This window comes from Strongylocentrotus purpuratus, unplaced genomic scaffold (genome assembly GCF_000002235.5).
Source record: "Strongylocentrotus purpuratus isolate Spur 01 unplaced genomic scaffold, Spur_5.0 spur5_scaffold_11, whole genome shotgun sequence".
NCBI classification, from domain to species: domain Eukaryota; kingdom Metazoa; phylum Echinodermata; class Echinoidea; order Camarodonta; family Strongylocentrotidae; genus Strongylocentrotus; species Strongylocentrotus purpuratus.
The window spans coordinates 4,845,696-4,989,874 of record NW_022145596.1 but is presented as its reverse complement, the minus strand read 5'-3'; the positions used below and the strand labels follow the sequence as shown (position 1 = coordinate 4,989,874).

Below are 144,179 nucleotides of genomic sequence, written 5' to 3'. Positions count from 1 at the left end.
CAACTCACTCAGCAGGATTTTTGTTTTCTCAAAACAATTTCAAGACACACGTATGCAGCATTTAATTATTTTTTTTTTTAGACAAACTCTGATTTTAGGTGAAATGTGACTTAATGTAATAAGCAAAACACTCGCTTAGCAGAAGTTTGATTCCTTTTTCAGATGCCATGGCCCCAGCTGATAATCTTATAAAATCCCTAAGAATCTTCAACTGGATTGACGACAAAGTATGGAAAGGATTTGAAGAGCTTACATTGTATTGGCAGATTTAAACATACACCAAGAATCAGTCTAAATAGCAACCATATTTCCCAGAGAAAATTCTACTCTGATTCTCCTTAAAGCAGTGGAAAGGGTTGGGGCAGGTAGGGAATAAATCACCCTTACAATGCTGCCTTACAAGATGATGGACTTTGCTGAAACATTTTCAAGAGTAGAAAAAAAGAAAAGAAATTGAGATACAGGAACAAGAGGCTTGACAAAAATGAGTTAACAAAAGTTTACTCAGAAATCAGAGAAAAGAAAAGAACGAGCACAGACAATCAAGATATATGTAATACAAAAATAATACACAGATAGGGGGGATACTCTATAATTTGCGATGTACCAGTTTAAATTTAAACATATATTTAACAAATTTAGTATTACCGTAAGATTATCTCAAATAGGTTACATTTTTGTCAATCAATGCTTTATATTGTCAATGACTTTATTTAATATGATTAATTTTGTTTCTTTAATGTATCGGTATCACAGAGGGACAAGCAAATAAACTAAAAATAGAAATAAAATGACAGTAAGCAATTAGCTGCTTCTAAAAACATAACTATACAAAATCTTGAGTAAGTTTAGGTTCATTTTAATGTTTAGGTTCTTCTTCTATAACAATATAACAAAAGCCTGCTTAATCTTCTATTTGTTGTTATTTAGTTATGATTCATAATTTGTATAATTGTGTACATTGTTTGTAATACCAGTGAGCAACACATTTCCATTTTTTAGTGGATAATAAATAAATTCCATTCAATTCATGAAAATCTTTAGGAAAACTATAAATTTTGGAGAAAGCATCTGACCTTACTCTTTTCGCAAATCATGAATACTCCCCCTTCTGCCTCATGATGAGAGCTAGTGTTATTGACTGCAAGGCCATGCATGCGGGCGGATGTCATGATTCGAGGGATGGGGATGGGAAGAGGGTGCACAGAATTAATGGGAAGACGAGACACACCTACTACACATGGATGTTTGACAGAACACTCTTGATTTTCGTACGAAGTTTGTGGCACAAATTCAAAACTTTTTTTACCTTCACAGGTCAACTTGACGGAGCCCATTACAGAGTCCTCAGCTGAGGGGAGCCTTCCATTGATTCCTGGATAATTACTATCATTAATATCATTATCATCATCTTTATCCGTATCCATGGCAACGTGATCATCCGTCATGCTCTTGACTGCATGAGCGGACGGCATCTCAGCTTTATCTTCTTTCACAGAGCTACTGAGCTCATCATTCTTTGTAACCTGTACTTCATCTTCCATTTTAGCATCCTCTACCTCTTCTTTCTTCTTCTTCTCCATTATCATCTCTTTACCTTTCCTCCTCCTCTCTTCTGGTGGACTTTTCCTAATCTCTCCTTCAACACTATTAATCATGGCTGCAACCGTTCCTACTTTCACTCTTTCCTTCTCTTCTTCTTCCACTTCTTCCACCGACGACTCGTCCTCCAGGAAGTCGTCGCTTCCCTCCTCCAACTCCTCTCTCATCTCCTCCTCTTCGTCTTCCTCCATGATCGTCTCCACCCCGAACATGTTCTTCCCCAGATCCAGGGGATCAGGAAGATCGACTAGGAGATCCAGGCTGGCGATCCCCAACCCTTCTCCCATCTCTCCATCTCCTTCGCCAAATATATCAGCGTCCATCAACCCTAAACCGTCTCCCTCGAGCTCGAAATTCATCTCACCTTTCCCTTCACCCCCTCCCACCTTCTTAGTACTATCGGCTTCCCTTAACTTTTCATCATCCCCAAACAACGCTGGGTCTACATCTAGCAACTTATCTATATCTTCGTGCCTACCCTTTTCCCTTTTTACGTCATTACCGTTCTTTTGATTTTCTATCACATCTATCCTACTCTTCTCACTTACACTCTGAGCTCCCTTGGTGGGAAATATTGCACTATCAGAGGGGAAATCAGAGTTGGTGGATAGAATATCTGTTGCGGGTGTAGATTCTATCTTCCTACTTCTACTACCTTTGGGGCCAAACGGGGGCAGGGGAGGGAGGACCATGGGTCCCAGGCCCTTGGCGGCCTTGGGTTTGGAAGAGGAGCCATTGGAATGTTGCTGGGTGGAGCTCATAGAGAGCGCCACACCAGGGAAAGGTAACTCACTGTCAAGATCAAGAGGGGTGGGACTCTTTGTGGGGGTAGTGGGCTCTTCTGCTATGGGGGAGGGGGCATCATCAAGTCGGCTGCTGGACCGCTTCTGTAGAGAGAAAGAATGAGAGGAAAGAAAGAAGAAAGATGAATTATTAATATACATTCCACACGTTTGTAGTCAACAACAAAGAGAGGATTGTATCTTATAAAAATAAACATTATCCAAGTTATAAAAATAAAATGCAGCGATTGAAAAAAGGATCTGAGACATGTATTTGCTCTGTGACATTTGTTCTGGGCTTCTTTTGTTTTGCTCAAAGATATAGTACTGTAGCTTGTGTGAAGATTAAGGTTTAAATTATGTGTAGGGTAAGGGTTAGGAGTAGAGTGAGATATACATATTGGCCCGAATTCACAAAGGAAGGTTTGTCGACAAACCAGGTTTTTGTACGTCATATGACGCGTTTTGACGCGGTTTTTACAAACCTGGTTTGTAAAAACGCGTCATGTGACGCACAAAAACCTTGGTTTGTCGACAAACCTCCTTTGTGAATTCGGGCCATAGTGTTTGATTAGGATTTCAACAAACAATAGAAATTGACTGTAGAAAAAATGTCACATAAGCAAGTGCCTTCCAATCATCAACATAGAAATCCTGGCCCTTGTTATTCATAATACATTTCCTTCTCTATCTTGACCTACATGTATTATGCTGTCAAGAACAACACATCACTAAACAGTTATACAACTAAATCATTCATACCCTTACCAAGTTTTGTAACTTCATAAGCAGTTGATTTGTCCCAATTTATGTTTCAGTTGTTTCTTAAGTATGTGACATATCAAAGCTTACATCTAAAAGTGTTCAACAAAGGTAATGATTCAACAGGTTCACCTGTCATTCTTGAGTTACGAGAAGCACAAAAAAAAAATCAACTCTACAAGGGGCATGACAAATTCAGTCAACTGTATCTGTTTCTTTTCAAAGTATTACATTCATATGTGTCATCTTGATAGATCAACAAGGGGCCAATCGTGAGATTCCTTCCCCCTTCTAATCTTTGACAGGATGCAGGTGTAGAGCTGACAGGTCCTCTCACAAGCTTGTAATGTACACTCCGTAACAATGTCAAGCAGTCCACCTTTTATTCTTGAGAGGGGGTATATTATTGTGAAGACATGGAAACCAACTAAAAAAAACTTTTGGTAAATCTTCTATAAGCTTATTTATTCAATATTGCTTTTCTGATTCTGATTAAGTTACTCTGTTCACATCGATGTATATTTCATATGCATTGTAATTTGTAGGTTCATTTACATTTTCTTTTTGTTTTGTTCATTATGTAATTGTTTATCAATGTATTTTGTTTGTTATAGCGCTCAGAGACTTCAGTGGTAAGCGCTTTATAAGCACCGTTTTTTAAATTTTTATATTATTATTAAATCGACACAGGCGTAAATAGTACTACTGCAACTTTAATCTGGGATGCTAGATAGCACCTTTTTTTTAAACAGACAGAAAGTAAAAATACCCGAGACCTTCAAAATGGCTTGAGAGTTGAGACATTAGACCCCTTCCTTGTCTATATGGTATCATATATATGAGAAATGCCATAATACTGACAGGACGATGACAGACTACTCATTGAAATGTCTCTTCCAATTATAGAATTTTGCAAGGAGAACACAAAAATAGATTTAAAGACCATATCAAATTATGAAAGGACAAGTTCAATTTAACTACCTGTTTCCCTCATGAACAGATTTTAAAATTGTTGGTTTGTTTTACCTGACTGCTAAGAAAGCATGTGTATGCTTGTAAGTAAGTAACCGGAGGACCGACAGCTTTAAGTCCTCACCGATGGACTTGGTAATGGGGATTAATGCCATACCAAAGGGCACTAATGCATTGACTTGGCTATTTGAACCTGGATCTCCCAGCCAAACTTAATTATAAACAAATTTATCATGTTTTGGAAAAATAAATATTTCAAACAGTGTTTGTATTACTCAGAATCTTGTTGTTTATATAATTTATGACTGATTTCAATTTAAATATACTAATATTACATGTAGATGTATAACCTTAATACCTAAAATATATATTTGTATATATATATATCATGACAGGAGGAATACCTCAACTTTCTAAATGGATCAAATTAGATCATGGATGATGTAGATTATCTTGGGCTCATGATACTGGCACATCAACATCTTTTTATTTCAATTAATATCTTGTACATTCTAGTCATTTGTCTCATGATATTAAAAATAGGTACTTTTATATAGCTCAGCTTCTATATAAATATACTCTATTGCGCTTAATACATAGTACCCTACTATTATCCAAGCTGTGGCTGAGCCGCCATTATTAGGCACTAAAGTATTCTTCCTACTGGGCACCTATTTACTTCAACTGGGTGTAGAGTGGCAAATGTAGATTAATGTAGATTAATGTCTTGCAAAGAAACTTAAGGGTCATATTTCTTTCCTCTCATATACTCGCTGTTAACTGCTCCAAAGATAGCTCCATATATTTTTAGCAAGGATATTAAGGGGCCCCAAGACCAGCAGGAGTAAAAAGAAGGGCAACTGTGTTGGACATAGAGGGAAGGGGAGAGAAGGAGGGGGTGGGGAGGGGATGATAGTTCTTCATTATATTGAACTGACACCAAACCCTGCACTGTTTGGAGCGTTTTTTCAGTAAATGATTTAATTTTCTTCCGGTACATTTTGTTTTTTAAATTAAGGCCCATGGGCTACTATTTGGCAGAACATATAACAATCAATAGAATTTGTGTCCATATAATGTATGTGGACCTCCTTTACATTTTAAATGAAGAAATATTACTCATTGTGAGATAACGTAACAGAGGTGAGGCACATACAGACAGATTGAGGGGAAGTGGGGGGGGGGGGGTTTACTGCTAATGTATACTTTCTTTGGGAAACATACCGTATTCATAACATACTTGTAGTACTAACTTACAGTTACTTTAATTTGATTCTTTTACCTGAAGGGATCTGCCTATAATGTAGTAATGCAGACATTTATAATGTGCAACATATCTTACCCATATCTTAAGTCATGAAACACAAACTTTCTTTCTTCTTAGGGTAAAAAAAGGTTTACTACATAAAATATCACTACCTGTGAACCCACTTTCATTTTCTACCAGGAAAGTAAAAGGACTGCAAGGAGTCACAGTTTCTACACTACCGATGGCAGCTATGTAAGTCTTGTCCCAGACAGCATTACAATGTTGTAATCAGAGCTTAACGAGATAATTGGTTTTGGGGTAGACACAGAGTCAAGGTGTGGGCTGACTTCCTTTGTATTATTCAATTAACACATTCAGGACATTAATCTTTAAGCACTACATTTATCAATTTAATTCACTCAATTAAAAACACTGGAATTTTTGTGTCATCGCTAAATTTTCTATGAGGTCATGAATCTGGAGGGAAAAAAATATGTACAAGATTTTGAATTGTCAACAATTTTTTTTGTTAACTTCCAATTAAAATGATATTGTGAACTTCTTAATGTGTTGCCAATTTAAAGACTTAATTGCACTTTCCAATTAAAATAGTCCTGGTGCAAAAGTAAAACCATACTAAGACAAAACAAAATTGGAATAATATGTGCAGATATTGTTGGTCTTTCTGGTGATGCATGTAGTATATTTTTAAGGGCTCTAAATCTTACACATGATAGGCTGCATGGCCCTTTGAAGATGACTGGAAGAAGAAGAATCAAAGTTTACTGAGCGAAATCCCAAAATGTGGCCCCCTTGTACGTGTTTAACAGAGGTGAGAATGAGAGTTAAGGAGTGATTGGGCTAATAAGTCTAACTGGCTGGGACTAGCCCCTGACAGTGATCGGACATGGGGTCAAATGGAAATAAGGCGAAGGATGTCTCATTATTAGCCTACAAGGGAACTGTAATAACTACGTTGTGGCAATTTGCATGTTATTCAATATTAAGCTGTACTTTAAAGATGTAAGCAGACGATATGTTTTCTATGCTTGAAACATGTTCGTCTTTGGGGGAACTTGATCTAGCACTACAGAAGATGGACATAATCGATAACAACGTTTAATAATATACCAAAGACAATTTCAATAGCCTTGTCCACCAACTATGGAGATGCACAAATATCCAGTGACATAATTATCTGAACATGATTTAAATGGGATATACAGTTATAGTAGTGAAAGTGCCCTTGAGTTGACAATATAATTTCTCAGAAGTCTTTTGAAATTGTGTAAATGATTATTTATACAAGATTCTTGGAAGAAAAAATGTGCAATTGTTGCACAATTTAATCCTCTTGATGGAAAATGTTGTTACCAGGGTGTTATTCATATATTCATATATATCTATATTTGTGCAGATTCAACAACTCTCTTTCTTCCAAAGAGAGAAACAAATTTTCCCTTCTGCAAATTCAATCATTGATTGAAAATGATTGATTTTCAAAAAACTGTGTGAATAAAATACATGTGCATTTTTCTTCTGAAAGCTGAATAATGGAATACCCATGGATAAGGAAAGATGGGATTAGATGCACTCTAAAATCTAGATTCATTCATGCAATATTTTATCTGTTTGGAGTCACAAGGGTGTTAACTCATATAGAGAGCCCTTTTATCTCTAAACAGACAATTTTAAGAACCTCTTCACTCTCATAAGAGGAGGTAATATACAAAATGCAAGTAGCATGCTCAAAATCAAATTTTCCAATACAATACAAGAATGGCATGAATTTGACCTGAACATACAATGAATGGATATATCTTTTCAATCTAAACAATTATATTTGCTAAAATTTGTCTTACCTATCGTCAATACTTACCCAAGCAGTGAACCTCTAGCTAGATCAAAACAAATAATCACTTAATGAAATACATAATTATTATGATAAATACATGAATATATAATAACACAGCAAGAGTAAATATGAATGAGGCTTTTTTTTGGGGGGGGGGGGGGGCAATTTACCTGCGGTGTCCGAGCACGTGCTTTTCTACTTGGTCTCCTGTTAGAGGGCGCCACAGATATTCTGTGTTTGGCCGCTGAGCTAGGTAGCAGATTTGACGTCCGGATTAGATCAAGGTCCACATCACCAAGATTTTCTGTAAAAATAGAGAAAGCGTAATTAAATTAATAGTCTTCACATCTTGGATATGGTCAAATTAAATTGACATCTTTGAATGTAATATTTGTGAAAGCGTTGGCACTGATTTGAAATCAGAATTTAGAAAAAAAAAAAAAGAACATCAAATTTAGGATATGCTGTAGTGCATACAACCACATGAGCATGAATAAAAATATGCCTCACAACCATTGCTTTAATATGGCAAAATACACATGTATTGCCCAGGTTTACTACCTTATTATTTCCTGCAGGGTCTTTGATTACTTTTTACATATAGGTAACCAGTCAGGCACCTGAGACAAATGTTTAGGTTGCTCAATTCAACTTTTGGTTGTCATTCACAGAATTGTGCAAGCTTCTGATAAAACAGCTATGTATCTATTTTGAGACATCTTTAGCAGCCATCCAGGCATCAAAGACAGGAATTAACTAGAATGTGGCTAAATAGGATGTTACATGATCAATTCCACATGGAACTTTATATTTCAAATTTCAAGCCGTGTTACTGAATATCATCTCATTTGGAAATGAAATGAAGAAATCTTGTATTTCTATTTTCTGATTTATTTTTCAGAGACTGAATAGAAATAATCTTTTATTTTACATGAATATTGTCTAGAAATCAGCGACATGTTTATAAAACAAGTGAGTCAAATTGAGATAACCTACATGTATATCTGGTTTAATAAATATTTGGGCATGAACTTTTCACACTTGGAAGAAAAAAAAACTGGATGTCAAAATGAGCTGGCACATGTCAGATTCCAGCACTAATTGAAAACGGAATGTAATTTAAGTTACTTCCTTCAAAACATAGCGGTTCAAGATAAATGCAAGGATATATTCAGATCTAATATAGATGGCTGACTTCTTAATATGATATCCTTTTCAGGGGCCATGTTTGTATCAGGTATGACAAGCTAAAATAAACCTACATGTACATGTATGTACTTAAGGTTGATAAAATGGGTAGGTCAATTTCAGTTTCTAAAAATATGTAAATATGGATGCCAAATCAAAACTAACATTTATTCTTACTCCAAATATGTAAAATGAAAGCTGGTCATTGAAAGCAAAGGTTGGTGAGAGCGACAGGTTTAGGTGCAATATCCAATACAATTGAAAATTTGGCAGAATACAAACGAGAATTTATCTAATTATCACCAATGTATGAATAACGTCTTTTGTTCACATTATGCTGGGAAGATGGCCAACTCAGATTAACATGAATACTAGGAGAGGCCAAAAGAGATATTGGAAAGATGACCCAATTCAATTTCATCATTACATTCCAAACGATTTGTAAAAGCTCCTTAAGAAAAGTATTCTCCTCAAAAATAATTTCTTTGTTTGATTGTGCCCCTTGTTTTTCATCCACTGAATGTTTAAGAAACAAAAGGTGACCCAATTCAATTTCATCATTGTATTACAAATGATTCGTAATAGCTCCTTAAGAAAGGTATTCGCCTCAAAAATTATTCTTTTGTTTGATAGTGCCCCTTATTTTTCATCCATTGAATCTAATAAAGGATTTATGGCAACAATTGCACATTATTCCACTGAAACCTGGCCAACCATCTATCTCTTTAACAGACAATAACAAAAGTCAGTATGAATATTTTCACAATGCATATTCCAAATCTATGGCATACTTCTCAAAATAAGAATCTCTTGCATCTTTAGTAAACCTGGTCATGGTAAATTTGCAGTCACGACGATGGTCTTGGTTTACACCACAAATTTATCACAATTCATGGTTAATTTTTTAAAGTATTTAAAGCACCCTTTGCATATTTAGTAATCCTGGCCATGGTAAATGTAAGTCTGTGGTTAAGACCATGGTCTTGCCTTTTATATACCACACTCATGGATTTGGGACTAAGAGTTGGATGCAGTTAATGCTCTGATTCTAATTGGTTGAAAGTCAAGTCACTCTCATTTTTTAAACTTGTGTTTAATCTCAAGTTCTCTATTAAAGCTAAAAATCGTTTTTTAGATGCTGCTTATAAGTATCGGCTTGCATGGTTATGTAGATATAGGCTTGCGGCTGCAAATCAATTTTTTTTTTGGCTGGTTAAATGGCATGGATACAGATTTGGGTCCAAATGTTTAATCTTATAGATTCATAATGCAAGGATGAGAATCATTTATATAGAAGTTACAATAATAATAATAGTGTAAACTTATAGAGTGCACACACCACCCAGGGACCCTCATGGTGCTAGCTCAGCAACAGTTCTCTTTAATAAATGTACAAGTAAACCTATCACTGTCAACAATTTAGACGATGTATATGAACTGAAATGTATTACGTAGATCAAGTCTAAGGGAGGTCAAATCTCATAAACTTTTATTTCATTGGTGGCATGCAAGAAGGTCATAATTTACTGTCAATGGCAGTGAAAGCTTTCTTTCGGTAAGCTTTTAGAAATGTAAATCAGTTGCATAACCATGCATCTATTTACCCCCTTCTACCTGGCATATGGCCCGCGGTTCAAGACCTGCCGCGGCACTAATGTCCTTTGGTAAGACATAGATCTACATTTGCCACACTCAACCCACGTGATGTAAATGGGTACCTGGCAGGAATAAATTCTTTGAAGTGCTAGAGCGCCGTAATGGCAGCACAGCCATAGCCGGGTTAATAATCTCCAAGTTCGGGAGCGCTTAGTGATTGTAATAAGCACTATATAAAAACTGAGTATTATTATTAATATCATATGGCACTATCCCTGAATAAAGAGAAACAAACTCACCTGATTTTAATCTCTTCATGTCGGCTGTAACATGATGACTGTCCTTGACCCCAATGCTTGTAAAGCTCTTCTGTAGCGAGGAATAAATGTGGGTTACAGGCATGAGAACTACCTAACTCTTCCCAAACAAGATAGAAAAGAAAAATAGGGCACTTCCAACATGGAAGTTTCGGACTAGTTGGAGTGAGGAATTACTTACAATCTGTTATCCTAGAACACTAATTCTACTGAAGTTCACTCCTACAGAAAGTAAAGAATTTTTTTTTTTATCCCTACCCCCGCATCTGCCCCTACCAAGTACCTACACCCTTAATTAGAATCCTAGCGTCTAATAGGTTATCTAAGAATAGAGCCCGCCACCGCTTTGAGGAGTTGAGAAGAGTGCGAGAGAGGAGGAGAGATGAGTTGATAATTGCTCCTAACTTCACCCAGCTAAACAAGATGATGTAGATTCAAAGAAGCAGACGGAAATTCAAATTTGGAAGTTATTCCAAGCGTGGAAGAAACGTTGGAGATCCACAAGACATGGAGAGCGAATGAAAGAAGTAATCGATCCAAAGATTGAGAAGCGATTGAAGATCATGAATGAAGGTTAAAATCCAATGACGGAATTAATCACAGATAATAGAATTAATCCAATGAGCATCCGTGGAACTTAAAGATTTTGAACAATGTGCGATCACAGGAGGAAGGTGTCACGAGTCCCGTTTCCAAAATAGACGCAGCAACGTGAACCGATAGCTATTCCCAAGAGTGCTACTGCATTCGGTTTGCCAGTCTGCTAACAGAGCCCTACAGAGGTAGATCGGGCATGTCTGTCTTTCAGTGAGCGTCGAGATAAAGAAAACTGTTTTTTTTTACATAGATGGGATGATTCACGAACACCACTGAGGCCCTAAACTAACTTCCTGCCTTGCCTTGCCTTGATGCCCTTGGCAGACTCGTTTCTCTGCTTCGACCGACGACGGCTGGCCGAGGGGGACACTGTGTAATATTGCGCACCTACCGTCAACATGACAAGTGTTGACCAGTCCATTATGGCTCTATTCTTTATCAATTGACCATTATCACATGACTGAAAGTGTACCGGCTTGATCCTCCATTGTCTTCTTGAATTCATTGTAAAATATAGGAGTAATAAAGTTCTCTGTCCTATCAATTTCTGTATTAGGTGCAAACAAAATTAGATTCCTACAAAATTCTTTAATTGTAACAATTAATGTTGACCTAATACTAGAAGGATTCTTTGACTGATTATACAAAAAAGTTTAAACTATTTGTGTAAAATATATGAAGCCTAAAAGGATATAATAGATATCAATTGCACACCTCACAAACTCGTCCCTTGATTTTTATCTTTTAAAAAAATGCTTAGCTCAGAAACTTTATTTACAATGTTTATTACACTGTAGTTTTCTTTTCCCTAGTGTGAATGGGGCCCAATTATGCACCGCTATTATTTAAAGGCAATTAACACCATATCTACCTTTAACAGGTACACTCTACATGTATAAAGAATGGGGCTATGAGCGCTATTCAAATTTCATTTTTCCATGTGTGTGAATGGGGTCTAATGTCATAGTTCCAGGGCAATGGATAAAGGATATTACGTTCACATTCTCATTTATTTTTGTTTTCCCAAATGTGAATGAACCTAATGTCAAACTGGCAGTACATATCAACACTTTAGATTACTACTTAAGATACACCATACATGTAGGCAGGAGGAGGGAAGTATGAGCCATAAAGTAAAGCTGAATGGTGACAACAAGTGGGGGAAGTAGGTGATTAAACATCTTCTAAATTTGTCTTTGGAGCACTCACTGATCCTCGATCAATGAATTAATTACTTTGATGCACTTAGGGAAGGTCGACTTGGGGGATTGCGAGAGATAAACCCAGCTTTTCAGCAAAGGGGCTAGGTCCCATCTTGAGAACAACAAAGGAATCTTGGTTTCTAGGATATTATCAATGCTCTTAAAACTGGTACATGTATGTTTCTTTACAAAATGATGAGCAATCTTAACAGCTTAATACACGAACTTTGGAACGAGCTTTTGGAAAGGTCAATTTGGGCAAAGGGTCTGCTCACAAGAACAAAGAAATATTTGTCTTAAGAATATCTAGGCTTTAGTACTTGAAAAAGAGAAATATATGGACTTTATCAAAGAATAAATTTACTCTTTTGCAGTTTGGAACGGCCAAATTCAGGATACCCTGAGAGAAAAGCCAGCTTTTCAGCCTAGATAACAGCAAAGAACCCCCCCCCCCCCCCCTTTAGAAGAAAAAAACATATTGGTTCATTTAATATTCTTTATTTTTAAGAAAAAAAGAGATAATGATTGATGAATAAATAGATTGCTTTAAAGCAATTAGAAAAGGTCACTTTAGAGGATTTTAAGAGAGAAGGCAAACATTTCAACAAAGTGATTGGTACAAAGAAAGATTGATGGGGGGGGGGGGGAGTGGGGAGGTGGAAAAATCTGTGAAAGTTTAAGGCAGCAAAGTATTTGAATGATGTCCTTTAATCTTTGCAATGTGCACAGTTATTTGTGAAAATGGTAGTCATTACAAATTCACAGATGTTTCTGTTTTAATAATAATAATAATAATAATAATAATAATAGTCCACTCCAAATTTTATTAAACCGAAACGGAAATTCTTTTCGCCCAATTGATCGTGAGCCCGGCAGCCACTGAGCAGCGCCAGATCGACGTTGCTCTATCCCTTATTGTTGAACGCCAAACAAGGTAGCAACAACTCCCATCTTTTAACGTCTTTTGGTATGACGCGGCCGGGGTTCGAACCCACGACCTCCCGGTTGTGAGGCGGACGCTCTACTGACTGAGCCAACACTCCGGTCCATTTATAAATTTCTAAGAGTAGACAAGCATATTGTGCATTTCCTAATGAAAACAATATGTGAAGATTAAAAGGTAATATACTAAGTATTAACATCCACATAGGATAATCTAAGCACAATAAATTAGCATGATTTCAAATAACTGAAAGCATCTGTGTAATAGATACAAGTATCTCATTTTAAAATAGCATTTGAAGAGGAAGAAAATGTGGCAGGAAGTATTTTACGAGTTATGTTTTATTCAAGGACATATTTCAGAAGAAAATCTATTTTTGGATTTAAAAATAAAAAACTTGTAGACCTTGAGTTAGCCTCTCCCTTTTAAGTCCATTTGTTACATTCCTATCTTCGCGGGGCACATACATTTTTCTTTGGGTATGATGAGGAATATGAGTTAATCTAATACACTGAAAAAACTTGCCAAACTTGAAGTCTTTAATATTAATCTGCAAGGAGACTTCCGCATGTAATTGAATTACTGTGAAACATCACTATTTGTTAAGATTCAAGGGTTGTGACAAATAGAAAGAGAGAAATCTTCACAAGAGTGAACATGACTCGTTCCTACTGTTTAGTGCTGTAGGATCCATTTGGGTTTCAAATCGGCCTAAATATGTTAAACTCTTTCCTTTGTACATGTATGTAGCTAATCAAGAAATTATTGAGGTGAAAATCATAAATTTGGTTGCACTTTGTTCCTAATTTAAAAACTTTTCCTTTTCATTTTGTTGCCAATTTGAGTACATCTTAACGATAGATGCTTGGATGCTGAGAGATTTAATTTGTAATGTGAAAGCTTGTAATGATGGACACAAAAATACACTGGATACAAAAATATGTTTCAAATTTTTGTTTGTATTTGTTGTGATCAAATAGTTTTCAGGCCTTAATAGCATATTTAGAAATATGGGGACAATTATTATTTTTTTGTAGACATCACCCAATCCCCCCTTCCTCATTATGATAATCTAGCAATCCAATACCTTAGAATTAGTTGACAGAGTGTGCACTTGCAAGTGCCTTTTCATATCAATGTCTATTCATGGAGCTTTACAGGAGGGAGAAACGAACCTTCTTCAATAAATAAAGTCTTATATCCCCTTCTTATCAGTCTCGTCAAAAGTTTAGTCTAACAACCTCCTCCCTCCCCCTAAATTTTTTTTTTTTTTAAATGCTGTAACAGTGTACCTAGATAACCTGACAAAGCGTAGGTGTTCTTCCAAGTGAGTGAATTTTTTTAGGGTTTTTCAGGAGTAAGAAAGAAACGTTCCTAAAAAACAATGCCCTTTCTTGTAACTGAACATCAGGAAATTTAGTCTGAAATCTTCTCATCTCCCCCTCCCCCTCCCATTTGAGTTTTTCAAGGCTCAAGCAGTGTCCCTAGATCACCTGACGATTTGCAAGTGTTCTTCCACGCCAGGGTATACATTCCTAGGGATCTACGAGAAACAGAACTTCCTCAAAAAACAATGCCCCTTCTTGTACCTGAACATCGGGGAAATTTAGTCCAAAAACCTCATCCTACCCCTCCCGTTTAAATTTTGTTTAAGGCTCAAGCAGTGTCCCTAGATCACCTGACGATTTGCAAGTGTTCTTTCATGTCAATGTTTACATTCCTAGGGATCTATGAGAGTGAGAAACAGAACTTCCTCAAAAAAACAATGCCCCTTCTTGTACCTGAACATCGGGGAAATTTAGTCCGAAACCTCATCCTACCCCTCCCGTTTAAATTTTGTTTAAGGCTCAAGCAGTGTCCCTAGATCACCTGACAATTTGCAAGTGTTCTTTCATGTCAATGCTTACATTCCCAGGGCTTCACAGAAGTGAGAAACAGACCTTCTCAAAAAACAATCCGCTTTCTATCAGAAATTTAGTCAGAAACCTCATCTCTACTTCCCGTTTAAATTTTGTTCAAGGCTCAAGCAGTGTCCCTAGATCACCTGACGATTTGCAAGTGTTCTTCCATATGTCAAAGTATATACATTCCTAAGGGTTCACAGGGGTGAGAAATAGACCTTCCTTCCAAATTATGCCTTATATCCTGTTACCCTCTCCCTCATACAGACAAAACACCTATTAAAGCCTGTCTGCACTAGTTTGGCCAGGGGGATTGGACCTCCCTGCAAGGTCACTGACAGGTGGTTACCTCATCGGCTCTCAATTAACATAAGAAAAGGGGGACCATGGGGACCAATGGCCAACAATTAGGCATTTTTTGCTATATAGAGGGTGCAAGTACGGTAGCTATAAGTAGTACAGTGGGCCTTTAAACAACAGACGACTTTGCATCAACTGAGTCTGGTTCTGTCGCTTGAGCAGTAGAGGGCTGTTGTGATTGATAAATAAACCTAGAGCTGAAGGTTTCAAGGGTTTAATTACCCTCAATGGTTTAAATGTCCTAACTGGTCCAATGATACAGAAGTATTCACTAATGGGACATTGGACTAGTGACTTTTTAACATCGACTCAAGGAGACTATGACTGAACTAATTCTACAGCATGTTTTCATTTCTGCTAGATACATTGCATTTGTTTAGAATTTTATAGAAATTAAGCAGTAAAAATATAATTGAGTAGCTTGTCTCTGTAATGATTTCTTTAGCAGAAGGAGGCACTTGGCTGCTCAAGCACACCTCCACTGCCGACGTCTTGGTAAACCATATGTACCAGCAATAGAGGGCAGCATAGTGATTCTAGAAAAAGTCCAGACTGATTGTGAATCTTCAAAAAGACTACTGCTCTCATCGGTCTAGGAAAACTAAATATACACATGTATGTAGTAACTTGTCACATCACTAGCACTAGAGGGCAGTAGAGTTTTATGAACAATTTCTAGATTGATTAAATAACCTTTTAGCTCCTATGGAGACCTGCAACATATCTATGACAAAAAGGATTATTTAGACACTTATTGCTTTCCAAACCATGATCATGAGAGGGCAGTATGTTTGTTTTCCTAAAGTTTACAATTGATCTGTTAGCTGCATTCAGTCCTCTCAGCACAGCACCATGGAATCTAAAAAACCTAGTATTAGACACGTCAAAATTTACATTATTATTACCTCTCTGTATGCTACGTAGAACTGATTTATATATATGGATTAATGTAGGCATAAATAGAACATGAATTTAAAATACTGGTAGGTAGAAAGTGGATAGATGTAGACTGAAATAGATTTAGCAATAGGAAGCAGTTTAAGAACCATCTGGTTGCTAAAATAAATATTCTAGACCCCATCATAAAATGCACATACTTTCTTCCAATCTCAGTCTCAATATTCTAAACATATCAAGGAAAGCAAAATATATATTCAATTTCCCCAAACCATGAATGTTATCCATATCATTTTCCACTACACTATATGAAACAGATATAAAGTAATCATAGCATCTACAAATTTTAGTCTACCAATTAAAACAAAAAAGAAGAAGGTTATTTAGTTGGTTTACATTTCAAGAGAAATAGTTTTCTTCTTCAAAGCCTACAAAACTAGTTCTCTAATTTGAAAGCCAGGTAGCAAGGATGAAAATCAATGCTTTCCCCCAAAAAATATACCACAACACAGTATGTGATTTAACACCATGATCATGTTCTATCACATACCACAACTGTGCAGCGGTGGAAAAGAAATCCGAAACCCTTTCCCTGATCACATGCCGTCAACTGAATTAAAGGGAAATCCAACTTTAATATTCAAACTAATCTATTAGAAAGCATTCAGAGAAGCAAACTGGTGGAAGTTTGAATGATATCGGACCTAACATAAGAAAGTTGAATATTGTAATTGCTATTACTATAGATATTGGGATTTCAAATTGGCTGAATCAGTAATGTCACTGAAATGTAGTGGTGGACAACCTTCCCATTTATTCAACAACACAAAAATAACTAAAATGTCATTTTTTTCAAAATGCACATTAAAATTAGGAGGGCTCTTTTTTTTTTACAGGACCTGTAATGATATTATATTCATAACACTTCTTGAGTAGTGCCCGAAGGGAGAAAGCGCTTAGGAGAAGAAAAAAAAATCAGTTATATTTTTTACATGACAAACATGAGAGTAGTCCGTGCATACGTCACAATTCCCTGACCAAATTGCCAATTTGAGAGTCACATCCTGTAGACATAGTGGTCTCATATTTCAAATAATTATAACTTTCTTATCATTGGTCGGAATGATATAAAACTTTGCCATTCTGGTTCTCCTACTTTTCTGCTTTAATACAAATTAACTCATTACGAAACATTGGATTGCCCTTTAATATCTACTGAAGGGGTTCATGGGATAGGTTACTGCACATGATCCATGTTTTGAAACATTAGTAACAGAATGTTAAACCAGGGGGATTAGGCAGATAACAGTAATGTAACCGCAATTTAGATAGGATTACACATTGGGGGTATGTGATCTTTGATATGAAATCCTATAGTTTTGTTTATTGCCCTAAGGTGGCACTGACTTTATCCTCCTGAACATTATACATGTAAATGAACAGTGGAATCCAATTTTTGTTATGAAACTGAAAAGTTTTATAACAATTTAACTTGTGTTTCAACAATTGAGCAATAAGATACAATTTCTCCAGAGATATATGTAGGTTATTCTCTCTGAAAGTTTTTATCCCATGGTAAGGAAAAAAACAAAAAAACTTTGAAAAAAGCAAATTTGAGAATTTAAGACTTATCTTACTTTGCAAAAGCTCAAAATATTTACAACCAACTCTATCAAGTGAAAAAAATGGATATCGATATGAACAATGCATTAGATCTTTATTTTTAGATTTAAAGTTAATGTAAAGATAAGAAGGCGAAGAAATATGCACTTGATTCCGAAAACTAGAAATAATTTGTGAAAGAAATAGAAGGAAAGTATTGCACCACAGCCTACTAAACGAATAAAGTAATTTTTTTTTACTAAGTTAAAGAAAGTATAGATATAATTAAACAATGTATTTCAATAGATATAGTTGTTGTTGTGAAAAGTTGCATAGACCTTTACATGTACATGTTTAAGTGTCATAACTGATATACGAATGACAGAACATAGCATGATGTATATCTAATATATTAAAAGACACCAAAAAACATCACACAAATTCCTAGAGAGAGAGAGAGAGAGAGAGAGAGAGAGAGAGAGAGAGAGAGAAAGACAGGGAGGGGTATGAATCTATCTTGTAGATAGGAAACTCTTTCCCTAAACCATATTATATTTCTCACACAAAATTGCAGGATGGTGTTGTATTCACAGAGATAAAAAAAGATATCACTACGGTATATGAAGTTCCAAATATTATTAAATAGCTTTGTCAGTGTTTGTATCATATCATGCCCAACTTTCTCATGACTTTCCCAAATGCATTTTTGAACAAAGATGCTTTGACATTTTCTGACATTAACACATCCCTAGAAAGTATTATAAATATACTTGAATGTATCTAAAAAATTAGTTTGGACAACAAAACAAATGAGGAATACCTGATACTTGTCTGGCCTTACTAAACAAGATTCTACAGCACTCGCACTGTAAGCCGTGGAAGTGAGCACTACAAATATGTACAAGTAATCTATGATCAGAGCTGGCTACTAAATTCTCTAATTTGTCTTTGTTTTCTTTCTGTTTCTTACGTAAGTACATGTGTGAAAGAAACCACATGCAGCTTAGAGAGAAGTAGTTTCTAATGTATGCCAGTAAAGATGATAAAGAAGTTTATTTTTGATGATGCAGCAAAAAATATTAGTTTATTTTTACCCATCGACGATTCGTAATACGAGGCTTGGACATAACCTGATCCTGTAGAAATAAAAGCAGTAAAAAAATCTTATATGAAATCAAAGTAGTACACCATTCCAAATTATCCTGTGAATTCCTGCAAAGATAAGAATTTGTTTGAAGCAAATTCATCTACAAAGAGAATGTACATGTAATTAAGGGGAAAAGATAGCTTACGGTAGTCATAAATATGTAACTTGATGAAATGGAATGCAGAAAAGATCTTTCTCAAGCTCTTCATGCACTGTCAAGATGCATTATTCATGCCATGTCAGATTCGGATTATGAAATTGAGAACAATTGTATGTTCCTTATGCATACCAGAATAAATATCATTCTCTTCTCTTAACTGCATAAAAATAGAACAATTTCTTTTATGAACATTTTGTGCAGCTGCTCAACCCTGTTTAAAAAAAAATACATATCTCTTCCTTGTTCTTATCCTTCTTGCAATATCTCTTTTATTTTTTACTTTCTCTCTCTATCTCTCTCTCTCTCTCTATTCCTCTCTTTCACACACACTGTCACTGTGTTTAATGTGAAGGTAAGCCTGAGTGAGAATAAGAGTGTGGGTGAGTGATGGTGTTTATTAAGTATGTGTGTGTCTCTCTCTTTCTCTTTCTCTGTCATGCTTTCTCTATCTTTGCATATATTCTTTTTCTCAGTTATGCTTCCTGTCTCACTATGATTAGGTGAGAGTGGAACTAAATGACAGTAAGTTTTAAAGGTGGGTGTGGGTGTGTATGTGTGAGTTAGTGCATGTACATTGTATGATCCCCCTTTCTCTCACAAACAGGTTCATATGCTGTCTTTCTCAGTTTCTCTCTCTCTCTCTCTCTCTCTCTCCCTCCCCTCTCTCTCATATACGCTCAATAACAGAAAGTATTGTAAGAAAACACACTTGAATCCAAGAGAGCAATAACCAAAAGTAAATCCAATATCAATAATATTCGTCATGTTCCCTAAAGAGGCTCTGACTATTAAATAACAAAAAGGAAATTTACTCTACTTTTACTCTACATAACATGTAATAACAAATATATAATTACATGTACCATCTGATATCCTTTAGGCTAAATGACTGACAAAACACATGTCAGCTACCAAATGAGGCCTCACATCTTAGATATACATGTACAGAATATTTTTTGATAATGAATGCCAGACAATCTGAGATAAATTCATCTTTGAAAAAAATGAGAGCTTTGGTTGTTGATGATCGGGAGAGGAAGGGGACAGGGGAAATGCATTCCGGAAAGAATTCAATGTGCACATCTTACAGGGATAGTCTGGGAATGACGCAAGCAGCCTCAAAAGGCATAATGGAGAGGGGTTGGGTCTCCCTTACTTATGGTGATGACAAGAGTTTGCAAGAGGTGAACGAACATGGTTTAGAGTCCAAGGTTTGGTGAAGTGACAGAGGCAAGGGCATTACTTTATCGCCATTTAGAATTGTCATCAGCATAGTACATGTTCATGCAAACAAATTGTGAATACAAGAAATAGAAAGAAAAGAGATGAAGGATGAGGAGTGAAGGAGAAGGTGGAGGAGAAAGAGGAGAAAGAGGGGGAAGAGAAGACCTATTTCAACTGAAGACAGCCTCTAGAAAACTGAGCTCGAAAGCTGTGCCCTTATGGACTAATTCTAGAGATTTTTTTTGTGCATACAACCACGTGTGGCATGTGTCAAACGTTTCAATAAACTTTGCCCATGTGGGAGAACTTTGGAAGTTGAGCGATAATTAATTACTTCAGACATACCCTAATTAATCCCCTCCAATTACAAGCTCTCCGTTTTCTAACCGATGCTGATTATTTATGGATTAGGTATTGCAAAGTCATCGGAGCAAATCCCTCAAAGGTAATGGCATATTGCTTTAATACTTAATTTTAATTTTATCTCAATTTGAAATGGGAAGGAAAGAAAAAGGTAGGATGCAATCATTTAAATTTAGGATGATTAAAAATGTCTTATGTAATGATACAAGTCATCTTTGCTCTAGCTGTTTAACCCACTCCCCCATTTTCCGTATTCCCCCTCTTTTTTTCCTCCTCCTACATATATGTGTGAAATACATGTACATGAAATTCAATAACAGTTAGCATACACACAATATAACATCAGCACTAAAACTCACATATGGTATGATGGGTCTACTGATAGTCTGATACTCTTTCTAATTGAACAAAGTATGATCCCCTCAGAATTTACAGACATAATCATTTCAATCTCATATAACTACATAATTAATTGAGATTTATCTACACAATTGTCTCAGCTGTTCTCCCCCGAATGTTTCTGACTCACTGCCAGGGGAGGATTACTTTTAAGAACACAATTACATAAAGAGCTTATACAGTGTACCTAAAATTTGGTAAAGTTCCAAAGACTTGCACTTTTTCTTTGTGTATATCACTTCTTACGTCAGCAATGAAATGATTGGTAAATAAAGTCAATTTTCAACACAAAAGTGGATTTCCTTTCCAATTTTCGAAATGTTGACCTAGACTTTTTCAAAATGCCATGTATGTAGGCAAGAGACCAATGTCCAAGTTCAATCACTGTTTCTATGATTGTTTCAACATATGAAAAATGAATTTGATTCTCATTTCATTGCTAATTCTCTCTGATCACATAAAATTTCAGAAAGCTGCATAATACTGGTTGATTTTAACTCAAGTTACTGGCACAGTCAGCATAGTTATGTTAATTCTAGTTAATTATCTAATCAATGTGTGTAGGGACACACTGGGACTAGTAATAATGGCTAGATCCTGCATTGCACAGTTTAAAGATAAAGGTGAGTTCTGGTCATGCGATTGCATTGTGAAAGAAACGGTGTGGAATCAAACAGAAAAGGTTGATCATCTAGCATATAAGAATTTGTGTGTATTGCAAGGTTCTGGAATCATCAAAATTATAAGAAATTTGGCCAAGTCTTGGTAAAGTTACAAACACTGTACACAGAAAGATGTATATGGGAATATACGAACACGTGGCGTAAAAATCCTACCCCCGAATTTTATGATGTTACATGACATATTTAGAATATGGGAACATGTCTTATCTGATGTTCTTCCACACTTGCATAATAAGAATGATAACGCTCACAAATTATTTTTCACCTCTTCCCAGAACTCAACCTTCTCTTTAAAGATCAATAAGAGCATACCCTGGTGAAATATGAACATGGTCAAGAAATTCTGCATCAATGTTGTTGTTTTGCCCTCTCTCTATTAAATATAAAAATACAAGTAGTGGGTATGGGTTACTTGGGAGTGTGTTAGCTTCCTACGATTAAAGGGGGCTACCAATGTGCTTGCCTCGATAGACAGGAGTGAGGTAAGACGACACCTGTCCCTGGTGTAATGCAACCCCAGTTGCGGTAGGCGAGGTGACCAAAGTCTAGGTGTGTGTTACCGCAGGGGATTTACAGGGGTGCAACAGTACTACCCTTCCTGTACTTACGCACAGTGTCCAAGATTTCAAGTTCAATTTTTTCTGCAGGAAAGGGTTGCACAGTCGGTTCACTATTTGCAACGCTGCATATTCATGTGATGCACTGCAAAGAGTCCTATGTTCAAACGTCTCATATATGTATGACCACTTTAGTAATTTGCAGGGTCCACAATATGGAGATAAAAAATGTATTCATTTTGCAACTAGTTCAATAAATTAGAAAGTAAAGAAAATCGTATAATGATAAGACTAGACACACAATGTCTAATGATCATATCTTTATCTGCAAAGCAATCATTATTTGAAGGATATATATCTTCATAAATTTAAATCAATACCCACCCCTAATAAAAGATTAAGACCTTATTAATATTCTCTAATTTAGGAAAGTCATGTGTAGGTGTATGGATTGGTAAAATAACATTTGGGATGCTCAGTTGTCATAGCAAAGTGATAAAAATACCTAACAAAGTAGATACATGCACTCATCTAATTGTTCCAACCAGAAAGAGTCACTGAGTCCACCCCTGCCCCCTCCCCTATGCAGGAGTAGTCCTGGGTGAGTACACGGGTAGATGGGGAGCTATTGTCCTGGAATAAAGTATGTCAACAATTATGATTCATGGGTTGATATGACAGGGATATTTGGCAATGAGGATCAGTTCTCCCGATAATTCCAGATGTTGTGCTTACTCAAATCCATTTCGAACTCAGGGTATTGACCCTCAACATAGAATGATCATATGGGATTCTAGAATGACTAAGATCTGAACAGTCAGTCCCACATGTGTGTTTTGTTGAAAGCATACATGTACTTCAAGCAGACATTCATGCCTTCCCAAGATGCTCTAGCTGTCAACATTATGCTTATAATCTAACAAGCAAAGCATGCTCAAGATGCACTCAAATGCTCCCACAGGCCATGCTGTTGGTTAAAGGAAGTTGGGTAGGGTCCATTATTCAGCTTTATAGAAAATCTTCATCAACAATAAACGTTCTGTGACGTCTTTTTCTAAACGTTGAGGCTTTCATCTGGTCCTTCACACGATCATGGGTACATGTACCAACCAATTTTAACCATGGAGCTAGGAAAAATCTCCCCAGATATATTTGAACACTGTATATTCTGGTGGGAAAAGAAAAAAAGACTTAAACAAGTCTGGAAAGGAGAGGTGACAATGGCTGACAACAGGCAAAAGCCTAGTAAACATTGCACCCTTGAATGGTCACTGTTCTTAATCATCTTCCTTCAAAAAGAAAGTGTTGAGATTGTTTATCTAGAATTCTATGTACAATGAAGTACAATGAAAAACAAAGCCCATCCAAGCCCCATAACAAGAAATTAATCAGCTTCAGGGTGTGGAAGGACTGTCTTTATTTTCTGAAACAGCTTTAGCTTTTTAAAATTATAAAACCCTTTAAAAAGAATTTACATACAGGGATTAATGGCTTCCGAACACGCACCACAAGACCACCACATGGTTTAATCTTTAATCTCGACATATGCATGACAATCCTGTCACTAGCCTTCAAAGAATTAAATTTTTAAAAATTTGATAAACCCATGATTTCTCATTCCCATTGCCAACTAAAGACAACTGCAGAATCGCTTGGATTATTGCAGATTTTTGGCTCAATCGTCACATTTTGTGTTATTTTAGTAGAGGCCCCTTTTTGCCAAGTCTGTGTTCCAAGGCTGATTATTTCATAATGAGTTCTTTTTTTTTTTTAGGTCAATGACTACAATTATCTTGGGGGAGAATGGCAAATTTTGAAGGCATTGTGCCAAGTGGTGATCTATTCAGAAACCTCTTTGGTTTCTAACCATATCATCTAACTGTAGCTGTAGCTGGATCTGTAGCTGGATTTAATTTCAAGTGTTAAAATATATTCATCAGATTAGTTGAATTTTGAAATGTTTAATGATTCTTTTGAAGAGTGGTATGACACAAGGTGGTTATCTTTTCCATGTTCAGTTTCAAAGAGGTTTTGATATTTTAGTATTCAACGTCATTCTAATTTTGTTTATAGAATTAAAGATTATAACCATAAATCTCATTTCCTCTGAGGAGAATCTCTTTCGTGTACATCCTTAAAAGGTTTACTCATAACGAATATAGAATGAAGACCTTGAAATACCGAAGTAGATTAGATCACAGCCAAATCAAAAGTCCTTTCCCCATAATGGAAATGTATTCATTGGATAATCACCTCATGAATTAGTCATATATTATATATAAAGATACTCGGATGTGAATTGCAAAATGAAATATATGTATAAATGTTTGTTAGAGACTTATTTTTCCCCTTTTATGGCCTAAATGAAGGCTAAATGTGCCTCATAATTTCATAGAATGTACTTTTCTTCTGATAGGTGATAATGCATACAGATCTAATGTTTAAAAAAAAGATCAGTAATGAGATGCCCTTATATATATATATATATATATATATATATATGTCACATGACCATTCCTTAGTGATCAGGTGACAGCAAGGGATCACATGACTCACCTCGTCCTCTGTAGTGATGATGCCACTGTCTGTCTTACTGCTGTCTGAGGGCGCCACATATGAGTTGTCGTGGGTGGTGTCACCCGTTGTCATGGCGTCCTCACTAGACTGGGCGTAGCCGTCGTCCGAGGAGCTGGCTCTCTCCTTGAGTTTGGCACTAATCTCATCCTGCGATAGATAGATAGATAGAAAAATTGTAGACAGATAGATGGATGGATGGATAAATTAATATATAATTGTTACCAGATGATTTTGATCAATAGATAGAAACGTAGATATATAATTAAAAAAAAGAAAAGAAGGAAGATAGCAAAATGTAAAATGATATGCATAAATATGTAACATAGAGAGATAAAAAATAAAAAAATCTAAAAATTCATTGCAAAATGATATGAGTTATAGAATGTTGCTATGATAGAATTAACAAATATTAAAGATATCTAGATATTGAAAAAGCTGGATTTTTTTCCTTCTCACTCTTAACAGTGTGAAAACTATTTCAAAGATCTTTGTAGCTCTATTTCATATACATGTGCTCTTTTTACATACAAGGCTGTGTAAAAATTGAAATAAGGATTTTGAAATTTGGCATTCAATTCACGGATTATTCCACACTTGCTCAGTTTAACGTAAGGTCAGACAACAATGAAGTCACCAACAAAATCAACTTTCAAAATCAGCTGCCTTTGTCTGTCAATTCACCTGTTGTAGGTTGCATGTACATTGCGTGTGGATTTCAATTGGTCGGAGAGGTAACCCCATCATTTCATTTTCCCCTCTCTATTACCGATGACAGTAGCAATTCCCCTTCCCTGTTTAATCATATTGTGATGTCATGAAATGACTTGCATTCTTCGGTCAAGATCATTCCGAGCCGAGACCGGCTAATCTCGAGAATTAACGTCTGCCATAACGCATGAACGACGGTGGCCCCGTGAAAATAGGTACTCTTGTCGGCTAATGCCCTTTAATAGCGAGCCATGGGTTGAGAGTCGATCAGAAAACTCATTTGAGTATATTTGCTTCGGTTCACACCTTGCTAATTTACACTCCCCAGTTTAATAGTGTAGATGTATATGTACTAGGTTAGATCTAGAAGGGTGTTAACTGATCATGTACATGTATGTATTTTACATTAAGTAAAGGTAATGCCCTTCTGGCTCTCAGCAGACAAATTGTGTACATTGGTTAATCTTTTCTCCTTGGATTGAACAATGGTCATATATGTAATAAATATGATTTTTTAAATTTGTTTAACTGTTTGAAATAAAGTATTGAATTAAAATGATGTGAAAAAATAGAAATACATTTTCTATGTCCTTTTAGCTTAAACTAAATAAGGTTCTGATTTGAACAATAGCACACACAAATATTCATAAGCTTTGAAGAATATTTTTAGAATATTTCAATGACGCTTCATAACCGATTTGTGCCTTCAAGTATAGCTAATGGCTCTTCTAAACCCCTCTCATAAGAAACATCTTGCCAAGTCCGATGAGTCTAGTTTAATTCCTTCTATAAAGGTGCATTCTTCTTTTAAACATCACAAAATGCCAGTAAAGCCCGTTACAGATTTACACATCATTCACTTCGCTTCTTCGCTTTAACAAAACAATATGAAAATACGGGGGAGGCTTCTTCATACAGCCCAATCTCCATCTTAAAATAGATAATAACCTGGGGGCATAAACTCTTATTTAACTTTTGCATCAGTATAGGGAGGGTACGGGGCCCCCACTGGTATTGTCTTTAGTAAGCTGTTAGTCCTACTAGATGGGGGGAAATTAGCAAAGTTCATCCTGACCACAAAGGCTATTTCTATACCATGAAGGAAGAAGGTCATATTTTCATGCCCTTTAGTTTGTGATTATGATGACACACTGTATCTGTTCAAGACCTCACAGGGTGCGATCTTCCATTGATGCTCACACTGCCTCATTCAGCTGATTGGCAACCATTTTCAGAATTGGCAGAAGATACATATAGACTTTAAAGATTCTATAAATTTATCAAAACTCTGCCCAAAACTACTGGCAACCATTTCGGCATAGGCTTTAAATACATGGGAAATTATCAGAAATGTGTAAGTGCAAAATTTCCTGATTTCCTAATTCAGAAAAAAGAAGAAGAAAAAAATATACAAATAATTTTCTTTGGAAATTTAGATTTAAATATCAAAATAAATAAATAATGACAACAACAACAAAGGAGAAAAAAGTTATTAGAGTATTGAGAAAACTTGAATTTGATGGCTAGCGGATGGACAGTGTATGTAAGCATGAGGGTGGGGAGGTAGGTAGGGAGGGGGCTAAGCTGCCATAAGCCCCTAACTAAGTGTGTATTTTAAGCAATAAAACCTAAGCTCTAGGTCAATGAGAATCAACCGAAGAAACAAAAACAAAGAGGTCCGTCTCGTGACGTTGACCAGACATTTTAATCCAGTGACAATTGATCCAGGCTTTATTTCATCACTGGATAGGCTTGCAGTCTGGGTTTGAGGTTGAGGATTAGGGTAAGGATGAGGGTTAGATAATCTTGGGTCCAGGGTTGGAAGTTAGTAATTTGGTTAGTGTAAGAAACATGGAGCAATTGTCCCAGAGGCAAGTGTCGTAGAACCCTCATGACACTGAACATCCCATTGAAAAATTGATGACCTTAAAATTTGATTATTTCATTGAAGTGGCTCCAGAATCAATTGAGATAGCCCAATCTCGTCTCAAATGAACCCATATCCAAATTTCCTGACGACACGCTGAATGTAAAATCATTTTAAGACCTCACACGATGTCACGTATCTAATATCTCACCAATCAAGATAAACATATTCATTCTTCATTTACAGGAGGAAATATTGGCATTTCAATACTGACGTCACTGTGGTATGGTTTACGCTTCATAGAGAATAACCATAGCCAAGCCGCGTAGGCCAAACAAATTTGCTTCTATGGTAAAAATTAGAGAAATGGAATTTCATCCAAGTGCTAAAGAGACCTAGTTGCCAATAGGATGAAATAAAATGATAGTTTTGTATTAAAGTACAAAATCTTCTTTAGATATCTTTATATTTGGTCTTTAATGAAATCTAAACAACACATTTTTGGATGAGGAGAGCTAAGTTGGTTGGATACCTATGACCTCATCATCTTTTTACCCAGTAAAAGGAAATGAAAACAATCCTCCACCTCCCAGGCAACTTCCACGTCTTAATTCCTCACACCGCACATTTGGCTTTAACGGTGACCCTTCCTTGATAATCCCCAGCGCTGAGTCAGAGCCGAGAGTTTGGCAATGGCTCCCCGCGACAGCTGACCCGCCGAGCGCTGACGAGAGATTCTCTAATTCAATGCAACGAATTACGGAACAAGACACGTAATCGGTTCAGGCTTTGACCCATTTTTTGTGGAGAATGAGAGAGCTAGGGATCCCGTACTTGCTATGTTAAAGAAATGTGAAATGTTCGTGCTGAGAAGAGAGGGGGAGCAAAATAGGGGACTTCCTTCATTTTGAATGAGCATTGTTGTGGTTGCGGAGAGCAGGCGGAAATAGTAAGTGAAAGTGAAACATAAAGCTCTTATCAGGCTTCTTTCATGTCAGAGTATCAAACATGAAATATTCAACGCCATGTGTCTTCAATCAGTGCGTTTGTTTGTTCTTATGAGCTTTAATACAATATCTATGAGAATAATCTATCTGAGATAAAAACAAAACAAAAACAGTCACTGTTTAAACATTTTTGTACATCATATCAGACTCAGATCAGTGAGTGTGCATGAGCCGGATTTTTGCGTTCAGCTACACTGTACATACTGTACATATCTGTCTTTTTACCTCAAAAATTGCCCTTTTGTCATTCATTTACATGTTTGTGCAAAAGAAAAGCTTCCCTGTGACATTTCGTTGAGGTGGATTGCTGTGAAAAATCTAAAATGGGCTTTATAGGAGACAAAAGAGGCTTAATTACAATAAATATGTTTAATGCATCCACAAAAATGAATTCTCAGTAACGGATAGGAAATGACTTGCAAAAAAAAATGAAAAATCAATTCCCATATTATAACAATCGGGATGTTGGCGTGAGAATAGTGCTAATCATCCCAACCCAAGACCTAATCCTAGATATTAAGTCAAATGTGACGCAGCTTAGATGATACCCCGCAAGATCTTACCACATTATCTTGATGATTAATGATGTTGTCATATTCAAATTCATTCAAGTCCTCCCACAATTTGGAAAGGTGCCATGAGTATTGCATCACTGTGGAAGAACCACTTTGAATTTATGGATAGTTCTAAGCCAAGTTGCATGAAGACAAATCTATGCATCATTTAGTAAATGTCCAATCTCTAAAACAGGAGTTGAATTATTATGATATCATGTTTACCCTTGTTGTACATGGACACTGCTACAACCATACAAACAAATCCAATCGCTCTCTACAAAGGAACTTGTGAGAAACAACCAAAGATTATGAGGGAGTGTAGCTGTAAATGATATCTGAACAAATTTATCCAGACCCAACCCATATCATATGCCATGCGGGTACAGTAAACATCTATACTATTAAGATATAATGCCCAGGGCTCAACACTCAACGTCACCCGGGACACATTGTTATCCAAAAACTTTGTCAGGACCCAGGGAATACGTGATGTAACCGCAAACCTCGCTCAAATCTATCCTAACCATGGTAGTCTTCAAAGATTACAATTTTTGCATTTTTACATAGGGCTTATGGCTGCAGACTGTAAAACAGTTTGATCCAAGCCACCTTCCCAAAAAGTATGGAGCATAGCAATAACAGTCAGATCTATTAATCTATCCAAAATCCATAGTAAGTCTACCTAATGATAACAGAAAAAGTAGCTCTCTAGACAGGTTCAACAACATTCGCTCCTAGAGAGAAAGACAAAATATAGGTGACCATTTCAAACATGCTTGTATAGACTGTTTTTCATTTATTTAAACATATTTTTGTAGATAGAGGAGCTGTTCTTACTGCCAGGTTTGATGTGTTGAGTGAATAGGAGCTCCTGTCTTTGGCTGATGCAGGTTTGTCTGGTGTAAACACACTATCTTCTGACATGCTGATGCGTTTGTTCAGTTCACCTTCCTCATCCCTAGAAAAATGAAAAAAATAAACAAATACATCATTGAAAGAAGAAATTGTATATTGAACTTTAAGACCAAAAAAAAAAATGAAACTTTTATTTCCCAAAGATTTGACTTAAAGGTAAAGACCAGTTATGGTCATGCGATTGCATTGTGAAAGAAACGTTGTGGAATCGATCAGAAAAGGTTGATCATCTAGCATCTAGCATCTGCAAGGTTCTGGAATCATCAAAATGATAAGAAATTTGGCCCATTCTTCGTAAAGTTACAAGCACTATACACAGAAAGATGTATATGGGACTACCCTATATCTCTCACAGACCATGAGAGAAACAAATTTACCAAATATATGAATTAGTAGGCGGTTTCCCGGCAAATTTTTTATCATCATGTATTATTCAAAACATATTCTTTCACATGATTGCTAATGAGAGCTTCCATTTCATTTTTTGAAACTGGGGCATTTCCAATACTGGTCTTTACCTTTAAAGCAAGTGGATGTATATGACCCTGCTTCTCCCTGTCCAAACATTTTACTACTGAATGTAATAGATATTAGATTTATGTATGTATTTTCCAAGAATCCTAGTAAAAAAAAAAAATTATATATTTAGCGTTAAAAAAGAGAGTAGACACTCTTTATAGTTCAAAATGTTCATAAAAACTATGTTCATGCTTTCAAGGGAAGAAAATCCCTTATTTTCAGTCAAAAGTTATGAAACGCCAACTCAAAAGCTTGGGGTGGCATTTGCCACTGACATGAAACAGGAAGGGTTGAAATAGGATGGACAGATTTGATCTATGGATGAATGACAGCTTATCAAGCCAGCATTATTCCCTCAAAATGTTCTCCATCTTACCTGATGATGTCATACGGTAATTAATGAATGTCACTGTAAATCTGGCAGGGAAAACCAACTAAGTGAATTAATGTTCTTCTTTTTTGTTCTAACGCTCCTGAGCCATGTCTATTAGCTCAGCTTGAATGCCAAATTCTGAGCATCATCAAATTTTTATTATCAACCACATCCTCGTACACGCCTTCATCATATAGATTGTTGGGGAAATTAAACCGAAAGGAGTGTCGTTGGATCGTTTTCTGTATAAATTTAACCAAGCCCAGCCTGGGAGACATAGCAAATAGGCCATTATCTTGTAAGGTACAAGGACTTCATATTATTATGATTTTGAAAGAAGGATATTGCAAGCGAATACACCAATAATGCAAGAAAAGCTTTAGTATCTCATCATTTTTGCTCTATAAGAATTGATCAAACCTATTTTTTGTTTTACATCTTAAATTAAGTTATTTTGATCTTGAGATGTTGTGTGTAATTCATACAGGATCTATCACATGTCACCTACTTTACCCAATGATGTGATGATTTTATCATTTCCCTGTCTCCAGATCTACACTGATAAATATAAGCAGGAAATGCACTGTGGATCATACTATGATCTTTGATATCATCATTCTAATGCCAAAGCTTTCTGCCTTCACATTGAGTACTATATAAAAGCACATCTATTTTTGTATTATTTCTGCTTTATGCATAATTTGTAATGAAAATGAATATTTCATTTACACCATAGGTTTATGGCTGCACAGAAAAAAAAATGGATGTTCATCACAATTTGCAGAAGTAAGAAAACATTATGACCCGAGATCATGATTTTTAAAATAAGTATGTCTCTAAAATTATAGCTATTCATTTCTATTTCCCCAAGATTTTTTGTAGGAAATTGTTAAAGTTGATACTCTAAGACAATCCCAAATACTGAGATAATTACATAAATAGAAAGCTTTTAACCCTCATAATAACACCAAATGGTGTCCACCCGACAAAACAAGTTTAGAATAATGAATTTATTCGAGTAAACTCTACCAAAATATCTAAGTCTGAAACCCGGAAGTGCACGTAGAGTCGGGCCTCTATCCGTGACGTCACGAACGGGAGTCATGGGCTCAGTGAGAGTGAATGGCAGTGATATCCCTACGTAAATGCTATCCTGTCAGAGCTTAGATTTGTTGTTGTTAAGGAGTATATTTGATGGATTTTCTGTTTTCATTTGAATGAAAAATAACGAAGCAACATTTTCCAGTCGCTGATTTCTTTTTATATCCTCATATTCACCTATTTGGTAGAGATTTAAGACGAGTTTACTGCTTAGGAATTAAAGTTAAATCGTGCACTTATGAATAGGCGGATGCATTATATTGTCATCAGAACTGATGTACAGTGTACATGAGCAGTTTTGTAAAACGAATAGGTCTAGAACTATGATAGTACTTATCATAGATGTGTGTGACTGCCTCAAAAAAGGATACAGTACCAGTTAAACATTTTATGTTGTAAAATATCAAACTTGAACGAGATCATGCAAGCGCGCTTCCTCTATAATATTTTGGCGAGTGATGCGGCTCTTGCATGAACGTTTGTGGAGCGAGCAGAATCGGGAGGTAAGACCAAGCCGCTGCTCTAGGCGCTGCTTGCTTGTGATGGAACGTACGTGCGCTAGTTATATGTTTATCGGCAATTGCAAGAGAATGAAAGCGACGTTGCCAGCTAAGAAAAACAACTAACAAAGACTTCCTCCTGACTACCGGTGTCAGAATTGGTAGATGAAGGATGTTCAGGGCCAAGGAAGGCGAAAGACATGGGGAAAAAAAACCATCGGGAGATCGCTGTAGTGTATGGTAATGAACTGTGCATGGGTAGACAGCTACTGTTCACTCCGTGCCTGGGCCGATTTCAACACCAAAACAAAAATTACATGGTGAAAATATCGACTAATAGCACATCGTTGGCATGTATATGTCATAATTTTTAAAAGGGGAATTGATATTAATACTATGAAGTACTAGGGGAAGGTAAAGAATTGTACATAGAATTATGATTTATTAGACTTTTCAGCCTTTGAAACAAAAATATGCAGAAAATCGTATCACTCTGCACATGTTTGCTATGGAACATCCGGGTACGTGAATATACTCTCTCCCGGACGTGAGGTCATAAATAGTAGACCAGCGTCGTGACTGATTTTCTATGCAAAGAGAGGCGGATATTTTAGACATTTCAATTGAGGATTTCGAGTAGACAGAATTTTTTGTGATATACTAAGTAATTGAAAAACTTAAAAATAACATATACTTGCCGTAGGTAACAAATTAAGGGACATTTATTTGCTTAGAGTATCAACTTTAAATGTTTGATTGCATAGGGTTCAATCACGATGAAAAACAGAATTTCAGATCAAATCTCAATCGCGTAAAAATTGAAGAGGAAAGTAAGATTGAGATAAAATTTAGATCTACAAAATCATGCTTCTAAAACTGGAGTGTGCTTGCCAAACAGAACATACATACATCTACGTACACTGTAAGTCTGTTTCCTTTTTAGATTTTGTCAGGTATCATTCTAAAGATAACATGACAAAATGTTCTATTGCCATAGCAATCAATGGCTACACAGATTCAAAATTTCAGATGAAAGTTTGATAGCAATTGAAGATATTTAAAGAAAGTACAAATTTAGATCATGTGTTGATTTCTCAAAATCATATGTGCCAAAAATCAACTAGACCATGATCAAGTACATCAGTCCTATATTATTTTTGTCCGAAATCATCTTTAAAATAAGGAACAAATTTTCAATTTCTAAAGTGGGTTCAATCGCTAATAGGAACACAGAAATTCAGATGGAGCTTTGATAGTAATCAGTGGCGTTGTTGCAACAAGGTGCTAACTAATAAAAGTGTCATTCTGAAATAAATGCATTCAAAAGTCAAATTTATCATCTGTTTCTGTAATGCACATCTTAATGTGAGAAAAAGGGTTTTGTGTAACTTCACTGCTGCAGAATCGCTTTGTTATTTGAGCAACTAAGGTTTAAATTGTTAAAGTTTTGTATTTTACAGATGCTACAGAAATATTCAAATATCAGTTGATGAATGTAATTCATTTTTCAGAAAAGTGAGTGTTAGCACCTTAGTCCGCCAACCACCTGAATTATCAGGTGTCTGCAATCTAATATCATTACACATCTGATGTACGTCACATGATCTGATAGTCATATGATCTCTGATATCATGCACTTTATCAGGACGTCAAACTCAGAGGGGGTAAAAATTGAAGGAAGTACTATGATTTGATTGATTGTCTCTTTACTCTAAATGTCATGACCTCATGTCCGCAACATTCATGTTTAGTTTAGGGGGAGGGAGGGGAGAAAGTTTACTTCAACTATTTGACAGAATTTTTTTAACTGGGGCTCCTTTTTTTCTTCATTTATTAAACTGTAAAAGCTGAATGGTTTAGCCAGAATTTGAACATAAAAGGAATGCAGGGGAGGTGTAATACTTGCATGCCATTAATTTTTTAAAAAAATAATTTAGTTTTAGGGGGGCTCCTCCCTTTTCCAATTTCCTCTTTCATGGAGACAGGAGTTAGGTATGAGAAATGGGAATCATCCTCCTATCACCCTCTAGATATACTGATTACATTTTCTTTTCTTAGAAATTCAGGGGCTTCTTGCCTTCAGCCCCCATCTTGTCCCCCTATAGTACTTAGTAGAGGAGGCGTGATAGCTCAGAGGAGGGGCAATGGCTCAGTTGGTAGAGCAGTGGTCTCGTAATCCGGCGACCCGGGTTCTAAACCAAGGCGATGCGCTATTGCCTTTTGGTAAGGCATTAATTCTCATTACCAGGTCCCTTGGAGAGGACCTAAATCCATCGACCTTCTGGTTGCTTACTAACAAACATTTATGCTTTCTTAGCAGTCAGGTAAAATAACCACCACCAACCAAACTAACTTACCCTCCTGTTTCTAGTTCGCTTGTTGATTTAGACTTGTTCTTGTTTGGTGTTGAGTCCCCTTCTGATCCTTTCGAACTCTTCTTCTTCTTGAAAATCTTCTTTATCGACTTCCATGCTTTGAACTTCTTCTTCTTTGGGGCACCTGTAAGTATCATATTACAAATACAGCATGTAGACTGATGTGTGATCTGATCATACATGGCTTTAATATATTTTTTACATTTTTTCTGGGTTTTGAAAGCAGTTGAATCTAATCTTATATGTACCCATAATTCTACTATCATCTTTATAAAAAATAATTATTAACATCTTGTCATGGTTTGTGAAAGAATTTGAAAGTGAAGTACATGTAAGGTGTCTTCAATAGAATGCAAGAAAAAATGATCCAGGGAGTTAAAGATAAACGATCACGACAGAAAGATCCATGTTCCTTTTAAATAATGCAACAACACAAAATAACGAAACAGACAGATGTCATTACATTAATTTAGAAAAGTGACTGAAAGGATGTTTCACACAATGGTTTCTTGTTTCTCATGATCTTCTGAAATGATTTCTCAACATGTATTTCAAAAGTACTCTGTATTTGAAATACAAGCTGATTAAAAAACACTAAAAATGGTATGGTTGCCCAAATGTGTTACTGGCCCAATACTCCCACCCCCAAATAGAGGTACCCTACCAGGTCACTATACTGCATCAAGCAAGCTAGCTCCATGGAAAATTTTAATTCAAATTGCCAGGCAGTCTTCCTTGATAAGTCTCTTCTGATGAGTAATGTGATATGACTCTTACACTAATATCTACCTCTCTCACTCATTAATACTATCGTCACTAATCCAAGTTAATCCAATAGTCATTCCCCACCCTCCCATTAAGCTTGTGCTAGAATGCAAACGTCATATCCACTGCAGTTGTGCAAACTATCTAATTCGTTTCAACCCAGTGGAATTATAATAGATAATGTTAAAGTCAAATCTGTACAGCACTTAATTACTACACTTCTAAATGATTTACAATGTAATTATTATCACCCTGGTCATTGGATTCAATTACTAATCCATACATGATTGTGTACACGCTCCACTCCCTGGGGAGTATTCCAGCTATTTTGCAAGTACACATGCCAATCCAACCACATTATCTGCCGCATCCTACCGGGTACCCATTCAACACCTGGGTGGAGAGTGGCAAATGTCCATCCTACCTGACTGGTATAATTCACTGTCGCTCATCCCTTCTTCTCTGGGGCTGCGAGGCACCACCACCATATCCTCCTCCGTTATGTCCATGGCCTGTGCTCCGCCCTCTATTTCCTGAGCTCCTCCCCCTCCAGCTTCCTGAGCTCCGCCCCCTGCTTCCTGTAGCTCCTCCTCCTCCTCCGTGCCTTGCTCTCTCCCGTTCACCACTTGAACAGCCACAGACATCTTGTTAGGTGGTAGGATAACTGTCAAAGAAATAAAGAATTAATTAAATAATTTTTCAAACATGTAAGATGATGACATAATTATGACATAGTACAAAATAACGTATGCCAAAAAAAAGTATGAGATTAGCATAAATACATGTAATTTTACATTTGTTTACCCTGCTATGCAGAATTGGGGAGATCTACCATGGGAATACAAAAGAGAACTAAAATATAAATAAATGAGGATTACATGTATATTTTCATCATCATACGCATGAGGAAGGAAACACAGTTCTGGTAGACAAAAAAGGTTTTATCAAAATATTGGCTGTTAATAAAGTTGAGTTCTGGTCATGCGATTGCATTAAAGAAACTTTGTGGAAACGATCAAAAAAGGTTGATCATCTGGCATACAAGTATTATTGGTGTGTACTGCAAGGTTCTAGAATCATCAAAATGATAAGAAATTTGGCCCAGTCTTGGTAAATTTACAAGCACTGTACACAGAAAGGTGTATATGGGACTAAACAAACATGTGGCATAAAAATCTGTCCCGATTTTTATGATGTTACATGCCATATTTAGAATATGAATGCATTTGAAGAGCCATGCTTTTCAGGGAACATTTTGTCTCTGATGTTCTTCCACACTTACATCATAACAATGATAACGCCCACAAATTGTTTTTCACCTCTTCCCAGAACTCGACCTTCTCTTTAACAAAACAGAAGTTATTGAAGAGAATGAATATGCAGGGTTCATATTCTTCACAGTGCATTTTCTACATGAGGGTTTGTATGTCAACATAGCTATCCCGGGTAGAATGTAGGCATCCAAGTTAAGATAACAATCACAACCATGCAAATTGAAATGGCAATCTCCAAATAGATCCTTGAGTTTGACGTCATTTCATGACTTTGAATTGGCAACAAAAAGTGCATGATTAACATACAGCATACAGTACTGATTAAAAGAAAGAGGACATAAAGGAAGGGGTGAGAGAAAGAGAGCAGTAAAGTGTGCTAGAGAAAGAGGTTTAGAGGGAGAAGGATAAGAGAAAAAGAGAAAAAGATATAAAAAGAGAGAGAGAAAGAGAGAGAGAGAGAGAGAGAGAGAGAGAGAGAGAGAGAGAGAGAGAGAGAGAGAGAGTAGGGGTACGTGTACATGTACAGTACATTTACGATTAAATACATTTGCACATGTACAAAGTTGAATAGCTTAAAACGACAAGTTGCAGACATCATTGGGAGACAAGGGAAGAGTCACATTCAGGTGGTTGGTTTATAGCAGAAATCTTGCTTTCCAGTATATTACAAATTCTTAGGTTAGATTAGGTTCAAAGACTGATCTTGAAATTTGACCAGTAACTCCTTGATACTGTCAATCAGTCATTAGGGATTGCAATTATATGCATATATTTTTTTTGGAGATAATTTATCAAAACAGTTCAACCTACATGTACATAATTATATTGTACACATGTACTAGCTCCACCTATTTATAAGAGAAAATTTCATTGGTCTTTAGTACAGCAAACAGTTATTGGACTACTTGCATGTACAGCAATTGCACATGATCGAGTAATGTGCAAAGTCAAAAATAATAACAATATGCATAAACATATGAAGGAATGTATTGAAGAATATAATGGACAGCTTTTCTTGCAACAACTCTCGAGGGAATTTAAGTGCAAATACACTCTGAAACTAGAGAAATGCTCTGTCTCTGCTGGAACACAATGAGGTCTATAAAATTTACAATTGCAAACATGATTGAGTCAGAGATTGCATTCTCAAAACAGTTTAGTTCAAGTGCGAATGCTTTTGATCATAAATACAATGCAAAATCCAATTTTCTATACTATCAAACATCAATTTCTAAACCATTTCCAAAAGAGAATGAAATTAGATTTCTTATTGGGAATTTGTGTAGAGATTGATATTTGATAAGAGAGTCGAATAAAGAACAGGATTTATGAGCGCCTGTAGCTTTGAATCCATGCTCAACCTGTTCAGTCTTCTCAATGGAATAAGTGTATCAAAATTAGATGTTCTCTGTAGGTTTCCATGGTGACTAACCGACTATTCATATATCAAGGCTTTCAGTAACAAAATGTGGTAGCCTTACTTAATCTCGATCATTCCCTCTTTTTCTTTCCTCCTTCTATTTCATCTCAATTCTGAAGTGTACACAACACTGACAATAAAAAGTAACTAGATGGAACTTCGACTGCACGCAGTCGAAATGATGCCTCCGTCATAGAGCAATTTACAAACCAAAACAGAAGAAATTTTTCAAATTCAAGTTCAATTGTAATCCATTAACAGGTTCTCAGAATATTGTGATTACAAGCAATTTCTCATATACATATATGACCCTTTGATCTTTGACCTCATGACCCTAACATCTACTCAGTTCATTGGCTCTGTAAGATGTCCCGAGTTAAATAGTAATCCATCTGTCAGTTCTAATGAGAATGCATTCACAAGCTATTTTTGCATACATAATGAGCCCATGACCTTTGACCTTTGACCTCATGACCAAAGAATCTACTCAGTTCATTGGCTCTGCAAGATGCATACATGATCTAAATTTGGCAGGAATCCATCAATCTGTTCTAATGATAATGCGATCACAAGCTATTTTTGCATACATAATGAGCCGCATGACCTTTGACCTTGACCTCATGACCCCAAAATCTAATCAGTTCATCGGCTTCGCAAGTAACATACATGACCTAAGTTTGGCAGGAATCCTTCAATCGGTTCTTGAGATAACGCGATCACGAGCAGTTTTTGCATACATAATGAGCCCTGTGACCTTTGACCGTTGACCTCGTGACCCCAAAATCTATTCAGTTCATCGGCTCTGCAAGATACATACATGACCAAAGTTTGGAAGGAATCCATCAATCGGTTCTTCGGATAACGCGATCACGAGCTGTTTTTGCATACATAATGAGCCCTGTGACCTTTGAACTTTGACCTCGTGACCCCAAAATCTAATCAGTTCATCGGCTCTACAAGATACATACATGACCAAAGTTTGGCAGGAATCCATCAATCGGTTCTTTGGATAACGCGATCACGAGCTGTTTTTGCATACATAATGAGCCCTGTGACCTTTGACCTTTGACCTCGTGACCCCAAAATCTAATCAGTTCATCGGCTCTGCAAGATACATACATGACCAAAGTTTGGTAGGAATCCATCAATCGGTTCTTCAGATAACGCGATCACGAGAACGGGACGGACGGACGGACGGACGGACAACCAGAAAACATAATGCCTCCGGCTACTTCGTAACGGAGGCATAAAAAACTAGATGGAATTTTGACTGCGCGCAGTCGAAAATGATGCCTCCGCCATAGAGCAATTTAAACAAGTTTGGAGTTTAAATCTCCAGTGGTTCTTGAGATATCATGATAACAATCTCAATGTATGGAATTTCATAAGTTGACCTCTGTGACCCTTGACCTTTGACCTACGTGCTCCAAAATCTAATCAGATTGTCTTCCTATGGTGATACACACTATCATTAAGTTTGAAGTTTAAATCTCCAGTGGTTCTTGAGATATTATGATATGGTGATACATACTATCATTAAGTTTGAAGTGAAAATTCTCCAGTGGTTCTTGAGATATCGCGATAACGATCTCAATGTATGGAATTTCATAAGTTGACCTCTGTGACCCTTGACCTTTGACCTACGTGCTCCAAAATCTAATCAGATTGTCTTCCTATGGTGATACACACTATCATTAAGTTTGAAGTTTAAATCTCCAGTGGTTCTTGAGATATTATGATAACAATCTCAATGTATGGAATTTCATAAGTTGACCTCTGTGACCCTTGACCTTTGACCTACGTACTCCAAAATCTAATCAGATCATCTTCCTTTGGTGATACATACTATCCTTAAGTTTGAAGTTTTTACATCTCCAGTGGTTCTTGAGATATCATGATAACAATCTCAATGTATGGAATTTCATAAGTTGACCTCTATGACCCTTGACCTTTGACCTACGTGCTCCAAAATGTAATCAGATTGTTTTCCTATAGTGATACACACTATCACTAAGTTTGAAGTTTAAATCTCCAGTGGTTCTTGAGATATCATGATAACAATCTCAATGTATGGAATTTCATAAGTTGACCTCTGTGACCCTTGACCTTTGACAAACGTGCTCCAAAATCTAATCAGATCGTCTTCCTATGGTGATACATACTATCCTTAAGTTTGAAGTTTAAATCTCAAATGGTTCTTGAGATATCGCGCTAACAAACTCAATACAAGGAATTTCATAAGTTGACCTCTGTGACCTGTGACCTTTGACCTACGTACTCCAAAATCTAATCAGATCGTCTTCCTATGGTGATAAATACTATTCCCGAGTCTTAAGTTTAAATCTTAAATGGTTCTTGAGATATTGTGATAACGGTCAAACGGGACGGACGGACGGACGGACGTACGGACGGACGGACGTACGGACGGACAACCCGAAAACATGATGCCTCCGGCACCACCTTCGGTGGCGGAGGCATAAAAATTGTCTTGTGTAAGTGTTTAATAAATCTCCACTCCATTGTCATAGCTTCCTTTTTTTTCTATTATACTTCTTCCTCAATTCCTCTATCGCCCATAACAGGTTCTTTTGACAAAAGAATATATATCAACAGCCTTTTCAGTGAGTAAAGCTACCAAATGGTTTTTAAAAAGGGTCTGGTACGAAGAGGAAAGGGATACACTATTACACTTAAAGGAAACTTAACATCACAAAGAGAGGCAGGAAAATAAGAATAACAGGTGGCAAACTAAACATACTACACCCAGTAGGTTATGATGAATTCAGGAATGGGAGAATAAAAGACTGAATCCCCAACAAACAACATAACCCAAATAAAATTCATGAATGAATGAACATAAAGAGAAGAAGTGAAACATACAATGAAATATGAATGTTGACATTTAAAGAGCTAAATCCAGGGTACAAGTATCTATAGCCAATGGCAATGTCTTGGTCCCAAGAACAATGAAAAATCTATTTAAAAACTCAACTAATTATGATATCAGACACTCCTACAGTTAACAATAACTTGTTGAAAGGCCCGACACCAAAATAACAACTTTAAATGCCACCCAGGTATATTTTAGGAAGCGCATCATCTTCATAACTCCATTGATTGAGAGAACCAAGGTACGCTATTTTCATTCTTGCTGGGATAATTATATTGTAACTCTATCCCTGCCAGAGTCATTACAATCTTGGCCTATATACCTGTACGCATGTTGATTGTTGCCATGACGATTAAATTGTGGCAGTAATCGGCTAATGCCAGAGGTGCATCGTGACACAAGAGCCAAAATATGATCTGATTTGAATTTAAGAGAGCCATATACTGTCTTACTCCAATTTCCATATTCACATGTCTTTCATGATTTTCTGTAAAAGAACCCTAGGAAAGAACCTCAAGGAAAGAAAAAGGCTAGATTATATTTGACCAAATATTTAACTATTATGCAGGATTTTTTTAAAATCCCTCTTTAACAAAGAAGAATTTGGGCCAAGTAAATGTTTTTTCTCTAAATACTACTCATCATCCCGCTTAATTTGTTGATTTAATAACGCTAGTCTTATCAAGGGTTCACTGACTTTCTGCAGGAAGGTTCTAAATTACTCCAATTAACAGTTCATGACGTTATTACAAGCGGTAAACAAAACAGAGGTACGCTGTACTATGTGCAGTTTGGCATTTGAGTACTTTACAGAAGTATGTGTCATTTACAGAGTACACTTTGTCTGTTCAGAGCCAGAAGGGCATTAACTCTGTGTTAAATAACTAGAGTTAATGCCCTTTCGGCTCCAAAAATACCACTTGTTGTCAGCCTATGTGTACATCTACATAACCTACACAAAACTCCTTTGCCAGAATCAACTCCAGTTTTGAGACAAAGTTTTGACAAAGAATGAATAGAACCAACACAAATCAACTAGCAAAGCATGAAACTTTGCACAAGTAAAGGCTGAGTAAATCTACTCCAACATGTAAGACACACATCACTAGAACGATAATGTACTCATCAAGCTCAATCCAATGTATACAGCCAATTCCTATTAAAGTCGACAGCACATACGATCATTGTACAGTAGACTACATACATGGATACAGGTATATACATGTATGCACAGCATTTGTAACATGATTCTCACAAGTCCTACAAATTCTCACCTTCATCAATAACAAATACATCCATGGTGTACTTTTGCTTTATATGACCAGAAGGTCTTTGCCCCAGCAGGTTATTCCGCTTTAATCCAATCACAACACCAAGCCACAACTTAACAGTTGGTTGTTCTCGTCCAAGTTCAACTTCGCTATGAATGTCTGTCACACTATCTCAGCGGGTATATAGGCCTTGGAACATGATGCTATTGCTTGAAGCATCGGGTAATAGAAGCAGGGTGCAAGTCTCAACTTTACCAGCTGGTTGTTACTCATCTGGTTTCAGCTCCACTGGTCTTTTCACATCTGCATTAGAACGAGCTCCAAGAATCAGCCAATTATGAGACGGACCTAAGTCATAACTTCCACAGTTCCATATATAGTTTAAAGCAGCTAAACACAGACCTACCACAAGAGCTTAATATTAAAGCCACAACTTTTTTTAGATGGTTTTAATACTTGCTCCACTATGAAAATGTGTTTCTCAAACTGGGCAGGTCCAGTAAGTGTATAAACATGTTACTTGCTCAAGTTCAACTCCACTATGAAAACCTCACTCACAGGCTCGGCAGGTAGACACTGGAATATGATGCCAATAGCTTAGAGCATCAGACAATACAAGAAGGGCGCGATTTAACCCCCCAGGAGCACTCCAAACACTGCCTGATATCTGATCCACCTCCCCTCTGTAAGCATCGATGTGATCTTGCCTTTAGCTGACACTTGCTTGGTTCTCACAGTTAGGGACTACGGCTTTAATAGCGACAGCTCAATGTATCAAGCAGCAAATCACACACATTCAACTTTGTGATGCAGAAAGGGCGAGGAAGAGGGAGAGAGAAAGAGAGAGGGGTAGAGGGAAAAGAGGCTATAGACGATCCTCTCCCAAGGGAAACATGGACTTGACAATTTTTCCCATATCAAACTCCAAACTCCTTCCGGCGCGGCTAAGACTTCAGAGGTCAGGATCGCTCTTCGCTGGTGAATCACGCCAGACAGGCGGAGGGAGAGTTAGGCTAGGCTAGGCAAGGCAAGGCAAGGCAAGGCAGCGCTGGTTCGCTCGCCAGGGTTTAGCTGGGATGATTGAGACTGAAGGATGAGAACGAGAGGCGTCAAGAAGAGACTTCTGGTATTACCCCTATCTGCTTCCTCCCCCTTTACCTACAACCTCACATCTACAATCTTGAGCTCTATGCATGTGTTGGTAGCAGGATTAGGGTGACACATTTCCAATACACTACATATCATCTGCTTAGACTGCCTTAGAGCCAGAAGGGTGTTAACTACTTGACTTGTTCCCTTCTGGCTCTCAACGGATGGTATGTCATGTTTACTAACACCTCAAGATAATGAACAAGGAAGAGTGACTTATCTGCTTCCTCCCCTTTTCCTACAACCTCACATCTACAATCTTGAACTCTATGTATGTGTTGGTAGCAGGATTAGGGTGACACATTTCCAATGCACTACATAATCATCTAGTAAGACTGCCTGAGAGCCAGAAGGGCGTTGCCTTGTGCCCTTCTGGCTTTCAGCGGATGGTATGTCATGTTTACTAACACCTCAAGATAATGAACAAGGATGAGTGATTGACACAGACCACAAATGTAGGAGATTATTAAACCAAGTGGACACAACACCGACTGTGTCATCTCCACCTTCCTAAAAAAACAACTACATGTATGAACAGGTTTAATACAGTCAGTCGTCTTTTTAAAAATGACCACCTGTATACAAAGGCCACATGACATACATGTATCATTCTAACATCTCTAATCCCATGAGAAATAGTTCTCGTTAAAACAGATTCAAGTATTAAAGGAAACCTGTAATGATCACCTTCCTATCAAGACCCATATTGCGTTTTCACCAAAGGGAACCTGTACATAAAGACCATCTATCTTAGAAGGCCCACCTTTATATTTTACTGATAGGAACCTGCATATAAAGACTATAAAGTCTATAAAATACAATGTGTTTCACCCTTGAGTAGTCTTCATACCATGTTGCCTGCCACAAAGTAGAGTGCCAATAAATATATGCAAATAGTATCACAAACATGTAATGCTCTTCTGGCTCTCGAAGATGAAATTTGACTATACATGTAATGCACTATTCCACTAAGTACAGTCAAACCTGTCTATAGCGACCACCAAAGGGAAACACAAAAAGTGACCTTTGTAAACAGGTTCCTTTAGTACATGATTCAATGAGAAACCATTGTCAAGGGAAACAACAAATGTGGCCTTTATAGACAGGTGGTCACTAAAGCAGGTTTGACTGTAGGATAGTGTAAAATATCAAACTGACCTTCTGCAAAATCTCTTTCCTCTTTCTTAACAAGTCTTCTGTCTCGCTTCCTTGCAGCTCCTCCGCAATGTCCGTTTGATTTTAACTCCTTGGCGCTCGTGGCATTGATGTCCAAGCGCCAGTTCTCGGGAGGATCAAGGAGGTACTCGGGATCGATGAGGTCCTCTGTGATGGATATATCGTCTTGGTGGGGATCGATGCAGCCCTCTGGTTCGCTTCTCTGGCCGCTCTGAGGGTCGGCTGTTATTGCGGTGTCGTGATCGCGTCCTTTTAGGTCACTCTTTTTCTTTGTGTGACCTGGATTAACAATAAAAAAAGGATGAGAATAGATGTCATAAACAAATGACTACCCAGTTATTACGTTGTTGTGATTGCACTCTTTTTCTTTGTGTGACCTGGATTATTAAACAAAAAAAAGGATGAGAAAAGATGTAACTAAAGAAATATGACTACCGGTATCCATGATCGCTCAACAGATCGGCCAATCTTCTAAAAGACTAGGGGTACATACACTGATACATATGCAATGACCACATGTTTATCAGTATAACATATTTGACAAAGCAAGGAATAAGATTCAATACATAATAACTATTGCCATCTAAAAAAAAAGAAAATCTTTTGCTGCCTATTACGGGATTGAAGCATTAGTATTAGTTCTTCTCAGCTGTTGTAGAAGAAGATCCTCAATGAACAACAATCAAAGTAAAAGTGAAATTGAATGGTGGTCTAAAAGATATTTAAAAATGGGATTAAAATTGAATCAACTCCTTTGTGTTCTACTGACAAAATGCAGAAAACATGCTTCTGTTGAAGCGATCGAGCTCACCATGGTCTGTATTCAACCGGAGCTGACCAACTTTACTCATTAAAGGCATTTTCCTGGAAACACGTACATGTACGTATGTGTCTATGAGAACAAAGCTTTCTACATCAAACAAAATATGTGAGGTTGAGAAATATATTCTGAACCAATTCACACACTAAATGACGTTGCAAGATAATTTTATTATGTCTGATTATAATAATTGCTACAATACCCCCTGCAAAATGAATAATGAATGTATTACTGGCCATCCAGCAAATTGCTTTGACTCTGTAGGACCATGGACCTACTATGGTAGGATGAATGAGAATGGAGGGATGATTGGTTTCATACAGTAATCTGATACCAACTGAAAAATTCATGCAGAGAAAAAATTATATGAAGGTCATATCTAATTAAACCATGTGGACATGTACACATGTACATGTACATTGTAGGCTGACATTTCTATGGAGTATTTAAATTACACAAATGAGTACAAAAATGAGATAATTATATCAAATTAAAGCAGACAATTTGCGAAATCAATTGTCTTGGCACATACATGTAACAAAATGTCTTCTGTAACCCAGTGTAAAATTATACAAAAGTAAAACAAGTAAATTTTGCTTTGAACAAAAAAGAGCTGTTGAAAAGCCTACACAGCTTTGATGAACAGAAAAATGCAAAAGAGCAAATCTCATCTTATCTAAAGAAAACCATATTTAGGAGATCCAGCAAACCCAATCAGTATATTCCATTTTGTAACTACAACCTCTTTTAATGGAAGAAGTCGTTTCCTGCACGATTTTGATCCTTTCCAGTCCATCCATCTGTCATCTGCGAATTTCATTCATCATGACCACTTCATTGACGATGTTATATTTCCCACATGTTTATAAGATCTGCCTCTACACTAGAGCATGCAAGTGATTACCCTAGCGGTACAAAGGATTTGAAAAATATTAAACGACTTAACAGATTGAAACAATGAACTGTCAATCATATGATGTGTAGAGCGGCTACTAGAGGCCAAGAGCCAGAAAGGCATTAACCAATATAGCTTTCATACACAAAGAGAAGGTTGAGTTCTGGTAAAACATGTATGTGTATATCAATTTCCAATCCTTGTACATCAGTTTTGGAGAATATAATAGTGGAAATGTACTAGTTTGCATGCACAAACCCATGTCAGTTGTTGTGCACTGTCAGACTACAATATAGACTCTGTACTTTTGACACAGTCAGAGACTAGCTGACATACATAATTTGTATCTAGATCTACATGTAGGCTCTGCTCAAGGCCTTACGAAGTAAAGTAGAGTGCTTGCAGACTGAAAATGTCTTATGAATAGGATTGCACTTCAAAGTCTTCAATTGCCCTAATATTAGAAATATGATGAGGAAATCGCTGAACAGTTTGGGCCAAACATTTGTGCATATAGTCCCACTTATCCACTTCAGTGTGCAGTGTATATGATCTGCAGCACTACAACTGAGTCAATATACATGTATCTTTTCTTTTTTATCATTCCAAAAACTCAATTCTTACAAACTACATAATCCCCCTTTTTCCCAATTGTTCCAGACAGTTTCTTTCACAATGCAATTTGCATGACCTTTTTTCAATTACATTTTTCAATGACAAATGACAAAAATCAGTGACAAATCTGCTGATAACCAATCAGAAGCAAGAATTTCACTAGCTTATAACAAAAACTGTCATTTGTCACTGATGACAAGTTTTGTGAAATGGGGCCCAGAATTCATTTTGTTTTACATTTGGCCCTATACAATGTAGCTGCTCTCAACAGACAATACATGCTATTGCTACATGTATCACCTGTATTCTGAGAAGAAGTCATAGAGACAGAGATCCTTTTTTAATTTCATGACTACATCATTTTCAGGATTTGCAGGGTAAGACAGATGCCAATAAAGCTAGATTCATCCAGGCAGAAAGACAAAGAAGAAGCTATATTTGAAGCGCTGCAATATATTACCTTATGGGTCAATGAATTCTCCAGGTTTATACAGATTTTTGTCGTAATAGTAGAACTACATGTACATTTACATGTACGATAACCAAAACAATATTTTATGTTTATTTAGCACATTAGATGATACATTTCTCTTTACATATGGAGAATCATAATATTTTCAACACACCATATAAATAGCATTTTATATAATGAGAAATGAATTTCTAATACATGTACATGTAAATTTTCTATTTTATAATACAATAAGAGAAAATGATAACAACAAATATGAAACAAGTAGAAATTGTGTAAAACTACAGTTTGTAATAGTATTTCTTTACTTTTTTATCTCCAAATTTCAAGTTCTACATGTAGGGGTATTTCTCACAAAAAGACTCACATACCGGTAGACAATTAAATGCAACACTATCCACAATTCCTGTGCTATCCGGCTGAAGTACATGTACATGTACATGGACAATGTATTTATAAATAATCATGTCTCATTACAAGATCACTCAGTTAATTAGCTCATTAATCAAATAAATGTTTACTTACATGCATATGTAGGCAGGTTATCCACAAATGAGTGTACAAATCAATAAGCAATCAAATTTGATCTGCACTACAAAATCAATCATTTTGGCAACAACATGTGATTATAAACTCAATTTTGCCTGAGACAGGCAATCAAAATAAATTTGGATAGATTTAATAAACATCAATAAAACTGAATACAATTTAAATGTTTACTTTTGCACTGTGTAATATTTAACATCTGACTCAATGGAATGAATCATAATCTGTAAACACTATAAAATAAACAAAAGCCCTAGCATTCATCCAAGCATGAACCATAATTTGGTAAATATAATTCCATACAGCAGTATCAAAAACAAACAAACAGAGTCTGAATTGATTGCTTACGAAACACAATGGACCCATTTTGCTTTGTGTAGTGTCATTAAGAGATTGGAAGTGACAAATAGGCCTGTATGTCTTTTTCTTTAGTCCTATATAATCAGGTATTTTGGTGGTTTACTGATTAATAAATCAGCTAAATATTTCACATCTCATGGCAAATTTCATCAATAAAAGTTAAAAACAAATTAGTGTATATGTACATGTAGGCCAACATTATACTATGCACGCTTTACATGTACTGTACAGTGCAGTACCTTCTACAAATTAAAAAAAAGAAGACTTATTTATTCATGGATGCATAATTGCATATTGAGGGATACATCTATGAAATGAAAAGTACATAAAACAATCAGATTCACTGCAGTACTACGTACTCTTTGATCCTCATCACAACATCTCCTGGCTGTACATAACAAAATGTATGTGACATGGATACACACATGTATACATGGAAGCCGATCCTTCATGGCATCAGCTCCTCCACTGTGGAATTCTCTACCAATAACAATTAGGAATATATAGACTTCTTTTGATAATTTTAAGAATGAATGGGCAAACCCATGCTTTACCCTAACATCTTTACTGTATATCAATCAAATTCAGCTGCTTCGAAAGTTTGATAATTTAAAAGATGTTGTACTTATTTTGTTTCATTAAATTGTCATCAATATTATAGGACTTGTTGAATCCTTTATGCTACCTGCAGAACTATATATGCTCCTGAATGCAAGCAGTTGACGTACAGTACCGTACATGTACTTTTATCTACTTCATACAAGGCTTCATTCTATAGCCAATAACGCAAGACAATAATCTGAAAGGTGTTTTGCTTCCAGGAAATGTCTGTCAGTAAAATACATTTTCTCCGCCTCACAAGTCACATTAGTGTGGTTTTTTGTGACGGGAAGAGAGACATACCCACATTTCTGCGGCTGTATTTCACAACAGTTATGGATTCATTTCAGATTTGGATTTCAAATGTTTACACTCTGCGGGCCACATGAAGCGACTGGAGTGTTTACATTTGTATGGTCGCGATCATGTCATACACCAATAAATATCATAAATGATATCATACAATGTACATAGATGTGCATGATTTAATCATTACCAAACGTAACGGAACCACATGTGTGTATGGGAAAGGTATTCAATATTGAAAGTAAATCATAATAGTAATACAGCAACTGCATACCTTAAAACCAACACATTTCATAAATAAGAATAGAAATATGTGTGATATATAGTCATATGATTATCATACCAAAGTTATCTACAGTACATGTAGCACACAATGCTACAACTGCATGCATGCATTGATTAAAAGTAAAAGATTTTGGAACAATTTTTTCTTACAAACAAATTTATGACTTTAAAATGAAATGGAATAGTAAACCATATCATAACATACTTTTATATCATTGAAAATGCAGGCATCGTGAAGAAGTAAGATAAGGACAAATTATAGAAGCTGGACAACTATACATGTACATGTAAACGTATTTCACATCTAATCATTCTACATGTATCATCAGGATGGGGGGGGGGGTCAAATATATATATATTATTATAATTTGTGAAATACAGGCTATTGATGCCTACATATCGCTTTACCCTTGAAAATGTGCCCCATATTTAGACGTTTACTGTACACTGAAAATAGCCGACATTGTAGGTGAGCTTGATGTCTATAGTCTGATACGAGTAACTCCTTGATGTACAGCTGTCTGTATGATGACAAACATACATCCTTACAAAACTTCCTTCCTTTTTTGCTTGATCCCTCTTCTACATGGTTCTCTCTCTCTCTCTCTCTCTCTCTCATACCCTAATTTGCACCCTTGTGGGTTGTAGTGTGTAACAAAGTGTCTGAACTTCGAGACTAAAGAGACTAATGGTGTAGTGCATGCACTCCCATAGGCTTAGTACTTTAACCACTCCTTATTTGACAGAGCGAGAGACTGGCAGAACTACTGTAGGCTCTGTTCAAGATATTATAAAGGTGTTTATAATTAATGATTTACAGGAAATACATCTACAATCTGCTTTCAATACATGTTTATAAATTGATCTCATTTAAACATGTGATGAAATGCTTGTTATTAATATTGATGTATGATGTTATCCTTGATTTTGTATCTGAATAAAGATTATTAAAAAAATTATTTAAAAAAAAGTGTTTATGTGCCAGCTAAAAGTCTTTGTCTGCAGACTACTCTCATCACACCTTTTCTCTCTCTCTCTCTCTCTCTCTCTCTCTCTCTCTCTCCCTCTCACCATCATGTAAAAAATCTAATTTTTCATCAATTTCTCTGACATTGTGAATCAATCATGAATCGCAGCCCAGACAGAATTTGTGTATGAATCATCCAGGAAAAACAACATCCTTCATCAGGAGACGTACACACCTTTTCATGTTCTTCCTCTTCTATACTCCTTTCCTATTCATGACCATAAAATGGGGTGAGATACTGCAGAACACTGGGGTGAATAGGTCACTTCATTTCAATTTTTGTCTTTATTTTTGTTTCTGGATTGATGCAGACCCTTTTCATTTCTTTCATTCATGATAAATTAAATGAATTATAATTTATAAGTGTCTGCATCAATCCAGCCTGAAGGGAAATGTTAACTGGTATGTCAGAACATGTTTCCAATTCTTGTTCATACATGTAGGGGTGTATTACATGGACATGTACCTCAGATGCATGACTGCATCACTGGTTTCATGAACAAACATTTATATTCTACATAAAAACAGGAGATAAATTAGTTTGGAAAACCCATGTAAATGTGTAAACAAATGTAGATGAATGTGTTGCCAAATAATAATAGTACTGATGCTCAAACCACTCGACTATGACACATTCATGTACTACACCTCATTATATTCTTGAATTATTGTGAGTGTTATGGTCTCTAGCTTTGTGTATGATTTTTATCATTCAAAGAATACGTATCACATACATACAGCGTATCACATACATACAGGGTAGCATGGCATAGCATGATACGCAAGCATGTACACATTAAATGGGATCATGTCGTTTTCAGTTGAGAGTTCAGTATCCCCTTTTCCTTTCGATCCATATCCCACCATGAAACTACTAGTAAGAATCCATGATCCCCTATACCCCTCAAATCCATCTGCTCTAGGTTCCCATGTGCCTCAATACCACACTTCCCACACCCTATGGATCCAAGAAGAGCCACCAACTTCCTCGGAATCCTCGCATTAGGGTGCTCTAGGAGCTACGAGAGCCCTCTGGAGCAATTTTTAGACACATCCCGTCTTTGCTGCGATCCCTCCCAAATGCTACCTTAAGACGTCGCCAGATTACCGCCTCGTATCTTTAGATCTAGATAAGTTCTCAGCCAATCTTCGCCTGTTTGAGGCTGCTAATCTGCCAGCCGCAGATACTTTTGGGGAAAGGATGTTGTACATGTACGTATACGTGTCGACATGTTTCCTAAACATGAATATTTGATGTCAGGGAGTACATTTACCTACAGATGTGGCAAGGTACATGTTCGTGGGTGGGGATTAGGGCAAGGAAGAAGCAGGGAGTGGCTTTTAGATGAAGGTTTGAGATAGAACTGCACTAAGCATGAGAAATGTTGTGAACATGAGCATGTACCGTACGTGTCACCGTGCATGCAACCAGATGAGGAGTTCCAAATCAAACTTATTCATCTGCTTTTAGCTATCATCTGATTCCAACTTAAGATCATCATGAGCTTTAACAGCCAGTGAGGCGTTAACACATGTATACGCTGTATAACCGGCACATGTAATTAATGCCCTTCTGGCTCTCAGTAACTGCCCCCTTATCATCTCCAAACTCTTAATATTTACCCCATTTTTTTTATTTTAGGCAAAGGGAGACCCCCCCCCCCCTTCATTTTTTACTAGTTTAAAACATGAAAATCAATCTTACCCTGTCATTAAAAGACAATTACTTTTTTTTTTTAAACACAATAGTTTTACATAGAGCTCCTGAAAGAGCTAATAAGAAAATAAAAATAACTGTTTCTAATCAGTAAGAAGAATGCATGATCAACAATGTATAAGTTATGGCATATGAGGCTGGTGCTTACTAGAGTAGGAAGCTACTGGAAAGGTGCCAGAGTAGTGGCATTTAAAAGTGCCAATACGGCTAGCAATTATGCTTCTCCAAAGAATGAAACAACTAATATAGTTTCAAATTACCAAAAGCATATGTGACCTTTAAAATATGATATATACATGTAGTATGTTTTTTCCATCTGATTAGGCCTGCCGGGGATGTGAAATATCATTATTAAACACTGATGAATGACAAAAGCCTATTTATGTCTGTGTAATTATAGGTTAATTGGATTCACAGAGTTGTTTCCGCTGCTGACTACTGTTTCACGCTATGAGCTTTGCCAATTAATAGCATAAGGATTGTTTATAATGTGCATTTCAAAGATAAAGTCATCCCCTCTGTCCCTCCCCCTTCCCTCCCACCCCCCCCCCTCTCTCTCTCTGTCTCTCTCTGTCTCTCTGTCTCTCCCTGTCTCTCTCTGTCTCTCCTCTGTCTCTGTCTCTGTCTCTCTCTCTCCTCTTTCTCTCTCTTTCTTCCTTTCTCTCTCTCTCTTTCTTCTTTTCTTTCCTTTCTCTCTCTCTCTTTCTTTTTCCTTTCTCTCTCTCTCTCTTTCTTCCTTTCTCTTACACATCTTCCACACACATCAAATTTGCAAAAACAATCAGATTAAAGAAAACCTTTAAATGCACTTTTTTAAATAAAAAAACAAACAGAAACCATATTATCTGTTAGGAGCCAAAAGGTTGTTCACTTACACATACATGTATAAACTTGAACAAAGAGCTATCGCCCTTCTGACTCCAAACAGACTATCTTTAAATAGTTTGTGAATATATTGGTGAATACGTAAAAGAAGAAGTTTGGGAAGCTGTTACAGCTAGCGATCAGGTAATGTGAAAGAGCTCTGACAAAAAGAAGAAACGTGTTCATACAATTAGCAACTATAAAATCACACTTTTGATTTTAATTCCTTTAATAAATTTTTGATAAGAGAGATCTAATGAGCAAAGAAGTATTTTTAAGGCTACTTTGCAGAGTGCCCAATGTCCCAGGGCAACAAAAACATACTGCTATTTCTGTACATGTGTTTCAGGCAAATCTTTCTATCCACTTGCACGACAGTGACAACTTACAAGTCAATTGTTGACCTCTTGATATATCATAAATATGAGTGTGATTACATCACATCAACGTGAGGAACTACAACTGTACATGTAGGGGAAAGTTATTATGTAGATAAGGAGACTTCAATCCATTTAAGTGCGACATCCTGTCAAGTACATATGCATGGACTTTATAAATGAACAATCCTCAGAATGCATAGGAACCTTTAAACAAAACAAGCATTCATACTCATAGTGTATCCCCATTTTAACCGGTGGTAAAGTAAATGGCATTACTATAAAAGAATCAATTTGAAACAAATGTCTACAATTTCATGATGATTGCACTCATTCTTATTCCCTCTTCATCCCCTATCTCTCCCTCTCTCTGTCTCTCTCGATCTACCTCTTCATCTCCCATCTCGATCTCCCTATCTCGATCTCCCTCTCTCTCCCTCCCTTTCTCCTCTCTCTCTTCATACTCATTCCCTTTAAAATCCTCACATACACTACATGTCAATACAGATTTTTATTTTCCTGAACACCAGCCCCTTCAGTTATCAACTTATCATGAATAAATCCCAAAATAGATAGCAACTGTTTTATGTTTCAACATCACTCTATATTCTGAAACATAGAAAATTGTACATCAAAAGTGTGAAGTATAATTAGGCTAGACTGTCCTCTTTCACAGAGCAATTTCATTGATGTTTTGACATGATATTCAAATTATCAATACAGTCGCAAACAAATATACATGTGAGGCCCAGTTACACTACAGAAAAAACAATTTTAAAAACCATCTGTTTTGATTGCAGTGCAAATGCCCCTAGTGTTAGAAAAGGGTAAACCACAAGAACGTCATGACTTCCCATTCATTTCGAAAAGGGGAAAACTTGAATTCATTTTCCAAGAGCTCATTTCATAGGTACTTGAGTAACGGGTAATATTGGGAGATAAATTTTCAGTTTCGACTATAAATTGACATGACTACAAGTAAACCAAATCTGCCTAATAACTTCAATACAAAGTTTAAAGTACACTGTAGCTCAGAAAAGACAGAAAATGAGGAACCTTCTTTTTGTGTACAACTCAGAAACATGCAAGAAGTCACTTTAAGTCCAAGAAAGATACTGATAAAAATGGGATAAATACAGAAAGCAAATCAGGCATTACTGTAATAGTTTTGTCTGTTTGGAGCAAGAAGGAAATTAACTATGTGACTATGTGTAGTATGATGTGAATCAAAACCTTTCTACCTCCAAATAGAAAACTCATGGTACACATGTCCTGTTGATTCCTAAAAAGTACTATCAGTATCATCCACAAATTGTCCAGGGTAGAGTATGACCATTTATCACCTACCTTTAGCCTCCTGGTGCTTCAAGCAGTTCAACCACGTTTTTCCCGCCATTTTCTTCAGAGCATTTACTCCAATCGGTTCCAATTAATTTCTAGCAATTGAATCACATCCACTTAAAAATAGGAGAAGGAAGTGAGCAGTCTCCGCGTCACTTTACCCGGCGGGTTTGCTGATCTTACCAGTAGAATTTGTTTTACTATGGCAATTTCTAAATACAAGTTCATTTACAATCAACAATTAGCTTCCTGAGCTTCGGAATCAATCAGCAATTGCCAGCTGAGAGCTCTTCTACATTCGGTATATTATTCTGTTGATTTTTCAGAGCTGGCAGAAATAGCACCATGATACCTCTGCATTTCTGCGGGATTCTCGGCGATTGGTTCATTCAGATGTCGCACGACTCACATTGATGTCACAATTCTAAACACAGATCTATCGAAAAAGGATTCTTGGCTTGGTTCCTGTGCCAAAGCATGACATCACGTACCATTCACGGTCATAGCTCGCAGATTGCAGCGTGTCAAAACACAAACTTGACATATGTAAAGTCCTATGCAGAGAGAGTCATCTAGAGGCCTTTGACACAATCAAGTGCATCTTCAGATGTCAGTCTCTCAGTTGAATGACAGCTGGGCTTTTCAGACTATCAAGAGCTTGACCATTTCAAGTGCAGCTAGCTTGTTCAATGTCTGATTTGATTTAACATCATGGACAAAGTCATTGCCATAATTCATTCTTCTTCCTGGGGCATGGGGAGCTAAATTTAAATGCAAAGGAAATGCGTGAGTCAGAGATCTGACAGGTTCTCTATGGTCCAGTGTTCCAAGCAACTTTGTCTCTCTTGCTGTCCAAATGCATATCATTGATGTTGTTGACTTGTCTCTCAACTAATTATTACCCAGCTGTTATGACACTTGCAGACAGCTCATGACTCTGTATAGTCCATTGTTTTTCATCTGATGGCTGCATATTCTTGATTGCCTACACATATGGTCTTATCATGCATTATCTTTAAAGTATATATATATGCAGACCTGGAAATGATTACATTTAGCTACTTTCATTTTAAGGCTAAATATATTCATAATTTGAGTCAAAACACAAACTTACTGCAGAAATGTTCTACACTCTATAAGTGTACAGGGGATAGCATTCTTCTTCAATTTTATAGAAATATCATATATATATTTTCCAGCTTGGCAGAACAAGACAGTTCTACCATTTCTTTCTCTCTTTGTATATTTCTTGACATCACTTTGACACTCACTTCGGACATTGGTTCACACGACACCGAAACAAGTGCTTGCAGTTTTTCACTACAAGCCATATGCAGGCAGCAATTGTCACCACAAGCTGCAGAAACCTTCAAATTAATATAAAACTGCACTGCATAAAACTTCAGCCTAGGACCCTCCAGGTTTAAACCATGAGATCATTTGTAGTTTAAAACTGGAAGTTTCCAAAACCATGCGTACATCCACAAGTTTTACATGTAATTAGTATGAGATAACCTTAAAACCATTTATAAGCTACACTAAAGTTTACAGACTCTCATGTGAATCTACATTCTTGTAACTATTAGACCTAGTAGACAGGTCTCCTAAATGATTTGGTTAAAAGGGGCCAGCTTTCTACATTGTGCCAACTATCTTTAATCTTGAAAGCTTCATGGGTACCAGGATTCTAAACTCACACTCAAAGTTTAAGGGAAAATTAAGTGGTAGATATGGTCATGGAGCTTGCCGAGTTTATCTTGACCAGTGCATACTGCTCTAATTGAAACAGCTCTTCTTCAATTAACTATAAAAACAATGTACAGTTGTGGAAATTGTCTGACTGTTTGGCAAAATCAATATGATTCTTTCCTGTAAGATTTCAACATATTCCTTGTATTCATACATTTACATTGTATCAACATGTGTACATGTATATGATAGAATATTGTCTGCAATTTGCAAGCCCACAAACAAGGTCATCTGTGAGATGTTATAACATTTGCACAAATCAGCTATTACCGGTACACAAGAAATTTATCTGTGGCAGATCTATGTTCACAGTTATTTTCTTGTATTTTATTTTTGATAGCTGTCAATTGTTTCTGCATGAATTAAAACCTTGATGGTATTATTGGAATACAGACATGTATCATTATTATGCTAAATAAATTCAGAAAATCACTCCCCCCCCCCCTCCCTCCCCATGCCTCTAACCTACATTTTAAATGTAGTTTAGTCTAATACAGGATATTAGAGTGAAGTTGAAGTTATCAGTATAGAATATACTGATAAAATAATAATTAAAAAATACTACTTATAATAATAACAACAACAACAATGATAAAAATAACACAAAAATAATAATAATATAAGAATCATTAGATTTGATTAGCTTCCATCAGTTTTATTCAACTAAAGATGTTAATGTATACTGTATACACCTTCAAAACATAACAAAAATATACAAATAAAACAATACAAACAAAACAAATAAGCAAACAAAAACTCACCCCAACCAAATAACATGTTTTGGTGAACATCCCAAAGGAGTTCATGGCTCTAAATAAAAGGTAATTTGATGTCTATCAATTAACAAAATAGTGGCCTAGGGGAGAGAGAGTGTAGGCCGTACACTGATCTCAGGGAAGGGACATATCTTTTACATAATGCAAAATTACATTTTTACAAACTTAGAGGCCCATATTCCAAAAAAAAATCTAAATCTGACACAGGGTATAAACTATAAAGATTGGTCTCAACTCTGAAGCTTGGTCAACTTTAAAACCCCAAGATTTCCCACTGTTAAACATTTCAGTTAGACCCAGTGGCCAGCATAACTAAATAAGTGAAAGGTAGACCTTCCTATGCAACCTATTAATCTTCGGAAAGAGCGCCTTTCTTGTTGAAGCAAAATGTCATCTTGATAAACCCCAAGGATAAGGAAAGCCAAGCTGATAGATTGGATCCCTGGGCAAACTACAGGGTTATGTGTCATTTGCTAACTTCCTTCCTCCTGAATGCCGTAGAGGGCGCTAGACAGATAAGATACGATGAAGTTGAATTGAAGCTTCATTCTCAAGTGCCTGATTTATCTTCTGAAGTATTTGAGTAGTAACAAAGTAGTTTAATGAGTTACTCATCATATTCTGTCTGTCTGGAGACAGATGGGCAGTAATTCTGTGTAAAATGATGTGACTAAATGCACTTTTGGCTCCAAACAGACAATATGGTGGAGGCAGATCTTATGACTAGACTTAATGTAGAAAGATAAGTTTAGGGAATTTCCCTCATGTGCAGTTACAGTGACTTTCAGTCAAACCTTCTACTTCTTTATTTAATAATCAAGGCCACCTTTTTCTATCGATGACTGGTGAATTCGTCCTTTTGATGTAGAACTAGTTCAGAAAGGCCACTTTTTCTATTTCCCTGAAAAGGCCTTTATAGACAGGTTTGATTGTGTTATGACAATTATGTTCACATCCTCTGAACAAACACCTGGTGAAGGCCCCATTCACATACAGGGGTGTACACCTTTCTTTGCATTCCTTGGTAGACCTATGAGGTCAAAGACACCATGGCTGATCCTTCTCTACTGGATGCAATAAGCTTGCCCTGTTCCTAATATCCTAGAATATCCTGTCCTAAAACTAAGTTGGGAATAGGGGAGGGGGTGTACACCTGGTACATTTTATAATAGGTCTGTCTTCATCAGCCCGAGTTGGCCGGATCATAGCCCTCTGTGATCCAGGAAACTAGCCAAAAGTTACAAATCGTGTCTTCACCAGCTAGAAACACATGCTTGCGAGCCTGCAAGCTATTTTGAAAACTAGCCCAAGATATCTTGGGAAGATTACCCCGTCTTCACCTGCCAAATAGCCCAGTAATTACTGATCTGGCTAATTTCCCGGATCAGAAATAGCGGGTTATTTTAGCCAACTCGGGCTGATGAGGACAGGCCTATTGACATCCTCTGAATGCATCTAGGCTATATAATCCACACACCTGGCAAGGGATCCGTTCACATACATCCTTTGCAGAACCTCTTGCTGATATCCTAACACAGACCATAAGAGGGGGGGGGGGGGGGTGATGAGGGGTTCTCATCTATACTTGTAGATAATTTTGTTCTATTTACTGACACAAATTTAGGCCAACTTATATATCTTGTGAGGGATCTGTTTACAAACATCCTTAAGCATTCCATAATAGACCTTTCACTGCTGGGTGCAGAAAGCTTTGGCTGGTTGCTAACATCCTTGCCCAAATACATGTACATGTAAACTACATGTAATTTACAATTACATATCTGGTAAGGGATCTGTGCACACACATGTCCATCTTTTGGCAATTCTTAACAGACCCTTCACTGCTGGGTCCATAAATCTTTGCCTGTTGCTAATATCCTTGCACAAACCATGCTTGCCTGACTCACATATCCTGCTAACAGCCTCATCGTCTATTGGTCTTAATCTTAGAGAAAAGCGATTGTACTTTGCAAACAGACCATCAAGAAACAGCCCCCTCTTTTGGAGAAGGTGGGTACATTAATGGCAATTTGAATTCCTCTCCTGAAATGCATTCGTGTTTTCTCGGTGATGCATTGATAATCAAAAGCAAAGTTTGATTCCTCTGAATGACCAAAGTTGCTATATATACAATGTAGATGCCCATGAGAAATTGCCAATACATCTTGTATGATTTGTACAATTATGTACAGTATACATTGTTGTTACTTAAATTCTCAACTGAACTTACACACAGCTAATATATAAGAGAAATGCATATTTTCTTTCCAGTTCCTTCAATAAAAATCTATAAAGTTGAAAAGTTTATACCATAAAGTTCATCACTTTGCTGCGTATAACTTTTACAAACCTGGATCACTCGTTAGATTCACAAAAGTTCACTGTTTACACCCAAAAGTTCTCATTTTACAGAACTGTTTGTCAAACTTACAATGTACTAGATAGACTTTAGAAACCACTTTAGAACATGAGTTGCATGCTGTATATGACTTTATGATCAACACCTCTAAAAATTGAACCACTGCTAAAAAAAATTGTACAAACAATATTGAATCACATTCAAGCGCAAACTCTCAAATCCTTATACATACTAATTGCTATACTGTTTTAGCCAAAAAAGATCAATGTCCTTTCCAAGTTCTTACCTTAATATATAGTTTCTTGCAACAAAATCTTCTGAATATAGGTGTTATCCTCTATCCTCATCACCACATACGGGGAGTGGTTCTGGTGTTCAAATATCCTAGGAAAACATCTACATCTATCTCTGTCATTCTCCCTTCCTTACTTTTGTCAGGATTCTGAAAAGAAAAAGGAAAACAGGAAAAAAAGAGAAATAAAAGCATAACATAACATGAATCTACATAAATAAAGATGATTTACATGTAATAAATTAATAAAATGATTCACTGATTTACATACATGTACTTGGTATATATGGAAATGAACATTAATTTTAAATGTGTTTATAACAAAATACACTTGTAATGTATGTTTTCCATTACCCAGCTGACACAGGCATTATTCAGGTAGATCTACATGTATGTATGTACCAGTATCAAACTAGAGAACACCTACAACACTTCATCTACAGTATGTATTATCAGAGAAAACAATAAATGAAAGCACTGTTCAAATTAGCTCTGTACAGCTCCCCAAAAAAATCTTGAAAAAAATAAACAAACAATAAAGTACATGTACATACAAATTCAAAAAGAAAATGTTCATTGTGCAGAAGCAAACAGAAAAGACCTTCAACAATCAGAAGTATTTTACAAAGATTTACAATTTTATATCTTACCAACAAGGAAATTAATTAACAATAGTGAATTGTTATCATGTTACATGTACATGCAGATGAAATTGATGAATAGTCAAACAAATGCACTTGCAGAGTACCATACATTGGAATAAGAAACAGTTATATTAGCATTACACTTAACAAATATTTGCATAGCCTTTAATATAAGAATAAGACAATCAAGGATCAGTATGCAAGTGCAATTGTTATTTTATCAACATTGTGCCAAAGTGTACTCATAATATTTGTTCACTCAGACTGTTTGGATCTTTGAAATTGTCCCACGTTCAAATTTGCATTATACATGTAAAATGTTGACATTATATGAATGGTACATGTATGTACATGTTATTGCACTATTGTTCAAGTTCACGGTTTCTTTGCTGCACACATCACATACATGTAGAGTCCCACATTGTTATCACATTTTGGTAAAACTTTATGTACATGTGCACCGGTATGCTAGAGTGCTATAACACAAGTATTTAGCTGCTCAGCTTTGACTGTGAAATTAACGATGTTAGAGCACCAGTAGTTTGGAAGGACATCAATCCAAATTTGCCACTCTCAACCCAGGGGTAAAATAAAAAAGAAGCCAATATTCACATACGGTACACTAAGGCCATGCACAACAGTGTAATGAGGTACCCGAGTACACTCCCAGGCTCACAAGCAAATACTTGAATATTCGGACGCCATGTTTTTTAATAATTTTTTTGATTTTTTTTGTTGTTGCCACCACCATACCTTTGGAGCAGTATCCCAGTTCTGTCGCCGAAAACGCATGTAATTTTACTTCGAGTTGCAGTTGAAGGCGCTGATTTAGTAATAATAATAACAGTAAACAATGCTGTTTTAAAAACCAAAGATGGCAGAATAATCCATTTTCCTCCAAGAAATCTGGACATTTGGTCCCAGTTTCTGAGTGGTGAGTTTGACAGTGCTTGAGTTGGGAAACATTTTTACCGACGGCACCATGCAAGCGGCCGCCGCTCACCCAGACACGGGTAAGCGTCGGCCTTGTTTTTTTTATTTTGCGGCCGAATATTCGGGTATGAGAAATCGTACCCGAGTAGTTGTGAACCATGCGGGTACTCGAGCATTCGACTACACGTCGCAGCCCTACGGTACACCCGTCTTTTTATCACCTAAAATATTTTAAATGCATTAATAAAAATATGCACACAAAAAGCCCTTGAACTTACATGCAAAATGTATTCCAAAGTACTCCATGATGAACAACACACAACGATTTGCCACATATGACAAAAAACGACAAGTCCATATAGCCCAATGACTGCAAAAGTGTCAAGCGAAGATGTATAAAAAAGTCAGGATCTAAATATAATTGACCTCCCAATGGGCAGGATAGCTCTAGGAAGATGGGGGCGACAGTACATGACTAATAGAGGTTAAAAGGGGAATAGGTTACCGGTTACCTAGCGCATAAATCAAATCAATGACCTGCTGTAAATTAACTACTAGCTGTGACAGTCAGAGGGTCACGTTTTAAACAGGAAAAGTCTGAGTTTTCTTGAAGGATCTGGACATACAGACCTGCTTTGGGCAATTCCAAGCCATTTATCCGTGTTATTACTGACCAAATGGCCGGATCTAAGACATGGTGCATTTGATCATACTATAGCATTTAGTTTATAGCATGTTCAGATTTAAGTTAATTTATATGAAACTTGAGTTTATAAAGAATCAGCATACAGCGAAAGGACAAAACAACATCACATAAAGAAACCTATTTAGAAACTAATTTTGAAGAGGTTAATTTACATAACAACTGGCCAATCATCAGTGTGCGCTCATGATAAGCCCCGCCCAGTTATACAATATTCGTAGGATACGATGTTCAGACTGTAGCGTGATGTTTATGTTTATTCTTTGTTGAGTTCTCATTCAAGACAATGCCCAGACATACGTTTCGCAATAAAACGTTAAGTTATACATGTTATTTCAACTAGAAAGTTATTGTTAGTACAGCATGGTTGTTGAAGACGACAACAACTACAACGTTCGAAATAGGCTCCGCTATGCAGTTAACACAAAAATACATGTGAATGATGTGATGTCAATTCAAGTTCAGATCTCCACACTACTTGGTAACATATGGATTACTAAATACCTGGAACTTGCCCTTTCTAAATTCTAAATGGGAAATCTGTCCGAGAGATGGAAAAAAAAGTCTGTTTTTTATCATTTAAAACCCTGAGTACCGTAAACAATATTCCTGGGTGGGTAATGGTGTTTTAGACGATTTCCTTCCAAGAAAACATACATGTAAATACTATGCTTTCATATAAGTATAAGTACATGTAGATGTATATTTATTTTCATCAGAGTATTCAGAGTCATCGCCATCATCATTATTATTATCATTATTATTATCGTTATCATTCTAGGAATCCAGGTACATGTGTATTTGACACATTATGTATACTACCCATCCATAGTTAGGTGAAGAAAGAAAGCATCATGCCATTTTTTCTTTTTCAGCGATACAATGACTTCAAGGATATTCCTGTGTCGTTCGTTCTGTTACAATACAGCGTACTTCTCGGGTGAGAGGCCTCTTATGGGTAAAACAGACACGCAAAACAAACACAGTAGTGACATTTCAAACTAGACCAATACCCTACCTTGTGGGATGAGCTGCATATTGCATATATATCAAGGTCCCCCAAGGAAGACAAGTTTATAGTGGTCTTGGAAGGTGGTCTTTAAGTAAAGGTTCCTTCAATACATACTGTGTCAATGTAAATCGCCATTGAAGAGAGACAACAAATATGGTCTTTCTCTTCAGGTGGTTTTGCCCTGGTTTTGCTAAAGCAGTACACTGTGTTTGAACATTCCTATAACCCTTGTCGTATAGTTGATGTATGTATAGCATAGAACATTTTGACAACAAGTTCAAAGTAGCAATTCAAACAAGTCAAGACTTGTAATATAATGCATATATCATATATATCATATCATATAATACATATATATCATATAATACATATATCACATAATATGTAATGTTTAAACATAATTTATAATGACAACTGTTTTACTGTAGAATAAAATTATGAATGTACAGTACGACTACACTTTTCCCACAGGTCTCAAGGTTACAGATCTTTCTTATAGGAATTCTACACTAGCTGATAACATTTTGTTGCCTTATAAATGACCTCACCGTTGGAAGGGTAGAGGGTACATCAATCTAACAGAGTGTCTATAAATTCTTTTTCAGGCCAGAATCAATGTTTGGATACATTTACGTGAACCTGGCAAATTCTGGAGTTTTAAAATTTAAACACAGACTCAAGTATTGAGTACAGCGGTTCATATAAAAGTGTTTCTGGTGAGTTTATTAAATCAAGCCTATACTGTGCATAATAATTAACTGAGCTGATGATACTCAATCGCTAGTTGTACGATATGTACATTTACAACACTATGTCTCTAGCGCCAACTTGATCTCGCTATCCCAAAATCAGATTTTAAAAAGCGCAAGCCATATAGATGACCTACGGTAGCTGGGGTCGAAAAGGGGGTGTTCTTCCATATTCTACCTCTGTTTCTCCTATTTTCTCTATTGTGTATCATTTGTATTTTCAGGTTTTAACATTTCCCTTGTAGTCTAATTGTATAGTTACACATTCATGTTGTGTGTTACCAACTCTCACTTTTACTAAGGCACGTGATGTTAGATGTATATCAGATATTATAAAGAGACGTCATATTCATTAATGATAACAATAATAAGTCACATGTACAGCGCTTAAATAATATTACATGTAGTTTCTTAGCGGTTTACAAGTTTATGATGACAGGATAAAGGATAAGGGATATGTCGCCCAAGTATGATTTACATATTTATTTCAGTCTCTCACTTTCAGTCTCGGCATAATCTGATAAATGAAAAAATGCGGGCGTGCGGCTGCTAGCGCTAGCTAGCGGCCTCGGCACCTGCAGTTCTCCCAGGTAAGCTAATGGCGCCTCCGTCTTCGGGCGAAGTTGAGCCTCGCGATTCCACCTCCTCCGATATCAAAACGTTTCATCAGATGAATGCTCTAAAAATAAAGATTAAACCTACATTTTATCTTTATATAAAGTGGCAGCATATAGCTACATTATACATTTTTCATACAATATTAAAAAGGGCTTACCCACGCCGTATGCACGCGAAGAATTTCACTGGCAAAGCATAGCAATTATTCCGATTCCTTTGCTATTCATCTCAAAGACCTAGACCGCTCTTGTTTACCTAGCTATATTGCGAAGAGGGGTTATGCAGTGTACGCATATAGATTGTGCGTGGTATGAATAGAGTGTGGTTCTTTGTGTACAGGTGGTGTTCCTATGTTTTGGAGGACTCTTCGCGCTTCAATGAACAAAATGTAAAAAGATATTCAGTGACTTCACAGCTTTCCAAGTTTTACAAAGAAAAAAAAGAGGGCGTGGTATCGGTGCGTTCACACAGGGACCCCCATCTCCCTATTTCACAATTGTGCCTGGAGTTTTCTAAAAGCCCCCCCCCCCCCCCCACTCCGGGTTTCCTTGCATAATTTGAATATGAGGACACTGCTAACGTTTAAATTTCACAGATAGGACATACATGACATATTCATAATTCCTGCAAAGTTCTACAGCATTTGAGGTTGGCTGCAAAAGGGACATAGTACCTTTAATTTAACCGAGGGAAATTATAGTTGGCCAAAATCAATCATCAAACATGCTGCATCAAAAACAATCTAAACATTCCAACAAAATTCAAGTAACTCAGGACAGTAGACAACCTCACACCAAGAAGGACAGAACAGAACTAACTTTAATATAAAAAATTATAACATGTCTCTTAGGGAGGGGGGGGGGGGCGGGCTAACTTGAAGCAGAGCCATGCAATAGCATTCACTTTTCATTTTCTTCTTTATTTTATCGATATTGTCTGTTGCGACTCTACTCTTCAGCATTATATGAAAGATGATCAGTTCAGTTGCCTCATGTACACTTTAGATCAGAACCTCAGGTTTTTGTATTCAAATGTTATGCAAACGGTTTGAAGACAGGTTGTCTTGTCATTCCAAAAGAATGCCCGAGGCTTACCCGACATAGCAACACGTAATGTATGCAAAAATGTATTTAAAGTAATGTAGTTCATTCAATAGTGACAGGTTAATTGAATACCTCGTCACTATAGGTCCCCAGGAAAGAAACATCCGTAATATTATGGTAAGCCGGTCCCCCAAAGAAGTGCGCCTTGAAAAGTTAGCACTCCGAAATGGCGCAACCTTCATAGCAAGGCGAAAGTGTTGACAGATAGAAATATTAATTAAAATGCTAATGATATATGACAGGGGCGTTTATAAAAGCGGGATGTCAAAATGTCCCAGGGGGGGGGGATGCTAAAATTATAATTGTGAGAGCTAGAAGCATGCAAAGAACTTGTAATCAATGATTCAGACAAACTGAGAATTTTCACTGATTTTCTTCAAATATCTAAAACTGTATACAATAAAAGTAACTTAAGTATGAAGGTTTTGGTTCCCTTTAAACGTCTTTGGTTAAACGGTACTCGTTCTCAACGCACCCTTTCGAGAAAAGCCCCACCGCTTTTTTTTTTCGAAAGGGGGCTTTGAACTCACCACACCGCTCCGAACAGCAACGCACCCTTTCGATGGGTGTCAGCCGATTCTCATTACGGTATACTTCACACAGGCGCGCGCCCGCCCGCAACCCACCATCAGTATGCGCTTGACGTTTGTCCGAAAAATACTCCAAAAATAACAAGATAATTGACAAGAAACAGGTAATAAACATAACGACTTTTAACTCATGATCTTTATTTGGACATTTGATAAATATTTATTTCAAATTTTGGATAGGCTTCTAAACAAGCGCCAGATATCGGCGGAGCAAATGTCGGACACGCCCCCCCCCCACGAATTTTCAGGTGGTGAAATGCCCCCCCCCCCATGATTTGGGGTTAAAATCTTTTTTTCTTTTCTTTCTTTCTCTCTTTCTCTCTGCGTTGAGATAAATCAAGCCAAATCAGGCGATTAGATTTTATTAATAGAAGCGTTCACATTCACATTACCGGAAGTTCAAACATTGGTTTACCATGAAAATCCTTTGACCAACTGGAAAAAAAATCAAATTAATCCCTTGTATCTTCCAAACCTTATGGCCGATTGTTCAATGGAAACGACAGATTCATCTATCTACCCCACCCCCTTGTGTTCTTGTTCCTGTTAGTTGAACTTAAGTATGTTTTTTTTTTTAATTTGGCAAAAATTATGCCCCAAATCAAGCCATCTATCCATCAATTAAAAAAAAAATCTTCAACTTCTGAGGGGGGCACATCCCCTCTCAGACACCCCCTGCGTTCTTGTTCCTCGTTAATTGAATTTAACTGTTAAATGAATTTAAATGTTCCTGTTAGTTGAACTTAAGAATGTTTTCTTTTTAATTTGGCAAAAATTATATGACCCAAATCAAGCCATCTATCCATCAATTTGAAAAAAAATCTTCAACTTCTGAGGGGGGCACACCCCCTGCGTTAAACTGTTTTCTTTTTAATTTGGCAAAAAGTATGCCCAAAATCAAGCCATCTATCCATCATTTAAAAAAAAAAAATCTTCAACTTCTGAGGGGGGCACACCCCCTGCGTTATACTGTTTTCTTTTTAATTTGGCAAAAAAGTATGTCCAAAATCAAGCCATCTATCCATCATTTAAAAAAAAAAATCTTCAACTTCTGAGGGGGGCACCTTTTTAATTTGGCAAAAAGTATGCACCAAAGCGAGCCATCAATCCATCAATTCTAAACAAATCTTCAACTTCTGAGGGGGCACACCCCCCCCCCCCCTCAGACACCCCCTTCGTTCTATTGTTTTCTCTTAATTTGGCAAAAAGAATGCACCAAATTGAGCCATTTATGAATCAATTTAAAACAAATTCAACTTCGGAGGGGGGCACAACCCCCTCATGTTAGTTGAACTAAAGACTGTTTTCTTTTCAATTTGGCAAAAAGTATGCACCAAAGCGAGCCATTTAAGCATCAATTAAAAAACAAAAAACTTCTTAGGGGGCACATCCCCTCAGACACCCCACCCCCCCCCCCTCTGCGTGGCGCGCCCATTCGCCCCCTTACAAAATGTAACTTGTGCCCCCCCCCCATCCCCCTCAGACACCCCCTGCGTTCTCGTTCATGTTAGTTGAACTAAAGACTGTTTTCTTTTTAATTTGGCAAAAAGTATGCACCAAAGCGAGCCATTTAAGCATCAATTAAAAAAAAAAAAATTCTTAGGGGGCACATCCCCTCAGACACCCCCACCCCCTCCCCCTCTGCGTGGCGCGCCCATTCGCCCCCTAACAAAATGGAACTTGTGCCCCCCACCACATCCCCCTCAGACACCCCCTGCGTTCTCGTTCATGTTAGTTGAACTAAAGACTGTTTTCTTTTTAATTTGGCAAAAAGTATGCACCAAAGCGAGCCTTTTAAGCATCAATTAAAAAAAAAACTTCTTAGGGGGCACATCCCCTCAGACACCCCACCCCCACCCCCCCCCCCTCTGCGTGGCGCGCCCATTCGCCCCCTAACAAAATGGAACTTGTGCCCCCCACCACATCCCCCTCAGACACCCCCTGCGTTCTCGTTCATGTTAGTTGAACTAAAGACTGTTTTCTTTTTAATTTGGCAAAAAGTATGCACCAAAGCGAGCCTTTTAAGCATCAATTAAAAAAAAAAAACTTCTTAGGGGGCACATCCCCTCAGACACCCCCCACCCCCCCCCCCCTTTTGCGTGGCGCGCCCATTCGCCCCTAACAAAATGGAACTTGTGCCCCCCACGGTCTAATTAGGATTGACGCCCATGAATGTCGGCGGAGAAAATGTCGGCGGAGCAGCAATTGTCGGCGGAGCAAATGTCGGCGGAGAAATTGTCGGCGGAGCAAAAGTCGGCGGAGCAATTGTCGGCGGAGCATTTGACGTCGGAGCAAATGTCGCGGAGCAAATGTCGCGGAGCAATTGTCGCTTTTTGCGGAACATTAATTGTCATCGGAGTAATCGTCGCCGGAGTATGCATCGGGTTACCGTGGTGGTCGTGTGGTGAGTGCGAATGTGTGGCCCATTTGGTAGATCTACATATTAATTATTATATCGCAAAAAGGAATATTAAGTTTTTGAAGTATGGTCCATAGCGTACAAAATATGAGAAACAAACTCAGTGTCATAGAGTGTATATGGAGACCGGTCCGTATGTTTAAATGATTTTTGTTTGTTTGAAGTGTCGTTTATTGTTTTAACGTAGACCTAATACATTCAGTCCCGTGTATGCCAAAGAATGTGTGCTGCAACTGGTTTTGTAATAACTGGTTGATCATTTGATGTGTCCAAATAGCCTTAAATTGTTGTGATGTGTAAATGTGTCATATAGAAATCTATGCCTCTTTAAATTTGATATTTCATTAGATCTGGACTAGATCTACACTTGCCCCCCCCCCAACCAAAAAAGTGGGGGGGGGGGGGGGGGGGCAAAACGCATTTTTGCCCCCCCCCCAAGATGCCCCCCCCCCCTCCCAAAAAAAGAGGAAGAAATGCAGTAAAGGAGTAGATCTAAAGATGGTTTGTATTTTCAACCCCAAAGAACATAACAATAATAAAAAACAGAATTAAATCACATATAAAATTCCATTCAAAGAAAAGGAAAGTAAACAGGAATTCAATTTCCTTAACATTCCGCATGCCACCTATATTGGAGGTTTTTATAGCGATACGCGCATATCGTGGAAATATTGTGAGAGGATGGGAAAGCGTGTGTTTTTTGTTACAGGGGTGAGAAGACATATGAGCCCCTGAACGCTGGCGTACTGATGGGGGGGGGGGGGGGGGGTATTTATTATTTGATACCAGTGGTTTACAAATGTTGCTGAAATTACTTGATTTTTCTGTATTTTTTATCAATTTTTTTTGTAAGTCATATACCTTGTTATGCGTTTGTTGGAAAATTAGAAATTCCCAAATTTACAGTCGGGCGAAAAATATGCTTATTTTAGAAGCCTTCATGTCAGGGCCTGCAGAAACAGCTAGGCTCGGGGGCTCGAGCCCCCCTCTTTTTTTGAAAAAGTGTATTATAGAGAAAAAGAAAGAAAGAGTGAGAGAAACAATAAGTGACCTGCCAATGTCACAAATAAGGTATCAAAATATACTCATTTGACCATAATTAAATGCCTAAAACCTCAGAGCTTCCGGGGGCACTGCCCCTGGACCCCCACCAAGGGCCCTAAGGCAGGCCCCTGGATGCTCATCTGACCGTATACTAAAATCCCTTAGCTTCCGGACCACATCAATTGCCTTAAATAGGGCCCCTGGATGATCAAATTATTGTAATTAATACCTAAAACTCCTGAGCTTCAAGGGGCTCTGCCCCCTGGACTCTCTGCCAATTATTGACCTAACAGTGTCACAAATTAGGTATCTAAATATGCTTATCTGTCCGTAATTTAATGCCTAACAACCCTGAGATTCGGGGGGGGGGGGGGGGCTCAGCCCCTTGACCCCCTGCCGGGGCTTCCAAACGTGTTTGCTCATAACGCCACTGCCCCTGGAAGGTGAGCACCCTGGAACGTTTGCCTCCCCAATCCCAAACTGCTTCGGGCGCACCTGGTAGTATAGACAAAAAATAGAGGGAGAGTCGAGGGAACAGAGATAGAGAGAGATAGGAAGGTTTAAACAACAGTTTTAAGGGGGGAAAAGCAGGACTTGAATCTTTGGGAGCTCGGCCCCGGCCAGGACCTTTGCAAACATTTGAGCAGCACAGTAGGAAAACATAAACAGACAATATTCTTTTAAATATTTTGAAATTACATTGCTCAAATATACATGTACATGATGAAGATGATGACAATGATGATGATAATAATGATAATAATAAATATAATACAACAACAACAACAACAACAGAGATGCCAAGGTCAGACACTACCAGAGAGGAGAATAAATGCTAGTAAATTAGGCATTGCTGTTAAGTCCATGTTACAAAAATGTAGAAGTCCCTCTGGCCCTTTAATGTTGTGAATATTCCTTGATTGAATCACCACCAGAAGTTTTGGTAAATAATCTGGGGCCCGTTCCTAGAAACCGTCATAAGTCTAACTTCTTGACTATCCCATTGAAACGTGTGTTAATTCTAACACACGTTTCAATGGGATAGTCAAGAAGTTAAACTTCTGACGGTTTCTAGGAACGGGCCCCTGTCTGGCAGAAAGACGGTAGCTGTTTTTACTTCCTCTTATCGGACATTGTACATACATCTGCACTGCACCTCAACAGTACGACAATACACCTGACGGTGGCCTGTACTGCTAATGAAGAAGAAGAAGACTTCAACAAATTATTCTGTAATAGTACTGCAGAAATTGGTCATTATCACATATCAGATATATCAACTTTGAAGATGGAATCTTACATTATGCGAAGATAACTTAATGATTGTTTCATTGTCATATTCACACATTTTAGCCAAATGCTATTTACTTTTTTTTTTTTTTTTTTTTTTTTTTTTTTTTTCCCCCCAAACTTTTGATAACCATATTTGAATGTTGAGAAGCTGCTTTTTGTGTCATGCTGTTACCATAGAATTTTTTAAATGGTGCAACAGCATTTACAGATGGCAACCATATTCTAATTATCACAACAATTTTTGTTCTTAGACATGGAAGTTAAAACAGCAAGCTTCAGCATTGCAACGCAATGGGATGGAAGACCGGTGAATCATTCCACACCAGTCAGGCTTTCCATGTCAAAGTCTACAGATGGCACAGGAATTAATCTGGAAGTTGTGGCCCCATTCTACAATGACCCTGCACCTTCAGGTCCTGCTGGTAGTCCCCAATCTGGGCTCTGGGATTATGAAGGTAGGATTCTGTGCATAAAATTCCAATGAATGTTAATGATAATTAACTCTCCCACTTTAGGGGGATTTCCCCTAAATGTCTTGTTCTCCTGGTTGAGATCTATTTTCTCCTGCTGAAGCTGTGTGTTTTCCTGATGATACTGCAATGAATGACTGTGTAAGTGATGTACAGTTTATAAGGGGACTTCTATGCCAAATGGCATATAAAAGTGCACTTAGTTATGATGCGGCAATGAAGTACAGTTCAGTAATGGAAAATTCAACTACATTTAAACAAATTAGAAAGGATGCTGGAAAGTTGATGTTCAAGCCAAATGCATTTAAGATCAACTTATTTAGAAATATTTTGATCAAGGAAATCATTACATTAGAATTTCAAACACAATGAAAATAACAATACAAAAATAAAAAATAAACATATATATAATAATAACAATTATAATAGATTACATATATTCATATTCCATTTATCTTAGTCGTGGAAGCATTCTTCCTGGGATCAGATGAAAGATATTTGGAGGTGGAACTCTGCCCGTAAGTAAACATTTGCAAACAAGTTCAGTACTGCTTCAAGTTTTGGTGGGTATTAGCAGTTCTAGAAGGGTTTTTTTTGGAGGGGGGGGGGGGGTGGGAGAGGAGGCTCAATCTGCCAATCTTTCTCTCTGATTTGTCTGCTTTCCTTCAGATCGAGCAAGTTGCTGATAAGCGTGGATTTCCCTTTAAAGCCACCAATCAGATATCATGGCTCTTTCAAACCAATGAGAGGACGATTATCATGAGCTGATGACCAACATGTGATGCATCATGAATCAGAGAGGATTCTGGCAGAATACTTATATTCTAAGAATATTTCTCTTTTTATAAACTTTATGAAAACAGACACATTTTTGGCCGGGGGGGGGGGGGGGGGGGGGGGGAGGGGGGGGGGGGGGGGAGTTGGATGTCCCTTTGCCTACTGTGCCCCTGGATCCACCCCTGATCACTTTCACATGCATTCTATTCGAGAGAACCTGAGGTACACATGAATAGTACAATTCTGTTATATGCAAATGAGGAAAAACTAATGAAATATCAAAGCACATAAATCCAAATGAATTACGAACTGGTAACAATTGTTTGTAGACTTAAATTTAATAATCTTTTGTGGCTTGATACAATTTTATTGGGGGATTTACAATGATTAGGATGGACTATCCCATCACAGTAGAGGAGGAAAGTTTTAAAATTAGATTAAACTGTCTCATATTATGGGGAGCTATGTTCACCTACACAGGCCCTCTTCACACCCACAGAAAGTGTAATAACAGGAGATTAAAACGTTTCATTTCAGTAAAAACATGACAAATCTTCACTACATATGGCTATCAAGCATAATGCTGATACTTGTAGACCCTGTTAACTCTCACTCACAGAAACTATTCAAACATTTCATTGCATAGGAAGATCCTGTCCACCAATTTAGAACCTGTTCACACCCAAAGAAAAAAATTATATTTTAGCTGATTAAACCTGTCTCGTGTCATTCGCAGAGGAAAGTCTTCATTACTTGTCCTCCTACTCAAGCCCCATTCGCACCCAAAGAGCCCCACCCTCTCAATTATTCTCAATCTCTTGATCTTGCTTGGCCTCTCGCTAGAAAGAATCCTCAAAACATGGCACCTAATTAAGGGCTGTTTCCATGAGCACGAGGTTTCAAGAATAGCCCGCAACTTCTGATCCAGAGGAATTAGCCCAATCACAATTAGATTAATTAATTTGCAGTGAAGGTACATGTACAAATACAATTGATTAATCACCATTGCACTTTGAATGAGGTGATACCGGTACTTGTGAATGTTAAAAAGTGAGATCTCTTAATAAGTCTGTGTGAATCTGAAATTAAAGAATTATTCATCTGACTAAAATAAATAGTTTAATAAATGTTTTATACAAAGAATACTACTTATGGCAGGCTTAAACAATATCGCTATATAGGAATGGTTAAAGTAAGGAAGCAAAATACTTTGGCCAAATTAAAAGACATCAGAGTCTCTATGAAAGATTTATTGGAAAGAAAAGTGGAAGGTACGAGACCAAGAGGGAATCCAAGAAATTAACTGGGAGGGGAACATTAATTAAAAAATGGAGTGAAACAACACTGCAAGAGTGTACTGAGATGGCCCCATAACAGAAATGTGTGGAAAATGTTGTAATCAACCTACGAACTGGGAGAAGATGTCTTGATAGATAGATCTTTGGCTTACTAATATAATGTGTCGTTTTGGAAATGGCAAAATAGTAAAATATTTCTGTTAGATGTACTTTTTAAAATCAAGGTTATCAATAAGTTGGGCCGTATGGTAATGAAAAATTGTGGAGTCATTGCCTCTGGGAATTTGATATTTCCTTAGCTAGCCAATGGGAATAAGAAAATTCTGTAGTCAATTGTTGAAGGGTGACCCCGGCTATCTTTAGAGCCTTAAAGAATCCAAATATAGCTCTCGAAGACTTGGAAGATTCACAGCAGTGTGTACTAACAGACATCAATTTTAATTAAGTCTTTTGGGAAATGAAAGTAAATAATGAAATAACTTCAATCAGATTATGTGCATTTAATCACAAATGTAGCCCCAGCATAGCATGGTGGGCAATGGCACTGTGCCACATTTACTTGTACACTGTATTAGCAAATTTTGCAATAATCTTCTAATTAGCTTATTCTAGGATATTAGCTGTATTGGTATAAATTTAATTTGCTCTTGAAAGTGTGAACAAATTAGTACTGGTAATTGAAAGACATGGTTTTTGGCAAACAGCATTGGCATTCAAGGTTGTAGTGAAATAAGAGTTAACTTACACTATTATTCAAAATGTCTAAGATGAAGTACTTATTTATAAACATTTTGATCAAGGAAATCTTTGCATTAGAAATTTTAAACACTAGAAATAATACACATTTGACATGAATCTGATACTGATAAAACTAACCCTACACTTTCAATGCAAACCCTTAAAATACTGGAAAGTAGGACACATGAGAAAGAAGTAGGATAAATAATAAATTCCTCAAAATTTTCCCATATTACACCTGTTTTAATTAGTTTACATTGTTTGCCATTAAGGCATAATTGCATTTACAACACTTTTCCTTGTTTACAAAGCTTTGAATGGTCGAGCCCCAAACTATTTATCTGAATTATTATCTTTTAAATCACATCCCTATTCACATAACTTATATGCAGGACAAGCTGCTTCTAAAGGTACCTCACACAAAGACAAACAGGGATATTGATGTTCTTAATGTGTGTAATTACTTGGAAAGTTAGAAAATAACAAACAGGGTCAGTATCTACAAGAAGGTTACTTCTCGGGACGGCAATCATGGGCTTAAATGATAAATTGTTTCTAAATAATTGGAAAGTTTGGAAATAACAGTTAGTATTAGTCGTTTTTGATAATGTAAATGGGGCTTTATTGTCATTGACTGTTTATTTGTATGGAGAGTAGGCCTAATGGAGAGTTTGGAAACAACGAAACAGGGTCAAGAAGTTTTAAAACTTCTTCTCGTGATGGGCTGAACTGTGTTTTATTGATCAAACACAGCAAATAAGAGAATTGATCCATTAGTTACATGATGTGAAAGATCCTTGATGTTCTTAACTGTATCTACATGTCTGAGAGAAAAAGGAAATAGCAAACAGGATCACCCAATTACTTGGTGTGAATGACACTTTGATGAGAGTGTGGAAATAACAAACATATATTATTTTAATATCTTGATGTGAAGGGGCATTGTCAGTAGCCTTGGCTGTATTGAACAGTCAAGAGGGCAAGAGGGCATCAAGAGGGCTTTAAAAGGCTTTACTGCACATATTTCTTTGAATAGTCATGGAATACACTCATCAAGATTAACTTAAGTTCTTGATGTGAAAAGGGCATTGATAGGCTTTACTGCACATATTTGTTTGAATATAGTCATGGAATTCACTCATCAGAATTAATTTAAGTTTTTGGTGTGAAGGGGGCACCATTGGGCTTGACTGTGAATAATTGTTTGAGCAGTAAGGAAATAACTTGATTACCTGTGCTAGACTGCTCTCTGTCATCATGTATCATGCATGTAGGTGAATTTCCCATCAGGTAGCAGTTCGGGACAATGTTTAACTGTATAGGTTATATACAGGTTTGGCACAGGTTTCTGGATATTTCTCTTGATTTTTCTGATATTGATGTGAGATTTACTGAAAGTTATGAAGATAGAGATTTAAATCACACATGTAGTTCCCAAGTTAGCATACACTGTGCATGTTTCCAAGCAGAATAACATTTCTTTTTCAAACAAGAAAGAAATTTCCATGAAATTGTTGTTTTATTCATTCTTTATTCGCTTTGCTATGTATTAAAACAAGAGACTCCCACATTGTTTTGAACACATGGTATTTGTGGTGTATATGTGTATATGAGTTATGGTGTATGTGTTAATTAAAAGATAACTGTGGCAACCCAGTGTTTGCTCCATTAGGCAACCATAGTAAGGAAGGTAAGAAAGTCATGCTTATATTCTGTAAATGTTATCGTCGGTCATATACACCTGTTTATCAATTCAAATCACTAAATAAATGTTTTTTCTCTCAGCTTGAAGGTTTAATGCAACATTTTTCTAAACATCTCTGTTTTCTGCCACCCTAGTACAATCTTGAAGTGTCATTTTCCACTCCATGTCCCTCCCAGTTAGTTCTTGGTTTCCCTCTTGGTCCTGTACCTTCTACTTTTCCTTCCAATAAATCTTTCAAGAGACTCTGATGTCTTTATATGTGGCAAAAGTATTTTGCCTCTATTCTTTTAACCATTCCTATCAGGATATTTTCTTTAACCCCTGCCACATTATTTCTCTGTATTTTCCATTTATATGATTATATTCTTTGTTTCAGGCATGGTCAGCATCTGGTATTGCGTCTCAATGGAGTGAGGAATATTATTGAGGTGAGAAATTGAAAATTTTGAGAGAGAGTATTAAGGTACTATGTCCCATTTGCAGGCCAAAAAAATGAAAAAGTTAAATTCCAACTGCATTTGAAAGATAATAGTAATTTAGAACTTCCCTAAAAAAGGTGAGGCTTGAAAATATCTTCAAGTGGGAAAATAACGACTGTTAGTTGTCAAATCGACTTAAGGGCTATAGAGCCCAAAAGTAATAGTCTTGATTTTCAGACAATTGTACCGAATAGTCATACGTTTTATACTGCGCAAAGATTCAATCAGTTTAATCTTGGCCATCACAAGAAGTGGGTTATTGGTGTAGACAAATGCTCATGTACCCTTTACAACTCTTTTCATGTATGTTATTACCAAAGAAGAAAAAAAGGCAGTCAGTCACTCAATAGTGTCTGACAGTGAAGTCTAGCAAGTAAACGGGTTTCCTTGCATAATTTGAATATGAGGACACTGCTAACGTTTAAATTTCACAGATAGAACATACATGACATATTCATAATTCCTGCAAAGTTCTACAGAATTTGAGGTTGGCTGCGAAAGGGACATAGTACCTTTAACGGATCGCCATGAGAGGGGTATATCACAAGTGTTTACGATTCCAGTGGCTGTCTTTCCGATTAAATAAGTCCAATAGCATTACCGTAGTTCCATCATATGTTCCTGTTAGCATAGTTTTACTCTTCACCTTTCAATCTTATAGAAACAACAAAGTGTTGCAGCGGCGCACGAAACGTCGTGATCTTTTAGATCCCTTGTTTGCCATACATTGCGAGACAAACGCATATCACTAGCGACATTATTATCAAAACAATATCCATCAATCAGATATCTGGATTTTTGCTAACTGTCACTTTTTCAATTCCCCTGTAGGAGAAGACTGACATTTCGAATCTTTAGATGACAGGTTTATGTGGAAAGTATAGATTTGACAAAGGAAGATTCACAGGTTGTCTTCAGGAAAAGAATATAAAGAAAAGAAAATATAAACTAGCAATATCACTCACCGGTTTTGGGTATTTCCTGAAAAATTAAGCTCCCAATGATATCAGAATTTTCTAGAACAAGTTCCTCAGAGCAGTCAATTGGAAGTAGGCACTTTCTATATTCCTGTATCTTCCTTTGGGTGTATGTTCCTGCCTAGGATTATCCTGAAATCTACTTTTGCACTTGGTGCGGGTAGAACGCAAGCTTGACTAACGGTTTGGTTGGCGGAGTGAATCACCTCCGACTGATTCTTGGTCCCTCTTAGTAAGCGATGAAACACAGGAAGATCACTTGCCCGGGATTGAGGCAGGGAGCCTTCCCCCCTGATCAGAGAGAGAGAGAGAGAGAGAGACTGGCCTGCACAGGCATCCCTCTTGGCATGTGACAAGGTTAGATAGATACAGAAACAAGGCAGAGAGATATGAAAGGAGATAGAAAGAGAGAGAAAAGAAAAGAAAGAAAAGGAAATGGAGATAGAGATTTAGAGATAGGAGAGGAAACTGAAAGACAAGAAAGAGAGAAAGAAGATAAAGAAAGGGAGAAAAGGGAGGAAGGGATAGAGAGAAACATAGAGGGAAGGAGAGAGTAAAGGGGGAGAGAGGGGGAGAGAGAGAGAGAGAGAGAGAGAGAGAGACCAAGGGGGGGGGGGGACTTTGTGCATGAATCCCCCATGGCTTTTGACAACATGGACCAAGCATACACGTGACTACATTCCAAGTCATTTAAGGACACCCCTCATTAAGAGTTCACTTCCCTCACCTTCTGTTTAGAGAAAGAGACCCACCCTCTCTCTCTCTCTCTCTCTCTCTCTATCTCTCTCTCTGTCCTTAATACATTGAGAGCTGTAACCTATATTTGTAATCCCTTATAGCTCTTTCTTGGGTATCTTTTTTAGTGATAATTATGTACTATTTGTCCTGTATTCTCTCCATTTTCTGACCAGTTCTGTCAGTTGCACTCCGGCACACTCTGCCCTTGTGTTACAGAGATTCATTCTTGTTATAGAGGAAACTCTTTTAGGGTCATCTGGAGGAGAGAACTGTATTTGATCTTCTCCAGTCATCTTTTACATGAAATCACAAATTTAAAGCCCCACTGCACTATTTATAGCTACTTGCGCCCTCTAGAAAGCAAACAATGCCTCATCAGTGACTATTGGTCCCCCATGGTTCCCTTTTTCTTATGTTAATTGAAAGCTGATTTGATGAGATAACCATCTGTCAGTTACCATGCAGGGAGGTCTAATCCCTCCTGGCCAAACTAGTGCAGATAGGCTTTAAAGAATTTCTTTAAGAACTTAGTGAAAGGTGTATTGGAGACGCACATGAAGTAGAACCATACGTCGATCACCCTTCGACTATGGCATAAATATAGCTTATATGTAGGGCATATTTTGTGGGTCTTATGGAGCAGACTAAGAAGTTCCTTTACCCTTCCTGCGAATCAATCTGGTTTCCATATCTGCGGTTGTAGAGAGGACCAAGAATACCGCTGCATCACTGCCAAACTGGGGACGTGATGTGAAGGGTCCTGCGAACCTGTCAGGGATGATCCAACGTTCAATTTCCTGTATATGAAGAACACATTGTATAGATATCTGATTTAGATAGTCACAGAGTTACATGTAGGGGCTAGGGCCTGCTCACTATTTATATGAAAGGCATTCGATTTTGAGCGCTTTATTCAGTGTTTCGTTGGTTCTTCAAGAATCTTGAATCTTCAGAATCATGTAGATTTACTGCCCCCCCCCCCCCCAAAAAAAAGAGAAAAAATAAAGGGTTCTCTGAAGCTGTCTTGAGTGATCCAACATTCTATTTGATCTTGAATGTGAAGCACAGCTGTACAGAGTTTGGATTTAGCTGGTATCCCACTATAGCAAGACATACTGAAATCCTCTTAGTCTGCTCTTTCTACATCTTCTTTTCAACTTTGTTTTAAAGATTAAGATAAGAATAGTTTCAGGGATTTATTGTAAGCTCTAAATTTTAATGATTTAATTACATTAGATTGCAGCAATCTAAATTAGATGTAAAACACTTGGATTTCATTCATCTACCGGGTAATGAAAATTGCAAAACATTTTATAAGGGGGATCATACACTATTTGGGAAGATTTATGACTTTTTAAAATCTAGTGGTAGTTGTATATTTATGTATCTATTAAAGCATACTCAGATATTTGCAATTTTATGTGGGTTGATCCAAGCATAAACAAATTAATGTTTATTGTCTGGCATAGCAGTTAAAACAACTTTAGACTCTTACCGTCTTGCTGCAGCTATTTTGCACAGGTTCGTGTAAGAAATATATGTTCAGAGATAAAACAGGAACATTTTTTGTATTTCATGGACTGATGACACCATACCATGTGCACCCTGACTCTGCACATTTTCAGTTTCCTTGTCAATTTCCATGGCGATATGTAAATTCTTTAATCTCCAGATCGTACTCGCTCAGTCGGCCTCATGAGCTAGGGTGTCTTGATAGCAGTTTCGAAACATCTTGAAATTACGATGAGTCATATTTCCAGATATGTTTGTCGTGGAAAAAATGTCAGCTTCCTTCTCCCAGCTGAAAATACAGTTACCATGGCGATAAAGAGAGTTAATTGATTGAATTAATGCATTTCCTAGAATTCTGTTACAAATATGTAGAATTGAAGAAATGTACTTGCTCAGCAGTTGTACTTATTGAAGTACATTAGTAGAAATTTTGGAAAGGTATGTTTTTAGGGAGAGAGTAGAGCTTTTTCATTGAATTAATGCATTTTCCAGTACTGATACTCTACAAGTGAAGAAACATGCTTCATGTTATAGAACTAATGCATTATGGTGATTAAAATAGGAACCCTTTAGAGAAAAAGTGTAGCCATTTTGAATTATTATGAGGACATGATATGTTGCACTATAGTCTTGCAAAGGAACTAATCAATTTTCCAAAAGGATGTCAGTTGGAAATAAAGTTACTGATTAGAGTTAATTGATTGGACTGATGTAACTGCTTAATTAGTAGTTGGATACAATCTGTATGTATGTGTCATTGAGTACCCTTTAAAGAGAGAATGTAGCCATTTTGAAAGTCCAGGTATTTGAGGAATAGGGGAAGACATTCACAGGGTTATACAATTGAAAACTTTTGGCTATTTTAAAGTTTTTAATTTATATGTTAAGTAACAGGGTACTGAGGTAAAAAAAAGAAACTTTGATAATTTTAGGTGAAAGGAACTCTTTGTACTTTACATATATCTTTAATGTTCATTTTAGTGTTATGCACATCAGAGCTCTACATGTTGACCTTTCTGTGCAACAAGTAAAAAGAAAAGCTTCACTTGTCATCTTTCCTGTTGCTATATATGTGATAGATCTCAAGGAAGAGGAATAGGGGAAAATGAAGAGAATAATTGAGGAAATGGGGGAACATATTCACAGGAACCTAGACAGACTTAATTTTTTTATGAGGAAACATGAAAGATGAAGGATGGGTACAGAGAAGGGTGAAAGAGATGGAGAGAAATATGAAAGGGTAGAGAGAGGAGGGTAAGAGAGAGAGAGAGAGAGAGAGAGAGAGAGAGAGAGAGAGAGAGGGGGGGGGGGGGGAGAGAGAGAGAGAATGAGAGTGAGAGAGAGAGATAGACTATGATTGAGCAGTGCACATTGATATATCACCAAAACTACCTTGGTTGTTTTCTCACAGAGGTGAGTTTCTCACATTTGAAAATCCATTTTCACTAAACATAGATTTAGAGAAAAATCATACATCTAATTTAAGTTTCATTAAAATGTGAAAAATACTATTGTGAAGCTTAATGAGACAAAGTAAGTAAAGTCTTTAGAAGCATATTTTATCATATGCGGAAGTGCATGAATGATTAGAGTGTGCTAGGAATTAAGGAGGTTGGCCTTGGTATAATGCCTTTTGAAAAACAAAATTAACTCCTGCTGATATTCAACTCACAACAGGATATGATGTCTTTGCATGTGTATCTCAGACTAAAGATAGCTCCCTGAACTCACCTCTCTTTTAGACTCATACATGCCTGCATTGCCACTTCAGATGCCCATATGTTGTGTTTTTCTTACACTTTTTATTAATTTTTACCAGCTAAGATTTTTTTTTAGGTAGAGGCAGTAATTTAAATTCTATGAAACCCCACCCCTTACCCCAATGCACCCCTTTCCTTACTCCCTTCCTTCAAAACGTTATTAATACGGTATACAATTTATCATTTGTCAAAAGGATCCTGATTGATTTGATATCTTATAGATTATAAGACTTTGATGGTAATGTATTAGTCAGGTGAACATGTACACTTAAAGCTTAATTGTGCTTCATATTTTATTGTGTTGTAGTACAGAAATCTCATGTAAGAAAGTCATGATGCTACAATGTCATTACAAAAATCTTAATTTTATAAACATATTTATTGTTAAAATCAGCTTTGAAGGCTCATGATTAAAATCTGATATGTATTATGTATTACATACATATATTTTATTAGAAATACAAGTCTGTCTACATAATTGATAATGTTTATTAAGATGTGACATAGATGTAACTGCTCAGTAATACATTTATATGGGTATAAGCACTTAATAATCTGTACATGTACCTGCATGTATACTGTTTGAAATGATGTTTTTGTATGAGTCGGGTGATTGTGAGGTCAGATTTCTCACATCCCTTCTCTCTCTCTCATCCTTGCTCCTAATTGTCACACACAGGAAGGGCTTCCCCTGGAGTTCTTGGCTAGCATCCAGGAGGACCGGTCTTCATGGAAGGGGTCAGCCATCGTACCTCTGGAGTACCTGCCTCCCGGTCTGAGAGGCTTCAATGCCTATGCAATCCACGGGACGGGGGAGCAGAGGGAGTACCAGGCTCTGTACCCGGCGGAGAGGGGCAAGCATGATCAACCGGACTTGTGAGTTTCCTTGGGAGGTGTCATGGGGATGGAGTAGGGGAGGGGGACGGTAGCCTGAGTAGGAATCAATTATATATCATACATTTTCAATGGAAGGGAGGGGGAATGGGGAGAGGGGGAGGGAGCTAGGAGAGGGGAGAGGAGGACACTTAAGAAGGGAATGAATGAGATTGCTTAGTGAGGGAATGGTATTGGAAGAGGTACAGGTAGGGAATGGGAGGGGTAGGAATGGTGTAATGGGATTCCAGATGAAGGGGACAGGGGCTATACAAGCAGTTGTCAGTGGATGGGGAGAGGAAGGGCAGGGCAGGGCAGGGGGTGGTAATGTAGCTACCAATGACAGTCAGGGGTACTTGGTGTTGGGGTGTGATTGTCATCAGCTTATGATGCAGTGCGATATAGCTCAAAGTATACTTTCCCTCTTTGCATTAACCAAATACAAGATGGAATGGAGGCACAATGACTAGCTATGACAAAATCCCAAAAGGAGGAAATCGAGAGGGGAACTTTAAAAACTAACCGCAGGGTTTCACCTTTCTACTGTTACTTTTGGAAGGAAATCAGCAGTGCTTGAAAAGATAAAAATCTATAGATAGATTGTGGTAGCCTCACTGCCACAGAAAGGGGTAATGTGAAGGGGTGGAAACGGAAGTTGACAAAGGGGCACTCTTACATTTACATCCTACCCCTCCCTGTGATCTCTAACCCCTAGTCTATGTCTGCAGACCCTATATGAATGTGTTTTTTTTGCAGTACATACAAATTTGATTTCTTTTTTTTAAATATTTTTATTTCTCATATAAACAAGTGATTGTTGATAGTCCTTAAATTGTAAGGAGAGTCCAAATTGGGCTTTTCATTCAGTGCACTGCTGCTCAGATAAAATTTACCTTCCCCTTTTAATTTATGGGGGGGGGGGGGGAAAGACTACTGGTAAGTGTATTACTTATTCATCCACATGTTTGGATGCTTTGCCACAGTTTGAATTTCTGCCATTGATGGCCATTCAATAATTTCTTTGCTTTCATAGAAGTTTATACATGTAGGTGTTGCTTTCCTAGTTAGAAAGGAGGGAAGGAGATATAGGCCTGTCTTCATCAACGCGAGATTGCCAAATAGCCCGCTCATTTTGATTTGGGAAATAATCCCGAAGTTACAAATGGCGTCTTCATCAGCTCGAGACTTGACCTCAAAACTTGAAACTCAAGCTTGAGAAATTAGCTTAAGATATTGTGCTCAGCATTTACACATAGTGTGAGTCTTCAGGCTGGTGACGACGCACCAGACAAATAGCGAGATATTTGGCAATCTCGAGCTGATGAGGACAGGCCTATATACTTTGATTTAAAACGATATGCTCCGGCCATGTGGTACGGTACTAAGGGGATCGAGGTTGAGGAGGGGATCAAGAGGGGGAACATTCTAAAGTGACAGCTTCCCTCTGGTGTTTTTGTGGATTTGAGATACAAGCCACAGGACAGGTGTTGACTAGTGTGGTAGAAAACAAAAAGGAATTTGAGCCAAAAACAATTTAGCCTTGGAAAACTCCCCAAATTATGGCATGTTTAATAAACTTCTTTCGAGGTATTGAAAATTATAGTGAGTTCATATATGTATGTAGAGGTGTCGTAGACGAATGGTCTAATAACTCGACTGGGAATGCAAAGGATGTGGGATAGATCCCTGACATAGCACTTATGTCCTTGAGCAAGGTATACTGCTCCTCTCCATCCTAGGTGTTAAATGGACACCTGCTAGGATGTGAAAGTTAATGTGGTTGGATTAGCATGTGCATGAGCATAAGCATGTGCATGAACATAAGCATGTGAGCACCCGTAAAAAGGCGACTGGCTGGAATATGCTCCCCAAAGGAATGAAGAGTGTGCACTGTAACGTACATGCAGAATCGAAACAGAATCCAGTGACGGGGTATTCATACTGTAAGCACATCGTCTTGTTTTTCCCCAGAATGTAGGTGTACATGATTATCGTCCTGCGGTTTGAGATTTACGACTAACGGGTCTCACATAATGCACATACAATCAACCAACTTCAAGAACTCTACCTCTAGGGATGAGGGAATATTTAACAAAAATGTCTTAATTCTCCCGAAGCAAACCAAGGCATATGCTCCACCAGTCCTTGATAGGATGGTGTCCCAGCAGATTAGAAAAACACATTTACACTTAAGTGAAGAATCAAGTCTGAATAAAGTCTGAATCATATGCTCATATTTATCAGCCGAATGTTAAAATGTGCCAAAATTTATTTGTCCTCTACCACCCTTAAGCCATTTTAATTCCTGTAAGTGAATAATGGCCCTAAAGTTAATTTCTCTATAGAGGTCTCATTTTGAATGAGAGTTGTATGTAGAGACATGCTGTGGTTTTTATGCATCTAGAATAATACATGCTTACATTTGTCAGCACAATTTGTCAGCACAATCTTTCCATATTACCAGCATGAAAAGGGGTTGAAATGGCCTCATGCATGCCCTCTTCCCTCCCCTTTCAGCCATTCCGGTTGGCCTATAATTCTATTAGTTAGTAACCCATTTTGGAGTAGAGGGACACCTAGAGGCACGATGTGGTTTATATAAAATGGGAGTAATATGCTGACATGTTCAATGATATCTTTGTTTTAAAGGGTGAGTTGGGAATTGCTCCTAGGCCTGCCTCAATCTTTCCCTCCCTCCTTTTGATCACATTTACTATCCCATCATAGCAACTCCACTGCCCTTTAATTGCTTTCTAGAGGAACTCTTGTGGATGAGGGGTACACAGGAGGCAAGATAGTTTATATGGTCGCATTCAACCCCCTAATGTTTCCTTTTGGGATGGGATATGAAATTACCCCCCCCCCCCCCCCCCCCCCCACACACCCCAGTGACCCCACCTTTGCCCCTTTCACTATTCCCATTGTCCTTCCTTTTTAGATGAATTCCTTTTGGATGAGAGGTATACCAAGATGCACAAGGTGGTTTTGAAGTGGTGTTAGGATAATGTGAACTAATTATTTCAATACCATTATATGAGGAGGGGTGGTAAATTGCCCCTGTCTCTCTACCCCTAATTTCCACCTGTACCCCTCTATCAATCGCCTCCTCCCCTCTAATCCCCTACTTCAACTGCCCTTTAAGGCTTTTTGAGAGGATCTCTTTCGAGATGAGAAATACACCCAGAGGCACGATGTGGTTTTGAGGCAGGTGTATGGGTAATGTCAACCGCTTCCTTTAACCTGACAGGGTGTATTGTTGAAGATATCAGAAGAACCAGTCACGTCTCAACTATTTGAGAGCACAAGGGCCCCCTCATGGGCTACATTATGGCAAAATCAAGGTACATATTGAACACCTGAAAGATTAGGATCTGTGCTTTCACCATTTGAATCATCGCAAGTGAAAGTTGGATATACAGACTTTATGAAGTACGTGTTCCAATCGTTATTGAGCAGCACCCTCAAAATGCAATAAGAATTTGCAACACTATTTGTTAAGAAAATTCAAACATATAAAATGTTAATGACAAGGATCTGAATAGTAAGCAAATATTTATAGACTACGAGGGTAATGGTGCAAACTATCATCACCGAGGCGATGATAGTTTATATCCATTGCCCGAGTAAAGGAGGTTAATATTTGTTTTATATCCCACATCGGCAATAAGGTCTATTTAAAGTGAATTTTACATAATAATAAGAACTGATTCTGCAGACAGTTTAGCTTCAGCTAGATTGTACAAAGCGCAACATGCATACATGTAATACAGTCGATGCGCGCTCATTTGACATTGACATTGACTTTGACATTTCACATAACCTACTTTGCTATGCGTATTCAATGGGCAAGGGTGGGGAAGTGGGGTAGCAGCAAAAAATTACTTTACAATAAGTACTATCTCAGGTCGATAGTACTTATCTATACATTTTTCGTGCTCTGTACAATCGCAATGCAAACAACTATACATGAGGGATATAATGTTATATATGATAAAGAAAATCTAAATTTTAAGGGATTTCATGCTTCGATCCTTGGAAAAGGAAAAGCTAAATCGGTCTACAATTTCTAGCAAACTCCTCTTACTACCTGGTATAGTTCAATGCACTAAAATTCTGGTTCTTATCATTCTTATCATTAATTAGAATCTAAATCAGGAAGTGATATTTGTTTAGATTTTTGTATCTTATACAACTGCCAATTCTTTAAAAATTAGATCACGGGACGATTTTTAGCGTGCGGTGGGCTTTATATACCGGTACTGTAAAACCAGGAGCTTTTGAGGAATCAAAATTCCATGACTCTTCTCCCGTTTATGGGTTTGAAACTGTAGATAAGTTTCTTGCTATTAAAGATAGTTTATAGTTCTTGCTTGGTTTGGAATCTACGACTTTTCCATCTCCAGTCAAGTCTTCAATAATTTTTTTCCTCACCATGCAAGGCCAGATTGCATTTTGGGTGTTGATAGTGATTAATTAACACCATATTTGATAAGATACAGACAGGGGTAGGATTATTTGAAGTCTGAAGGCTATAGATTAAATGAGGATATTAACATTGCCTTCACAAGATGTCACGGGTGAAGTGAGATTAGTTCATCCCCTAATATAGTCTGACATGTTATCAGCGATCTTGTAATAGCATCATTGCCTTTTTTTAATACTGATTAAGTGATATGAGATATTACAGTTTATGGCCCATTTTAATCAAACATTTTTGTTTTTATACAGTAGGATTATGGTTGCACCATGTGAAAGAAAGAGGGAAGGATTGGGGAGTCCTGAAAAGAACTGTTGGTAGTCTTGAAAAAGAATGTTGGTAATCTTTCTTGAGCTTATAGTTCGAAAGAGAACTATAGCGCCGGTTGGTTAGTGGAGTGGTTTGACGTTTCGAACAGGTTGGCATCACCATGCAAGCCGATACTTATAAGCAGCATTTTTGTTTTTGTGACAAATTTGAGTGATTGCAATTTTTCAGTATCCATTGTTTTTTTAAATGATGCAGAGGAACTATTACAAATAAAAGGAGACATTCAAACTAAATCAATTAAATCTTTTCCGAGTAGAGTGAACCAAGAATCTTTAATGTAAATTTTATGCATTCTTTTGCCACTTGTAGGTGCATGTATATGCAAGTGTTTAAGAGTAATGATGAAATAATTGACTTGGAGGGAGAAGAGTGAAGTTATACATGTACATGCTACTGTTTTGCATGGTATAAGGTCCTTATGTTATTAGCAAATTACATATTTTATTGCAGTTTATTGTCCTTTTCTATGATTTTAAACACATTAATATTTTCCAGTTTCAAAATTTGAAGCCCTCGTTTAGTACATTGTAAATAGAAATCTCGCTATCCTTTATGGCACAGTCACACGGCCACTTACGGTAGCTGCGGATGCTTACGGATAAAAGTCCGTAAGCATCCGCAAGGATCCGTATCATCCGTAAGCATCCGTATCCATCCGTAATTCGATCCGCAGACATACGCAGATCCGCAGCGGAATTTTGAAAATCTCAAAATTTTGCTGCGGATGAAATATACGTAAGCATCCGCAGAATATACGTTATCCATACGTAAAATACGTAACTCATACGTAAGATACGTAAACTCATCCGCAGGATACGTTAGATACGTAACTGATCCGCACACTTTGTCGGGTGTGCGGATGCCTGCGGATACATAGGGGTACGTAAACACTATTACGTAGGAGTTACGTATGTTTAACGTATTTTTGACATATATATTGCGGATCTTACGATAGGACTTGCGGTAATTGCGTATGCTTGCGGATGGGATACGAATATTACGGATGGGATACGGATGTTACGGATTGGATATGTATGTTACGGTTGAGATACGGATAATATGCGGAATTTTTACCTATGTCTTCTTTCATTTCGGCGGATGTCGCCCATGCCAAATGGTCTTCACTTGGGTATGCAACCCTGGATGCTGCCAGCATCCTCATCATTGTCAGTTCTTCAACTGTAGACTTTCACAGGTCACTCAAGATGGAGAGAGAACGCCGCCTTGTGTTGCTGGATTGTTTGATGGCCATCCAACACAATCAGATGCAGATGAAGATCCTGATGGCCAAGATGCAAGCCATCCTTGAAAGGAGAAAAGAGAGGATGTGTTGGGTTCGTCACTGGATCACATTGCGACCACACCAGGGTGCCTATGGTAACCTGATGCACCTGCTACGCAATAAGGATGTTCAGGGCTTCCGCAACTTCACCCGCATCACACCTGCCATGTTTGCCGAAATGGTCACCCGCCTCACTCCTCGCTTACAGAAGTATGATACCTGGTACAGGAAGGCCCTTCCAGTAGGCTTGAAGGTCGCCATCACCATGCGCTACCTTGCCAGTGGGGACTCCTACCACAGCCTGATGTACCTATTCTATGTACCCCACAACACCATCTCACTCTTGGTGTTGGACGTGTGTCAGGCCATCTACGCTGAGTATGGCGAGGAGACCATCAGCAACCCATCTACTCCAGAGGGGTGGAAGGGCATTGCCCAGACCTTCTCCGACCGGTGGAACTTCCACCATTGCCTGGGAGCCTTAGATGGCAAGCACATCCGCATCAAGGCACCCGCGAACTGTGGCTCCCAGTTCTACAACTATAAGGGGTACAACTCGATTGTACTCCTTGCCCTGGTTGATGGCAACTACAAGTTCCGGTGGGTGGAGGTGGGAGCAGGTGGTGCGAGTTCTGATGCCCAGATTTGGAACATGTGCAGTCTGAAAGAGGCAATTGACGATGAGAACATTGGAATACCACCAGATGAGCCACTGCCTCATGACGATCGAGACATCCCTTATTTCGTGATTGCTGACGCTGCATTTGCACTACGCACCACCCTGATGAAGCCTTTTGGTGCCAAGCCACTGACCATGGAGGAGAGGATATTTAACTATAGACTTTCCAGAGCCAGGAGATGTGTGGAGAATGCCTTTGGCATTCTTGCAAACAGATTCCGGTGTCTTCTGAGTGCTATGGCACAGGTGCCTTCCACAGTGGAGACCATCGTCCTCGCCTGCCTGTGCATCCACAACCTCCTGAGAGACCAGGCATCCGCTGAGCAGAATGGCATGATGGACAGAGAGGACGACCAGCACAACATCATCCCGGGTGCATGGAGAGAGGGGGGCGTGCTGGATGACATGCAACAGAGGCTTGCTGGCAACTACACCACCAAGATTGCCAAGCGCCAGCGCCTGTACCTCAAGCATTACTACAATGGCACCGCCGGAGCAGTTCCCTGGCAGCAGCGCATGGCCTAAGCAGTTGGCCAAACATAACAAACAGACAAATCATGCAACTCTTGATGCTTAAATTTGACAACAAAAAAAATGAACAAGGTAACGAAAGGATGTAAATTTATTTATAAAATCTGTGTTGAGAAAATCTTTAAAACTCCTATTTCACAAAACAAATGGAGGAACATTGTTTCAAAACCAATTGTTACTTGGGACAAAATTTATATGATTCCTTTTAAATGTTCTTTATCAAGAAAACTTAGATATGTACAATATAAAATTCTTCATAATATCCTTGGTGTTAACAAGTATCTGAAAACTGTTGGTATATTAAATTTGTGTTCTTTTTGTTCAAAACACTCTGAAACTATTGCCCATTTATTTTGGGAAAGCCCCTTCAATCGTCGATTTTTAGATGATTTTGAAAAATACACTCTCAAAAGTGAAATAATGTTATCTTGTAATGATTTTGTATTTGGCATACCAGGTGGAAATTATTCTTCTTTTAATTTTGATATTTTATATGCTAAATATTATATATTTTCAACTAGGTGTTTAAATGGTTATTTATCGTTTTCATAATTTAAAAAGAAATTAAAATATCAGCATGAGATAGAACGCGTTATGAACACGCAACGAAATAAGTGTATTGTACATCTTGATGGGTCGAGGCACATCGAGCTTATTTAAATTTTGTTTTGCTATATTTTGTTTTCTATACATGTATAATATATCCAAAAAGATGGAGAAGAAACTGTTGAATAACTGGAACTAGATCTCAGACTTGATGAAATGCGACTGAAGCAAGCTCCGATCCACGTGGGTTTATATGCGGATGGTGCGGACGCCAGAGGAAGCCGACATGCGCAGACACGAGCGTAACTTATCCGTATCGTCCGTAAGTCATCCGTATCGTCCGTAAGTCATCCGTATCGTCCGTAAGTCATCCGTAAAATCCGTAAGTCATCCGTAAGTCGTCAGTAACATGTGTCAGCGGGTTGGCAGCGGATGGGTTCATCCGCAGGTTTTACCCGTAACATCCGTAATTCATACGTAACATCCGTAACTAATCCGTATCGTCCGCAGAATATAGGTAACTTTTGCTCAAATTTCCGTATTGGGGTTAAAAATTACGCATTTTCATTATCCAAATATACGCAGGCATCCGCAGGTCCGTAACATGGCCGTGTGACTGTAGCATTATTTATTCATCTTATCAAGTATCAGATTTTCAAATGAATTGATAGATCAATAATACTTTTTTTTTTGCTTTTTCAATCTTCCAGCCACAGACTAGAATACTTCAAGGAGATATCATGGGATGGCATCGTTGATGTATCGACTCTACCAGTAGCAACATCCGTTTGGAAGTGAGAGAACTTGACATATCCTTGAATTTTCATCCATCAACTTTAATAAGATGGAACGAGTTACCAAGTTACACTGTCAACACTCTCAGCACCATTTACTATACGAGGGTGGCAGGCGCGGATCCACGGGCCCAATTCTATCGGCCCGGCTATGGCAAGCCCATTGTGTAAAAACTAGATATACTCAGTTTATCAGAAAAACTGTGTTTATCAATGATAAACTCAGTTTATCAACTGATAAACTCAGTTTATCAACTGATAAACTGAGTTTTTCTGATAAACTGAGTTTATCAACTGATAAACTCTGTTTATCTGATAAACTCTGTTTATCTGTTGATAAACTGAGTTTATCATTGATACACTGAGTTTTTCTTGATAAATTGAGTTTATCAACTGATAAACTGAGTTTATCAACTGATAAACTGAGTTTTTCTGATAAACTGTGTTTATCTGTTGATAAACTGAGTTTATCTGAGAAAAACAGAGTTTATCTGAGAAAAACAGAGTTTATCTAGTTTTTACACAAAGGGCTTGCCATAGCCGGGCCGAAAGAATTGAGCCCGTGGATCCGCGCCTGGAGGGTGGAGACTTGCAGATCAGTGAAATACCCAAGATATATCAACTGAATAGCGCATTTTCTCATTGGAAACAAAACAATTTGAATGACATTCCACTTGGTTTCAGACCTATTGAAATTTTTGCTATGCAATCAATTTTCATACAAAATTAAACATGGCAATTCCAGAAGATACATACAAGGACGTATCATCATCATTCAAAATTCTCTACTTTTGAAGTTAATGTGGTAGATGAAACCTTGAAAGGGATAGATCAGAGTCTAATCTAGGATTTATACCTCAATGTAGGACCAAATTAGATTGATGTTTGCATCCTGGTATTAATTGATAACATCCTTATTTTTCTCTCTGATTTTAATGCTTGTATCTCAATTTTAATAAGGAAGAGCACTTACTGGTCAAGGTTATGAAATTAGGCCTACCGGCTTATACTTCAGACAAGTCAGGTCTTATGTTTTGTATGTTAGTAATGGTCTGACTATAAGGTCATAAAATGTGATAGCCTTTATTCCCTTTGACAAAAAGGTATAAGGTCTCTTCTGAGGACTCCTCTAAGGACTCCTACCTGTACATGTATATGTGATTGGCAATGAGACCTGGGGGTGTTTCACAAAGATCCTAAGTTGAACTTATATCTAAGTTGGACTTAACAATCATGGAAAGCCGTTAGCATCAAGGAAAATATTTTGTAAAAGTTATTTTAAAAGGCATAAATTGATGATTCAAATCATTCATATTTTCTATCATCATGGGATATTTCATGTTCTTGATATGGAGTTTATTAAAAGTCTAAAATACTTGAATTTTTGCTTTTGAATATATTTTATTTTAAAGCTACAAATGGCTCTCCTTAATATTTAAGTCCAACCTAGAGTTAAGTTCGACTTTGAGTCTTTGTGAAACACCCCCCTGCATTGTCTACATATGTACAGCTCATGTTTGACTGTTCCCTTTTAGGGTTTCAGACACCAATGTCTGAGTCAGGGGCACATAAGTGTCACAAAAATCAGTAAGAACGCGCCAGAATTTGACATCTGCGGTGGACATGTACAAGTATGTGCCCAGCTGTGCTATGGTGCTCAAATCTTGAAAAAGTATGGTCATGTGACAGCGTAAGACCTCGGAATAACCAAAAGAGGATCTGTGTCATGCCCGATGTAGAAAATATTTTCATCTGTGGATGGATTTGAAGGTTTAGGGATAATTTCTTCACCCACAGGTTCCATTTTAAAGGGATTAATCAGGTGAAAATAAGTGGGGTTGAATCAGGGTGTATACATATATATCTCTCCTTTATAAATATGTTAAGATGATACGTTCTTTCCTATCTCAGAAGAGTATATGTGTCATGCTCTAAAGGAAATGTTTTCACTTTGGGTTCTTTGGGAGAATTTCTTCCCCCGCAGATTCCATCTTTAAGGGACCAAAAATGAAAATAAAGGTGGGTGAAGTAGATATCAGTCTCAAAATGCGATAGGATTATGTTTTGTTGCCTTTCTATAACAGGATCCAACATGTGATACGGTACATGTAACAACTATTTTCATCTTTAGAGTTGAAGGTTGTTTTTATTTAGGGAGATTTTCTTCACCCACAGTTCTCATCTTAAAGGAACTGTTGAAAGAAAAAAAGATTTTTTTTTGTGTGTAGAATTTGATATCACATCCATCTGAAAATGATTCAAGGACTTTTCATTCTTTATTTTTACGTTTCATAATTTTTTGTGGAAACAGTTAGGGTACCAAGAAATAAGGGTACCAAGAAATTATGTTACCGGTAATTATCTATCTCTTCATTCAAAACACTTACAGCAAGAATATATTGAAATCAAAACTAGATACCAGAATTTTTTTCTTCATGACATTTAAAACCGTCTTTTCAAGGTCCTAAAAATGCCCTGCAAAGCTTTCCAAAGTCAGGAAGTAATTTCAGTATAAAACTAAAAATACTTGTGTGACCAGATTCTGTGTAATCTTGTAGGTTGCCAATAAGAATGATTGGAATTAATCAGGTCTCTGACAAATTGGCAACATGCCAATCTAAATGAATCATGCACAAGATTTTTGTCTAACAAATTGCATAGAAAGGTAATGAAATTCCGATAGTTTGATCAGAAGCTTTGAATTAGACTTTTAATTAGGAGCTTTGAATTAGACATTTCTTTTAATTGCCATATTATAGCTCTAATATTTTATGCGGGAATATGGTGACCTTTAGAAATATGGAAATCTAGAGTTTTATTCCTTATCCACTTCAGTGTTTTGCTCTTACAATGTATTTGAAAAGAGTCAAATTGATCTTAAATCCATTTCAAGAAATGTGGTCAGAATATCACTAAAATAAATGAAAAGTTGCTATCTATGTCACCAACAGTTTAATTCTAATGCTGTAGGGGCACATGTAGATGAATACGATTACCGTAAGATGCTTTGTCATTCAACATCACGGTATGTGCATTCAAAATGTTGACATGTTTTTCAAAGAGCTACAACAACAATTTTTGTATGTATCATATTCAGTTCGTTTTGTATCTTCAAAATAATATTTTTATGGTACAGATAAAATGTATTTCTGTACCCTTTTTGTACAGCCATTGGTTCATTACAGGAGCGGATCTAGGATTTTCCAAAAATCGCGCCGTTTTACTGTTTTACTTTTTCTCCTTCTTTTTTGTTTTCTTTTCTTTTCTTCTTTTTTCCCTTTTTTTTTCTCACTTGGCCACCCAAGGGGGGGGGGGGTTAAAAAGCCGAAACCCCCCCCCCCCCACTAGATCCGCCCTGCATTATGATGGTTATTCTTCTATATACATGTATGATCTTTTCATGAAAAAGTGCCTTATCATTCAATTTTGTAGAAGTGAGTACCGGCACTGACAAATTTGATCTTGCACAATGTTTATGTCATTTTATTGAAATTTGTTAAAGGTTCAGATGATGAAATTTGTTGTACAGTTTACTAATAAAATTATTTTAAAAAGCTGAGGAATGTGATTGAAAGTGATTTGCCAATTATTGCCAGAGTTCTGATATGTTTAATACCTTCAAGTATCTTTTCTCAATTTTTGTTATTTACTTTCTCATTTATTTATGTATTTGTTTATCTATTTTATTTGAATAATCTAGTAATTAATTATTTTTTTTATGTATTTTATTTTATTTTTTTTATTCGTATAATTTACTTTCTTTATTCATTTATTTAAGAAAATATATACTTTTTGTTTTTAAATTCAATTTTATATATTAATTTTTTTTATTTTTTTTATTTATTTATTTATTATTATTATTATTATTATTTTTTTTTTTAATTATTATTATTTTTTTAAAATTTTTATTTATTTATTTATTTATTTATTATTATTTTTTTTTTTTTTGGGGGGGGGGGGGGGGGCTATTGACTGCCTAAACGAATTTAGTAGTCATCCTACATCATAAGTTGCATCCTTGGTAGCAAAGATATTAAGAAAACTTGTAGATATGAATGCACAAATTAGCTACGCTGATTTTTTTTTTAAATCTTGGATCAGTGACATTCATACATGTATGAGTACTAACTTGATGACAGACACATATGTATAAGTTTCTATAGTTTTGCAGGGGGGGGGGGGGGAGCTATGAAAGGTATTTTCTATTGTTTATATTACTGGCATGGTGGATATTTTATTGGTAATTTAGCATCGTAGCTTTATATTTCATATCAATTTACGTGTGAACAGTGTGCACAATTGTGCACTTAAATGGGATAGCAATCCTTGTAACAAATATATGTATGATACAAAGACAATAAAACATATATTTTGCTATGAAAAGAAATTAGTAGAATTTTCTGATGCTTTATTGATTGATGTCTAATGGCATGATTATGATTATTGCAATATACAGTGTGTCTCTAAAAAAAGTAAACCCAACTTCAACGGCAAATTTTCAGAAAACTATAAAAGATTTACACATTATTTTTTATGGTTAGATAGTCCAATAAGTCCTCTGTCCAATGATACCGCGTAGGTTATGTAACTCTCATGCATGACTGAGCATGATTCAACTTAGTGAATGGGTGTGAAATCATCACTGTGGCAAGTTAGAATTGCACTGGAAGTTCATCAATCAAATGACATAGGAAATGTCTGATTTCTTACAAGCATAGCTTAGGGATGTGTACCCTCGACATGACCGCCATTCCTTTCCATGCAAAGCTCGCAACGCCTCCTCATGTCCCTGACAGCACGCCTGATCATTCCCTGATCTTGTCGTAATCGGTTCACTTCACCTGTTATCTGTTGCCTCAGCTCCTGAATTGTGGCCGGTGGGGTTTGGAACACTTTTCCTTTAAGATACCCCCAAAGAAAGAAATCGCATGGTGTCAGATCTGGTGAACGTGCAGGCCACTCAACTGGGAAATGAAGAGCAATGATGCGATTGCCAAAGAGTTCAGTCAAACGATTCCTCACAGCAATAAGTCTGTGGACTGGGGCCCCATCCTGAGCCCACCAGGCCCTGCGGAATGCTCCACGTCGTTGTCGGGGGAAGATCTGTTCCATCTCAGGCACAATAAAATTGTTCAGCATGTCAAGGTACGCCCTGCCATTGATGTTGCCTTCAAAAAAGTAAGGTCCCACCAATGAACCATTGCCACAAAGACCAATCCAGACACTCACTTTCTCCCTGCTCATGTTCTTATTAAAAGCATATCCCGGTGGATGATGGAGTTCAGCATACTCGTGCTCATTGTGGGTGTTTACCATTCCATCCATGGAAAACGTTGCTTCATCCCCGATGGTTAAAAACTGGAGGAACTGTCGATCTCGGTTGCACCGGTTCACAAACCATTGTGAAAATTGAAGTCGTCTGGGAAAATCAGCTGGTAGAAGTTGGTGCTGAACATGAACATGATATGGATGGAGATGCAAATCCAGTCTTGCTATTCTGTTAAAAGTTGCGCGTGGTATTCCAGTATCATTTCTCCTGGTGCTTATGCGTGGGTTGGCTTGGATGGCCTCTCTTACCACTTGGATGTTTCAGCAGACCTCCCAGTTCGTCTGTGGCCAGAGTGTCCTTTATTCCTGTTCAAACTGGTTCCGTGATCAGCATACTTTCTCACATTGTACCAGATGGCTCTTTTTGTTGGAGGCTGCCTCTCGGGGAACTGCACCCGAAAAGCATCTTGAACTTCCACGAAACTTCTTGTTTCCTGGTATCGAGTTACCAGGAATACTCTCTGCTCAATTGTCAACTGTACCATGTTTGGAAAGCATGTGAAGTGTGCCTGTGTTAGGAACAACCTTTGCTGAAGTTGTTATGTAATCATAGGCCTAACATGTGACAAAGATTTAACTTCAAATAGGCCCTGAATGCATGACAATAGCAAGAAATAACTTGCCACAGTGATGATTTGACACCAGTTCACTAAGTTGAATCATGCTCAGTCATGCATGAGCGTCAGATAACCTAAGTGATATAATTGGACAGAGGACTTATTGGACTATCTAACCATGAAAAAATAATGTGTAAATATTTTATAGTTTTCTGAAAATTTGCCGTTGAAGTTGGGTTTACTTTTTTTAGAGACACACTGTACATTGTATACAATGTCTGTAATTTGTACTGAAAGACATATATGATATTTATATAAGTAGGCCAATTAACATGCATCTAAAATCTGCTTGTCTTAGTCATTACTGCTCACAACTTCCACTTTGAATTCAATGTACATGTTCTGTTTTTGTATTTCTTGAAATAAACTTGTAGCTAGTTCACTGAAAACTAGATTTTCTCGACCTTTTCCATAGGAAGGGCTGAAATCAATAGTTAAAACGGGGGAGTTGGCCGGATTCCTCTTTCTCTTTACCTCTTTTTTTCCCTCTAACTTGCCAGGATATACATGAAATAGGAAGTAGATGAATTACAGCGCCACATGTATTGCAAGACCTGAGGTGTGTGAGAGATGTAAAGTTTTCAGCTAAAGAGGGAGCCAGGCATGTATGATGGTCTGCACATACATAAACATTATCTACATCAACGAACATGATTTCAATGTTTAGTATCTAAAATTTGTAATTCTAGGAGAGTAGTTATTAATGTATGTATTAGCTCAAAGATCCCAAACTGAGACCACAAAAATTCGCCAAAGAAAGAAAAAATGAATTGATGACCCATTTCGGTAATTTACAGGCACAATTTTTTAGGGGGTACGGCGCTGTTGTATCTTTTCCACATATCAGAAATTGTGAATAAGCCAAATTGTTTACCTTTTTGCAATAAAGATGATACATGTAGTAAGATATTAAAATTGCAAATGGACCACCATGGCCAGAACTTTAGGTGGCATCTCCCTAGATATGAGGAACAATTGCCTGAATATTATTACATTGTTATTAAAGTAAATTATTATTTAAATTATTCTTGGATTACATTGAACTTTATAACAAGGAAGAAACACCGCCAAAATAAAATAAATTGGATGAAAGTATTCACAATTATGAGACGATACTTGATTGCTAGTAAGCAAGTTTATTATTGACTGAAAGCCAGCATACCACATGACAATAAGAGCTGTTAAGAATTACACCTTTAGAAGGTTACACAAATAGGCATGACAAATATCTTTAAAAGCCATTAAAGACATAATACACATGTTTGATTTAAATAGTACATAATAATTGTAATTGTTAAGTAATTCTAATAGAAAGAAGGTGAACAAATATTCATAGTAAAGATTTTCAAATATATACATGTATTCAATATAAACTTATCTTTCATATATTAACAAAAATCAAACCTCTCTATGATATGCAATTGGTATCATACCACTCATGCATGAGTGAGCAAACGTTTTTAACCAGAAATGAGTCGCTGAGAAAACAATTGCAAAGATGGGAGTATCTGGCAGTATTCACATGGCAGTATCCCATTGCTCCTCCACAATCTTGGGTGGAAAAGAGATGCATTTTGACTGTTCTTTAGTATTCATTTTTCCATATTTCCTTTTTTTGACCAAATGTATATGGTATGCACTTAATTATAAGCCACTTTGTTCCTGAAGAAAAAGTTGGTTACGTAATATATATTCTGCATAATTTTCCTCTATTTAAAGTCTGGTAGTATATAGTACTGTTGTGTGACAAACAAAATATATATCCTAAAAAGTTTTGAGAATGTTTTTTGTTTAAAAATGAAATGAAAGAAAACAAGATTAAACAAGATATAAAAACCAAACCCATTCATATATTTATATATAAGACAGCTGCATTCACAAATTGATTGCAGCAGTGCATTTTCCTTATTATATATTACACTAAATAGACAAAATTCAGCTGAGTTTTACTCATGAATAAGTTTCTGTTCCCCCGTTACCCACAGTAGTTTAACAAAGGTGCATAACATCTATTTCAGTTGGATTTCATTTACAATATGAGCAAGGGCAGGAAAATAGGGTTTTGAAATTTTGAGAAATAGAAATTAAATCTTTAAATTCTACTTAACAAGATAATCTAAGAGAACTGATCAATTCATAACGAATCTTGTATTTGAATATGATCTGGATAATTTTAAAGAGAAAAATATGAACTTTCTCTACACAATTAATATAATTAATTATAAATGATAGATTGTTCATTTCATAATCTACACTGCATAATCAGTGAAAGCCTCTTAAATGTTAATGGCAGGTAACATTATCAACAAATAAAATGTGATTAAATCAAATTAAAAAAAAAAAAAGAGTTAAAGGCCCACTGCGCTACTTGTAGCTACTTGCGCCCTCTATATAACAAACCATGCCTAATCGGTGACCATTGGTCCCCCATGATCCTCTTTTTCTTATGTTAACTGAGAGCTGAGTTGATGAGATAACCATCTGTCCAGTGACCTTGCAGGGCAGTCTAATCCCTCCTGTAAACTATGGCAGATACGCTTTAAAGTAAAACACCTATAGGCACATTTACAATGAAATTTGAATTAATAGAGATTCAATTTGTACAGTGAAATTTTTTCTATGATTATATGTAATATGGTATAAGAATTGCATGTATGCATACATAATATACAAATTAGTATTTACATGTACAATCCCAAACTATCAATTCGACTCTGAGTCATAACATAGTACTTTAACATAGATATTTCAAATTACCAGTACAACCTTAGCTTTAATATAAAAAAGTAAAATACATGTACATATCTTAAAATAATTTTGGCTAGTATCATAACACTAATTTCAAATGCTTTACTGATTTGAATAAAAACTACTTTTTAAGAAAAAGAGTCATATTTGCTTTACATATAACTTGCTGATGAGGACCAAACTCCAGCCGGTACTACTAACAGTGACAACACTGAATATCTTTGAGAGGGTCCACCTAGTCACCTACCCGGTACTCAAAGATATTGGATCATTTTAGTTAAATCATTTAACAAGAATGTCAGATTGTTCTTTAGATTTACAACTAATGTATAACGTGGAGATACTTTGTAATTACATCTTGTGTGTATTGATATTTCTCTACAATGAAATTAAAATGGAGCATCTGTCAGGACTGTTGATTACAAAGACTATTAGTAAGTTGAAGATAGATGAACTTTCATTGTTAAGCTTAGATGAGTGCAGCCTGGTCACTGAACTGGCCAGAAGTGACTTGACCAGAAGGCAACTCGCTTGGTTCGCTGACTTCTTCCTTAGCTTGGTCTTCAGCTGGCTTAGAGGGCGCTGTTGTCTGCTGGACTTGCTGCTGAGCGGGTCCAGGCTGCTGAGTCAGTACAGGTTGCGGAGTTGGTGCAAGTTGCTGAGGAGCTGGCGCCATCATGACCTGTGGGTAGAGTGCTTGGGCAGGGATCATCTGGATCTGTCCTCCAGGTCCTTGCACCTGGAAGTAGCCAACTTGTGGAGAACCACTTAGCTGCTGGACCATTCCTGCTGGTTGTGGTTGTTGGACTACCTGGGATGGACCAAGACCTTGAGGCTGCATCTGCCCCGGGGCCTGGACCGGGAAGAAGCCTGCTTGTCCTGGTTGAGGGCCACTAGGCTGCTGGACCATGCCTGCTGGTTGTGGCTGTTGAGGTGGTTGCTGTTCTGTGGCTGGCTGGGTTTGAGCAAGACCTTGAGGCTGCATCTGCCCTGGGCCTTGGACCTGGACGAAGCCAGCTTGTCCCGCTGGAAGGCCACTCAGCTGCTGGACCATTCCTGCAGGCTGCGGTTGTATGAACTGTTGCTGCAGTTGTGGGTTTTGTTGATACTGCGGGGGTGGTGGCAATTGTGGGATAGTTTGGTTCTGTTGGGTCCCTGCTGGCATAGCTACATAAGATTGAGGCTGAGGGCTTGGTGCCAGATACATCAATTGACCAGGCTGGGTAGCATTGCCTGACGTACCACCTGTGGTAATGAATACATGTGTTGTTTTTTAATTTCCAAGAAGAGAATTTTTTTTAGTTTGTACAAGTACATCATTGAAGATGATTTTTTTTCCCTCTAATTTTATATACAGTGTATCCCAGAAGACAAACTGTTGCTGCGAACGAACTATGGACTCTACAGATATCATTTGTAACTATTCATAAAAAAAAGTAATATGCTTTCAATTGAGACATTGATAACATTAAAGGTAATACAAAGTTTTGGTATGGGGTCATGAATTTGGTTCAAATGAACATATTGGAAGCATATGCGATCCCACAATGTTCAGTGATCGTTGTCGCGGTTGAAATCGAGTCTAAAGTTATGAAATTGTAAATAATAAACTCTTTATGTTGTATAGCTCCCTCTCAAGGTCAAGATATTTATTAAGCTATAAAACAATGTTTCTTGACTAAATCGACTGATTAGCTATTCCCATTTGGAAATTATATATTACAACTACATATTCTGAGAATGTCATGGTCGCAGCTACCATTGTACGGCCGTAGGCGCTATTTGTAATTTATCCAAATTTACCGGGAGCACCGTTAAATTTTTATATCCAATTTTTCTAGAAAGCAGAAGTGTTTTAGGGTCTAATTTTTTTAGTGCTTATAATACATCCACGGAAGCATCCAAATATATCAAAATTGTAAAGAATCACTATCCACCCAATTTTCAAAATTTCCCAAAACTTTGTATTACCTTTAATCCATACATACTTCACTGAGTAACATTGTTTGAATTGGCATGTTGAAATGCCAGATTTTGGTTAAACCATGAACATGCTAAGGTCCTACAGGAACATGACTGAACATGACTAGAAGGAAACACAAACTTTAAAACCCATGAGAAGCTTGTTTTCATGTGCTTCTTTTTAAAGGGCAAAAATTTGATAAATAGACAAAATTAACTTCTGCCCACCACACACTATATAACATCCGATTTTGAAAGAATTTGCATTTGATATGCATATCTAAACGGGTAGCAACTTAATGGCTGAGGATCTGTATACGGGTAGTACTATATTTCATTTCATTGTTTTTGGAGGGATTCCACGTTTCCTTGGAGGAAGAAAAGCTAAATCAGCTCAGAATCGTAGTGACGTCAGAGGAGTAGTGCAGCTGTCTACGATTTGAAGTCAATTCAGCTTTTATTCAGATTTAAATCCGCAAAAATTCAGGTTGTTAGTATCCTTATTATCATTTAGAACCTAAATCAGAAAGAAGATGTTTGTTTAAATTTCTGATATAGTTGCCATTTTTTCTAAAATTGGATCACAGGGGGATCGTATAGTGTTTTATGGGCTTTACCTGCAATGTAGATTGGTCTTGAACACTGTGTATTGGGCACTGTCATCATAGGTACACCTCCCATATTGGCGGCAAAGTAGACCTAGAAATTGAGAAAAAAAATCTTAATGGTTGACATCAAAAGCTCAATGTTTCTCATTGTTTCTCATTCTGTGTTTTCATTGTACGTTGAACAAGAATATTTTACAGATGCACATGTTCACTAACATTTCAATGGCTACTTACTCTATTTTTGCAAATTTTTTAATCAAACCCTTCAACAGTTAAATAGATGTGCCCATCGAAGCATAAAGGTTCAAAACTTGATCTAAATTGATGTTGGTAGAGTATAAATTTTCCCTTTATTTGATATACATTTCATTATATTTTATGGATGGTGTATAAGAAAAAATTGTGAACAATAAAGGGTTCAATTTTTTTTTTGCAGACTGTATATGACTCGATGATCTCCTAGCTGCAAACGGAGGATTTGTCGGAGAACGGCCCACTCACCATATTTGAGTTTCCTGGCTCATCTTTGCACAGTTTGCAGCAACGTCGGCAGCACATACATGCCTTGTAGCAGGACATAGAGGCCGATGTCACTCCGCAAGCTATCTCCAGAAGGAAGACCAAGATCAAGACAGAGTTGACGAGAATGCGAGACCACTGGTCAGAGATAGGGGCACAAAATACATGGGTTAAAATTGAAGGCATCCACTAACACGTTTGTGATCTATTTTTTTTTCACTTTCTGGCAAAGGCAAAAGTACATGTATGTGTTCATTTTGTACCTGTCCACTATAATAACACTATTACAATTACTATTCGATATTCAATATAGAGGGTGCTGCATCATGGTAAACAGCTCACATATTTTTTCCTCCTTTGTAAATTTTGTGTGTTTCTGAGAAGTTCTTCTGAGCTGTGAAGGTGTTTTATGAGGATACGGTATCTAAAATCTAACTTTTATAGTAAATTGCTCTGAAAGAAAGCAGATAAATGAGAGAAGCAGATTGGCATAACTTTGAACAAAATCAGACAAACAATAAGAAAGTTGTGAATTGTGACGAATTTGAATGACACTTTGACGAAATTTATTACAAAATGACAAAATTGACCATGAGATGTGCAAGATTAGGAAGTTTTGGGACAAAATTGAATGAAAAAAAAAAAAATTGAAAGAAAAGAGTGTTAAAATTGACAAGAAAACCTATATTAATATTATTATTGTTACATAATACTTACTATTGGGCTCTCGCAGTGGGTCCTTGGAAGGGGGTAACAAATAAAGCTTTGATAATAATTGTAATCTGGTCCAGTAACAATCCCAAATGTTACCATCATCGAGAAAGCGAAAAATGCAGAAATGGTGGACATCACAAGGTAGGCTATTACCTTTATAAAATTGACAGGAAAACCTATATTAATATTATTGTTACATAACTACACTTACCGATGGGCTCTCGCAGTGGGTCCTTGGAAGGGGATAACAAATAAAGCTCTCATAATAATTGTCATCTTGTGCAACAAAAATCCCAAATGTTACCATCATCATGAAAGCGAAAAATGCAGAAATGGTGGACATCACAAGGTAGGCTATTACCTTTATAAAAATCAAAAGGAATTATATAATTATAACAACTTTGATATACAAGAAGTAAGAAATAAAGGTAACATCATATTGCACATTTTAATTCATCTTTGAAATTCTGTTAGCTCTTGCCTTCCATGGGTTGATACTATTTTATCAGTGATGCTAGAAAATGTAATTAAACAGCCTTCAACAATTGGTCACCTGGGTGGTACAGGGCACATTGCGCATAATCGGCAAGTGCTATGTAATACAGAGGTTGTTCCAAGATCTTAGTCTAATAATTATACATGTATTTAGCACTGAGCAATGTAGCTGTAAAGAAATATTTGTTTGAAAGGAAATGGATAATTATGAAATATTTTTGTACAGGACAGGGCAAATGAGAGAGAAATGCTCTAAAGGTATGTCACAGTGTAGCCAGTTTGCATCTGATTGATTACAAGTACACATTCATGAATTTCTTATTTTGTCTATAGGCATTTACTTGGTGATCTGTTTTTCTCATTTTCAAATTCTAAAACCAACTTAGTATCAGCAGGCACGTAGCCACGTCTTTTCAATATCGGTTGAACTTTTTTAGACCCCTTTTTTTTTTACCTCGATCAATTACATGTATGTGCCAAGATCATAGATAATGTGTATGATATCAAAGCTGTAAAAATAAACTGCTTAAAAAGATAAAAACCCTACACAACTATTTATAGCTACCATAAACATTCATGTACTTCCATAAGGATAATCTTAAGAACCACACCTGTGGGCAATGGAAACAGAGTTGATTTATCATTTTCTGTACATAAAACATTATGTTTAACTTAAATAAAGAAACTGGAAGGTTGTTCAACAATACTTACAATTTTCTTGCTTTTAGGCTTGTAGAAGTTAGCAACACCGATTGTGCCAGTTGCTATGAAGATCTAGAAAAAGGATTAATTCAGAGCATGAACAAGAAATATTTACACAAAAATTTGTACTTCATGAATATCTTTAGATAACTGATCAAATATAGCCTTTCCAAATAGTAATGTAAAAAAACACCTCACTACATTTATCATGTGGCATATTTTGTCTTTGAAATGATTTCAAAATGTCACGTAGCAAGTCAGATTCTTGTTTTTTTTCTATTTCTGTCGTAGTTTCGCTTTGGCTAACGTATGAGCCATTCATTTTGTTACACATGTACATGTACATGTATGTGTAGTAATGGGCACAAATCTGCAGGAATACAAGTATCCTGCATCATGCATGCTGTAACATCAGAAACTTTTGTCAGTTGTTAACACTGGCTATTTTCATGCTAGGAAACTTACGCTGATTGGAAAAATTGAGGTTGTAATTAAATCATTTTGCTGCATGGATCATATAAAAAATAACAACATATGACAAATTGGACCAATTGTGAAAGTAGTTAAGTCGCTTCTAAATAAATATATACCGGTATATTTTTTGTTTTCATTATTTACCGAGTATCTCTGTTGACTTACCAGTAAACCTCCCCAAATGGGCATAGCCAGGTATGAAATATAGGCTTGGAGAATGATGGCTGCAATACCAAGCACTATGCACAAAGCTCCAGCCACAATGTGCATTATACCTGTCACCTGCATAAAGAAACGAACGACAAAAAGGGAAGAATTAACAAAAATGGAGTAGTAAGCGAAACAACTTCAAAAATATGTGGGGAAAGGGCAGTGTCAGGTTAAATGTTCCTGACAATATTATACACCCATTGCAAATTTAATAAACTACATATGCAGATCTTCAGAGCTATATATACTCGTTATGAATTTTTAGTGGAATAGCAGATAGTCCACACACTTCAGATTCAATAATCTCTATATTAAAAGAACAGTCCTAAAAGGTTTCCCCCTTGCAAAGGGAGAAGGAGGGGGGGGGGGGGCTATTAACTCTCAATTTCAACATCCCATACATGTACATACATCCTCCAAGTTATAAGGCCTACAAACATGTATACATTTAGGATTGTAGGGTACAAGTATGTTTATGTAAATTGATGGGGGGGGGGGGGTTCGACCATCAACCCCCCCCCCCCCCCCCCCCCTGTATTCGCGCCTGGTCTATGGTATTAATGGCTTGACAGGTCCATTAAAAAAATCTTTAAAAATTTGTTAAAGCCAAATTGTTTTGGTTGTTACAATGATAAAGGTCTGGATATTTGTTATAAACAACATTTTCAAAGTCAATTTTTTTTTTTAAACTAGAAAAATTTGCATAATTATCTCATCGATCATTTGAACCTTTGATTAATGTAAAATATGATTTATTTTTTATTTCAGTGTTTAATTAAAGTTAATGGACAGAATAAGTATTTGATATTAATTAAGACGAGGCTCAATTTTTCTTGCTTATTCAAATTTAAAATTGAATGGTTCCATTGTTTCGATGATCCTCGCTAAGTAAATGCAGCAGATTCACCGCCTCAAAGTTAGTGGACTTCATATATCATTCATCTGTATTTCATTTGTGTAATCAATGTTACCAACTTTTCAAGGCATTGCATTGAAAAGCTTTTTTTTAGTACAAAAAAAATATGTTAAGTGTCTGGAAAATACGTTATTGCATCATACCTGAAAGCCCTTGGAGACGCAACCACGATGATATGTGGTGTTGTTGCCATTGACATTGTTCGAGTGGGGAGTCCCAATCCCAACTCCCTGGTTCGAGACAGCTTGTTGAGTAGTATTGTTGTAGCTACGGTTCGCCATCTTTTATGCTGTTATCGAAATCTATAATAATGAAGGCATGGTAGATGAGAATTCTCTGCGACAATAAATAATTGCACAATACAAAATACACAATCATTACAGTCTAGAAGTTTTTAGAACTCTTTAAAAAATCCTGAATCCTGACTAGGGGGTGGGTGCAGGGAGGGGGTAGTTTCCCCTCCTCCTATGACAAGCGCGGAAGCTTTAACATTTCATCAAATTATTAGGGAAAGAAGATGATTCGTTTTACCTCTCTCAACTCTTAATCCTTGTCTGAATTTTCAAAAATGTTTTTTTGTCTGCATGCTCCTTTTTTTTCCTATGTCCTCTTACTTTTTTCTTTCCTCTTTCCTCTCTTCTCTCTCTCTTTCTCTCTCTATTTTGGCGGGCGTTTTTCTGTTTTTTTTTGGAGGGGGGGGGGGGGAGGCGACCGCTTCTACCGCCCCTCCTGTCTATGCGCCTGAATGAAAAATAGAATTACAGTGGGCAAGATTTGTCCCTTTTTGTACGCAAAGCTTCGCCTGAGCGATATTATGCTATTGAACTTTCTCTCTGTTGTTGTTCCTCTGCTTTTGGGAGATCAGCAAGTTTATCGCATTCGAAGTAGTAGGCTGATGGTAGGAGGGTTTGGAGTGCAGGCGATGGGCATGAATTTTGTAAAGATGTGAAGTGTCATCTTTAAAATATAATCATTGACCTGTGACAGTGTATGGAAGGGATGGATCATATGGCAAGAGAATAGCGCAAGTCAGATGGGAAGGGTCTGCAATTACTGCACTGCACAAACGCAGCCTTCTCTATAGTATAGACCTAGGGCGGTATTCTGAACATTGTTGTAAGTTTTGTGTTATCTTTTGTTGTATCTTCCAGAGATAACACAGCGTTAATATTGTTGTAAGTTGGTATTCTGAACACTGTTTTATCCCTGTGTTATCTCTTGAAAGACCGCCTCTATCTTATCTTTGACCATTGATGACACGCCCATTTTTATGGACCCTACCAATCAAATTCTATTTTATATAAGCATGATAAGTAGGTCAACCAATAGGAATACTTTATGCCATATCTGAAGATGCGCCTAGCGCATACTAATCTTCATCATCATCATCATCATCTGGTACAGGAAGAAGGCGTTGGCCTGTAATTCCCGGTCACTGCTTCTAGGTTTAGCCTGTTAGATTTATTACTGAGTGTATGCGCATGCACAGGAGTGGAGTCACGGGAGATCAAAGCAATACTCCCACCAATGCTTATCTATGTGTCTTTTGAATTTGTCCGTTGTTGCCAAGACCTCTATATTTTCTGGCAAACTGTTCCAGTCTTGTATTATTCGTCTGCTGAAAGACTTACTTCTAACATCCAGTCTGCAGTGTTCTTTCTGGATCTTGAGACAGTGCCCTCTCGTGGATCTGCTTCTACTTGCAGGTTGGGAGAAGAAATGATCTTGTGGAATGTCAACTAGTCCGTGCATGATCTGGTGGACTGCGATCATGTCTCCTCTTCTTCTTCTGTAGAACAGAGAGTACATGTTCATGTATTTAAGTCGTTCTTGATATGGGAGGTCCTTGATTTCTCGAACCAATTTGGTAGCTCTTCTTTGCACTCTTTCGATTTTCTTTGCATCTTCTTTATATCTGCTATGCCAAAGAAAACTCCCATATTCAAGGTGTGGTCTAATTAGGGTCTTGAATAGAATAGGTAGTGTTGTCTTATCCAGTTTCGAGAAAGTTCTTTTCATTATTCCCAGTAGTTGGTACCCCTTACTGACCGCTGATGATACATGTTGATGAAATTTCAGTTGGCAGTCAATTGTCACTCCAAGGTCCTTTTCAGCTTTCACTGATTGCAGATGTTTCCCTTGCATGTGGTAGTTTCCTTCAGGATTTCTTGGGCGATCTTGGGCGTAATTAGTTATTTGAGCCCTTATTACGCGCGTTGTTGTGTTGTGGGTTGGAAAATGATAACTATTAAGCTAAATAAAATTATAATATGTTAGTAGAGACAAACAAAATGGAGCCTGCAGAAACATGTGTGGTTGCTTTGGTAGTGTAACAAATCAGGGTTTTAGTATTGGACGAAGGTTAAGCATTATTTGTTGTACGCGCATGCGCTTTAGCAATATGGCGCATCGTTGATTTAGCAATTACCAAACTGAAGGAAAATGAGCATAAATTACATATAACAATCATATTGGTGCAATTATCATGTTTCTTTTGGGGATATTATTTGTATGAAAGTTATCTTATCAGGAATAAGGGGTTATACTGAAGATTATATGTGAAGATTTAATGGGATTAGCAGAAATATTGTGTTGAAGTGTTGTTTTACTAACGAGGACATAATTGCCCTTTTTTACGGTTATGTATAGGGAAATTATTAAAACGGGCAGGATTGTGTATCTAGGGCTCTCCACTGCACTGTATCCGATACAGGCCAGCCTCACCGAGGCTGGCCTGATAGTTAGCCTGGCCCAACCCTTAGTTAAGTCTTACATTTAGTCTACATGCACTTGTACTTGTGTTGATCGAGTTTACCCCGAATGTTGGTTGGTTCGCATTAAAGGAATTCGACGTACATCTCATGATTGGTCTGATTTCATAGAACAGTGAAACCGTAGTTAGACGATGAGATCGAGAATCAGTGACAGGAGTTGACAAAGCATGGAGACTGATTGGTGATTGATTGATTGATTGCTCGAAGGATGTTCAATTGACTGTTGCTGTGCACAACGATTGGGGTGACCGATTGCAGTCGACGGATGCATGATTGTTAATACGCCCTGTGACGTGAGCAGTGAAAGAACTCCAGCCATCAAGCTGCGGGCATATATTTTGTCCAAACGAACGACGGGGAGCGCCAGGCCAGCTAGACACGGGCATCCTGACAAATACTCCGTGTCAAGCCAAGGTGGCGAATCGTGTCCGCCACAGTAGTTTAATCCAGACTCAATGTGCTTTTACATGTATATCAGTGTATGTAGTGAACACAATTAAGACCCTTGCATACTCTTGCATTGTGTGTATGCACTTATATGCATAACAATGAACAGTGCCTAAACAGCTGGGGGCCGTTTCTCGAAACCAACTCCATGACAGTCATATCTTTGTCGCCGACCTACGGAGATGTCATGAAGTGGATAAACCGTTTCACAAAGCCATGACAGACATGATATCGATATATCGCGATACTAGCAGCTCAAGAAGATAGTCTTTGTCACGATCCATTTGATTTATGAAGAATAATCCAAAACAAGTTTTGGGGCTGAAATTGTTTAAAAAGAAATATATACATATAAATTCTCCTAAAATAAATAATAAATAGTGTCATTATCATATTTACATCATCAAACGATTTGCATATTTCTGTAAAGATTCTTAAATTTAAAAAAAATCGGTGAGTGTTTTTTTTTGACAGTCGAATCATAAGTTAGTGGAAGGATACCGTTATGTGATAGTTTATCAATACGTACTTTTTTGTTTATTCTGACGAGAAATTTTAGGCAAAATGCCTTTTCTCAGCCAGTTTTTATTCTAGAGTCTCATAAATACTCGTTATATAATTGATTTGATATTGAAAATATAATTTGGAAGAAGTAATTAGAGAGGGAATAATAATGCACATAGGCCCCAAAGGTATGACGGTATCCTATAAGAAAAGACTATGGATCGACTATGGAAAACGGTGTGTAACATTCTTATCTCTCTTATTCATATGTTATAGTTTAATGATTTGTGATTTAATGTTTATATTCAGCTTTTTAAAGTTTCTGTATAATTTGTATTCTCACTTTTGTACATTTGCATTTCGCATATCCCAGAGAATTACGTACCGAACTCGTCTATATTTTTCTCAAAATGATAGTGAAACTAATCGTCAATTTCGCGGCCCATGGAATGGCAACAAACTGACTTGTGATGGCGCTTTTCAGCAATTAAAAAGATATGACAGGTTTCGGAGCAGTGACAACTCGCTTGTCGCGGAAGTTGTCGCTCATCTTGGCAGAGACGGCTTCGTGAAACACTTAATTAGCTGACAAGTTGCGCGACAGTGGCGAGATGTCGTTGATCTTGTAGTTATGACGGTTTCGATAAACGGTCCCCCGCACTACATTTCTAAGTGGCATGTTAATTTCAATATGCATGTTAGTTTCACTGAACCTGTTGCTAAACATAACACGCGTCATCATTATGCGCTGTTGAATGTGGATCATGAAGACAAATCACGCTTTCACTATATTGGTTAAGATGAGAGCATTAAAATCGTCATATCCTAGCATGTAATATCTTAGAAAGTTCTCATCTGTGATATTTCCGCTCAACACACAATCTTCTTCTAACTCGTCTATTGGCACGAAGTTGGTTCTGGGCAAAAAATATTGCCACCATTATATCACCACGACAACCCCCTACCTGTTGTAAATATTGTTGTAAATACCATGCAAGATAAGATAAGATAAAAGATACAACAACTTTCAGAATACCAATTATCTCGACATATTATCTCCCCTGCGCATAGTCATAGATCTATGCAAATGAGGATTAAATGCCACTTTATACGCACAATTACAACTACAAGCGCACCAAAGTATGAGCCCAGGCGCGCGCGCGGCCAATAAGATGAGAGAAAAGATACAACAAAAGATAACACAAAAGTTACAACAATGTTCAGAATACCAACTTTATCTTATCTTCAAAGATACAACAATATTAGAGATAACACAGGGTTCAAAATACCGCCCCTAGGCCTAGCCCTAGGGCCTAGCTAGCCTATAGCAGCTCGATCGGCCTTGGCGTCGCGGCCGACAGCAACTTGCATACAATACAGCTCAGCTAAGCGCTCTTCAGCTTCACTCCGTAAACTCGATCATGAAAGAATGATTTTCAATCTTTAAACTCACATTTAACGACGTAACAGAACAGTATCCAGGCTCCCAAATCGACTTTATCCGAAGCAGGTGATGATAGGTGGTAGAGAATATGAAACCAGGAATTACTTTTTTTGTTAATATTTGTTTTAGACGTAACTTACGGGTGAAGCTTTTCTTCACACACCTAATCGGAGATGAAGGTAGCCCATCCAATGTCTAAAAATTGCCAATTTGATAAGTGTAAGGATCGCATTGTACACATACAACCGCTATACTACACACACGCAATATATTCTTTGTGTATTGTATCCGTCAGGAATGATCAGTGCAACGATGGCTGGCTACCAATTAAAATAGGCATGGTGGTCGAATATAATAAGAGTAGATGATGGAGGGAGGGGGGGGGGGGGGTAAAGCGCAGTACTTAGGGGCAAATCAAAGACCTCACCTCATGTATGTTAGAAATTAAAAAGTTATTATCTTCTTTTGAATTGCAATATATCCCCGCACCATAATTATAAGTCATGCATGAATGTTATTTGTCATATGTTATATATTTGAAAGGTGGTACACGATTCAAGCTCTATTTGCTTATGTTTCATCACCTTTGTGTGTTCTTTCTTCAAACTGTATATTAGTTGCAACGTGTCTATGATAAATCATTGTTATATTCTTTTTCATGTGAAGTCAATTCAAATGGATTGTAAAATTGAAATGATTTGTTATATTATTTTATATTCATTTTTCATGTGATGTTAACTTCAATGAATTGTGAAATTGTGAACATGCATGCATAATAAATATGCCTTCTCTGGGAAAAGGGGCATTGACTCTTTAAATACCAAATCACAGAAACTATTCACCATTATGTCACCGTCATGTACATATTTTCTATGGATATATTTTTTTAAATCTCAACTCTTTACCACATCAGCGTCATGTATACATTGTCGATGGATAAAGTGGAATATTTAGTCTTCACCACCCTACGCTAACTTTTCACCACCCTATAGCGTCATGTACATTCTCTGTGGATAAACTGGAATATTAACTCTTCAACACCCTACGCTAACTTTTCACCACTCTAGCGTCATGTACATTGTCTATGGATAAACTGGAATATTAACTCTTCAACACCCTACGCTAACTTTTCACCACCCTAGCGTCATGTACATTGTCTATGGATAAGCTGGAATATTAACTCTTCACCACCCTACGCTAACTTTTCACCACCCTATCGCCATGTACATTGTCTATGGATAAACTGGAATATTAACTCTTCAACACCCTACGCTAACTTTTCACCACCCTAGCGTCATATGTACATTGTCTATGGATAAACTTGAATATTAACTCTTCACCACCCTACGCTAACTTTTCACCACCCTATAGCGCCATGTACATTTTCTATGGATAAACTGCACTATTAATTTTTCACCACCATACGCTAACTTTTCACCACCCTATAGCGCAATGTACATTGTCTATGGATAAACTGCACTCTTAATTTTTCACCACCCTATATAGCGCCATGTACATAATAGTCTATAAACTGGAATATTAACTCTTTACCGTGTTAGTTTGTGTTAGTTATGCCTATGCCTTCACGGTGACCATAATGGTAGGAATACTCCCCAGCAGAGGCCGCCCTCCTGGGGGGGGGGGGGGGAGGGGGGAGTAGGGGCACAGTGCCCCCCCCCCCACACTTTTTCAAGCACCCGAAAAGTGCTCCTTTTTACATAGGAATAGTGCTCCTTTTACTCTGATAAGTGCCCCTTTTATTTTGACACGTGCCCCTTTTCCTTCGACAAATTCCCATTTTCCATTGCAATAAGTGTCCATTTTCCATTCTCGTTAGTGCCCTCTTTAATCTCTAGTACTAGGGTAGGTGTGGGGAATTGGAGACCCTTAAGCACATTTCCATAATTTACATAAACATGAAAAATGTTACACATACAGAAAGTTTTGTTTTCTCTTTAGTAACTTCTTCTCTTTATTGGGAAACAAAATTGTGGTCATGATGTAACTGATTAATAAGATAAAAATAATTTATGACGTCATCACCAAAGGTCTCTCATTACCAACATGCGTAGGTAATAAGGGACAGTTACAAATCAAGACATTTCAAATCAAGACATCAAGACAAAAATGGGATTGTTATAGTTAGTTCAAACACTTTTTGAAAGAGATACATGCAGCCAATGAACTTACTGTAATTTTGAAACGATTTTGAAAGAAGAAATTAATCCCATGTTATCCGCTTGTTATGCTTTATAATTCATTGATATTACAGTATATAACATATTGCAATTTAGTATGGGCCACCAGCGCCAAAATCAAAATCAACTCTATTTATTTATTGTAAAAGAAAGCCCTTCGTATTATGTACTGGTTCACCATTATTTATCTCACACAAGTCCAATATTTTACAAACTGAAAACCCTTACAGTATTCGACATAAATTCGCTACAATGTTTACTGATCATGTTTAAGTATTTAAAAAATATGCTCCCTCTTTCATTTCAAAACTTTTACACTATGAATAAAGCTATTCACTCTTACCCTACTCGTAATTCATCAATTTTTATCTAGTATACCCGAAATAAATCCATAAGACACCATGGTCCTGACCTATGGAACTTTCTCCCAGAATCTATTAAATCATGTTGCTCCCTCTCAGGGCCGTAGCCAGAGTTTGATGTTTAGGGGGGGGGGGGGGGGGGGGACACATACATGTAATTGATCGACGTTCTGGGGAGGGGTCTAAACACTTTCAATTTTTTTTTTTGGGGGGGGGCACGTGCCCCCCCCCCCACGTGGCTACGGGCCTGCTCACTCTACTCATTTAAGGCCAAAGTTAAAACGATGTTATTATCAGAATACTCAAGGTAGAATTTCTGTGTCAACTTTTCATTGTTTATCATGTCATCTCTTCTTTCATTCGAATCATTATCATCATCATCATCATCATCGTCTTCATCATCATCATCATCCTCATCTGCATTGTCAATATCACCATCATCGAAATTTGTATTTTCAATTACCTATCCGTATCTGCTTAATATGTGTTAATATATTCATGAGTTTTTGTCTGGGGTTGTCGTTTTATCAAGCAATCTGCTTACAGCAATGACAGTCCTTCTTCCGCAAATAATTGTATCATGTTTTATAATGTTTGAGGAAACTTAAATACTTATTGTACTTTATATTATTATTGTTATCGAAAAACTGTATGATTACACGAATGCAGAAGAAAATATAATCAAATCAAAATATACTTATGTTATTTTATCTAAGGTCTTTTCAGTCTTCCGTTATGAAAATGTACTTATAACCCTATCAGGATTGGGTTTTTTCCTCTTTATAAGATGTAATTTTTCGCACTGCGACCTCACAAATCTTAACACTTTTCCTCGCTCGCAAATAAATGTTCAGACCATCACACCCAACTGCAAAGCATGATGAATTATGCAATATCTTGTATGGTGTATAAAGTGAAACAAATATTGAAATCATCCCTGATAATGTAAACACAATGTAGGGGTATATACCGAAGTCTAAACAATGTCTATTTTCTCTTTGAGATTTCCCTTTGTAGCCTAGGTGCCTTTTTTTCTTCAGAAAGTGTCCTTTTTTCTTGGTGCCCCGCCCCCCCCCCCCACTTTCGAAGTCGCTCGGGCCGCCCCTTTTCCCCAGTGAGTGGAGACTACAAACTTGCGATTGATTGGAGGACTTACGATTGATTTGGATCAATCGTAACTCTATAAGACGGGGACAACTAAGCTCTCATGAAATTCTCACAATGATACACATCTGAAGTTTGAAAACCAATATTAAGACTGCGGACACCAGAATATTTCGAAAACTAATAAACATTTATTGAGAAATTACAGGAAATGCCAATGCATATATGACTTTTTTTTCCTTTCAATTCTATTTTCTCTTCTTCGTTCTCGTAGACAAAGCCTCTATGGTAATACATGGCAACATTAGAATAAAGAATCATTACTAGTACTGTATAGATCAGGCGCGCCGGAAACAGTTTGGGATTGGGGGGGGGGGTTGGGGGTGGCAAACATTCCAGGGGGCTCACCTTCCAGGGGCAGCGACGTAATGAGAAAAAACGTTCGGAAAGTGGAGTATTAACGATCAGGTAGAGCGTAAATTGGCGTAGGGTCCAGGGCATGAATCTCGGTAGGGGGGTCAAGGGGCTGAGCCCCGGAAGCTCAGGGGTTTTAGGTATTAAATTACGGTTAGATAAGCATCCAGGGGCCCTCTTTAAGGCCATTGACGTGTTCCAGGTGGGGAGCCCCCAGAAGCCCAGAGGTTTTAATATTTAACTACAGTCAGATGAGCATCCAGGGGCCCGCCCTATAGTGGGTCCAGGGGGGCAGAGCCCCCGGAGGCTCAGGGGTTTTAAGTATTTAATTACGATCAGATGAGCATCCACGGGCCCGCCTTCGGGCCCTTGGTGGGGTCCAGGGGGCAGAGCCCGCGGAAGCTCAGGGGCTTAGGTATTTAATTACGGTCAGATGAGCATCCAGGGCCTGCCTTAGGGCCATTGACGTGTTCCAGGGGGGGGGGGAGCCCCCAGAAGCCCAGAGGTTTTAATATTTAACTACGGTCAGATGAGCATCCAGGGGCCCGCCCTATAGTGGGTCCAGGGGGCAGAGCCCCGGAAGCTCAGGGGTTTTAGGTATTTAATTACGATCAGATGAGCATCCACGGGCCCGCCTTAGGGCCCCTGGTGGGCTCCAGGGGGCAGAGCCCGCGGAAGCTCAGGGGCTTAGGTATTTAATTACGGTCAGATGAGCATCCAGGAGCCCGCCTTAGGGACATTGGTGGGGTCTAGGGGGCATAACCCCCGAAAGCTCGGGTTTTTTAGGTATTTAATTACGGTCAGATGAGCATCCAAAGGACAGAGCCCCCGGAAGCTCAGGGGTTTTAGGTATATTACGGTCAGATGAGCATCAAGGGGGCCGCCTTAAGGCCCTTGGTGGGGTTCGGGGCGGAGCCCCCTTAAGCTCTGGGGTTTAAGGCATTTAATTACGGTCAGATGAGCATTTTTTATACCTTATTTGTGACATTGGCAGGTCACTTATTTTTTCTCTCCGTCTTTCTTTCTTTTTCTCTTTAACATACTTTTTCAAAAAGTGAGGTGGGGGGGGGGGGGAGGCTCGAGCCCAGCCACTTTGCAGACCATGACATAAAGGCTTCTAAATAAGCGTATTTTTCGCTCGACTGTAATTTGGGAATTTCTTATCGTCCAACAAACGCATAAAAAGGAAATACTTACCAAAAAAAATGGAGAAAAAATACCGGAAAATCATGTCATAACAACAACATTTGTAAATTACTGGTATCGAATAAGAAATACACCCCCCCCCCCCATCAGTACGCCAGCGTTCGGGGGCTCATGTCTTCTCACCCCTATAACAAAAAAACAGACACGCTTTCCCATTCTCGCACAATATGTCCATGATATGCGCTATTATAAAGACCTCCATTGATAAATACCGTATAGGTGGCATGCGCAATGTTTATGAAATTTAATTCCTGTGAACGTTTCTTTTCTTTGAATGGAATTGTATATGTGATTTAATTCAGGATTTTATTATTGTTCTTTTGGGTTAAAAATACAAACCATGTTTACTCTTTTACTGTTTTTTTTTTTTTTTTTTGGAGGGGGGGGGCCTTTTTTGTGGGGTACCTGCATAAGGTCTTGCGGTACCGCAAAATATTTCGGGAACAAGGTGTAATTGCGCATTTGCCAGGTATATTGAGGTTCATTTGTAAAATATATTCCACATATTACAGAATGTTACAATATATGTTTTCTCTACAGTTGTATTAGAAAAAGATATACAGGCTAGTACAATAGAATTTTAAATTCTTGACGATAATATTTTGGAGAGTGCAAGTTTTATAATTTGTTTGATAGTCTGTTAAATAAAGAGGACTGTTTCATTGTTAAAGTATCTCACCCGTCTACATATCAAGCCCTATATATTTTTTTAAAATTTATATAGGCGACAGAAGGGGATCGCATCTGTTTATTTCAGTTCATCCTCGTGAAGCAATTGCTTATACATAAACCCACCGATCGGAAATAATAAATCTCTTAAAGGTTTTATTTGAACCCCATGATCTCTTTTTCAGCCAACATGAAAGTCTGAAGAACTTTGCAGGAATTGTGAATATGTCAAGTATGTCCTATCTGTCAGCAGTGTCCTATAGAATTCAAATTATGCAAGGAAACCTGTTTAAAACTTTTAAGACTTGACCGTCAGACGCTATTGAATGAATGATTGACTTGCTTTGGTAATAAATAGAGCTGTAAGGGGTACATGAGCATTACATGCAGGCACGGATCCAGGATTTCTTAGGGGGGGGGGGCAAATTTGAAATCATGCGAGCCAAATATTGGTACGTTATGGTGACCAGCAGTGACGTAATTGGGAGGGGGTGGGTGCAAGTAGGGGCGAGTTTCCCCCTCCCTCCTCCGCAAAGCGCGGAAGCTTTGACATTTCAAAAAATTATTAGAGAAAGAAGACGATTTGTTGTACCGTTATCGACTCTTAATCTTCGTCTAAATTCAGTTCCCCCCCCCCCCTCCCGCGCGAAGCTTTTACGTTTCATTAAATCATTAGAGAAAGAAGACAATTCGTTGTACCGCTCTCGAAGATAATCCTCGTCTGAATTTATTTTTTTCCTCCTGCGCGAAGCGCGGAAGCTTTTACGTTTCATTAAATCATTAGAGAAAGAAGACGATTCGTTGTACCGTTCTCGACTCTTAATCCTTGTCTAAATTTAGTTTCCCCCCTCCCGTGCGAAGCGCGGAAGCTTCGACGTTTCATTTAATTTTTAGAGAAAGAAGACGATTCGTTGTACCGCTCTCTAAAATATTCTTCGTCTGAATTCAGTTTCCCCCCTCCCGCGCTCCCTCGCTACGCGTTTTTTTGGGGACCACCCCACCGCCCCCTGGCTACGCGCCTGCAGTCAGATGAACTTATGTTGATACCTTGTCTGCCCCCGGAAGTTCAGGGGTTTTAGGCATTTAATTACGGTCAGATGAGCATTATTTTGATACCTAATTGTGACATTTGCAGGTCACTAATTGGCGTGGGGTTCAGGGGGCGGAGCCCCCGGAAACTCAAGGGTTTTAGGCACTCAATTACGGTCAGATGAGTATCAAGGGGCCCGCCTTGAGGCTTTTCGTTGGGTCAGGGGGCAGAGCCCCCGGAAGCTCAGGGGTTTTAGGCGTTTAATTACTGTCAGATGAGCATCTAAGGGCCCGCCTTAGGGCCCTAGGTGGAATCCAGGGGGCTGAGCCCTCGTGGTTTTAGGCATTTAATTTGATCATGGTCAGATGAGCATAATTTGATACATCATTATAATGTGTCACTGGCAGTTAACTATTTTTTCTTTCTTCCTCTCTTTCTTTCTATTTCTCTTTAATATACTTTTTCAAAAAAAGTGGGGGGGGGGGGGAGGCTCGAGGATCCCGATCCCCGCCGTTCCGCGGGCCCTGACATGTAGGCATCTCAAGAAGCATTTTCTTGCCTGGCTGTAAATTTAGGAATTTGTCATTTTCCAACAAACGCATACAAAAGTACAATTTACTTAAAAGTGATGAAAAATCTCGGAAAATTATGTCATTTCAGCATTATTTGTAAACCACCGTTATGGAATTAGAAATAAACCACGTTTGGATTTTATTTCCCCAAAGCTCCCCCCCCCCCTCCCCTATCAGTACGCCAGTGCCCCCCCCCCCCCCCCCTCGATTTACACCTTGTTGACGAGAAAATTACAACTGATATCCCTTACCTTTCTTCATTCTCTTTTTGCTCTTTCCCTTTCTCTCCTCTTTCCCTTTCCCTTCCCTTTTCTCTCTTTTAAATTTGCCTGGGGGGGGGGGGGGGCAAGGTCATTTTGGCCCCACTCCGCTCCACACATTGTTGACTGATCTCCCCTTCTTTTCTCCCTTTTCTTTTCTTCTTCCTCTTTTTTGTTCCCTTTTAGCTCTCCTCTTTTCCTTTTCCTTCCTTCTCTTTTTTTTTTAACACGGGGACGGGGGGGGGGGAGGCAAGGGCCTTTTGCCTCCACCCCCCCCCCCGATCGGGAAAATTGCAACTGATATCCCCCTTCTCTTTCTTTTCTTCTTCCTCTTTTTTCCTTCCCTTTATCTCATTTTTTCCTTTTTTTCTTTCCCTTTCCTTCCTTCTCTTTTATTTTTTGATTGGGGGAGGGGGCAGCAGCCTGGGAGGCAATTCCTTTTGCCCCCCCCCCGATCTCCTTCTTCCCTCTTTTCTTTTGTTCTTCCTCTTTTTTCCCTTTTTCTCCTCTTTCCCTTTCCCTTCTTTTCCTTTTCTTTCTCTCCTTTTTTTTTCGGGGGGGGGGGGGCAAGGCCCGCTCGCCCCCCCCCGGATCCGCGCCTCTCTACATGACATTTGTACTAAATGTACATTTGTCTATTATGTAAAAATCAGACTAATTAAACGAGCGTGCTCGCTAAATTCAATTCGACAACTAATGATCATTATTTTCTCACAAAAAGACATTTTCAAACCTTTTGGTTTTGAGGGAAGTTCTAAATTATTATTATCATTCAAATTACGTTGGAATTTAACCTTGTCATTATTTTTGGCCTGCACATAGGACATAATACCGTTTTAACTTCAATAAACTGTATTGTAATTGGATGGTGAAAAATTAATATTCCAGTTTATCCATAGTCAATGTACATGGCGCTATAGGGTGGTGAAAAGTTAGCGTAGGGTGGTGAAAAATTAATATTCCAGGTTATCCATAGACAAAGTACATGACCGTAGGGTGGTGAAAAGTTAGCGTAGGGTGGTGAAGAGTTAATATTCCAGCTTATCCATAGACAATGTACATGGCGCTAGGGTGGTGAAAAGTTAGCGTAGGGTGGTGAAGAGTTAATATTCCAGCTTATCCTTAGACAATGTACATGGCGCTCGGGTGGTGAAAAGTTAGCGTAGGGTGGTGAAGAGTTAATATTCCAGCTTATCCATAGACAATGTACATGGCGATAGGGTGGTGAAAAGTTAGCGTAGGGTGGTGAAGAGTTAATATTCCAGCTTATCCATAGACAATGTACATGGCGCTAGGGTGGTGAAAAGTTAGCGTAGGGTGGTGAAGAGTTAATATTCCAGCTTATCCATAGACAATGTACATGGCGCTAGGGTGGTGAAAAGTTAGCGTAGGGTGGTGAAGAGTTAATATTCCAGCTTATCCATAGACAATGTACATGGCGATAGGGTGGTGAAAAGTTAGCGTAGGGTGGTGAAGAGTTAATATTCCAGCTTATTCATAGACAATGTACATAACGGAAGGGTGGTGAAAAGTTAGCGTAGGGTGGTGAAGAGTTAATATTCCAGCTTATTCATAGACAATGTACATAACGGAAGGGTGGTGAAAAGTTAGCGTAGGGTGGTGAAGAGAGAGTCCATAGACAATGTACATGACGGTAGGGTGGTGAAAAGTTAGCGTAGGGTGGTGAAGAGTTAATATTCCAGCTTATCCATAGACAATGTACATAACGGAAGGGTGGTGAAAAGTTAGCGTAGGGTGGTGAAGAGTGAGTCCATAGACAATGTACATGACGGTAGGGTGGTGAAAAGTAAGCGTAGGGTGGTGAAGAGTTAATATTCCAGCTTATCCATAGACAATGTACATGGCGCTAGGGTGGTGAAAAGTAAGCGTAGGGTGGTGAAGAGTTAATATTACCATTTATCCATAGACAATGTACATGACGCTAGGGTGGTGAAAAGTTAGCGTAGGGTGGTGAAGAGTTAATATTCCAGCTTATCCATAGATAATGTACATGACGCTAGGGTGGTGAAAAGTTAGCGTAGGGTGGTGAAGAGTTAATGTTCCAGCTTATCCATAGACAATGTACATAACGGAAGGGTGGTGAAAAGTTAGCGTAGGGTGGTGAAGAGTTAATAATCCATAGACAATGTACATGACGGTAGGGTGGTGAAAAGTTAGCGTAGGGTGGTGAAGAGTTAATATTCCAGCTTATCCATAGACAATGTACATGGCGCTAGGGTGGTGAAAAGTTAGCGTAGGGTGGTGAAGAGTTAATATTCCAGCTTATCCATAGACAATGTACATGGCGATAGGGTGGTGAAAAGTTAGCGCAGGGTGGTGAAGAGTTAATATTCCAGCTTATCCATAGACAATGTACATGGCGATAGGGTGGTGAAAAGTTAGCGTAGGGTGGTGAAGAGTTAATATTCCAGCTTATCCATAGACAATGTACATGGCGCTAGGGTGGTGAAAAGTTAGCGTAGGGTGGTGAAGAGTTAATATTCCAGCTTATCCATAGACAATGTACATGGCGATAGGGTGGTGAAAAGTTGAGATCGTGAAAAATTATATTCATAGAGAAAATGACGGTGACATAATGGTGAATAGTTTATGTGATTTGGTATTTAAAGAGTCAATGCCCCCTTTCGCGGAGAAAAGGCATATATATGCATGACATGCTTATAATTATGGTGCGGGGATATATTGCAATTCGAAAGAAGATAATAACGTTTTAATTTCTAACATAAATGAGGTGAGGTCTTAGTATAACTCTTTGATTTGCCCCTAAGTACTGCGCTTTACCCCCCCCCCCCCCCCCCCCCTCCATCATCTACTCTCATTATATCCGACCACTATTTTAATTGGTAGCCAGCCATCGTTGCACTGATCATGCCTGATGGATACAATACACAAGGGAATATATTGCGTGTGTGTAGTATAGCGGTTGTACGTGTACAATGCGATCCTTACACTTATCAAATTGGCAATTTTTACACATTGGATGGGCTACCTTCATCTCCGATTAGGTGTGTGAAGAAAAGCTTCACCCGTAACGTACATGTATGTAGATCGATATCTACATTACAATCTTGTTTTGTACTTGTTACAGCAATGCTATTTCCGTGTTGTATGGAGTTCTCAATGTGAAAATAAATATAAAAAGAAACTCTGTAACTGGTGAAAATGTGTTTATAATAGCACTACATATAGACCTATATATATATATAAGACCTATATATATATATAAGGCCTATATATGTCCAAGTTTGTTTGCTTCTTCTGTTGCAAAGAGCTAGACTTGAAGAAGAAGGGAAAAAACACGCAAAAAAAAAGAAACAAACACACACAACAAACCGGCACAGAAACAAAAAGAAAAGGAGGGGATCGCCAGTGTGAAATCCACAAATAACTGTTCATAATTGTCCCCCCCCCCCCCCTGTCCTTTGGTAAATCCATCACTGTACCGTTATGGGATGTGGGGGGGGGGGTGTCCTTTTAGAAGTGTTAACACTTTCTGATGTCAATTACTTTTACAAAATATGCTGATTTACTGATTTTATGCTTTAGGTATACATGATGATTATCATTTTTATTCCAGCTACATATCTTGAGAAAACTTTAGAACTGTATGAATGGCAAGATATATTTCAGTAATCATTTATGAAAATCATCAATAGAAGAATGAAGTACAACAATTTGTTTAACAAAATGAATAGTCTAATATATAAGCCGATTTGGTACTTTATATAAAATCCTCAGTATACAAAAATTAAAACATTCTACATTTTAAAGATACTATGTCCCTTTTGCAGCCAACATCAAATTCTGTAGAACTTTGCAAGAATTATGAATATGTCATGTATGTCCTATCTGTGAAATTTAAACGTAAGCAGTGTCCTAGTATTCAAATTATGCAAGGAAACCGGTAACTTGCTAGACTTCATTGTCAGACACTATTGAGTGAGGGACTGGCTTTTTGGTAATAACATACATAAAATGAGCTGTAAAGGGTACATGAGCATTTGTCTACACCAATAACCCACTTCTTAATTGTAATGGCTAAAATTAAACTGATTAAATCTGTGTGCAACTAGCATAAGACATACGACCATTCTGTACAATGGTCTGAAAATCAGACTATTACTTACTGGCTCTATAGCTCTTAAGTCGATTCAACAACTAATAGTCGTTATTTTCCCACTTAAAGACATTTTCAAGCCCCCTTTTTTTAAGGGAAGTTCTAAATTAGTATTATCTTTCAAATGCTGTTGGAATTTGACCTTTTCACTTTTTTTGGCCTGCAAAACCTTGACAGAAGGTTCCTTTGATTGAAAGCAGAAACATATATGAAACAGATCAGGGAAAGTCTGAGCCAAATTGGATAACAAATATTAAACACATGAATTTATAATCACTAAACACATGGAGAATTGGCAAATTGGCAATGTCAAAGTGATCCATTCATTGGCAGACGTCTAATTTTGTATGTGTTCTGACAAGCAAACTGAACTTGGGAGAGAAAAAAAATGTCTAACAACTCTGAGATTATTCAATAGTCGAATGACCCATTTCACAATTTTAGATTAAGTGATCTCAGATTAAAAACATTCACAGCTTATTAATTTTATCTAATATATTTCCCTAATCTGTTACAAACTCATTACAAACATTCTAATGCCCTTCACTGATATTGTGACTTGTACTCATTATCAATGAAACAGAGTGATTTGCATTATACCTTTTATATGATGCTAAGAAAATTTAGATTTTCTGCAAATGAAAACAGAGGAAATATATCTATAAGATCATAAAATAAAATTCTTAGCAATTTTGTTTAGTCATTTTACCCTTGTTTCACTTTCTTTTAACTGGCTGGATTGACAGCAGCATAAAATTAAAAACATTTTCTATAATAAATTCATCATTATGAAATACTTGATATCAATACATAAATATATTTAAAAAATATTCTGAATTGATAAAAAATTCCATATCATTTCTATTAATTGATTTTTGATGAAACAATCAAATCCACTATCATAATTATAAAATTTTGCACCATTATCATTATGAACAAACTTATATCATGTTTTAAACATTTTATGTAATCTATAGAAAATATACTAAAAACTTGCTTCAAGTCAAAATATCATGAGTTGTATAAAAATGTGGTGAAAGTGTATGAGAATTTAGTGTTAAAAAACATGATCACATACATGTACACACATGTTCAGGGACAAAGCTGCTCAGAGGTACAGTTTCAATTAGATTGTAAGTGTTGAATACATTCACTTACAAATGAAAAAATGAAACAATAAAAAATGAATTAAATAAATGAAACTGTGTTTCTAATTATAATACATGTATATGTGTTGCATAAATATCGCTTACAAAGGACAAAATGAAGAAAAAAAGAAGAAAACAACTAAATTAATGAAACTGTGTTTCTAATATGATTCCATTAGAATGTATGTGTTGCATTAATATCACTTACAAAGCACAAGATGAAACAATCAGAAAAATAAACTAACTAAATATAACTTTTGTTTTTAATGTTTCCATTAGGTTGTTATGACCCAACAACCTTTACCCTCTTAAACCCCAAATCTAATCAGTTGAAATCATTTAACCTTGCCCTCGATGCTTCTCAGCACAGGATTATAATCAGCTGCATAGGCCTCACTTCCCTTCATGTTTAAAATCAATCATACTATCAAAATATTGCTAAATTTTCTGGCAAAGTGCTTGTATATCTCAGATTCTGAGAGGTGCTTTTATTTATGTTTAATTATAGCTTGATGCGCAGTTGACCTAAATGTCATCTGCAAGCATCCTAGTTTCTAGTGATGAATAATAGGCCATACTTGTCATTATCAATGAAATTCTACTTTAGAGAATCAAGCTCTTGTAAATTTGTTTACAGTACTGAATAAAAAACAATTAATATAATTAAATTAAAATTCTTTAAAAAAATACTTTTTCAATGAGCCAGTCTGGTCACTGAACTAACCATAGCAAGAAGTAAACTGCTTCAGACATGATTTCAAACATTCACCTTATAAAATTGAGTAAAATTCCTGCAGTATTTTTAAAACCAAGTTACACAAAGTCATGTTGATTTTCAGATGAAAGCAGGCTGGTCACTGAACTGATCATTGGAGACTTTCACTTGAGGAAATGCTTTTCTTGAGACAACTGACTCATACAGCTACACCTTCTTCCTCAGTATGGGCTTCAGCAGAATTAGAGGGCGCTGTTTGCTGCTGTTGGACCTGTTCCTCAGTTGATACAGGTTGCTGCTGCACCTGTTCCTCAGTTGCTACAGGTTGCTGAGGGGTTGGAGCCATCATGGCCTGAGGATACATTAATGGGGCTTGGATCATCTGAATCTGCCCTCCTGGGCCTCGTACCTGAAAGAAGCCAAATTGTGGAGGGCCTCTCAGCTGTTCAACCATTCCTGCTGGTTGTGGATGTGATGCCTGTTGCTGGGTTAGAGGAGCACCTTGAGGCTGCATCTGCCCCATGGCTGGGACTTGGACAAAGCCAGGTTGTCCTGTTGGAAGGCCACTGAACTGTTGGAACATTCCTGATGTTTGAGGTTGTGATGCTGGTTCCTGTTCTGAGGATGGCTGGGTCTGAGCAAGACCTTGAGGCTGCATCTGCCCCGGTGCTTGGACCTGGATGAAGCCAGGTTGTCCCGTTGGAAGGCCACTGAACTGTTGGAACATTCCTGAGGTTTGAGGTTGCGATGCAGGTTCCTGTTCTGGGGATGGCTGGGTCTGAGCAAGACCTTGAGGCTGCATCTGCCCCGGTGCTTGGACCTGGATGAAGCCAGCTTGTTCCGCTGGAAGGCCACTAGGCAGTTGGACCATTCCTGATTGCTGGTGAATTACGACTGGTTGTTGTTGCTGCTGTTGGGAAGGTTGTTGATGTTTTGGGGGTGGGGGCAATATGGGGATCGGTTGGTTCTGTTGCGCCACTGCTGGTAGAGCCATGAAAGACTGGTGTTGGGGGCTCGGGGCAAGATACATGAATTGACCTGGCTGAGTAGAAGTGCCAGAAGATTCACCTGTGGTACAATGGTGCAAATTCAAGAGATACATATATTTTTTTACCAGAAAAAAAAAGAACATTATAAATAGCTACAACCATGCTTAAGGAAATAGCATTTTTTTAAAGGACGTTTTCTTAATTTTAAAATTAAAAACAAAGAGGCAACCACATATTTACTTCTCTTACATACCGGTATATTCATTTATTGCTTTTGATTTCTTAATGCGTTTTCAATCTATATGTATTTCTTTTTTATTATGACATTTTATGTTTCAAAAATAAATTCAAGGCAAAAATAAAGTATTGTCTACTCTTTGTATTATCTGTCATTTAAAGCACTGTCTTGTCCCTTTCTTGCCCCTGTTGGCATTCCCCCCTCCCCCCTAATTTGTAGTTCCTTTTGTAGGTACAGACTTGTTGATTTAATCACTCATTATTCCTAAGTATCAATTGTGGTGTTCATATTTGTACAAGCATTGCTTTCGACCCCTCTGTTTCCAATTCATATATTTCTACATTTGTTGAAAATGTTTATAATTGATTTTTAATGTTTTGTTGGAAACATAAATAAATTGAAATTGAAATTGAAGTAAAAGGCATCAAAGGCAAAATTGACTGTGTTTTAGGAAATTAGAGCGATTTAGGAAAAGCAACACTTTCTCACAAAAATTAAAAATGATGTCATGGCCGAAAACTTTACAGGGTTGACCTACACCACACTAACTTCATAATATAATATGCCATTCCACAATATAGGTAATAAAGACAGAAAAGGTCAATCTACCTGCAAAATAGACAGGCCCAGCAGACTGGTTATTGGGTACTGCCATCATTGGCGTGTCTCCTCTATTGACAGCATAATAGACCTAGGAAATTTTAAGAGAAAAAATAGCACGTGATTATAGAATTTTTACAGCACACCTTGCTTGATAAAATATAAAGCATAACTGTTAAGAGCTAGAGGTGATGAAATGAAAGACATCTTCTTCTTCCTCATTTGACTTGAGAGGATATGAGATTTTGAGTTTTGTGGTTTTTGAGATATCACGATATACGAACGTAGGGATGGATGGACTGACAACCCCAAAACATAATGCATCCCACACCACCTTGGGCGGTGGGCGGTGGCATAAAAATGTTTTTTTGAAGAGCATAATACAGTAGAACCTTATCATAATAACTTTCCTAGATCAAGGAAATTTCCTTGCTATATTGGAATCCTTTTTTATCAGAGGTAAAAATAAAAGTAATAAATAGAAACAAAGAGCTGGTCTGAGCAAATTAACTTTAATAATAAAGAAGAAGAATAATGGATATTTTGAAAGCACTCGTATCCAAAATGCAAGGTGCTCAAGGCACTTCAAAATAATCCTCCTCCCCTGTGGCTAGATTTACTGACTTTCACCATTATAGCATTTAAGGAATTCCTTCCTGCCGGTACTCATTTAGAACCTGGGCAGAGAGTGTAGCATATGTAGATTAATGTCTTGCAAAAGGAGGCTAATGCCATGCCCGGGGCTTAAACCCACAACTTTTGCATTTCCAGTCGATGACACCTCTATTTTATTGTAAGGAGAATTTGACAGTGGTCTCTATAATGAAGTTCCACTGTGCTATAGCCTAGACGTCAGCTAGAATGTGATTCGTTGCACCACTTACTATATTGGAGTTTCCTCGATCGTCTCTGCACAGTCTGCACAATTTGGACAGGCTACACATCCTGCACGTATCGTAGCCGTCTCGGCAGCATTGACATGCCTTGTAGCAGGCCACGCTGGCTGCTACCACACCGCAAAGTGACTCCAGTACAAAGATCAAGATCAATATGGCGTTCACCACAATACGTGACTCCTGAAAGAATAAATGAATTGAATGAATCTAATAATAATAATAAGAAGAAGAATGATAAGAAGAACAATGGCAATAATAATAAAAATAGTAGTTTCTTAAGTCCCCAATTAACATTAAAATTGCTTCTAAACATATATGTTCTAAGATGTGCTTAACAGGTAATTCATAAATTTGGTTCAAACGAACATATTGGAAGCACATGCAATTTTACAATATTCAATGATTGTTGTCGCAGTTGAAATTGAGTCTAAACTGATGAAATTGTAAATAATAAACATAAAAATTTGAATAGCTTATCATTATACAGAAAACAATTTACTTTTCATTATGAAATAGATTTTAAAGTCACTTTGGATATGCCCTCTTATTTAGGAGCTACCAAAGCTGGGCATACTTTTCTATATGCACTACCGGTATACACTTTATGCACAATGTTCTTTTTTTAAAGATTTTTTTTAACAAGAAAGGCACATGAAATATTAGGTAACAATTTTTTATTTCTTTTTCTTTTTTGCTGGTCAAACATATTTTTACAAAAAGAAAAAGAAAAGAAAAGAAAAGAAAAAAAAAGGCATCTGAAATAAATGAGAACACCCTTTTAATCATGCTTGACAGAGAACAACTCTATTTTATTGAGCCTGATCCCTCCCCCACACACATATTCCTGGGTCTGCCACTGCCTCAAACACAAGGCTGTATGCTTTTTGTTTCTTTTAATCTTTGCATATTTGTCTATTCTAATGCAATACTTACCGCTTCGCTCCCACAGATGGATCTCATAAGGGGATGACAAATAAATCTACCGGTACCCCATGGATGGTCCTCTTTATCGATGAAAATCCCAAATGCTATAATCATCAGGAAAGCGAAAACTGCAGAAATGCTGGACATCACCAGGTAGTACTTAACCTATAGATAAAAAAAACCAAGAGGAATGCTTTACATAGATACAAATTCTTCAAGAAGGAATATATGTTTTGAGGCTACTTGAGAGGCGCGATAGCTCAGTCAGGAGAGCAGTGGTCTTGTAATCCGGTGACCCGAGTTTGAAACCAAGTCGCTGCGCTAGTGCCCTTTGGTAATTCATTACCACCTCGGAGAGGACTTAAAGCAGTCGGTCGTCTGGTTGCTTACTTACAAGCATTTATACTTTTATAGCAATCAGGTAAAATAACCACCACCATATACTTCTGATTCTGAATAATCTTGAATAACAAGAGACCTTTGCACACCTAGAGTAGACATATTAATTAGTAATTTAACAAAATCTGGTGTCAGCAAATTATGATGCAATACACATGCACGCTGACTACTATATGGCTTTGAAGTCTAGAGGTTAGAGGTTACCTTCCAGTACTGACATGAAACTTATTCAATGTTTCAAATTCTGATGTAGTATATATGGTCTCCAGTAAAGAAAAAGCAATCCCAAAGTAATAATTTGCAGAGAAGAAGAACCCCTACTTTCTTTACCACCAAGTTTTGGAACATTTTTTTTAATATAAAGATTTCAATTGTTGACCAAAAATGCTAGCTTCACTATCAAATAAATGCGTTACTCTACAGAAAGTGACTATAATGAAGCTTTAATGCTTGTAGAAATCCTGCCAGCATTGAAAAACAGAATATAGAGTCTACACCATGTAATTTATCATTTGCAAAGAGGAAGCTTTATCATATGAAAACAGATAACTTACAATTTTCTTGCTCGTAGGATTGAAGTAATTAGCAACACCTATTGACCCAGTTACCATGAAGATCTGTGAGAAAAAAATGAAAGTGAAAACAATCAGAGAAATATGAAAGTAATCAGCTGTTGAGATTCAGTTTTATTGAAATCTTGAGATGAAAATGACTTCAGTGAGAAAGTGAGAATCCTGGAAATTTCTTGTGAGAATCAAAACCAAGTTGCATTTAACATTAGCACAAAAACTTCCACAACTGAGTTGAGTGTCTTGCTTCAACCCCGTAATACAAGCTTAAAGATAAGCTGGAGTTCTGGTGATGATAGAAAATGAATTCTCACAGAATCCAACAAAACTTACACTGAATATTCAAGATTACAATTATGTGCCAAACGATTTTGGTAGAAAATGTACAGGGGCTGAGTAATGAGCATAGAAGGATAATGAATCAAGGTACATGTAAGTAGGCCCAACACAATGGGGTGCTTAACACAGGTCACTACGTGCAAATGAGAGTTGTGGTTTTTATTGAAGATGAATTCCAGGAAGTATTTGTGAGTTTATTTATATTTTACTGGTTCAAACAATCAGTCTATACTGCAGGATAAACCATCCAGAATGTTTTCTCGACATACAATTTCCATACCAGAACTCAAGATTAGCTTTAAAGTGTACCAATCAGCGGAAAAAGAATTTGTGGATAGCTAGAATGTATGAAAACAACCTCCATAAAACTCCATGAAACAGGTCATCCAGGTACTTGTTTACAAACCATGACATAGTGTTTTGAAGTTGCAGTTATTTGGATACTTTTGTCTAAAGTATGAGATAAGATACTGATTTTTCATGTCAGTGCAAACCCTCGATACTAATGGGCAATTCTGTGCAATTTTTCCTGTAAGACATATAACATTTATAAAAAAATGTCATCCATGAATGAAAAATGCCTTGTGACTGGTAATTATCATGCGAGAAAGTATCATCATTCAAAGATTGTTTACTTTTGGACGAAATATTTGGAAAAAGGACACGTTGACAGAACCGTCCTAATAATAATCCATTTGACATCATATTACTTTTTGGATTATCTGTCTTGACTCACCAGTAACCCTCCCCAGATAGGGATGCCTAGGTACGAGACACGGGCTTGGAGAATGATGGCTGAAATACCATACACTATACACAGTGCTCCAGCAACAATGTGCAATACACCTGTCACCTGGTATATTAAGACAAAACATCATTGATAACACACAATAGAATTGACTGAAATGAACAAAACAAAAACAAAAGAATTTTTTTTTTAAATTAAGGAAAAGGAAAGGCAAGGTCTGAGTTCATAGCTATGTTTCTGCCTATTCTAAATTGTTGAAATTGAATATTTGGCCAAAGTCACTTGCAAGTTGATCATATTATATGAGTGAGTCTGTGTTCCTATACTAGGATAAGAAAACAGTGAGAAAAGATACCAGTACATGTAGTCCACATATAAACTGAAGAGGGGGTTCGTGGAGTTTATTCCCATTTAAAGGGAGATCTAACAACAAATTCCATTTGTGTGAAGGCAGAAAAAGTAAGAGAAACAGAATGACAAAAGGTTGAAATAAATCAGATAAATAATATAGATGTTATGAATGTTTGAAATATGTGATCCCTAAATATATGCGAAACTAAAGTTGACAATTTAGACTTAGGATTGTGGCGTGTTCACGGTCAACTATCTTGTTTGCCGTACTGAAATAGTATCAATCTCTGTGCCTTCTTGCTTGGGGCATTATTCAATATGGATGGTGCATTATTATAGGTCCTCCAAAAAGAAAAGAACCTTAGACAATACTTTATGAAAAATTAACATTGTAGTCATTTAGTCAGTTGGAAAAATAGGAGATGTCAGGCACTAGTTTATATTGCAGTGACACTACAAGTTCGTCCAATTTAAAATTCGCTTCTGTAATAACATTAACAAATTCATATTATCTTTCTAACTGTTTGTGTGATTTGATTCACACTTTTACCAATCTGCTCATCTGCTCATCTGAATTTTCTTCCTCTTTTACAGCAAATTTGCTATTGAGGTTGGATTTCCCTTTATTAAAGAATGCTATATAAATATGTGTACATCACATACATCTTTGATTCACCATTTGCATTTGCACAATGCTGCATCACTTGCATGTGACCTACCTTGCATCCTCACAGACAAACAAAACAAAAGGAAAATTGAACAAAATCGAAATGTCGAAATGCCCCCTAAGAAGAGATAACTTAAACAAAATATATGACACAAATCATAAAAAGAATAAGCTCCAATGATATTTGTCTCCATTAAGAATAAATGGAAGGATTATCATGCATATTACGTGAATGCTCTTTGATACACAACCACGATAGGCTGTTTTGTTGCCATCATCTGAACTTTCATGCCGAGTGTCGTAGCTGAGGTTCGCCATCTTCCAGGCTGACAAAGCTGCATAAAAAAAAGAAAAACAAACAATGGTAGTTATCATTGCTCATTCCAATTTTTGTTTTCCTTGTAAAAAATACAAAGCTTTGAAAGTTTTTGTTTTGTGTTTTTGGCTTTGTCTTACCGGTAATATTGATATTACAAAAGTTAAAGGCCCACTGCACTACTGGTAGCTACTTGCGCCCTCTATATAACAAACAATGCCTAATCGGTGACCATTGGTCCCCCATGATCCTCTTTTTCTTATGTTAACTGAGAGCTGAGTTGATGAGATAACCACCTGTCCAGTGACCTTGCAGAGCGGTCTAATCCCTCCTGTAAACTACGGCAGATAAGCTTTAAGTATTTGATATGTTAAATACATGTATCAATTATAATGAATATAAATTTCGCGATAGGAGTTATCATGATCATGATATGCCTCTGACTATGACTTACTACCATTCAGTTTGCGCATTTTACTGCTTCCAAAGATACCGAAGTAGCGACTACCCCCTATAGGACAACTACCCTCTGGACAACTACCCCCAGACAACTATCCCCTAGGATAGTTGTCCGAGGGGTAGTTGTACTAGAGCCTGGTTTTCATAGGGGGTAGTTGTCCTAGGGCGTAGTTGTTCAGGGTTATTTGTCCTAGGGGGTATTTTTCCTAGGGGGTAGTTGTCCTAGGGGGTAGTTGGCTGGGGGTGGTTATCCGGGGGGGGGGGGGGGGGGTGGGTGGATGTCCAGGGGTAGGTGTCCTAGAACCATTCACACATCTTAGCATATGTTCAATTCATACAACATAAATATTCAAATCAACTCTAAAATAACAATGACTGAGTATTACATATTCATTAGGAAAGGTCCACTCACATTTGAGAATGTACAACATAAATATTCAATAGCTAAATCAACCAATGGGGAAGAAGGAAAGTATGTAAATACATAACATGTGAGGTGATCGTGACAAAATATTCTGTAACAAAGAGAAGGATCAACTTGGGAATGTAAAGCATGAAGGAGGTATGATAATAACAAAAGTAAGAGGGAGCAATATTAATGAAAGTCATTTTGAGTGGCTATCACTATGAACATGGCAGACAAAGAAAGCGGACAAAATATACAGTTCCTCAGGTAGACAAAGGAACATCCCTTCACTGTTATTATGTACAAATGTGTAGAACAGGTGAATATGCATGTGACACCTGTTCCACACATTTTTACATAATAGCAGTGAAGGATGTTCCTTTGTCTACCCCAGGAACTGTATATTTTGTCCGCTTTCATTGTCCGTCATGTTCATAGTGTATACAGGTGGAACTGGCCTGGAGAAAAGTAAACAAAGTAAAGATCATTAACCCTGATCACTGGATGTAAACAGAATCTAATTGTGTACAAAATATTCCAACACACTAGTTACAGTTTAATTCTAGTACTTTAGGTCTAGACCTAATTACTATATTATCCTGATTATAAAGTCAATTGCTAGTATCAATTAAATATCACGTCATTACATGATTACTCATTGTTTAATATATTTTTACTTGCACGTCACTATTTTATTGTATAAAGCAATTGTACACCCTTTTGTTGTCTGCACCTTCACCTGCTGTCACAACACATCCCATCCCAGTATAGCTTGGAAAAGCTGCTTCAGGGATTACCTCATCAAGTATCTACAAAAATACATAAAACAAATGTTTTGAAAAAACGGCTTAACTTTAGAATACCCTGAAAACCCAATGGTATGAACTCTATAATTCCTTGAACAACATTTTGACCTGATAGGTGTTACATAGCATACAGCCTGAGCCTATTCTTCTTCTTCTTCCATTGAGTCAGGAAGTTGTAATGAATGGAGATACCGTCTCGAAAGAATTTTCCGAGGGAAAATTATTCAAGATTAACCTGGCTTAACAAAAAGAAATGTAACCCTCTCCAGCCATCATTTCCATCAACAGCTGTCCATATCAATGCACAGTCCCTCTCTGGCATTCTAAATAGTACGAAATGTTACGCAACGCCGTCTGCTTCCCTAAGTTCTCTATTCACTCTCTTGCAAAAATATGCAAGCGTCGGGCTTTGAAGCCATGCGTGGCACCGACAAATTAAGTCATGTTCAGGGAAGATGTATTTAGCTATAACATATAAAATGCAGAATTCACAACATAATATGACCAATGCAACTTTCTATTAGTCATCAAATGCGTTTTCCGTTCTCGGATAGCTCTACTGAAGACACGGCCATTTTAACTAGCGAAATCGATCAAGGAAATCATGAGTTAGAGCGAATGAAAGATTTTCATCATCATGATTTTCTCATCTAATTATTGACATTTTCCGAAAATTTCCGAAATTTGTACATAGCTAGGAAGGTAGTCCAAAGGTTTATCTTCCTAAAAAACTAAATGAAATTGTGTTATATGTTTGCGCATTTATTGATTTTGGGCTAGAAGTTGTCAAGTTAGCACCACTATTCGCCCAAAGTACGGGCCGGCAAAGCAAAAGCCGCCGTGTTCGCTGGGCTGGGCTGTGTGTGGAAAGGGGGGACTTAGTGCTACTAGGGAGCTGTACGGTTTCGGAGGGGGTTAAGGGGATTACGGTAGGGGAAACAAAAGATGCGCGGTGCCACGGATGACTTCAAAGGAGCCTCTTGGACGGGATCTCCATTCATTACAGCTTCCTGATTGAGTACAGCTTTATTATAATTTATACAGTCCTCTTGTCGTACTTGATAGTATAGTATTACAGGGCCGGGTTTGTTTACGATTGGGGAATTCCCCGGATGAAGGCCGGAGCTCCAGCTCATTATCTAGCTGACTCTGATTGGGTTTTGACACACAGCATTCAACATTTTAAAAACTCACATTATCATAGGAGACCTCCAGAAATGGACCTATCTTCATCAGTTGATGAACTGTGCCATAAAATATGAAAATAATTGTTGGATTTCCGATTTCCTCGTCCGTCTTTGACTTATACGCACTTCACCTTCCGTTGATTTCATGGTGTTCTTGATATACAAAATCAAAAGTGAAAACATACATGCACCATGCACAATGTAGTCAGACAGCAACAATACAACATTTTGGGAAAATGTTAATATTGGATGGATAGTGATTCTTACAATTTTGATATATTTGGATGCCCCTGTGGATGTTTTATAAGCATTAGAAATTTAACCCCTAAAACACTTCTACTTTCGAGAAAAATTGGATATCATAATTTACTTAGTGCTCCCGGTAAATTATGATAAATTTCGAACAGCGCCTACGGCCGTACAATGGTAGGTGCGACCATGAAAATCTCAGAATATGTAGTTATGATATAGGCTATATAATTTCCAAACGGGAATAGCACATCGGTCGATTTTACTCAAGAAATGTTGTTTCATAGCTCAACTAATATCTTGACCTTGACAGGGAGCTATACAACATTTTATTATTTACAATTTCATAACTTTAGACTCGATTTCAACCGCAACAACGATCACTGAATATTGTAGGATCGCATATAATATGCTTCCAATATATTCATTTGAACCAAATTCACGACCCCGTACCAAAACTTTGTATTATACATTGAATGGTAATATACAGAATGGCCAATGCTCGGCTGCTTTTGTCGAATCCGGACACCTACCCCCTGGACATCCGCCCCCGGATAACCACCCCCAGTCAACTACCCCCTAGAACAAATACCCCCTAGGACAACTACTCCCTAGGGCAACCAACCTCTCGGACGACTACCTCCTGGGACAACTACTCCCAGACAACTACCCTTAAAACAACTAACCCCTAGGACAACTACCCCGGACAACGACCCCCCGAGCAAATACCCCCTAGGATAGTTGTACGGGGGTAGTTGTCCTATTAGAGGATGGTTGTCGTAGGGGGTAGTTGTCTGGGAAGTAGTTTTCCAGGGGTAGTTGTCCGGGGGTGGTTGTCGTAGGGTTAGTTGTCCAGGGCTTGTTGTCCGGGGGTAGTTATCCCGGGGGTAGTCGTCCTAGAGGGTTGTTGCACTAGGAGGTAGTTGTCCTAGGGGGTAGTTGACTGGGGTGGTTATCCGGGGGTGGATATCTCACACTTTTCTATACACCAATGTAACCAGGCGCGTACGCAGGGGGGGGGGGGGGGGGGGGGGGGGGGGGGTTCACAAAAAACCATACACAAAACATATACATAAAAAAACTCAAGGGGGGGGGGGTTAACCCCAACCCCCCCCCCCCCCCTTGAGTTTTTTTATGTATATGTTTTGTGTATGGTTTTTTGTGAAACTCCCCCCCCCCCTTTTGATTTTTGTTTTTGTTTTTTTATTTAATTTTTTTTTTTTTAAATTATACCAATGGCTGACCTAAAAAAAGATAACCTTACCCCCCCCCCCCCAACGGAACAAAATGTCAAATTTTCAAATTTCGAGACCAAAAAAAAAGAAAAAGTGTCCTTTGTGTTACTTTGGCAAGAAAGATGGAATGATATCCAATCTGCAATAAAAATCCTTCAGCCAAACGTTATCTCACAATATTCTTGTAAATTGGGAAGAAAAAAATCAAATATTGTTAGGCGACTAACGCCTGGGATCGTTGGACTCCGCAATCTATAGGCATGCACCCGCACATGTTTCTGTGACAGCTGTCCACCAATATATAGAAACGGTCAAAGATTTTTTGATAGATTGAATGTCCAAGGTACTAATAGAAAGAGCCATGTTAATGTCAGAAGTTAATATTTCTCAGGAAGAGGACATCATGATATTTTTACATTATAGTGACTCTCGTTTACAAATGGCAATAGCTCGGCGTTTCATTTTAAGAACGAAGCGATTATATAAAAAGTAGGCACTAAATATACAAAACAAGAAACCGAAGTGAATTTAAACTGAATATAGTAGAAAAATATGTATTTTGTACGTAATATTATTTAGGTCTTTTAGCATATTAATTATTTGAAGTTTGTGATTAGGCCTATCTCTTATTTAGGCCCCTTTTTGAATAAAAATAATGAAAGCCATATCCACTATATAAATAATCTCATGTACTAATTCATATAACCTAATAAAACCCACGGTGGAACATGGTAGGATCCCCAACTTGCCCATTTTCATGCTGCTGCTCTGTTTGCTTTTGTTTATAAATTCACACTTTTCAGTAAAGACTAAAAACAAGGAACCTTCAAGAATACAGTGAACAATGAGAAAATGAAAACGAGAGAAAAAAGGATATTTGCATGTTTTGCAGATCAGCTGGCAAAGCAAAGTAAATATTTTTTGAGAAACTGACATTCTTGCATAATGGTGTGAACATCTGCATTTGATTGAGTACAATGGGAGTGGATTGCAGAGTTAATGGAATAATAGCGTGTTAGGGATAATGGCAAGATCTGTCTCTGACAAGAGAACATACAAATGGCCAGTCTAAATGGTAAGATGAGAAGTAAAATTAATATATTGGATGAAATTAGACCCAAGCAGAATAATCATGCAAATAAAACAACCCATACAAACCAGGATATAACAATTTACATTGAAATACAAAAAAAAAACAGGTGACTCAACGTGAATAAGATTGTAAAAGCCTTTCTTTGTATTGTCGCTTGAAAACGTTTTGAGAGTATGCAGTTTTTAGATCAGCTGGCAAAGCAAAGTAAATATTTTTTTGAGAAACTGACATTATCTGCATTTGATCGAGTACAATGGGAGTGTATTAATGAGAATTAATGAAATAATAGCGTGTTAGGGGTAATGGCAAGATCTGTCTCTGACAAGAGAACATACAAATGACCAGGTTTAATTGATACAAATCGAATACATACAAAAGTTTTAATTGAGTAAATAAAGGTTTAGTGGAGGCAAGGAAAGGCATTTTACAAATTATCCTCACTGCTCTTTCTTGCAACCTATTATAGTCTCAACATTTTGTCTAGAGTAGCTGAGGCCCAGATTATATAAGAAAATGATAAATGAGTGTGTAGTATAACAAATAATATAGGCAGGTAGTTTAGTTTGTTTATAACACCAATATTTCGTGAAATTGTTGTACATATGTAATTTTCATGGTCATGCCAACGCAATTTGTCATCAATTTTAATTGTCAGGAATTTTGTGTTAGATACTTTTGTGATTTCAGAGCCATTTAGTTGGAAATATCTCTTTTGGTGAAAATCATCATATGAGTTTTGTTTGCACTAAGTAGTTGCTTGTTACCCTGTTTTAGTTCGTGGTTAGGAGTTTGAATAAGGGTTACTTCATCTTTGTTTGATAAAGAAATAGTAGTGTCATCTGCAAAGAGGACATAACTGAGTATCGAAGAACATTTATGAATATCATGTATATATATTAGAAAAGAAGGAGGCCTAAAATTGACCCTTGCGGAATTTCGTATTTCAGATTGGTTTTTATTGTAAATACTGTGTTGCTTTCTGTCATTTACATAGCTCTGAAACCATTTCAAAGGAATACCCCTGATGCCTGAACAAAATAGTTTTTATAATGATATTTCATGGTTTTAAAACAATCAAAGGTTGAGTGTTTAGACAAGCAACTGAAATCTTTTTACGAAAGTGACAAGTCGATTGTACATGCATTTCTCAAGAATCTTTATAAAATGAGAAGGAGAGAAATGGGCCGATAATCTGAATACAGGTTAGATTGACCCTTTTTAATATTGGAATAATCTTTGCACCTTTTAACTTGTCAGGAAATATTCCCTTGTTAATAGAAACATTAAATATTTCACATAAGGGTTTACTGATCAATTTGATATAGTTTTCTTAACTACGGAGAAATGAGTGCAGAGTTCAGTCAGTTACACACGATTTTATTCCCAGAATATCGGTTCCAGGAAATATAGTGAGAATTAATATGAATTCATGGAATTTGGTGCGAGAGGTTTTACACGTGTGATTCCGAACTTCGAAAAGTTTAACATATTGTGAAAATGACTACGTTTTTTTTTTATACGTGCCGTTCATATCAGTTTTGAGCATGTGAAATCTTGATGAAATTTGATTGCAGTTTGAGTTTTGAATCAAACAAGAAGATAATTTGGAATCAATTTCCTGGAATATTTGCAGATAGACTGCAATCTATACACCATGAAAGTAAATGAGGCGTATTTGGGATGATCAGAAATACTTTGATATATATAACACTTCAACTTCGAAGTTGCTTGTGTTTGTTTTGTTTATGTATAGTTTTTGTTTCTTTTCATTGATGCATGCTGTATATAGTGGTCTTGATTCGATCAGGGCATCTGACTTACTGCCCTCGCCATTGAATGGAACACCATATAGGGGAACGAGGAAAAATTACTATAAGATCATCAATAATAGTTTACTGTTTGTCTCAAAAATCTTTTCTACAATCTGAGCCAACTTGCTAAACAATAATAATGAACCATGACACAACGTTAAACAGTATCTTTAACATGCACCAGGCTTGTTTCAATACCTGCTCTATAGCTCCCTCACCCCCTTGAAATAGCAACGAAAAAAGAGAGAAATTAGACAAAAAGGGAGATGGGAGCGGCACTTGAACAAAATAAGATAACCCCATCTCACATACTCCCCGATTGTGGCCCCTATATCTCACATTTTATCCACCTGACGTAAGGTTTCTGCCCCCCCCCCGTCTCCTGTGCCCCCCCCCCCCCCCTCATGCCATAATCCAGGCTTATCAAACTCATTTTATTCGACTAACTGTGATCAAATTCATAGAAACGTACTGTAATGTACTGCCCTCTGCGTGCACGTGCACTCATATTACTTCTGCAGCTTCTGATTATGCATGAACTGAGCATGCAGGGCACGTTGAATCGTATGAATTAAACAAATCACATACACAGATTAGCACATTTCAAAGCACGGAAAACTGATTCATGAAAGAGATAACATCAACAACATCTAAACAACGTGACGCTCAGGGAATATGTTCAAAGTAGCAGAATGTTGTCATGTATCAAATTGCGCTTTCAATATAAGAAACGATAATGAAACTATACTGAGAAAATTTGATCATTAGTTTCGGCACGTTCGGCCTTTGTGGTATGGTTTTGATGGATATTTTCTGGAGCATGTAGCCATGAGTTGGCAACACGCAATGAATGCGAATAACTATACTGTTTTCACACTGGCAATATTTTGCTTAACCCCGTACTATAGGTGCGGTTAAAGGGTATCTTAACCCCACCTATAGTCCGGGGTTAAGCTTATTCCACTTTCTTTTCACACTGGCAAAATGTTGCTTAACCCCGTACTATAGGTGGGGTTAAGGGGGGGGGGGAGGGTTTAGCCCCACCTATAGTACGGGGTTAAGCTTATTCCACTTTCTTTTCACACTGGCAAAAATTTGCTTAACCCCGTAGGTGGGGTTAAAGGGGGAGGGGGTCTTAGCCCTACCTACAGTCCGGGTTAAGCCTATTCCACTTTCTACTCAGACTCGTATACTCTTTTCACACTTGTTTCGCTTAACCCCGTACTTTGCTAGAAAAGCCAAAAAGGTTAGTCCGGGGCTAAGCAAAGTACGGGGTTAAGCAAAACAAGTGTGAAAAGACAGTTATAGTAATAATGACTGCTATGAGAGAAGTTGTTTTTTATATGCTCAAGAGGAGGTTACATCGTGCTATCGCCCTGAGGCGTGCCGAGTGGTGATAGCACGATGTAACCTCCCCGAGAGCCTATAAAACAACTATGCCTCGAATATTACAGCAGTCACTTTATGTTTTATAGACTTACCAATCATGGTAATCTAGTCTGTTTACGCTATCGATCGAGACCTAGTCTTAATAGGGTGTCTGATCGCGCACCACTCGAGTTTGTGTGCTAAAATCCTTCCTATTGAGATTGCACGCATAATATCCCTATTATGCAGTCTAGATCTACGTGCATTAACAAAAATTAACACGTAAACGGCAGTACTCATACCCGCCTACCAGTCAATAGTCTTTTGAAAAGTGCCCTAAAAGTGCCCTAGGGCGCCTTTCAAAAAACTTTTGACTGGTAGGCGGGGCATGGCTAAATTCACGTCTCCAATTTCGACCAATCAGATAGCTAGATGTCTAAAGTGAGGTATACAAAAGCTATTAGTGTGGCCGGGGTAGTTTTATATTAAAGGGGGTGTAAAATGATGAGACTATACACGTGTCTTTCCCGTGGCCCAACTCGGGCCAATCGAGCATCAATTCGACTGAGGACGGGCTACCGATTCACCCCCAGTGCGTGTGACTTGCGTGCCCGGTACTGCCAACGAGCACACAACGCACCGACTCCGTGCGTCTTTTGAATTTTGTTTCCCACGGTCACTTGCTCTACGGAAGGTGCACTTAGCACGTGCGTGCCGCTTACAAATTGGAAATCGAATGCCGCTATGCGCGGTAACTGAAATACGTGCACCACTTTGCAATTTAAATGAGCATGATGAGTACATTCAGTTTCCAGCTGGGTTGCTGAATTTGAATGCTCGGAGTATTGAATTTTGTCCACGGGCGACATTCGCGCTAATTTTAATACATGCAAAATGAATGTTAGTGACAAAGTGATTAAATTAGCTGGGAAACATTTAGACCTTCTATACGACCTTCTATATGTCTTCTATCACTACTTCTACTACTACTGTTATACTACTACTACTACTACTACTACTACTTCTACTGCTACTACTACTACTACTACTACTACTACTTCTACTGCTACTACTACTACTACTACTACTGCTACTACTACTACTACTACTACTACTGCTACTACTACTACTACTACTACTGCTACTACTACTACTACTAGTAGTAGTAGTAGTAGTAGTAGTAGTAGTACGACTAATGCTACTTTTGTTTGTTGAACATTACAAACTCATAGGCCTAACTTTGATAATGAAAAAACAATGAAATCGAAATTTTATAATAAATTATAATAAGAACATTCTCTCTTAAAAAAAGAGTGAATTTCCACTCTATTTTCATTTTCTTGGGAGTGACGTCCGTGATCACTTGTTTAGGAGTGAAAATCGATTGATTTTAGAGTGCTCTCTAAGAAGAAAAGAGTGAATGTTCACTCTATTTTCACTACATTTTCACTCTCCAGAGGAGTGACGTCCGTGATCACTCGATTTTTTTTAGAGAGTTATAGATCAAGTATTGACTATATTCTTTAAACATGCGAATTCAAAATCATATGCCCATACCACATCAGAAGGCAATTTGCCTTTCAGTTTTCGGAAAATATAACCTGTGGATGGACACCACCTGCCATATATTAAGGAAAGCACATTTTTGGTTACATTTTCAATACTTTAGTATACATTAATCTAATTTAATTAGTACAAATGGGCGATGTGCCCACGAAGAAAAAAGTACCCTTTGTGAAAAATTGAATGCTCGAATTATTGAGTTTTAAAGCCCCATTGTCCTACTTGTAGCTACTTGCTCTCTCTATATAGAAACTTCCCCAATCAGTGCCTGTTGGTCCCCCATGATCCTCTTTTTCTTATGTTAGTTGAGAGCTGAGTTAATGAGATAGCCAACTGTCAATGACCTTGCTGTGTGGTCTAATCGGGGTCTAATCCCTTCTGGCCCAGTAGTATTGACGGTCTTTAATATACATTAATCTCATTTTAATTAGTGCAAATGGGCGATGTGTCCACAAAGGAAGAAGTACCCTTTGTAAACAATTGCCAATGACAAGTGAACAAAATATAAGTTTCCAATATGACGTGGGTAGGTCACACCTTTACCTATCAGCAGCATAATAATGAGGACGAACAATCCCTATACAGGCAGTGTATGCCGTTTGCAGCCAACATCAAATTATGTAAAACTTGAATTACGAATAATATGTCACGTATGTCCTATCTGTGAAATTTAAAAACGTTAGTAGTGTCCTAGTATTCAAATTATGGAAGGAAACCCGTTTACTTTCTCGACTTCACTGTCATACACTATTGCGTGACTGACTGACTTTTTTTTCTACTTTGGTAATAACACACATACATTGAGCTGTAAAGGGCAGGCACGTAGCCAGAGTTCGATGTTTGGGGGGGGGGGGGGGCTACTACATGTATTCTAACGAGGTCAAAAAGGGGTCTAAAAAAGTTCAACCGATCTTGAAAATTTTAGCTGGGGCACGTGCCCCCCCCCCCCCCCCCCCCCCCCCCCCGTGGCTACGTGCCTGGTAAAGGGTACATGAGCATTTGTCTACATCAATAACCCGCTTCTTGTAATGGCCAACATTAAACTGATTGAATCTTTGCGCAGAACAAAACGTACGATCCTTCGGTACATGGGTCTAAAAATAAAACTATTTCATTAAACGACTGCAATCCCTTAATTAGATTCGACGGTTAACGGTCATTATTTACCCACAAAAAGAAATTCAAGCCCTTTTGTTTTGAGGGAAGTTCTAAATTGGTATTATCTTTCAAATGCCGTTGATTTTAACCTTTAAATTTGTTTGGCCTGCAAATGGGACATAGTACCTTTAAAGCTCGGAACTAGTGGCATAGGTATTGAGGGTAAGTGACCCTCAATACAATTGAAACAAACAAACAAAAGAGAAAGAGAGAAAGAGAAAAACAGAAAGAGAGAAAGAGAAAAAGAGAAAAA

General features: G+C 37.5%; 4 protein-coding genes across 9 annotated transcripts in view; 1 reads left to right on the top strand and 3 right to left on the bottom strand.

Moving 5' to 3' along the window:
- Window positions 1-55,322, bottom strand: part of LOC100892783 (neurofilament heavy polypeptide) — a 67,261-nt gene extending 11,939 nt beyond the window's left edge. For 2 of the 4 annotated variants that reach the window (XM_030980444.1, XM_030980447.1), the window contains exons 1-9: window positions 55,034-55,321; window positions 44,785-45,081; window positions 36,047-36,286; window positions 34,840-34,981; window positions 29,912-30,032; window positions 24,915-25,082; window positions 10,306-10,375; window positions 7,393-7,526; window positions 2,396-2,489 (exon numbers count right to left, since the gene is read on the bottom strand). In XM_030980444.1, coding sequence (XP_030836304.1) covers window positions 2,396-2,489; window positions 7,393-7,526; window positions 10,306-10,375; window positions 24,915-25,082; window positions 29,912-30,032; window positions 34,840-34,981; window positions 36,047-36,286; window positions 44,785-45,081; window positions 55,034-55,082 — 1,315 coding nt within the window. In that variant the 5' untranslated portion in view covers window positions 55,083-55,321. Of the gene's footprint in view, window positions 1-2,395; window positions 2,490-7,392; window positions 7,527-10,305; window positions 10,376-24,914; window positions 25,083-29,911; window positions 30,033-34,839; window positions 34,982-36,046; window positions 36,287-44,784; window positions 45,082-55,033 lie in introns of all 4 variants that reach the window. The other 2 variants (XM_030980445.1, XM_030980446.1) reach the window with 2 other exon arrangements.
- Window positions 55,323-68,809: 13,487 nt separating this feature from the next.
- On the top strand, window positions 68,810-91,383 carry LOC100889351 (UPF0462 protein C4orf33 homolog). Its single transcript, XM_030980448.1, has 6 exons — window positions 68,810-68,959; window positions 71,563-71,766; window positions 72,242-72,299; window positions 76,676-76,727; window positions 82,445-82,641; window positions 91,194-91,383. Exons 1-6 carry the CDS (start codon window positions 68,851-68,853, stop codon window positions 91,279-91,281), a joined length of 708 nt encoding a protein of 235 aa, XP_030836308.1. The 5' UTR covers window positions 68,810-68,850; the 3' UTR covers window positions 91,282-91,383.
- An 8,373-nt stretch (window positions 91,384-99,756) lies between these two features.
- On the bottom strand, window positions 99,757-122,754 carry LOC115918486. 3 transcript variants are annotated; one of them, XM_030980441.1, is made up of 9 exons: window positions 122,613-122,754; window positions 111,749-111,874; window positions 106,714-106,872; window positions 105,610-105,726; window positions 104,980-105,042; window positions 103,985-104,134; window positions 103,042-103,197; window positions 102,550-102,631; window positions 99,758-101,215 (listed from the first exon to the last, which is right to left on the bottom strand). In XM_030980441.1, the coding sequence occupies exons 3-9, from the start codon at window positions 106,849-106,851 to the stop codon at window positions 100,440-100,442; spliced, it is 1,482 nt and encodes a 493-aa protein (XP_030836301.1). In that variant the 5' UTR covers window positions 106,852-106,872; window positions 111,749-111,874; window positions 122,613-122,754; the 3' UTR covers window positions 99,758-100,439. The 3 variants fall into 3 exon arrangements, with proteins under 3 accessions (XP_030836303.1, XP_030836301.1, XP_030836302.1); XM_030980443.1 differs by lacking the exons at window positions 111,749-111,874; window positions 122,613-122,754 and adding an exon at window positions 108,202-108,784 and having other exon boundaries at window positions 99,757-101,215; XM_030980442.1 differs by lacking the exon at window positions 122,613-122,754 and having other exon boundaries at window positions 111,749-111,879.
- Window positions 122,755-123,781: 1,027 nt separating this feature from the next.
- Window positions 123,782-135,608, bottom strand: LOC115918485 (glutenin, low molecular weight subunit-like). The gene is made up of 8 exons (XM_030980440.1): window positions 135,457-135,608; window positions 132,504-132,610; window positions 131,246-131,362; window positions 130,156-130,218; window positions 129,212-129,367; window positions 128,267-128,458; window positions 127,392-127,473; window positions 123,782-126,623 (listed from the first exon to the last, which is right to left on the bottom strand). The coding sequence occupies exons 2-8, from the start codon at window positions 132,591-132,593 to the stop codon at window positions 125,755-125,757; spliced, it is 1,569 nt and encodes a 522-aa protein (XP_030836300.1). The 5' UTR covers window positions 132,594-132,610; window positions 135,457-135,608; the 3' UTR covers window positions 123,782-125,754.
- Window positions 135,609-144,179: the final 8,571 nt, after the last annotated feature.

Coding starts and splice junctions, on each gene's coding strand:
- LOC100889351 (XM_030980448.1), top strand. CDS start 68,851: ATGTCGCGGAGCAAATGTCGCGGAGCAATTGTCGCTTTTTGCGGAACA. Junction 68,960..71,562: donor GTTACCGTGGTGGTCGTGTG/GTGAGTGCGAAT, acceptor TTTTGTTCTTAG/ACATGGAAGTTAAAACAGCA. Junction 72,300..76,675: donor TTGGAGGTGGAACTCTGCCC/GTAAGTAAACAT, acceptor TCTTTGTTTCAG/GCATGGTCAGCATCTGGTAT.
- LOC115918485 (XM_030980440.1), bottom strand. CDS start 132,593: ATGGCGAACCTCAGCTACGACACTCGGCATGAAAGTTCAGATGATGGC. Junction 130,219..131,245: donor CTATCTGGGGAGGGTTACTG/GTGAGTCAAGAC, acceptor TTTTTCTCACAG/ATCTTCATGGTAACTGGGTC. Junction 126,624..127,391: donor TGGGCCTGTCTATTTTGCAG/GTAGATTGACCT, acceptor ATTGTACCACAG/GTGAATCTTCTGGCACTTCT.
- LOC115918486 (XM_030980441.1), bottom strand. CDS start 106,851: ATGGCGAACCGTAGCTACAACAATACTACTCAACAAGCTGTCTCGAAC. Junction 103,198..103,984: donor CCCACTGCGAGAGCCCATCG/GTAAGTGTAGTT, acceptor ATCTCTGACCAG/TGGTCTCGCATTCTCGTCAA. Junction 101,216..102,549: donor AAGACCAATCTACATTGCAG/GTAAAGCCCATA, acceptor TCATTACCACAG/GTGGTACGTCAGGCAATGCT.